This window comes from Semicossyphus pulcher, unplaced genomic scaffold, assembly GCF_022749685.1.
Source record: "Semicossyphus pulcher isolate SPU_LCO1_2020_fin unplaced genomic scaffold, fSemPul1.0.p SCAF_8, whole genome shotgun sequence".
NCBI classification, from domain to species: domain Eukaryota; kingdom Metazoa; phylum Chordata; class Actinopteri; order Labriformes; family Labridae; genus Semicossyphus; species Semicossyphus pulcher.
Window position 1 is genome coordinate 23,420,704 of NW_027211759.1, and position 144,179 is coordinate 23,564,882.

Consider the following 144,179-nt stretch of genomic DNA (forward strand, 5'->3'; position numbering starts at 1 on the left):
TGAACTTTTAACGTAAGGGCCAAGAATAAGAAAAGGTAAATCTAAATATATGAGGGGTATATTTTTTGTGCATCAATAAATAATTACATTGAAAAGTTGAGGATAAAATTCAAGAGTAGAGAATGACGATTGTTTTGATTCCTAACATCTTGACCTCATTCTGAATTTTAAAATAAAGTGGGGTTTTTTTGGTAAAATCACTGCAGTGGCCCTTTTAACTGAACTCATAATACATTAACACCCATTGGGCCCCATGCAAGAGCGTTATTGTATCCTTAACACCTCTCAATGGTTCTAAGTTATATTATATTATATTATATTATATTAACAAGTCTCCTTACATTCTACATAAGGCTACCTGTATTGTGAGTTCTGGGCTCTGATTCATTCACAAAAATGTCACCCAAAGGTTTTCTGAAATCAGCATACAAACACACAGCATGTTGTCAGTACTTGTATGAGGAGAAAACCACTATACTGTGAAAGAATTGGAAATTGTGTGACACGATACTAGTGATTAAAAAAAGTATTTTTACTAGAACGAGAAGGTCCGGAGACATGACAGGTACTGAGATGGATGCTTGACACTGCAGACCGCATCCTACATGAAGACTCTTCAGCAGCAGCTGTGAGGTTACAACTGCCCTTACATTATCATGAAAACTAAAAACAATGACTTAAAGACCCCCTCCAGTTAAATGTTTAACCTTGTGAACATCTCCATGTGGTGTTCTTCATGTGCTACAAGACATATCAGGGACAACATCAGCAGTCATCTCCATGGCTGGGCCTGTTTGCTTTTAAACTGCAGTGTACCAAGGACAGGCTGAACAACACGTTTTCAGATTGGCAGGTTTGAGACGTCACAAACCTAAGGAGCCAACCTGTTAATGGACGGGGTGACGCTATGCAAATCATTATGTGTAACCTATGGCAACCACTTCGGTGAGGTGCAACCAGCTGTAACCGACATCGTAATTTTTTGCAAACTCACTACGACTACTAACGTTAACGTTACAACTAATAACAACTACATCTCAAGCTAGCCAAGTTTCAACAAGTTGCCACTAAATGATGGCAGAGACATGTTTTGCATTTGCATAGTGGGCGGGGACAATGCAGATTAATGAATTTTTAATGGTCAGTGTCAGATGAAGCGACATAAGTGCCTTTGTTTATATTTTCCAGTCAAAAGATTAACAGTAAGTTAAGTTAAAAGACAGATAGTTTTGTGTCCTTTTTGTGACATTTAGACCCCAAAATACATGTTAACATCAAATACAAGACAAGGTTTTGGGTTGAACAAGTCCAACAAGCTCACCTGGTTCTAAATTATTTTTTTGCTTCATAAACTCACACCCATACCTGGTTGCATCTTCACATCTTTGAAAACCTGCTATCTTGCATTAGATTATATAATTTCTTGTACTAACTCTAACCTGAAGTGGAGACTAGTCAGGAGCTGGACCACACTGTGTCAACAAGGCCGAACGGGGTCCTGCAGGGTTCGAATGGAGTCAGGCTCAAGGCTGACAGAGAGCAATGAGACATTCCTTCTTTTGTTTCATCCATTGAGCAAAAAGCTAACACCGTATGAGACATGACCTTCTCTCTCTCCCTCAAACAGCAAACACACAGAGCTTATTTGCAATCCGTGGATATTTCCCCCATCGCGGAGTCAAGGTACCGAGGCAGGCGGGGGTGGAAACACAGCCTCTTTCATCATCCTGGCAGATTTAGGCCTCTCCACTGCCACCAAACTGTGGCTCCTACACCTGTGTTTACTCTGGAGGTGATGTATTTTTCTGTCAGTGACACCTCAAACAACAATAAAAAGACAGGTTTAAGGAAAGAAATCCCAAAGGCTGATGCAGAAATTGTGTGACACAGTTAAGATCCCTTACAGAATGTGGTCATTATGCTTTATTACTACAGATCTGAATGAGTAAAGCTGGAGCACAGCCTTCTTGAATGTCCCGTTTATTTCCCGTTTTATTTGTCCAATATCTTTATGAAAAGAAAAACTTCAAAAGGCACCAACAGGAGAAACATGTCTAAGAGCTCAAGTTCAATGATTCAAATAAGCTGAAGTGACAGCTCGTAGGAATCAAGCTGCAGCCACCTGTAATTCAAAGCAGCCACACCTTTAATTATGCATAACTTTTTTTTTAAGGATTATTTTTTGGGGGATTTTTTGCCTTTATCAGTAGGACAGTGGATAGACTCAGAAATGAGGGAAGAGCGAGCGGGGATGACCTGCAGCAAAGGGCCGAGGGTTGGAGTCAAGCCCGGCACTCCCGCATCGAGGACTGTGCCTTTATACACGAGCTAAACCGCCACAACTTATTATCCTAAACTTTAAACCTTAGTACGTCAAAAAGGGTGAGTTAAAATCCCCCATACAGTTGTCATGAATGGGGAAATTTGCTTTAGAAACCAAAAGAATTTTGCCCCAGGCTGTAAACATGTTTATTTCTGCTGTTAAGTTGGTCATTTTAACATAGGGCTCTATGGAGAATGACTCGCTTTTGAAGTCTGTCTCAAGTGGCCATTAAAGGAACTGCATGTTTGGCGCTTCAGTGCTGGCTTCATTTTTTCATCCAGGGGGTTTCCGCTAAAGTCATCCATCCATCCATTATCTATACCGCTTCCTGTTCAGGGTCACAGGGGCTGGAGCTTATCCCAGCTGTCATTGGGCGAAGGGCGGGGTACACCCTGGACTGGTCACCAGTCAATCACAGGGCTGACATATAGAGACAGACAACCTTTCGCACTCACACCCACACCTATGGGCAATCTAGTGTCACCAATTAACCTTACAAGCATGTCTTTGGACTGTGGGAGGAAGCCGGAGACCCCGGAGGGAACCCACGCATGCACGAGGAGAACATGCAAACTCCACACAGAAAGGCCCACCTTGCCCAAACTGGGGTTTGGACCGGCGACCTTCTAGTTGTGAGGCAACAGCGCTAACCACTGCACCACCGTGCAGCCTCACTGAAGTCAATTAAATAATAATTATTAACTGAATGGGGTTTTGACATCAACACCACAAACTTCTCTCAGGGTAACTGGTTTAGTTTCTGTGACGTATATCCTTTATATGAAGCTGAAACATTAAACACCAAAGACTGAGCTCACTTTGGATGCACAGTAGGGATGTGTTTCCATATTTTTATCTGTACAGGCAGTTAATGAGTCAATTTAATAACCCCAAGAGACACTTCTTTGCAGAGCTAAAACTCCTCCTCACACCACTCGGCATGCTGAATATTCATTAAAGACAAGGTCAAGAGGGTGTCTGTGCCGCTGAAGAAGACAAAGGTTTGTCTGACATCAGCTGAATTCGTCTTTTAAAAGGAATCACACTGTTCTCGAAGTCATGCAGGTTTTTCCCCGTCATCTTGTTTTCTGCATTTAGCAGTCAAGTGTTTAAAGAAAAAAAAGCTAAATACTAAATTGGATCAGACGTTTTAATCCACTCAGCGTTTTGCTCAAGGTCATTCCTGCCATGAAACAGCTGCATGCCCCTCTTACATGCTAACACACAACATGTATGGCATCGCCAATGAGCTTGTGTTGAAGTCAGCGAACAAAATTTCTATTAAAATTCAACTCAGCTAAGATCAGGTTTATGCGAGAAAACAAATTTCCTGTTAAAGGAACAGGATACTAAGATAAGTCACTGGAGCTGTCAAGGCCTCAGGTTGCATGATTCTTGACAAATGACTCATCAGTTGCATCATGGGAACACCCTTTCATCCTTACCCATTCTAAAGACTAGCGGTCTCTAAATAATGTGATTTATCATGACCCAGCCCATGGGCCATGACAAAAACAGGAAGAGAACGGGATGCCAAAATTACGTCAGTAATTTATTACGAATAAACATTTACTGGGAAATAACAACAGTTGTCTCGTGGGTTAATTTAACACAAAACAGGTGCATATGCTGGCCAGGTAGGGAGAGTCTAGCAGGAGGCTGTGAAGCGCTGGGCCACATATTCCCAAAATCTGGAGGGATAATTCAATCAGCTTTTCTGGCAACGCAAAGATATGCAAATCAGCATACATATCTGACATACGCATGCTGTCACCTTAAACAGGGCCCGTCAGACTTAAGAAGCTAAGAGACGGTGGGATTTCTCATCACTGGAGCCAGCTGTCGTCTCTGCAGAGAAAAGCCAACAACAATCCTGACACACATGCATGAGCTGCCACAAATAAGTCAATGTATGAGAAACACAGAACGAGTTGACAGGCCAGGTAGACACGCAGACACGCAGACACCCATACGTGCTAATATGTGATAACATGTAAATACTAGATTTCCACTCTCCAAATAAGCTGGAGCACAGACTTCTTGGACGTTCTGTTAGTCCAATAAAGCGCACAGCAAGCCATTTCATTTGTCTGATATTTGCATGAAAAAAATCTCCAAATGCATCAACATCACAAACAGCTAGCTAAACCCACCTGTCACTCAAAGCGGCCACGGCCCTGATACACATGATTTCAAGCTTTGATATAATGTATTGTATGTATGTGATTTATATAACAAATGACCACCATACACTCATGAATGGGGTTGTGGAGACCAAAAGCTTTTGGACCAGGCTGTAAACATGTTTAGTTCTGCTTCAAAGTCGAGCTGAAACGGCATTTCGAGAGTATCTAGCTTCCGTATCGTGACGTATTTCCAAGTGAAACAGGATGTGCAGGCGGGACATATCATCAGACGTTCTCCACAGCGCAGTAGCTAGCTAACTGACCAAGCGTTCTTGGTGCTCTGCAGCTAAATGTTGCAGATCCATTGACAGGTGGATGTCATGATATTATTGGTTGAAATTCGTTGGTACTAGCTTACGTAAGCACACACGATATTTTATTTTACAGGAAGAAAAAATGATCGGCTTTTGATATAAGAATACGAAGAAATTGATTTTCTGTATTTTTGGCCTATATTGTCAATAGATGCACAATATTACCGGGGATGTGATCTAAAAGGATTAAAATTACATTTTTCATTTCACCTCGACTTTAAAGTTGGGCCTTTTGATATGAGGCCTAAAGGGGGTTGACTCACTTTTGGAGCCTGCCTCAAGTGGCCACTCATGTAACTGCAGTTTTTGGCGCTTCTGCGTCGCCTTCATGTCACCCCCAGAGGTTCGCCACAGGTCGACGCATCTCTGCCTCGGCTGCTTTTTTTGGAGTTTAAAAGTTGGGTGTGTGATTCCTTTTGTGAACACGCTAATCCAAGGGTCTCCAACCTTTTTTCATCTGAGCTACTTTGAAAGTGGCCATGAGCTACTTGCATTACATCACTGTAATTGCTGGTGGCACAACATGTTGATCCTTTTCCTACCACAGATAAGGCACACACACTTGCTTTCCCACTCCTCATGGAAATAGTATGTCTTCTGCTGTTTCTTGGCGTGGTCATCTTCATCATCCATCATAAATGTGGCTAAACAGGCTATTAGCACCAAACTCCTCACTATAGCTCAGTTAGCGTACAGCACAACTGACCCCACCTGTTGATGGAGGTCGCTGCAGCATTGCTGTGATTGGTAAGGTTCAGACGTTGACACGCGCCAGGAGCATCATCGTTTGTTATTAACAGCTGATCTTATTATTTTGTATTGGAGGGGGTGGGACATCTGCGTATTTGATTGAATTGAAGTGGGAAGGGGCTTTCAAGGTGCAGTTAATGTCGTCAGATTTTTTTGTACAGAGTCTGAACCTCTTGGCGAGCTACTAAAAACCAGGGCGCTCGTGAGCTACCTGTTGGAGACCCCTGCTCTAATCAAATCCGTCCTGTCCGTTCTGTGTGTGTGCCCAATTTAAATCAATAGTTTGAACACAGCCCTGGCTCTGAATAAATACCAGGAAATAAACAAAGCAAATAGGAAACAAACAAAGTGACTCAGAATATGCAACAGGACACGAAAAAACAACAGACAGCAATTGTGCACTCTGACCCCTGCCTCTGCAGGCTGAACTCCCTCTTCCAGCCCCTTGCCCAGGAGAGATGGAGCTACATCATGTAAGAGGTAAAGTCTGCTTCCCCATCAGTAACTTACCCTACAGCAGCAGAACATCCAGTTTCCTCCATTTTCCATGTAGTTAGTTGTCTGAGCTGCTTTCTGCAGAATCAAAAACCAATCCTTTTTGGTACCAATTAGTTTAACTCTTCAATCTTGTTTAAAGCTTGGGTAGGCAACTTTAAAAAAGAACAGCATGAGCACTTAGATTTTTTATCGAAATATCAAATTGGAGAAATGTCAAAGCCACTTTCCCCTAAACACATGAGCGCGCACTGCCTCACTTTTGCTCCAGGAAGAGAAACAAGAGACTCAAAGGTGAAAAGAACACAAGGCACTTCTGGAAAAAGGCAAAAAGCCTTTATTCAATTGGCATCATGTCATCATGAAAATGCTAACAAGACTAGGACAAAACCTAGCATGTGGCTGACCGCATCAGGTCAATGTGCACTTTTGTGGGCAATGTGTTACAAGGACTGTCCTTATGAGGCCGATGACAACGTGTTTGAAAGCAGGTGAGGACAGCGGACGATCAGCGGAGGAGCAGCCCCACCCACTCTCCGAACAAAGTATCCAGAGCCGTATAGACAGAGAGTTGCGTCAGTGGAGGTCCAATATGCTCCATGATCTGCCATTGCGATGTCGCAACTCTCTCTCTCTATGGCTGTGAAAGTATTGTCACTGACTCACTGACTCAGTTACTCAGTCATTCACATACAGACCCGTGTGTAGGGCTGACCCTGGCGGTCAGCCAAAAACAGATAGGTCATCCTAAAAAACAAGCTGAGTAACAACCCACTTAAGTACATGCCGGAAAATTGCAAACACCTGAGCAGGAGGCAATTCAGCTCACAGCTGCGAATACGAGAACATGGCCACCAGATGGCTTTGTGACATGTACAAGAACAAGGAAAAGGAAGCAAAAAGGGGGGGAATGTGCAAATATACAGTAGGTACAGACATTCACACTCAAAATGAGATGAAACAACATTTATACACCAAACATAAGGACAAAGAAAGAGGCGCCAAACATCATGCACCAGAACAACTACAGACAAGGACTGAAGTGAATTTCTTCATTTAAACCAGGCCTTCATTTCTATACATACTTTCAGTCGGTTAACACCTCAAATGTTCTTTTTAATCGTTTCCTGCCTTCAACCATTCGACTATCTAGGTTGCTATTAAGTACACTATTTAGGGGCCTGGCCATAGCGTAATCAAGATTAGCTTTCCTGGTGGCATATTTATGTCTTTTAATCATCTCTTTGACTGTCCAATGTAAAAGCAACCACAATGTGTCATCGTCAAAGTAAACTACTGCTCTCTGCCATTCTTGTACAACTAGCTGGCTAGCTTTAGCGTGTGGGAGTCTCACCTTATGAGCAATGAGTGCACAAGTAGAGTGCACAAAGGTAGGCAATCCAATCATTTCCTACGGTCCAATTGATTTTTTAAAAAACCTTATTACTACCAGTTAACTCAGGTAGTCTTTCTCGAGGCTGTAATGTGGTCATCACTGAGTTTTACCCTCTGTGAGGTCTGTTACAGTAATTACTGTAACTCACCATGTGTCACAGTCAGGGAGCCAGAAGGGAAGCTGTAGACAGGAGTGTGAGAAAGTCTTTAAATGTAGGAACCACTTTATATCCTTATGACAGCCTGAGGTAATGTGCATTCTATTACCTGACTTAATGAAATGTGTTTGAGTGGCTTTAGCGGCCGTGTATCGATCCTCAGAGGTACTGCAGTTTGTCTCAGGCTGCCAGCCAAGCAGTGGCGGAGCAACCTGCAGGACGTCAGCAAGCTCAGCCGGAGCAGGAGAGGAGAGGAGAGAAAAAGGAGGGAGGGAGGGTAGATAAATAAGCCCCATAAAGGATGCTTTGAGTCAGGCGGAGAGGTGGAGAGAAGAGGGGCTCCGGTCAAACAGTCCCCCAGCTTGTTGGAGGCAGGAGGGGGGTAAAGGAGAAAGAGAGAGCGGAGCTGTGGAGGAGAAGCTCAGCAGTGTCGGTGTGGTTGCCAGGCGGGTCAGTGTGACAGAGGAGGGAGAAGGATTCAGGTTTTGCTGCAAATGTAGGGACCGGCTGATTCTGCAGCAGAGGACAGAGGGAGAGGAGGGAGAGAGGGTGATGATTCATCGCACCAGCAACGGAGAAATCAGACTAGAGGACAAGATCGAGCTCCTCATTGTGGCCCTTCACCTTCAGCATCACTTTGGCCCCTCGCTCGGGATGGAGAGCACCAGACGCAGAGACCAGACGGGCTGCTTTCCCCGGCCTGAAATCTACAGATGTAAGCCTGCACCAGCATCAGCTGCTGGCTGAGCACCTCTCCGCACATCTCAGCTGGGGGGCTTCATGCCCTGGGACAGTCCTGGGAGATAGAAGGAGGAGGAGGAGGTGGAGGAGGAGGAGCAGGCAGCGAGGAGGCTGGCTCAGAGCAGTGGTGGAGGGTGGTGGTTTCAGCTGCCTGCCTGCTGTATTTTTGGATGTGGGATCTCCTGAATTAAGCGAGCGAGCTGGAATAAAGATGTAGTGTGAGCTGCTGAGAGGAGGGGGACAGAACAAGGAGAACGCTGTGCTGAGGAGAGGAGACGGCTGGACGTCCCGGCTCAACGGACGGACCAGGCGGAGGGAGACCAAGACAGAGGGTCTACTGGATCAGGAAGGTATGTTTCACACTAAGATACTTGTGATGTAGAGTTAGAGACAGGACAAATCCTACAAGTTTAGAGTTTAAACCTTGGGTTCATGATGAAGATTACCTGGGATGAGGTCTAAACGTCCCTTTAGGTTTTGCAGGTAAAGGTTTGGGAGAAGAGGATGAATGAAACCATTCACAAATGAGAACAAACATGTTCAACAGGGACTCAAACTGAGTGGAAAGTTTTTGAAAAATTGAAAAAAGCATCATTAAAGCTGAGTTAGAAAATGCAGGACAAAGAGGTGAGTGTGTTCAGGCTCAGTGTGTTTGCACTATGAGGTAGAGAAAATATTTCTTGTGCCTGACTCTGTAAGAGTGTGTGTGAGTGAATCAACTGATCAGTGAAACAGCATAAAGACGGTGCTGCTTGTTTCTGCTTTATTTGTCTGAGGAAGAAGAAGAAATTACTCAGTAACAGTGTGTGTGTGTGTGTGTGTGTGGCATGCAGTACACGTGCTGATTTCCCCTGTGTGGAGGCAGACGGTGGCTGTTGGAAAACGGTAGACTGGAACGTCTTAGAGCCGCTGTTTGAATGCTTCTGGCATCTCCAAAGAAAACATTTGATTTTCCATGGCATCACTGCCATGCTGGACCTGCTGGTTTGGTGGCCATTCATTGGAAACCTGCTGGTGTTTGATAGGCTACTCGATACAATGTGACCTCAGGTGAAGTCTACAATACATTTTGAGCCAGTAATTACCAAACACGTCTTGCTTGAGCATTGTTTTTTAAACTGCAAATAAACACACCAGAAGAATTGAAGCCCAGAAGTGGGCGGGGCTTTGTAGCCAATTAGGCCAAACTGAGTTATTCTAACTTCCAGGCTGTACACAATCACCCGTCCAATAAGACCCTTCTCATTTTCTATAAATCGACTGATGTTTATAGACTGGGGTTGATCAACCTCCCAGTGCTAACAATTTAATTTTTAATGTCCAATTTGTTAAATTCAGAACAGCTAAATCCAGTTTTTCCCCATGCTTTAGATAAGAGGACTCGGGTTAGAAGTGTGTCGCACTAGTGTCCTTGCTGTATTCACCCCATGATGTGGAAGCCTTAAGCTACATTATGTTACAATATACTGCGTTGCACTGCATTGCATAACATTACTTTACACTAAGCTACGTTACGCTAAGCTACACTAAGCTACGCTACACTACGCTAGACTACATTACGCTACATATGGTTATGTTACTTTAGGTTATGCACTAAAGTTACACACACTATGCTATGTTACTCAACCTTAGCTTACGTCACGTTACGTTACGCTATGTTGCGCTACGTTACGTTAAGCTACGTTACATTACGCTACGTAACGTTAGGTTATGTTACATTACGTTATGTTAAGACAAACTACTTGATTAGGTTTAGAAAAAGAATCGTGGTTTAGGTTTAATTAAGGACTTATGCCAGCTTAGTTACATACGTTCATTCGTTATATTGGGTATGTGGTGAAAGACCATTTGGTTATATTTAGAAACATGTTTTTAAAAAGTTGTTGGTTTGGACTGAAATAAGTTGGTAAAGAAACATTTGTACATTGGAGTCATTTCATTTGTTCTCTGCACCATACTGGGGCAGCTATTCAGCTTGATTTCCCTCCCCATGTAAAAGTTGAAACAAGCAACAGGCCGACAATGTTTAATAGTCTAACCTGTTGTTGGCATGGGGCTGCTAGGAGGTTGTAGAGTTTGATTAATAAAGCTCATTTTGCCAGTTGATTAAAATATTTTTTACTCTGGATAAAACACAGACTGAATGATGCAGCCATAATTAAGAATACGATACATATTGAGATTTACAGCAGATAGCCAACTCAGAAATTAAAGCTTATGAATGGAGGGAAAGACACGGATTTGGGCCAATTTCAGTAGCAGATAGAGTCCCAATATAAACATTAATCTGACATGAAATTCAATTCAGGAAATACATTATGTGTTGTATTGGTCGTCCTGTGACAGCCCTCTCACTCTTACACGCGTCTCTGCAGCTGTGAAAAGTTTATTACATTTTCCACGGCTGCATCACTTCCTTCATTATGTAATGAGGACTGTAAAAGAGGAGTTTGTGCTGCAAATCTGAGTGGAGGCACTGAGAGAGCCCTCTGGTGGCAAAGCACTCTGAAATCCCAGACATAGTTTTACAGATTTAAATATTTAGTGTTCATCACGTGGTTTAACCATGTTGTAGCTACACTGATCTTCATATCAAATAGTGATTTTATTTATCTCCTGAGCAAAAAAATGTAGTCCTGGTAAGCTTTGATCTCAACTTAATGAGGATATAATGAATCTCATTAGCAGGAATTGAGGCCGTCCACTTCCATAGAGAGATAATAAACTTTTAATAAATAATTAAATGTTTGTGTTTGATTGTATTAATTAAATAAATCTTGAGGAAAACTTTGGAAAGACAAACGACCCCCAACAAATGAAACAAATCAAAAGCTGATCCAAACAAACTTTATAAGCCTGAAAAATATTTTAAATCTCACTCTTATTTTGAAATGTATCATTTTTCTGAAGTGCTGAGTTGTGATTGGTCAGTAAACAATTAGCAGCCATTTGTGTCCCTTAACTCATTTCTACCTGATGACCTTTGACCTCCACTTTGCAATGTTCGATCTTTTTTGAGCATGGGCTTAAATGTAAATCAATGGTGACATAAAGTGTGAATGAGTTCATGTTACCATTCACTACCTCTGTCCTCATTCAAGCGTATTTCCTAACTTCCCTCCTTCTCGCTCCACCCGACACTCTTCTCCTCGGCATATTTCCCCCACCCCTCCCTTCTTCTTCCTCTCTCAGTGAGGTAAAAGTCCCTGTCTCAAAGCCAAAAAATCCCTCAGTTACACCTCCCATCTCCTCACCTGGACTCCCAGCTCATTCATTGCGATGGCCTGCATGCAGGAGAACCTTCCCTTGTGGCTCAGCCACTACTGGGACACAAACAGGAACACTACTACTGATTTGTAGGATGGGATTTTTGCCTGGAAACGTTGATGAGCTCTGGAATTACTCTATTCTTTACCTTTTTCTTACCTCTTGATTTTTTTCATAGCTGCATTTTTGATTAAAGTGCTAAAATTGGAGGTTTGGAAAATATCTCCATGCTGGATTATTTGTCAAATGAAGACCTGGTTGCATGTGCAGCTTTCATAGATCCCAATGTAGACTTGGACCACCTGTACATCGGCTAGATGAAAGTGGCCAACAGGACTACAACATCCTCTGGATATAAGGGCAGAATATGAAGCCATTGACTGTTAAGATGTGTTCCATTTCTTCACATAAATGACTTATTTCCAGAAGGTCTGAAATCAAACAGAAGGTCATAAGGTGATGGCATTTTTTATAAACCTGTTTTCGGTCACAGCATTGATGATTTATAATTTCACGAGTTCAGTTTCTGTGGATTTCTGCTCCAGCAGAAACTTGTCCCGGGATGTTGATGTCATTATTCCCAATTTTGGCAGAGAAAAACATCCGCTCTGCACTTGCCCAGCTGCTGACTTGTGCCTCATATTGAATTCTGCTTCATTGTGCTGATTAGAGGAAGGGTATTCAGATAGCTTATAAATAATGAATTTGAAATTTTGCAATTTTTTGTAGGACACTGAAAGCTGGTCAGCACATTTCTCAGAAATATTAAAGGAGTGTTTAATCTAACCGGTTCCATTTGAGCATTTAGTGCTTGAATGTGCTGCAGTCGGGACAGCCCAGCAGCAGATGTCACCTTGGGGCTAATTGCACCTGTACCCCCCTCAGTCCCCTCTCTAATCCTAGCTCCCTGCCCGCCAACAACCCCTCTGGTGACTGTGGCCCTTTAATCAAACAGACCACGTTCCTGTCAGCTTGTTATCTGTCCTGTGGCCCCGGGGCGTTCAGACCCCGGCCTGCTGCTATAATCCACCACGGATCACAGATTGAGCAGAAGCTCTTTTCTGTGCGACCCTCGATGGCAAACATGTGATCCATATATCCCAGAGGGACGTACAGGGCACTGTGACTTTGTGGCATTAAAAAAATAGTCCCCACTGTTAAAAGTGTGTTTTGAAGAGTATCCAAGGTTACAGGGACATTCCAAGAGGCTTTTAAGAGTTTTAAGTTTTAAAAATGTTTTTTGCAACAACAATTAAATTCCAATCACCTTCATTGTAATGATGTCAAAGCAGTGATCTCTGAGACACATACCTTAAAATCTGGGTCTAAATGTCTGGATAAACAAATAGCTAAAACGAGAGTGTGGAAAGATATCTGTTTCAATCAGCATCACAGATAACCTAATATTAAGCTTGTTTTAACACTTGATGTTAACAATGATGTACTTATCATAAAAGAAAATGCACAACCTTGTCCTTATGTCTGCCTCCAACGTGAAAATATAATTATTCAACTTTTTTCAACTCTATTTCAGTTCTTATTTACAACTGAGATAAAAATATGAGGAAAAATATAAGTCGAACCCTGTTAATAATATCCTGTTAATGTGATGTTTCATTATCATTTGGGGGATGCTATTATCTATAATGAGTGCAACAACAGAATTAACTACAATAATACCAATATCAGAGGAATAATCAGTCCGTACTGGGATAATAAATACAAAAGGAGAGAAGAAGAAATTAGGAAAACTGATACCAACGTTTTGTATGAGTACCCAGACCTCTATTAACCTCTACTTCTGTCACTACCAGACAGCTTTCCTGGACATGGTCCATGTAGACCGCAAATCTGTTGGAACTGGAGTGTGATTCAGAGCCAGCGTGTAAATCTGTACGTCCACTCAGAGAGGAGTGGAGTAAACGTAATGATAGAAATATCAGTGCATCTCTCCTGGCCAGGTGGGGTGGAGGTCTGGGGGTAATTTCATGAATGAAAGGACAGAATTGTTCCTCCGTTTCGACCGGTTCTGAGCGCTGGCCAAACCCCGGCTGGCCTTTAATTAGAGCTATTAACTCAAAGAGGGGAGAAGAGAGCGCCAGAGGGGCTGATGGGAGGGGGGAGGGAGAGAGAGAGAACAGACGGGCAGGTGGTGTTCAGCTGTAGGTTCTTTCAATTCAAGTTACTGAATGTAAAAACCTGAGCGAGGTGTTACTCTGTGCAGAATGTGCTGGTCACAGTATGGCAGCAGTATCGATAACAGATGTATTGATAGTAATAATGTTTCTGCTTTCTTCCTTGTATTGTTTGCATGGTAGTTGACCTATAAGTAGAAGTAGTGGTAGTTGTTTATGTTTATTAGTATTGATGTGACATCATGGGTAATAATAGTACAAATAGCGACACCAACAGTAGTATTTTAAATAGAAGTACTAATTGCTGCAGGAGCAATAGCAGCATCAGAAGTAGACATAAAAACAGTAGCATTAAAATAGTAGTGGTAGTAGTAGTTGTAATACCATATGCAATAGTAATGACATCAACAATAGTATTACAAGTGCTGCTACGAGTAATGGAAGTAGTAGCAACAGCAGCAACAATGGAAGGTTTAATAGAAGAAGTTTTAACAACGCACAATAACAGAAGTAGCAGTAGTTGTAGGTTTAGTAGTGTAACTGCAACAGCATGAATAACAGTAATACTAATGAAAATAATAATGCTATTAGTAGTAGTCTTAGTTGTGGTACTAATTCCAATTGCAATAGTAACAGTAATTTTACAAATAGTATTTGTAATGACATCAACAATATAACTAATACTATAGTATTGGAGTAGTAGCAACAGCAGCAATAATGGAAGGGTTAATAGAAGCAACAAAGTCCAGTAGTAGAAGTTGCAGGTTTAGTAGTATAACTGCAACAGCATGAATAAAAAGTAATGCCAATGGCAGCAACAACGCTGTTAGCAGTAGCTGTAGTCTTAGATGTAATTATAATAATATCTAAGACAGTTGTTTGTGACGCCCAGTGCCCCACTAGTGGCAGCAAAGTCCCAGCTTTTTGATATAGAAGTCACAGGTGCCCAACATGCCCACTAGTAATACTAGTGAGGGTGTTGTTGTCCTAGTCAGGTAGTAGTAGTGGCTGCAGCAGGAGTAACAGTAGTAATAGCAACATCTATCAGTTATGGTTCCAGCAGCAACAAAATAACTGCTACTACTAATTCTACTCGCACCAGTAGTACTGTTGTTGTTCAATAATACAGAAATAGTAGTGTAGCATCAACAACAGAAATGGAGGGTAATTGTAGTATTAAAGGTTTATTGATAAAAAAAATTACTAATAGCAACAGCAATAATATAAGTAAATGTACTAGTAGTAATTGCAGCAGTAGTTAGTGTAGTAGTTAGTGTAATAGTAGCTGTAAATCAGCACTACACTGTGCAGTAATTGTTTCCCGTGGTCCATGATGTCAGTGACTGATGCTGGCGAGCTTCAGCTGATGGTGGCTGATGAAAGGTTTTACACAACAAACAGGAAGTGGCACTTAGGTCAGCTACGTTACAGGCTCTCTGTGTCAGAGCCTCCAGTCAGACTCCAGAGTCCAGAGGCCCTCGTCGCTGACTCACCTGACGTGCACAACAGACCTGTGTTGATTTCAGCCGCTTTCATGTTCTGCATAACAAGTTCCTCACGTGTCTGCATATGTGCGTCCATACAAGCAAATTGGTGTGGTGCACTTAGCGACTTTGATATGAATGTCTTGTAGTTATCCACTTGCAATCTAATTGATCTATTCCCATGCCACCCTTGTGTCTTCTCCTCTCCCTCCCTCTATTCCCACTTCATCTCACTCTACAAACCCCTCCACCTGCCTTCTCCATCTTTCTGACTCTCACCTTGACATGTGTTTGGGTCCCTACCACCTCACCTCACATCCTCGTCCTCCTCCAGATGCCCTCTCGCTGCAGGAATGCGCTGAACATCGTGGTCACCACCCTTTTTGCTGCGGTGGTCCTCTTCACCATCCTGCTGGCCTACGTCACAGGTAAACTTGTGAATTTCAATGTTATACAAACATAAACATGTACACGTATAATTGAAGATCAAACAGTCTGTTTAAGAGAAATGGATAAAGCCACTGGGGAGTGGAGCTGCCCCTGCTGGCCCGTCAAAAGAATGCCGGTTAAGGCACTTCACTCAAAACAAGTGATGCATTTATTATTTGTTCTTGTCTTACTGTCTTTTACTGTTTTTCGTTTTATTCAGGCTACCAGTTCATCCACACTGAGCAGCACCACCTTTCCTTCGGCCTCTATGGTGCCTTCCTCTCCCTCCACCTCTTCCTCCAGAGCCTTTTCGCCTTCCTGGAGCATCGGCGGATGAGAAGCCCCTCCCGGCCTCAGCACCTCCGTCGCTCTGTGGCCCTCTGCATCGCTGCCTACCAGGAGGACCCGGACTACCTGAGGAAGTGCTTGCGAAGCATCCGAAGAATCTCCTTCCCTGGCCTGAAGGTGGTGCTGGTGGTGGACGGAAACCGTCCCGAGGACCGCTACATGATGGACATTTTCCAGGAGGTGATGGGCGGGGCTGACCAGGCCGGCAGCATGGTGTGGAAGGGAAACTACCACAGTGATGGGAGCGGAGGAGGATGTGTGGAAGGTGGAGGGAGGAGCACAGTGCACATGGAGGAGGCGGTACGAGTGGCTCGACTGGTCAGAGGCTGCCGCTACTCCTGTGTCATGCAGGAATGGGGGGGCAAGAGAGAGGTGATGTACACTGCCTTCAAAGCGCTGGGGGACAGCGTGGATTATGTACAGGTAAGGGACACGGACACAGACCTCAGCTGGTTTTACAATTAAAGACTTAAGAACAGGATTAGAACCATGTGAAAAAATGTTCAGGAAAAGGAGGAGTTCAAAGCATATTACCAATTTCATTCAACCATATTACCAATTTTACAAGTCAAGACAAGCTAAGGTTACTACTATTCACCCCGTGAAACCCTGTTGTTTAGTGTCCCGTATGGCTCTGGAGGAGCTTTGTCAAATGTCAGAGTAATGTCACCAGGGTTATCTCGACTTGGGTTTCATTTGTCACTGTGGTGCCCGCATGAAATTTTAACAGTATGTGCCACCATGATTTAATAGTGGTAAGAGGCCATGGTCGTATTTCAGGTAGATCAGGTAGAGCTTCACCAGTCGGGTAAAGACAGTCTGTTTTTTCAAAAGTAAATTGTGTGAAAATGAAATCAGAAATTTACTGAGTATAGTCAGCACCTAAACATACCTGTATATTTCTTTCATTGCTTCAGTCTTCTTTCAAAAAGGCGACGCAATCACACAAGGTGAAAGGATAATGGAAGAACCACTTTAAAACTCCATCCAACCGCAACACCGGTAATCTGTCTATTTTTGAGCTGCAGGTTTAAGTGCACTTGTCCTGATTGTTGTGCTCAGCCACTGAAATGACTTCACAAAGTTTCTGTATATTAAGTTAACAGAAGGTTTGGCAGCATGGTCCCACACTTAAGCATTTCCATTAAACACCAATTTAGGAGTGGCTGAGTGTGGGTAAAATAATCAATTTACACTAAGTCCTCAGTGGAGGCCCATTTATATTCATCTGCACATTCCAAACAGATTATCATTGAAGTGCGCTGTACAGGTGATTTCATATCTGCGCTGCTGCTGTGCCACTGCATACTGATCAACATCCATCTGAATAAATACGATTTAAAACAACAACGTGAACAGTGGCATGCTGTGAATACTAACATCCCTCAATCCAACCAACTTGTCCCGACAACATTCAAACAGTGCAATCCAAACCAATGGACCCATGTTGGGCAACCACCTCTCTCTTCATAGCCAGCTGTTTCCTGACCTCTGTATCCTTGCTGTGGTTCAAAGGTCATGTCCACAGCTGACCAAGGGCTGTACAGCTTCAATGAACCAGCTGGGATGTCTTTCAGCAGCCTTTCATTTCTCTCATGAGTTTAAGTCCGAATACTACTCGGGCTTCTTCGACACCTGTGACCTCAATGTGAGCAATGATTGCATATGTGTGTTTGCTGTGTCATTCTTCAGGTGTGTGATTCCGACACCGTCCTAGACCCAGCATGTACCATAGAAATGCTGAAGATTCTTGAGGACGATCCACTGGTGGGAGGGGTCGGTGGAGACGTGCAGGTAAGTACAATAGTTTCCAGTCATAAAAAGTATCATGACAGCCCAAGACTAAAGCCATATCCACATTTCCATCCAACGTTTTAGTTTTAAAAAGCTTACTTTTGCTACGTTTACACCAAGCATCCACACTTTGGAGTTTTCTAACTAAAACTAAAGGCTTTAAACCGTAGATAGATTTAAACAGAGACTTTTGGAAATGTTGATCCAAAGATCCAGTACCAGCTTTGTGTGTGCCAAACAAACAAAACCATTGAAAGTGAATATTTTATTGTAAATGTACGGACAGAGAAAAGTTATGAAATGGCTTTTAGATTGCTGTCAAATCATGAAGATGTAGTAGTCTGTGTGTAGCCTAAGGAGTGTGGTTGGAAAGTCAAATTTCGGGGCGCTGGTTTAGCTCAGTTGGTAAAGCAGGCACCCCATATCCAGAGGCCAGTCCTTGATGCACTGATAGCGTGATCATTTGGTGCATGCCATCCCCCACTCTCCCATTTCCTGTCTCTCTTCAACTATCCGATGTAAAAAGGCAAAAGCCAAACAAAGAATCTTTAAAAACAGAAAGTCAAAATTCAACTTAGATTGAAAGATCATTACAACGAGACAATACAATTTCACTGACTGCCTGACTTGTCTAATATCTCTACTTTTCTGTCCTCCAGATCCTGAACAAGTACGACTCTTGGATCTCCTTTCTCAGCAGCGTGCGCTACTGGATGGCCTTCAACATTGAACGGGCCTGCCAGTCCTACTTTGGATGCGTCCAGTGCATCAGTGGTCCTTTGGGGATGTACAGGAACTCCTTGCTCCAGCGCTTCCTGGAGCCCTGGTATCACCAGACCTTTCTAGGCTCCAAGTGCAGCTTCGGTGATGACCGCCACCTTACCAATCGGGTGCTCAGCTTCGGCTACAAGACAAAATTTACGGCGCGATCGCAGTGCCAGACTGAGACGCCGACCCAGTACCTGCGCTGGCTCAACCAGCAGACTCGATGGAGCAAGTCTTACTTCCGTGAGTGGCTCTACAACGCCCTGTGGTTCCACAAGCACAGCCTTTGGATGACCTATGAGTCCGTGGTCACCGGCTTCTTCCCCTTCTTTTTGGTTGCTACGGTTATCCATCTCTTCTACCGTGGAAGGCTGTGGAACATTCTGCTCTTCTTATTGACGGTGCAGTTGGTTGGGATGGTAAAGGCCACCTACGCCTGTTTCCTGCGTGGCAGCCTGGTCATGATTTTTATGTCCCTCTACTCTCTGCTCTACATGTCCAGCTTGCTCCCTGCCAAAATATTTGCCCTGCTCACCATCAACAAGGCTGGATGGGGCACTTCAGGCCGCAAGAAGATTGTAATCAACTTAATTGGCGCTGTGCCTGTCACAGTGTGGGCTATGGTGCTGCTGGGAGGTGTGGTGTATACGATCTACTGTGAAACACAGGAAACATTCAGTGAGACGGAGAAAGCCTTGTTGATAGCAGGGACGATACTCTACGCTTGCTACTGGCTCATTTTGTTGGTGCTCTACCTGGCAATCGTAGCCAAACGGTGTAACAAGAGGGAAGAGCAGTATCACCTACCATATGCAGAGGCATAAATCTGCAACCAGAGAGGCTGGTAGAACATCTGGGCCATGTTTCTCTGCAGTGTGGTTCTTGCAAGGTCTCTTTTGACCCGGTGAACTGCTCCAGTGATCAGCTCACATCTTCATCACTGGTGCTACAAAGGTGTGAATCTGAAGGGGGAGCAGCAGGAATCGAGAAATCAAGTCGGAGGACACTGAGATGACTGGATCCATTCAGCTCTCCCATTTATATCCTGCTCAACGGTGCTTCATATTGAAAAACCAAACCAAACGGAACTGATCCAGTTTATAAAGAGTTCATACACTTGTAATTGTGACATGCTGAGAAGAACATTAGGTAGTTTATGGGCACAGGTTAGTGGGATAACTGTGATGAAATGAGCAGTGCAGTGCTTTGATGAATAAATGTATAAAGCAGGAAAAGACTAAGAGAGCAGAGGTCTCACTTGTCGGTCAGTTCTTTGTCCTTAGGTTTGATAGAGATAAAATGGGATACAATGTGACAGAACTGAGCTTCTATAATCAGCAACATTAAATAGTCAATTAGTTAAAACACCTCTGTTTCAGAAGAGAAAAGGAAACCTCAGATGATTTTAGACTTTGGAGTTTATCTTAAACGTGTTCAGAGAGAACGCAAAGCAAATTTTTGCAATTGCCTGCAGTCATCTGAAAGACCTGACTTTGCATCAGTAGACGCAAATCTGTGCAGGCCCATCTGTGCAGGCTGAAGATGTGTCAGCGTGAGATTAAAAATGTTCGCAGGTTCAGGTGCTAAACGAATCTACTTTATGACCATATGGCGACAACGTGATGGAAAGAGAGACCAAAGGAAAACACCAGAAACAACTGAAGTACTTGTTGAGTTCTGAGATTAGTTATTAGACACTTGTGCACGTATTTGAAGCTACTACAAAAATGGACGGCAAAGGCAATCCAGCAAAATTCATCCTTCAATCATAGATTATATTTTTACCAATATACCAATCAGATCCTCACATGCAATATATTCATTGAATGAATTGTTGGTTGCTGTAAACACTTATCCTCTCTGAACTGGTATCTACAATTGTAAGAAACGGGGTACAACATCCTCAGTCGTCTGCCTGTGTAACAAAGGGGTTCTAAAGTTTAGTTAATGAGCTTTGTTGGCGACGATTATTAAAATTCATCATTTTTAATGATCATACGTGCTTAACGGTAAAAGCAATTAAATGACTTAACTCAAATGAATTCCTTTGCACCCATACGTTGCATCTGTTGTATTAATCGCATGTAGAAATAGAAAGAAGGTGATTTTATGAGCTGTACTAAGATTTGGAGGGATTTACTGACCGTGAGCCAGCTAGCTTAGCCTCGGTTATTGCACACAGCTTTACTTTATCCCTTATCTTTTACAATGTCATGATGTTAGAAGGGCATGGCTACACTCTTATTTTTTCCAATAGTTTACCGCCTCGTTCTGCCCCATTGTTCCATGATTGGCTTGTACGTCTCTGCTGTGATTGGCTGGTACTCTTTGCCTCAAAGTTTGCCAGGAATTGTTTAACCCAGGAGTACAGTTTTGTTTTGTTTGGAGTATAAAACGATTACAGTTTCTTAGTCAGCGTTGACATTTGGTTTCACATAGGATGTGAAATGCAGCGGCCACCCAGATTACAGCACAATGTTTGAACTTTTGACTTTCCCTGGCAATCACGGCAACGTAGGGCGGGACCAAGCTCTACGCATTGCTACTCAGCCAGTATGGATGCATTTATAATGTTCCCATTAGAGTTCTGCCTAGTTCTGCACAACTGTGATTGGCCAGTAATATTGTGTGTGATTGGATAGGAAAGTAAAAAGGTCAAAGACAGGACTTTTCCATAGGAGACTGCTGCTCATGTCTTGTGAACAAAAAGTCAAAGTTTGCTTAATATATTACAGTCACTACATTGTGAAATAAAGCAGAGGCACTTTAAAAAGTTATAGACAGGAGGAACAGCAACCTACAACTCTTTCAACGAATCAATGGATATCAAGACAGACCTATTAGAGAGTGCATATTATGACTGCTGCAGAAAGTGTCCTATATCCTTGAATTGCAGACAATATAAGAAGTTCTCTAGCCACACAACTTGCAATAGGATGTTATGAAGTGAATGTCTACAGAACAAACACTGAGACAGCTTGGAGATCAGTCCTCCGTACTCTCATCAGCTATGAACAGCACAATCATCTGCTCCAACTGTGTTTTGTGGAGCAGCTATGGTTTATCAGAGCAGACAATCTGAACCTTTCTGAACATGTGACATGCAGTTGTATTTTTGGTGCTGTTGAACAGTTCCAGTTGAGTAACTTATTGTAGTACATCGTGGTCCAATGCTCAGTTTACAGTCACCATTTGGGTCATAGTTTCAGTCAGTGATTTTTATATGGTCACTTTTATATATTGCAAAGGTGCCAATTTATGTTTGTGTAATAGTAGACTTTGACTACTGGACACCATTCTCTGAACTTTGGACATTTGTGTCATTTACACCAAATGTATGCTTTGTTTTTCTTCTACCATCAACAACGGTGTAAAGACTGAAAACCAAAGAAGTGAGAAGTGACAGCTTTGTTTTTTTTTCTCTTTTTGAAATTTCATATGATTTCAGATCAGACGGATTCGGACGTAAAAGCTCCTTTTCCATATATCAAGAGTCAACAGCATCAGCATATCTGTGCCTACACTGATCTTTCTGTGGGGGGGGGGGGGGGGGGGGGTGTAGCCCTTTTCTCTTTGTGCCGTTTAAGTTATGTTCATATTGTTTTATTTGGGCGGGCTGTACAAGTTTAAACTTGAAAGTTCAAAAGGGACACATACATTAAAATTAAATTGTCTTTACAGGCTTGGCTGGTCATGTTTCTTTCTGCTGCTTCCATCCTTGGGCATCACTGGATGCTGGAATTTTCCTAAGTCATTAAAAATGCTTCCTGTTTTGGACACAATCCTCCCATTCATACCAAGATGCCTTGAATAACTGTCGTGACATTTCCCCCATACTATCGTTTCAGTATTCTGATTTTATAAATTGTTCATTGTACTGTATGTTCACTGAAAAAAATACATTAATAATTAATTAGTCTAGGCTATTAATATTTTTAATACTTAAAATACTATACTACTCGTAAAACACACAAACCACATGCTAAAGAGAGCAGCCTAGGCTTTAAAAAAGAGGCGTAGATTTGTTTGATTAAACTAAGACGACACCAGAGAAAAAAGCGTTTAAGTAGACATATGATGCCGTCGTCTTTAATTCCCAAGGATTAAGCGGAGGATAAATTCACCATGTATGTAATAAATCTGACAACAGCACATAAAAAAATGGCATGCCTTATTTTTACATGATTCAGTTTGTGAATGACCAGTATGTTTAAACTGCTCAAATATACTATTTATTTGTGTGTATATAGAAAAAAGAAAATAGGGAATAGATTAGGGAATTAGAGAGACAAAAAAATGGATGAAATTGTATACAAATAATTATAAATACAATTATAAATGATTAAAATACAAATGTAAGAATATACAAAAATACTTATTTTTAGTACATTATAATATGCAAAAAATAATGAATATATTTTCAAAAAAGTTAAAAGTATTATCTTATTTATCTTTATATTTTCACCTTTATTTATTAGTGCATTTTTTTCTCTTTATATTTCCATAATTTGTTTGATTTATTTGTTTTTATTTCAACATTTTTTAAATGTAACTTCATTTTTCTCTTTTGTGTATTTATCCCTCTATGACCAAATCATTTCAACATTTATTTCCTCGTTCTTCATAGATTTATCATCATTTATAATGACTCCAGACTCTAGAGTCTGTAGTTTTGGATGGCTTTAGACTTTTAGACGGACTCACCAACAGTACCACTATATCAACGCCCACACCCGTAAATAAAGTCTAATCTGAGGACTCTAGAGCCTAGAGAAAAAGCTACGTTATTTCACTGTATCTTAATGAAAACCAGTATTAAATGTGAATACAGATGAGGTCTGACTTCATCAACATGTCTCAAGGTCGGATTATAAACCATGTTGTCAGCATGCCTGAGTGTGCATGAGGGAGGCGTCTGCCGAGCACTGGGCACAGAAGCTTTACAGCCGCTGAATGAATCGCTCCCTTCAGTGAGCTCGCGGGAAACAGAGTGGCTTTTTACTTCTATACACCTCGACATGGGACCCGCCCTCTTCAAACAAACACGTGCTGCACTTACACGCTGTAAATATTCTTGCAACATGTTGAAATGTTATTTGCTGCTGTGGAGCAGGTTATGTTTGAGATAAGAGATCAGCGCATATAAAAGGACCACCTACTGAGCAATCAGGTCTCTTGATTCAGGAGCTTTGAGAGCCGACTGTGAGAGGGAGGAGAGAGAGAGAGCGGTAAAACACTTCCGCTTTAATGTATGATTTTACTTATTATCATAGTTTGGTTTGAGTTTGTAAATATGTCGATGATAGCCAGTATTGATCCACTGAAGCTTCCTTAACTTCTACTCCTGTTAATCTATTCAGTACAACAATCTGTTGTCAGGATGTAGGAGCCCTACCAATTTGGGGGCTTTCGAAGGAGGACACTGATTCAAGAGGGGAAAATATTCACCTATTACCAATATGGCAACCAGCATAGTGACATTTTGAGATGGAATGACAAGGGTCCTCTTCTATGTGGTTGGGTGCTGATAGAATTGTCAAAGATACTCTGAAAGCTGCTGTTTTCAACAAATAACTTTATTTAAGGAATATGTAACAATATTAAACATTGCCCACCAATTATACCAATAATCATCGGGTGCTCTGTTAGACAAAGTACGTCCAAAGCTTCGTTTTCTTCATTTAATTTTCTGTAAAAAAAACATAAGCAATGATACCGATATATGCCCATATTGGCCAAAGATATCTGCCAACTAATGCTTACTGTTGGTGCTTGGTTCTTTCAGTGACTGGTTGTATTGGTTGTATTTCATTTGCAGAGATTTTGCTGTTTTAAAGCACGGGCTCGTCTGGACTCCTCTTTGAAATATTCCTTGTTTTTGTCCCCTCACAGAGAAGACACAGAGGTCCACCTGGGATGTGATTCTTTGCAACAGCCTTTAGAACCGCATTTAGACCATCATACATTTCAGGAGACAACACAACATTCACTTATATGTGAGAAGACCCTCATGAGTCCCTCACTGAAATCAGTTCAAGTCACAGGCTGAGATATTGACCCGTAGGTGGTGGTGTATTATTAATAAATTGTATAACAAAAGTGCAATGAAACAGTCAGACAGTCATGTTACACCTTCTTGGGCACGTTAGTGATGATGGGTTTGGGGCGAGTCTTAAAGATCAGCTTCCGTTTGATGAGGGCGGTCACAGAGTAAGAGGTGGAGGCGGGTCCTTGCTGGTTTGTTTCCATGGGTGTCTGTGTCGCATCATTATCATGGCCGCCCAGCCTATCCTGCGTATGCCCGGGATGCTTGGTGAGGACAGCAAAAGGTTTCTCCAGTTTGACCTGCTTCCCATACAGAATATGATGTCCGACAATCAGCACTGGCACCCCCTGGTGGTGGGAGGAGGAAAAACAGCCGAGTTAAAAGAGTCTGGAAGATGACAGCGAGAGGAACGCATGGGGCAAAAAGACATTTTTTTTTACATGTTTAACTAAGGTACAAAAATAGCTCAACAGTGATTTCTTTCCTGTTATGTGATGTACTGGGATCTTTTAAAGAACTGAATTAGCTTTCTTTTTAAAGGTCATATATTAAATATAAACTAAAGCTGTATTTTCACCGAAAATACCTGCCACTTAAAGTCCCAGGAACTACTTTCCAAGAGTTTGTCAAGTAACCTCTTAAAAAAACTAAATTTGGCACCTCGCACATCAACGATAAATTAAGTCATTGTAAATCATTTATAAAGCCCTGGACTTTCATAGCTCATATACTTGGTTCAGTTTTGATCATAAATCAAGATTTATGAAAACCATAGTAACGTACTCACCTGCCCAGTAGCACACTTCGCGAGAGGAGTGCTGCTGCTGACTGACATCAATTCAAGCAGTATGCACGAAAATGTCCTGATTATACAGTTACATTGTGCCTTAAATTGTAAAGACTTGTGAAGTTAAGACACATTTTTATAATGCTGATGTATAAAAAGTAAGCTGCCATATTTTTGGAGTTTAAATTTTGGAGTTTGTCATTGGTCAATATTTGGCTGCGTATTATTAAAAATGAAGGCTGAAATAAAATACTGCCACACCTGGAAATCAGAAATGTTCGCAGTTAAAGGGCCTGTTGGGGAGTAAATTAATGTCCTCAGAACTAATTTAATGTTTAAGAAATTAAACCCTGGTCCCTGCAGTGGGCCCACACAATATTAGTCCACCTCCAAAAGTTCCTGTGGTGGACAGGCAGCTTCGAAAGTACTGGCGAGCTTCTCAACCTGTTGTTTACCTCTTTGGTGTAGAGCAGGTCTCCCATCACATTTCCTGCCAGACCAGAGTTGTGTCTTGAAACCACCTCTCCCTGCAGCTCCACCAGCAGCCATTCTGGAGGACTGCTGCCATCCACACTGCCTCTGCAGGAGCACAAACACACAAACATCAGCATAGCCCATCAGACTTTGTCCATAGTTTAACAACGTCAAACTGTTGGATAGGGTGCCACACCAAACTCAATACAAAATTTGATTCCAAAATGTACTAATAATTGGTATAAGTCAAGATTATGTAAACGAATAAATCATACTTATTAATAGAATGAATCAATTCGGCACGTATCCATGTTCATTCAAGGCACTTAATAAATTCTATTTCAGCTTTTTCATCAGATTCCTGTTATTCATCCCACCAGCTTCTTCTGTTTAAACTCTGCATTCTGTCCTTGTGTTCAGTAGGCACTGGCTGTATGAAAATCTTATCCACGGCATTGTTCTCTTGAAACTTTGCTTATTATGGACGTCCGCAACACATTATAAACTAAAAGTAGCCAACCTATGAATCATAACAATACAAGTTTAGTAGATAATGAAAATATAAACTAAAGTTGTTTCACCATTCTTACCTTACGACTATTTGAACCATTGTCCTGTCCGGCAGCAAGGGCGTCTTAAGACATTAACATTTGATAAAACGAAGTTATAAAAGTTCACATTGAAGCTGTCTCAACCCAAATAACAACCACGGTTCACCCTGCAGTAGGATTTCCCGCCAGCTGTGCGTGTTGCTCCTCCTCTTCTTCTTCTTGATTAATGGCAGTTGCAACTAGCGCTCAAGGTACATTACCGCCACCTACGATGCTGGAGTGTGGGTCAAAGTTACCTATATAGAGTAGAATTGGGGGGGGGATATGAAATATATTCCTTAATCTATTTTATTTTTTAAATAAAACATGGTTTAAATATAGCTTAATCATTTTGATATTTCTTTAAGATTTGCACTGTGTGCGCTGTAAATTTGATGACGTGTTTCCGGTTTTAGTGTGTTTGGGTGATACATTTCCGGTTGAAAGGTCCTCAACGTGGCTCCTGATGTTTTCCAGCGTGGGGAGTTTAAAGCAAAGAAAGTGAAGTCATTTTGGGGAAAACAACAGGTAAGTGATATTTTAAAATGGTTGTGAATACTGTTGATTTTAAAGTTATTATTATACTCGGTCTGCGTTTTGGCTGTTAAGCCTGTACGGTTTTCAATTAGCTAACGGACAGCATTATGTCAGGTTGTATTTTGATGTCCCCGAACCAGCTTTGATAACAATGCCCGTTTGTGTTTTAGGTAAAATGGGTGAGTTTAAGGTGCACCGTGTTCGGTTCTTCGACTACATGCCCAGTGCTATCAGAGCCATGGCGTTTAACAGACGGACTGAGCGGTTGGCTTTAGCTCGGGCTGATGGAGCTCTGGAGATCTTCTGCTTCGCTGACAACTACTTCCAAGAAAAGGTAAGAGCTCCGAGGAAGTCTAGATAGCCTCCCAACAAGATCCACTTGTGTCCTGTTTGTCATGTGTCTTCATTCAGTGTTTTTTGGGTGAATAGATGTGCTAATTAGATTTATAAGGACATGGCATCTTTAACGACGTAGTGTGTATTAATTGATGTGTTAGAGAGTTCTACTTGGTGCTACTTAATCAATTCCAAGTTACTTTCGCCTTTCCAAGAACTTTTACAGATAATCAAAGAAAACCTAAACTGCTCAGTTTGTCAGTGATGTTTTGAATAACCTGGAGGTAAGATGTGTAGGGATAACCTTCAGACATTTTTTGATTTGATGCACAGGTCATCCCTGGACAGGAAGGCAGGGCTGTTGAAGCTCTGTGTTGGGTGGGCCAGCGTCTGTTCAGTGCTGGTTTGAATGGAGAGATCACAGAGTACGACCTGGAGAACCTGAGGCCCCGGTACACAGTGGAGGCCTATGGAGGACCAATCTGGACCATCAGCAGCAACAGCCAGGGAACTCTGCTAGCGGTCAGTCAAAACCTTGTAGACATTATATTACACATCACAATACACATGCTTAAATTCCTCTACCAGGGCTTATATTTCATCGTTGGCATTGAAGTCTCATCTTGTATTCAGCTTTGTTTGTTAACTGAATGTTTTCTGTTTCAGGCTGGTTGTGAGGATGGTACTGTGAAGATGTTTGAAGTACTGGAGGGGAGAATTCAGTTTCAAAGAAACCTCGACAGGCAGAAAGGTAAGAGAACCAGCTGATTCCAAGGGATTTTGCTTACCTGTATATGTACTCTCACTAGATGCACATTATTTTTAGTTTAGTTTAATGGAGACATTGCAAAACATTCCTAATGTAGACTCACTTTACTAAATTTAAAGACCCCCTCCAGTGAAAATCAAGTGATTACCTTGTAAACATCTCCATGTGGTGTGTGGTGGTGTGGTGTTTCTCATGTGCTACAAGACATATCAGGGACAACATGAGCAGTCATCTCCATGGCTGGGCCTGTCTGCTTTTAAACTGCAGTGTACCAAGGACAGGCTGAACAACACGTTTTCAGATTGGCAGGTTTGAGACGTTACAAACCTAAGGAGCCAATCCCGTTAATGGACGGGGTGATGCTGTGCATATCATTATGTGCAACCTACGGCAACCACTTCGTCATCGTAATTTTCACGACTGACTACTAACGTTAACGTTACTACTACTAATTGCAAGCTAGCTAAGTTTCAAAAGGTGCCACTAAACGATGGCAGAGACGTGTTTTGTTTTCGTGGTTTGAAATTTGCACAGTGGGTGGGACTATGCAGTATCAGGAATTTTAAATGAGGGAAAAGGAGGAGATGCCTTGGGAAGATTTTTACAAGGTAATTAAACATGTTTTGCAGAAAAAAACATATCGGACACAATTTATTATTTCAAGCAGAGCTGTTAATATGTTTTAAAACATGACTGGAGCTGGTCTTTAAAGAAAATGCAGCTAAATGCAATATAAAAGGTGCATGTAGAGGGAGTTACGGTATGTCATGAGCAACCTCATGAAACAAATACTGCATTATATACATCTGTTTGACTGCTGTAGTGACTGCAACATCTACGACCTGTTTTTGGATCCTGCCTGTGACTGAGTGACTTTCAGTGTTTAATTCTTTTTATTTATGATCCTCTAGGTCGTATCATATCTCTCTCCTGGCATCCCTCTGGCACTCTGATCGCTGCTGGCATGATGGACATGATCCGAATCTTTGATGCTGAGACAGGTAATGAAACACAACTCAATCCTGAAATGATTAGCACATCATTTAAATATCCCCATGGTCGATAAGCCGAGGATTTTGGTGTTTGTTAAAACTAAAACGTCACCTACTCCTTAAACCCCCCGATGATATGACCATGACCCTTAAGTCTCTGTTTGTTTATGCTGTCTTCAGGCCACGCCACACACAGACTGCTGGTGGAGAGAGGCGTCGGAACGTCCAAGAGCAAAGACGTGGTGGTTTGGAGCATCGCCTTCCTGTCCGACCACACCATCATCAGTGGTGACTCTGCAGGAAAGGTCCAGATCTGGGACGGAGTCACAGGAACTCTGATGAAAACTCACCTGGTCACCAAGTGGGACGTTCTGGCTCTGTCAGTTTCACAGGTAAGTGTGGAGACATAATGGGTTAAAGGCAGTTTAATTATCATATCCCTACAGAGTCACAGTGATGTTAAATCTTCTTTATATGTTGCAGGATGAGAGCAGTCTGGTAGCCGGGACGTCAGAGGGAACCGTCATCCAGTTTCAGTTCCTGTCCTCCACTGTGGACCAGCAGGAGAAGGAGTGGATCCGAACCAGGACCTTTAAAAACCACTCGCATGATGTGAGGGCGCTCGCCCACACAGACACTGCTGTGGTGTCAGGAGGTCAGTGTGAAATCTGCTGTTAATATGTTTTATATGCATCTATTGGGTTTTGTACAGTTTCAGAATCAGTATCAGATAAGTAGCTTAACGGATACGAGGAGTTTGTGCTTGTGTGGTTCCTAACAATGCACAGAAATGGTGGGGGATAAAAGCAAACAGCAGTAGTGCTACCATTGAGAAAGGTAAAGTGAGTTTTAACTGGCTAGGAAACACACTAAATTAATACTGACGCCTCTTTATGAGAGGCTACATCAGGAAATATTTTGATTGATTTTATTAAGTTAAATATTAAATAGTGTATTATGTAGTTATTTGAAACTATCACTGGGTCGGTGTGCGATTACGTGCATTAATAAATAGACAAATAGTACTTTTTGATTACTTTACAGGAAATAACACTGTCACAGCAGCTTCAATCACAGTTAAAGGGGCCATATCGTTTAAATGGATATTCTCATATTTTGCATGGGTTTCACATTTTTGGGTGTTCATTGTTCACAGTGAAAAAGTGAAGAATGACATGTTTAAAAAGGTCGCCTCTTAAATGGGCCGTTCAGAACAGCTGCAGGTTTCTACGTAGAACCTTGCTTTAGCTGAAATCGACCAATCGTCATTCACCTCTTGCACTAGCTTGTAGTGCAAGTCGTAGTGTAAGTCATCAAGATTTCAACTTACCATTCCAATACCTCCTGCCAATACTGGCTCGTACACATAAGGCCGAATAACCGATCCTAGAGCAGCCATGTTTTCTACAACTTTGGAGTTTTGACAGTGCGGTGCAGCTGCACAGTGAGGAGAGTGGCTACACAGTCACGCCAAATACTGTCAGCCAATCGTGGCTAAGGTCTGAACTTTCAATGTTGTTTATTTCAGGAGGAAGAAGAGGCTCCGAAAATAATTACATTTAAAATATGTATACAATTTTTGAAATGAAACAAACTTTACCAACATGATTCAAAAACACATTAGAATAATAGAAAATTGAAAATTAATTGCAGAGCTAAAATATGTCCTCTTTAAGACATCACATCTAGCACTGAACATAAAAACATCTAGGCACATAAAATCTACACGTAGAAATACTAAAATTAGTTTCTATACCAGAAGAAACGAGACACTAAAAGGTAGCTAACTAATAACAATATCCAGTGTGCAAAATAAATGGCTTGTAAAAAGCTCAGTATAAATAAATATAACGGTGCATAAATATACACATGTATGTATAACATAAGCATATGCAACTGTTTCCTATACAGGAGTGTACATTGTTGGTATATTATGGAATGAGCCTGTGACTGAACGTGCTCTGCTGAATCACCTCCAGGCAGTGGAGTGGGTGTGTGGGATTTCTAAAGGGTAAAGGTTCATGTAAACTAATGTGAAGGGTTGAAGTTAAAAGTGAACAAGCTACGTGGGGTGCTGGTTTAGCTCAGTTGGTAGAGCAGGCGCCCTATGTACAGAGGCTACAGTCCTCAACGCACTGATCGCAGGCTCGACTCCCGGTCTGCCGATCATTCGGTGCATGTCTTCCCCCACTCTCTCCTCCCCACATTTCCTGTCTCACCGCAGCTGTCCTATCAAATAAAGGCAAAAGCCAAAAAAATAATCTAAAAAAAAGCGCTTGAGCTAGATGTGGAGCAAAAAACACTGAGTCTTCAAATCATCACACTTTAAACTGAAAAAAACAACAAATATAAAATTAAAGAGATATTGCATTCCTCCATCCCTGCAAACCATTTTTCACGGCCGGTTCCAATTTTAGGCAGACGGTATTGAATGTCATTAAATTCCATTATATTTGATACAAATTTAATTTTTTGGATGAAAACACTGGACTTTGCTGTGTAATATAGGTTAAAATATAAAAACAGTCTTTGCTGTCTGGTTTATTGTAAAATTGTGACTGCTTTAACTGTAAGTGATGTGCACCAGTGTTTACGGGTAATAGATGAGGAATACTACTGCGGTTAACAAGGGAACACTGCATGAAAGACAGCTGCTCCTGTGTTGCCTCATCACTGTCATCACATAAGCGTGATGCTGATGTGACATCCATCCCTTTATTCATGAGACCACAAGAGGGTTTCAGCTTAAAGCAGCTGAAGCCTGGATCATCCCTTGCATGAATGCTGTCTGATGTCATGCAACAAGCATGTCTGGTATTACTCCAGACATCCTCTATGTTTTGTCAAAACCACATGAGCTTGTACTCCACCATAACTCCATCTAAATCTGAAGGTGAACTTGTTATATGACTAAGAGTGATGGAGGTTTGATGTTTGTAATCCTGTCAGGTATGGACACCCAACTGGTAGTGCGACCCCTGCTGGACAAGGTGGAGAAGAACACTCAGGAGTCAGCGATGCGCAAAATAGCTTTCCCACACGTGAGTACACATTTAGAAGGAAGAAAACCCTCACCACTTGTTAAAGTGAGATCATGTCTGTTCCCATGGTAACATGCTCACCTCTGCTCTTTCTTCATATAGAGAAATCTGGTGTGTTGTGCAAAGAAAGCAGGACTGCTGCTCTTCCAGTTTCCCGACCACTTAGAGGTGTGGAGAGTCGGGGAGAGCGATGGACACGGTGAGGTCAACAGACACACACACACACACTATATGGCAGATTTAACAGTTAAAGTGATTGAGATTAAAGAAGACCTACTATACAGTGTAATAATTCTTGATGACACTGTATGTTCACAGGAAAGCCTGGTGACAGTCTACCTGTGAAGAGGAAACCAGAGAAACTGATCCAGCTGAAGATAAAGGTGAGTGTTGTGTGTCATTGAATAAGGGTCAAATAGTTCCCAGTGAATATAAAATAGTATTTTTCCTTGAAATGCCCATTCCTAATGTGTACGGATTTTTGCAGGGGGAGGATCATATCTGCTGCAGTGCTTTGTCTCCATGTGGAGGCTGGCTGGCTTACTCGACCATCTCCAGTGTCCGTCTGTACCGGTTACAATACAACAACGTCAGCATCACCAAGGTGAGCTCCTCCCTTCTGCTCCTTTTTGTACTTGTCATCATTCACACAGCCCGAAATATCAACAGTAAAACATCAGCAGCTGACTCATTCAAAGGCCTTTTTAGAGCATCAACCAAAATGTAATATTTTCATCTAGAGTCGTTGGTTTGGGGTTGAAAGTCCAGTGTTACTCTCTGAATGATAGACTGTATGTACGTGATGATGAGCACAAGGAAGCTCATCCCTCTCTGTCTCCTCCCTCCAGGTGTCCAGAATACCTAAAGAGCTCCGCTCGGCTCACCAGCTCTGCTTCTCCTCCGACTCCTCAAAACTCTTTGCTTCCTCTTCTCACTCTTCAGTCGTTGTCGTTGCCCTCAACCAGCTGGAGTGCAAATATCTTCTCACCCTCAAACCCAAGTCAGGTGAGTCCAGGGTCCTTACCTGCTTGTGGGGTATATTTTTGCATAATCTTTTCCCACACTTTAGCAAGTTTGATTAGTCCAACCTGACAAAGACATTTTGTGCCCTTGCATCCTGCAGCTGTCTATTGTTCCATGTATAAACAGTCTTAACATGTGTGTTGTTCAGGCTCCAGACAGCCGGTCCATCTGCTGTTTGCCAGTGAAGATGGGAAATGGCTGGTGACAGCAAGCGCAGACTGTGAGGTCCACGTCTACAACCTTCACAAGCTAAAGGTGAGATGGGACTGAGATGTTTCTCCTGCATATAACTTTATTACTATGTTATTTCATGATTGTTCATTATAGGTAAAGCTACAGCCATAAACTCCTCATGTCTCACTATGTTTACAGCTGCATTGTACAGTCCCCGTGTACAGCTCCTGTCCCACCGCATTAGCCATCAACCCAGCTACAAGCAACCTGGTGGTGGTGCACGCAGACCAGCAGGTAAACACTTCATCAGACTCACAAGAAACTTCTAATCATGTGCACCACATCCAATAAAAAACGAGCACAACATTTATGGGGAATTCTGGTATTTCTTTTTATTTTATTGCTTTACAAATTACTTGATGGTTTAGAGATGGATAGATGTTTCCTACACATAGGATATATCCATATAAGATCACCATCATCCATCAGTAAACTTATGGTGCATCCATCCTGTAAATGCATCGATAAGGTGCGATGTCTCCTGTTAGTTACGGGCCTTCTTATGCTGCTGTTTTAAAAGATTTTAAGAACACGTTAGTTTTGATCGTTTTGATACGCTCTCCTTACCGAGTAGCCTCCTCCCTCCTCACACAACTTATCTGCTACTGTGAGAATGGAATCCCAGGTCAACGTGAGTTGAGAATTTGGGGCGGGGCAGAAAGTGGCAGGGCAAGCCAGTGTGTATTTAGAGAGCAGAGGTGTAGGTGTATGTGTGTGTATAATATAGGGATGCAGCGATACCAGTATCGGGTATCGGGCGGCGTCGGAGCTTAAGTACTTGTAAAACTAAGTCGAAACAACCGCACCCGATACCACTTTACGGCTTGACGTTAACCTCCCGTTAGTTAAGGTAGGCGGAGAAGGAGCAATGTCACTTTTCAGAAAAGGCTCAGTCCTCACAGACAGCACTAACATACACACTCACAGCCAAACTGAAGGGAACAGAGTGTAGCTGCGTTCAGGTGCGCTCAGAAATGAAAACTTTTTGTGTGCGTGTTAAATAAAAATGGTGTTGGATAATAACATACAATAGCGTTACACAATAACAAAAACTGATTTTGACTGCAGGATGTAAATACTGCTTTTTTTGTAAATGTGAGAGTCTGGGGAGAACATTTAACTACCTTTTCTGGTTTGAAACAAAATGGACTTTGGGATCATTACTGAAACATTAACATAGAATAAAGGACATACTCTGATCTGATTCATTTATCAATAAAGATTACATTGAAGCCATTAGAGCCCAGCAGTCAACTGAGGCCATCAACTGGAGTAATTCCACATGGTTCAAACTTACTACACTTGTAAATATAGTGCCCAAGTTCAAAAATACAAGAATACCCTTTTAAGTTTGTCAAAGCTTACATTGAGCAGATTGAGGTGCTCTAGAACTTATTACAAGTGTGTGTGTTTTCTGTTGTGTGTGGTGCAGATCTTTGAGTACTCCCTGGTGCAGAAGGAGTACACAGAGTGGAGTCGGAAGCTGCTGAAACAAGGACTGCACTCCCTGTGGTTGGAGAGGGACACGTTCGTCACTAACGTCACCTTCAATCCTACAAACCCAGCTCACATCATCCTGCACGACACGTTCATGTTCTGCATCATCGACCAGAGTCTGGTATGTCAGCGCTCGTTTATCAGCTCCATGTTTTTTTCCCCCCTCTCATTAAAAGCGGGATGCTGCTGGTTGATTTAAATGTTACTATAGTTTGATCTTTGTGTCCTTGTTTCCGTGTGCAGCCGCTCCCTGAAGCAAAGACTCTGCTCTACAATCAGATGACACTGAGGAGTCTTCCTGAGCCAGAGAGGATACGACACAGCCATGCCTTTAAGATATGCAAGAATTTCCAGGTACCTTTATCACACTAACTACAGCGGAGCTCCTCTTTAACTGCTGAGTCTAACATTCAGACTAAACTGAGCCATATATAATAATAAAGCACAGAGGGTTATATCAGTGATGTAGTACTAACGTTTTAACTTTTCAATTTGGTCCCACAGCACCTCCTGTGTGTGAGTTTACTGGAGGACCGCTCACTGGTTGTGGTGGAGCGCCCCCTGCTGGACATCATGGCTCAGCTGCCTGCACCTGTCCGTCAGAAGAAGTTTGCGACGTAAATGAACTTTGATAGAAAATCATTGTGATAATTCACTTTAAATCCCACATCTGAACTTATTTTAAACAAGTGTTAATGTGTTGCCACTTTGTAAAAGAAGCTTTGATTAAAAAAAAAAAGTAATAAATAGATATTTACTGTCATTTCCTCTTTGACTGAGAAGTGTCTTTGTGAGTCCAGTTAAAATTTTTAAAAGGTAACCTGAATTATTTAAAGAAGAGTTAAACTGTTAAATCATCATCCCTAATGACCCACAGATGAAGATGGGTCTGAATTTGTCCGAAGCTGCTCTTTGGCCAACAGATCACCCTTTAAATTGATGATTTTAGATGAACAGGTTCTCTGACGTTCAGACTTAAAATACCAATGTATGAAAAAGATCCATAACACAATCAAGTACCTGTAGAAAAAGAAGTGTTACAGCTGTATGTGCTCCCTGCCCTGTTCGTCCATATTCTTCCTCTGTTGGCTCTTCCCAGGTGAGTGCTTAACGAGGTGCACCTGGTCTGCGATGCTCAAAGACTAGTCATGACATCTGCAGTCGGAGGCTTTTGTGCCTCTCGCATAGATTTTGTGTTGTTTGTTAATTTGGTCCATAGTTGATCTAGGTTAAATGATGTTATGGTTCTCATACTCTGCCCCTGACTAAATAGAGTCGTGATCTGTCCCCATACTTCCGTGAACAATCATAAAATAATATAAAAATGGCCAGAGCTGGCACTGGGATGGGCTGTAACAAACCAGCCCAAGTACACCTACTTAGTGTATCACACATACAGCCATATAAGGAATCAAGTCCCGTTAAGTGACACCTTGGCCCAATCCCGATCTCCACACTCATGGACTCGCGGACTTTGAGGCGGCTTGCCGGTAAGTGCGTGAGCGCTCTGATGCGGACTTTGGACCGCCAAATTACGGACTTTCCGTGAGTCCGCAATCCGCCAACTTTCCCGTGGGACTTACCCAGAGTTCATAGTGAACTTAGTGTATACAAACATGATTGTCCAGCCCCCCTCTAAATGTAATCAAATGTTCATAAATTGAAGTAGTATTCACTAAAGTTTGAACCAAATAAAAAAAATAACTGTAGACAATGCGAGTGTGGACAGTGACGGGAACCGCGAATACCTATTGTTACCTTTATTTCATCATTAGCAGGCACTGTCATGATAACTTAATGCAACAGCTTCTGTGATACAGCTGCTGCTCAGACAGCAGGGGGCACTGCTGAGTTACTTTATTACAACTCCACACCAATGAATGGTTGGCTGGAAGAGATGTCAGGTAGGCAGCATGTTGTGGTGTTGGGAGAAGAGTCAAGGACGCATAGAGACAGACAGCCTTTCGCAAACATACCCACAACTATGGGCAGTTTAGAGTCACCAATTGACCCCAACAAATATGTCTTTGGAATGTGAGAGGAAGCCAGAGAGAACCCACGCATGCATGGGGAGAACATCCAAACTCCCCACTGAAAGGCCAACTTTGCCCATTCCGGGGTTTGAACCAGTGGCCTTCTAACTGTGAGGCAACAGCCCTAACCACTGCACCCAGGTTAGGATATCATTAAATGTAAAGTTTATAAATTAAGTGGATGCAGAAAATGAACAAATACTCTGTTCTCCAGAACAACAGTCAACAAAAGAGTCTTTCTCCAAGTTTTCTCACCGCTTGTTTTTATTCCTCAGCAAATCTGCAGTTCAAATTAATTCCAATATATTCCTTTACTATTTTTTTGATTGCATTGGAAGGCTGTCCAAATTAAGCTACAAATGAGCATCCAGTTTAGACAGCAGAAGGTGGCATTTTATGGCACCCATATAGGTTACGTTCATATTATTTGGGCCCTGTATGGAGCACAACCTGAGCCCTGCATCACTACATCCAGGCTAACCCCTGTGGGAAATTACATGGTAACCCAGGACAAAATTTGGGGTTATCACAAAAGGGTCCTACTGTGCAATTCATGAGTGGGTCGGACTTGAAGGTGTTTACCTGTTTCCTGTTATGTGACCTCCAGGATTAATGGATTACTTTTGGAAGTTCCACCATCTGAGTTATTGCCATTGTCATGTTATATGACTGGCATGTTTTCACTGCTTTGGCAATGAAGTTTTCACCCACAGTTAGAGCCGTTACACAACTGTACCAAAATGTGTCATCTGTTTGGTGTTTTATAACTTTGTGTTCTAGTAAGATATTTTCTATAATATATAAAGTACAGGCAGGCTGGTCTTGCTTCAGCAGAGTTAATTTCTCTGTTATGTTCTCATGTCTTCTCGTTTGTATATCAGTCTCTATTTTGTATTTACTTTGACTTACACACTAGTAAATGTGGAGTTGTGAACTGTGAGCTTTTTCTTATGGATGCCTGACTTGGCGTGATTTAATTGATGGTAATTTATGATGTCACTTAGACAAGGACCACCATCGAAATACATCTTGAACTTCATGTCGTCTCCATGTCATGAATTGTGTCACTTGATGTCCCTCTTATTTAGCAGCAGCAACAGCTTTATATTTTAAACCAGCACACGAGCTTTGGTATTTCTGAATGTTGGAGGAACAGCAGAGACACCGATATGAGGTATAAGTGATAAAGGACAGCTTTTGTCTTTTGAGTCTGTGAAGGCTTTCATTTTATGTCTCAGGGAACTTAGCTAAGGGAACACAGCTACTTATATACACACATATGGTGTATTAAAACCAGCTTTAACTAATTAACAACAGAAATAGGGCAGCTTTATACAGTGCTGATATCCTCCCTGTTGTCCAAATATAGGCACTCCTGGCTCCAAGAAGACGGTGAATGGTTCCTTACATGTTCTAGTAAAACTACATAAATACACTGAGAGTTTGTTTCCTTTAAAATCCATTTTTCTTTATTTTGCTTCATGAAGCTGAACCTTTAAGTCTTTGTTAGACTTAGCTTACAAGATGGCAAACATAAATAAATACTTCATCTACTTCAAACATTTCACATGCACAAAAAAATGAATAAATAGATAATTATTAGCAGTTAAATTATTATAATATTAAACTATACAATAGCTATTTCTGCGATGACAAGGCCATCATTATAAAAGAGGAGAGTAAACTCCCATTTTACACGAGCTGCACTGGGCAGCGCTGTAACAAAGTTCTAATAAAGAGTAAACAGGGCCTATAAAGACCTAAATAACACACATTAAGAGTATCATATGATGATGTGACAATTAATCAGCCTATAAAAACAGGCAGGTGTGACCTCCACTTGTAAGGCCCTCATATGATCTCAGGGGTGTCGGCTGTACATCGAGCCAACAGCCTGCGGACCAGTCTCTGATCCCTCATCACACTGTGACACCCCTGAGTTAGAAACATGTCGCATTTTAGAACAAACACAACAAGTCCTGCGGTGTCTCACTGCGGCTGCTAGGATCTGGCTCTGGCACAGGTACAGCCCACATTCACTCTCACATAAACCGGCTTTAAGCGGTATCTCTCCCCATCCTCGCAGAGCTCCTTCTTCAGAAACAATTTGCTCTGCGTTATGGTGACTGAGTTGTAGTCATCGCTCAGCACGAGTCTCTTGTCCCCTTCTGGGCCTTTCTCGATCAAGATGCATCCTGAACACAGACACTCCGCCTCGGAATAGGTGTGAGGAAAGTGGTTGGGCATTGATCGAACCCTGAAGGAAACACAAGGAGCAGGTTATGAGATGGGACTTGACATGAGATACGTGGCATCCAATTAAATGTGCTCTCCTAATAATGCAACTGATGTATATTCAAGGTTGTTTCTATTTCAGCCCTCCCCAGGTTAAACCGGCCATGGATCTTGAAGTTTATAATCATAATTACCATTAACTTTATGGTTGTAGGAATCAAACCTCATCAACATTACATAACTCAGATATCACACAGCTAATTAACCCCGTCACACCGCTGAATGCAGAGAGGACTTTCCCTCTCTGAAGGTGCGTCGCACTCCAGCAGCGCGTCATCGACGCTCAAAGCCTGGTGCCAAAATCACATCCGCTTGCCTTATTAATAGGAAGGATGATGCAAGTACGCGAATGCAGCACAGGCATTAGGGGACTGTGCAAACATTTATGAAAATCTCACTTTACTCCTCTGTTTGTTTAGTCATATTTGGGTGTCTTTGGATTTAAAAGAATTTGAATTATATTTTTAGCCTTGCATGTGCGCAGAAGTTGGCTTGAAATGACAGCAGAGGAGGTGATCGTGACAGCGAAAGCACCACGAAGCATTTGCTTTTTGACACAGTAGCCCGCCAATTCACTAATAAATACGTTTTAAATGTAATTTAATTAATTTTATTTGATCTCTATCATTAGCAAAGAGACAGGATGTTACTTACACGTTTCTCCAGGGGGACAGGGACCTGCCGCTGAGCTCCTGAGGCGCGTGCTTCCGGTACAGCTCCAGGGGGCAGGAGGCAGGTGATTCCGTTGTTGATGCCGTGTGAGGCTGCTGGAAGTGGTGCCCCAGCCTCTTCATCGCCTGCCCTTCCAACGCGTCCTCTTTATGGCACGCGTGGGTTAACACCGGCACGAGGAATAGTCCAAAGATGAGAATCTGTGGAGGAGCAGGCAGACAGTTAGCTGGTGTGATGGATGGAGCAGAGAGCAGCCTGTAAAGTCCTGTCTGTCTGTAACAAGTCACTCACCTGTTTCACGTTCATCCTCTTGTTTGTTTCTTTCCTCTGACTTCTATCAAGGGAATCTGCTCTGCTTTTGCTGGCCATTGGCTTGCTCGGGAACTATTTATTAAGGCTCGTATGTGGGGAAAACCGGCGGCATGAGGAAATGGAAATGCTTCCTCTTTTTTTTTTTTTTAAGTGAAAGCGGCCACACAGGTAGACAGGTAGGTGTGAAGGCCACTCTTGTGTTGTCAGAGGAATGCATCATAGCTCGGCTCAGGAATTTACTACGCGCGCTCACACGCACGCACGCACACACACACACACACACACACACACACACACACACACACACTGGAGTGCAGTCAGAAACACACCAAAAAATGCTGTCCAACAAAAACACTGTTCAAAAATCTGAAGGGTGCTCCCTTTATGGCAGCCTATATTAGACTTAGACCTTCTAGACCTTTGGACCAAAATGAGGCAATAAATAGTCGAGACATTTTATTTATCTCACTTTTAAAAATAGGGTAACAGAAGTCGACCCAAAATGCTTCATTGACGGGGTTGGTTTAGAAATTGCCTCAAAGTATAGGCTACATGATTGAAGAGCAATACAGGGCAACAAAACATAACGAGGCCGATACAGTGAAAAACATAATACAGTGAAGGCCACACTAGCATTAATACTACAATATAAGGTTAAATAGGGAATCTGTGTACAGTGTATAGTGAAAGTCTGAAAGGACATTGTGGCATATTTCATGTTAAAACAACATGTTTAACCCAGTTAGTTATCATCAGCTAGCATTAGCATTTAATCATTTTCTAGCTAACAATTTTGGTACAATACAATATGTTAATTATAGCTAGGAATTGGTTGAATGCGAACGTTAGCCGTTTTGACATTGCTGTTGGTAGCTATTGAGTTAACTAAGACCAAACTGCTAACGTTAGCGTTCAACCAATTCCTAGCGACCATTACCTTTAGCGAGCTAACATCTTTAGCAAAGAATTTATTCCTTCTCTATCCCATATTGAAACACTATCAAATGGTTTTGTGATACTAAGGAAGTGGTTAAATAACGCTGTTGTTGAACAGTAATGGGTTTTAGTATGTTGTTTTAACTTGAAATATGGCCCAATTGTCCCTCTGGAGTTAAGCTAGGCTAGCTGCTGTAAGTTGCTGATCAAATAAAAAAAAATACTGAAATAACAGTGATTTTAGGATTTTCAAACTTGGAATGCAGCAATACATTATAAAAGCATTTGAGCTTCCCACCCTAAGCATGACGTCAGAGGAAAATGGCCGCCATGTAATTACGGTGCATGCCAGCGAGCTAATCCATTAAATCAGTTTTCAGCTGTAACCAATGTGTTTGAGATCAGTTATGTCATTTTGAGTCTTGCCGGTGTAGAAAGGGTTATAATGGGTAATAATAACAGCCTGAAACATGACTGGAGCTGGTCTTTAATCTGTATTGTAGAAGATGGCTGTCATGACTACCATTAGTAGTCACGGCAGCTAGTTTAGTTAATTTTTTAGTTAATTTTTTCATATTTACTTTGTAAGAAAATGATAGTTATCAACTTATGACTTGTGTTTGTGTGTACATGTGTAGGGTTAGAGTTGAAACATCCTTCCTGAGGGCAGAAGATAATGTTGATATTTTTTAAAATCAGAAGCCTGACTTTTAAATATTTCGTATTATCTTTGTGGTATGCCTTTTGAATGAGTTTATTGATATATCCCTGCATGTGTTTATGTATTTAATTTGTTTGACGTGGGGATATACCAGGATACAGTTTCAACATATTTCTAATTCTTCCTCTCTGTAAACTGATGACATTATGATAGCATGTCCTCAGTTCCAGTTTTCTATTGAATGCTGCCATTATTGCGTGCTACAGTGATTACAAAGTGATTTTTTCATTAATCTCTTTGTGTATTAAGTGTGACTGATTACATGAAATACATTCACATTATCTTTATAGGAATTAAATGAATTTAAAGTTATCTATAAACTCTAGTTTTTACAGGAATGCCAGGTCAGCGGAGCGTTATCAGGCTGCCAGCTCTGATGAGGTAATAATAGTTGTTTGAATACAGGGTTATAAATCCCAGGGGCCGGGAAACCAAAAATAGCCGGATTTGTTAATATTTATTTCTCCCTCAGCTTTCTGCTGGGAGAATTTCCAGCAGATATTTGAATAGCTGGCCTAGTGACACTGCCAAGTCTCCTCTGTAAGAGATAAGGTGGCAGCTATTACTAGCAGAGCTTTGTGTTTGCAGGTCTGCGACACTGAGGCATAAAGCCGTCATTGTCATCTTTGTAGTGTAAGATCTGCCTTTAATCCCAGTGATTGTTCCTACACAGTTAACTGTTACAAACGTGACAACAACTCCAATGTCAGTGTGTTACTTCACATCTGGTCCACTTGAAACATATAACTTATCTTTGAGCATTATTCTTTTTTGGATGACTTCCAAATCAGGGCTTTTGGTAAAAGACATGAGGGCCATGAAGTGCATATTTTTTCAGCATAGTAAAATTTAATTCCAAAGCTGTGTTCAAGACACAGAGAAGGTGTGAAGCTAACCATGCTTGTTGGTCCACCTGAGGCCTGCAGTAAGATCAACCTGTATAAAACACAGCCTACTAACTAATCATCTCTTTTGATCCCAGAGCTCTGCATGCGGATCGAGAGAGAGACACCTAAAAGCACAAGAAACTCATGAAAGATATTTAGTGTTTTTTACTGATATCATCCGACAACAGATATGAACATAGGCGTAGTTATCGCTTTAAATTATGTTGTTTATTTTTATCAGCTCTATTAGTTGGCTTGACACCGTGTGGGCTGGAGCAGAAAGAAAAAGTCTAAAACTGTCATACACGCCATAAAAATACATCAAAGCAACATTTTAATTTAATGGATTAAGGTGTTATTTTTATTATAGTCAGATCTTTCATGCACTATATGGGGCATTGACGTTATAAATAAATAAGTGCCATCACACAATCAGTGATTTCTTTGCCAGCTCCTTCCTGCATTTGCAGCTGTGACACCTTTCGTCTGGATCATGTGTTTAACATTTGTCTCGTTTTATAGTTTGCTCTGATCTGCTGTCAGTCGACTTGTCAGTGTTTACAATCAGTCATGTTCTGCAAACAACGCCCCTTTAAAGTGAGAGACCTAAGCGTCACTTGGGCTCATGATCGTCACTGATTAAGGCTTCAGTAGCAAAATTAGTCTTCTATTCAGTCAGTGGCGCAGCCTGGGAGCAAAAAACTGGCTTCATGTTTAAACAGCATTTATACTTCAAGCTGTTCTCATTCTCTGCCTGCTGAACTAAAAAAACTGAACTGCGCAGTTCTATATTTATTGTTCATTGTCCCACCTGATTTCGCAACAGGTGCAGTTGGGCATTTTCGTCAATACGAAGCTCCATCAATCAGAAAAGGGGAATGTCCTCTTGTCAACGTGAGGCTGTTTGGGGCATTCATACTTAACTTCCCCCTGGTCAGTCCCTTTGAGTGGGTTCAACAATGTGATGCCTTTGCAGATGTAAACAGCAGTGATAATATTGACATCAGTGACGGGGACCTTGGATAAAATCATGGTTTTAGGTGCACTTAGACTTACATGGTGACACTTTGAGGGGTCTGACTACTTGGTTTGGAGCCACTGGACTGAGCTGACTTCATTTTACCTTTAATGCTTCTGTACTTTTGCCCAAGAGATCCTGAACTTTTACTTTTAATGGACTGTTTTTACAATGCTGTATCAGTTTATTATTTCCTCATATTAAGAACCACCCAGAATATTCCTTTGAAGTAGACAGGTGCTTGAGGAAGTAAGATCAATTTGACATGTGGGACTGTAACACTGAAAAACACACGCCTAAATATAAATATTTGCCACTAAAGAACTAAAGTCTTGGCAGGTTTGGCTGAGAGAGCATCAGAGTTTTCATTATCAAAGATCTTTCCATTTTACCTACTCGGCCCTCTATGATGGATGTGTCTCACCCATATTAAATTGCTGCAAGGTCACAGGGATTCAAAGGGGGTAAGGCAGCAGCCTTTAGCCAGAAAACATCTGCCTGCTGTCTTTAAGGCATTCCTAAATTTGCTGCTGCTTGGGCCGTTCAGGGCGATTTTGTAGCTCAAGAGGAGGAACAGGTCTATCGTTGTTTATTTGTTCAAAATTATTTGTTATTTACGTTGCTTCTTTGGTTTCTGGTCTGTTTTTGTAGATGATTGTGTAAGCCTGTTTGTAAGCCTGTTGTGGGATCGGCTTATTATTTATTCATGACGCAGAAATTCAATGTACCTATTACTAAGACTCAAGATTCAAACCAGTTTAAGGTCTCGCACAGTAATATAAACGCTGTAACACAGCAATGTTAGCTTCCTAAATTTTGGATGTCATTCACTCAAATGTCAGGACTTTCAAAACACTTTGACTAGAACCCAAATTTGCATGTCAGCAAAGTTAAACTCCCATCAAAAACACTGCATGAATTCACTGCATGGCCACAAGTCAAGCCCCCGCCTGACTCACTTAAAGGCCACATTTTAGAGGGAACTCAGAATTACTAAATGCAAAACACCTCATGCATCCAGAAAACACCTCATATTTACATATTCATTGGTTCCTCCACTTCAGGTGACATTTCAGCAACAATGCCTAGGCACACTAGTTCTCCACAGTTTAAGAAAGTGTCCTGTTTGTGATAAAATGTTTTACTTATATTTGAAAATGTAGTTACTTGAAATTACTACTTTTGAATTATTCTCATTTAGATTTTCAGCAGCCATTACTTTACAGCCTAAGGGATAAAGTATTTTACCAACTGGTTTATTGAGATAGACATTTCTGTAAATGTGCCAGTTGGTTTGTTTGGTCATTGCATGTACAATATCAATACCATCATCTCACTGCATACAGCGGGAAGATCCTTTATATAAAGCTTAATAACAGGATCCCGAGAATTGAGCCCTGAGGGACACCAATATGACAACTAAGGGCTGATGACAGGACTCCTTTCATCTTGACCCTTCCGTTTTGTCATATCTGGGTACAGATATAAGGAGCCAATCCCGTTAATTGCCGGGGTGACGCTATGCATATCATTAAGTGCAACCTATGGCAACCACTTCGGTGAGGCGCGAGCCAGCTGTAACCGTGATCATAATTTTTGCAAACTCACTACTGACTACTAACGTTAACGTTAAGTTTCAACAAGTTGCCACCAAACGATGGCAGAGACGTGTTTTTGTTTTTACAAGGTAATTAAATGTGTTTTGCATAAAAAACATTCGACAATTAATTACTTCAAGCAGAGCATTTTATATGTCTTAAAACATGACTGGAGCTGGTCTTAGAGGATATGTCCATACTTATGTTAAAGATGTATGAAGTAACATTTTCCCAATATTGACAAAAAGAATGTGATCCAAACTGTTTTCCTCAACCTAACCGAGTTAATTTGGTAGCTAATTCTAACCAAATTGTGACATTTCACTAAACCCACACTAAACTGTTAGTTACCCATCAGAGTACAATTTTGATGTTGGACATATTTTAGTCCAACCTAATGTCAATATATTTTAGCACTTTTTAGTTTATCCAGTCAAACAGTATGACAGTACACTTGAGAATTAATCAGCAATCAGGTTAAAGTTGAAAATATGCAGGTAGTCTGGTTGTAGTTGCAGCCGAGCCAGCAGTAATGTCACAAAGAGCAAAAATCTAAGTCAGTGTTACCTTCAGTGTGAAAAAATACAAAATCATCACTGTTGAATGTTACACTTAGGCCTGAGGTCTCCTGCGTAAGTTTAATCTTGGGCAAAGACTATTTTTTATTTTGCTAAGTTATTCAACAAGACAACCCAAAGAGAGTCAACGAGAACCTGTGTTTTTAGTGAGTCACGTTTTGCAACTCTACCATGTCGAGTCTGCAAGGATGACGTGGGTAATTCAACAAATACCGAGGATGACATGTTTACCAGAGATTAACGCCCTGAGTGATCCCAGCTGTTTGTGGTGTACGCATTTCAAATTCTTCTTGCGTGACAACGGTGTCTCTTTTATTAGAAGAAACAGGCAACTGAGCTTCTCTTTATCAAAATAGTTTATTTAGAAGGCTTTTGTCACAAAAGCAAGACAAATCTTGTCTCTAAATGTCCCCGTTCCATCTCTCATACTCGTCCAACTAAAAATATCACACAAATAAAACATCGGTTTATCACTTGAGAAGAGCTAAGAAGAAAACAAAAATCTTGTAGATTAAAAAAAAAAAAGCAATACTTCACATCACTGTTGTCTATAATCTTACGCTTGAAATAATTTTTTGATTTGCAATATTTGTACAAAGTGTGACAGAGAATACTGCCCTAAAACACAGAACGCAGACGAGTTATTGGTAAAAGATGAGTCGCTGTGAGCAAACCACGGGCTCATGATCACTTACAGGAGCCGGATACAGATGCTGTGGAACCTTTAGATTTATACAAAGAAGCGCAGTGAAGGCTGTCAGTACGCTGTAGAGCTGACTCCGCAGAGGAAACTAAAGAGAACATGTGAGAGAACAAGAGGATAAAAGGGGGCAGAGAAAGACAGACAGAAGTAGAAGACTCCATGTGTATAAATCTGTTATTCGTCACACCACATGAGAAAGACGCTTCCTTTTCAATGACGGAACAAAGTGAGGAGCAAGTGCACCTTAATACTCTTCTGTTTCTTTAAAGTCTACACTCCACTCCTGAGACATCCCTCTCTCTCCAAATGCCCAAATGTTCCCTCCTGTTTCTCGTTGACGAGGTAACCTGCAGCTGAGACATTCAGAGACTTGTAAGGAGATCTAACGTCGGGCAAATGGGTGTGAGAGACTCCCTAGAATGGAGCAGATCCAAACCCCAAGCAGAAGATGATTGTTTGGCAGCCACCTCCTGTTCTCTTATACAACAGCCTCTACACATGAACCATACAACATTTTTATACGTCCATTGAAGGTTAAGGGAAAATCATCCCATGACCTTCACTGTTTCTCCGGCTCACAAGGCCTCACAGGCAGGCAGGCGACCAGGCGAGGAGTGGACCTCTTTATTTGGTGGGGATCTTTGCTCGTTTCCTGGCGATGGCGTCCTCCACGGCCTTCAGCTGTTTCAGCAGCTCCTCGCGGCGGGACAGTGTGTTGCTGGGTTTGTTGGAGCCGGAGCCTGAACCAGAGCCCGAGCCGGCAGCTGGAGCAGAGCCCGGGGGGGGCGGCTTGCCCATCGGCACTGCTGGGCCTTTCCCGGAGGACTTTGGGGGTGGTGATAGAGGGCGTTTTCTGGGGAAGAAGAGAAAGAGTTTATTTCGTGTCAATTCAGATAAGAACATTGCAGACACAGTAGGCTGTGTTCAGACCAAACGTGATGCAAATTTTGACCTCCTATTCGTCATGCAGTTTTGACCACCCTTTCATCCTGTCTCAGTTTATAACATAACTCTCTCCATGGGTGGTGTCAGGATTAACTTTAACGCGCTTCAGTTCCAGTTAGCGAGGTCAGGCTCAGCTTGGCATGGTAACAGGTTTATCAGATGGACGTCTATTGGCACCTGTCCATCTGTCTCTGGTCAGTGGCACTTTCACTCTATCTAGCAAGTCACACTTCGGCTGAACTCTGGCTCACTACAGCTGTATGAACCCGGAATACAAAGGATTTTGTTTTAGTTTCATTGCAATAAATAGATCTAGCGTGATGCTGAAATAACCACATCAAGATGCAGAGTCTTAAAAAGGATTCATTCATGCTCGGGCTTGACCTTTTCTGATGCCTTCAGGGCGTCAGGCAATATTTTCAAACATCACGCACATGCTCACGTAATCAACAAAGTAATCAACACGATTGCACGTCATGATCCTTGTTGCCTGGTGCAATTTTGCATCTTCTAATTGACTTTATATGTAATTGTGCAACAGAAAAAGCTGCCTTTGTTTTATGTCTTAACACACCTTGAGAAAAAAATACCCCATAGTAAAAGAAGCAGAAAGAAACTGTCGTGTGAGATGGCCATTTCCTCATTCTCATTCTAAACCAATGAATGCATTGTATTTGTAATATTAGTTATTTCCATAATTTAAAGGATGTGTCTGGTGATTGAGCTGAACATACTAACATGTGCAATGTGGAACACAAAGAAACACCCTAAATACACAAAGAAGCACAACAAATCAATCTTATTCCTCTGTGCCAAATCAATAAGTCACTCATCACACACACATCACTGGGTGACATGTTCCCTCATTACCACAAACTCACAGATAGTTTACGTTGACACAGTTCCATAACACACCTTCCTGCTGCTGGACTATTTAAAGCTGTGTACGGATAAAAATAGTTTGAGTAACTGGTTGTTCAGGCTCTGAGGAAGTGTAAACTTATTATAATTTGAACAGAACTGTTTCCCATGTGACTAAAATAAAACACACACAAACTTTGTAAAGATAAACTATTTATAAAGATGCTTGCAAAGCTAACTAATGACCTAGCTCAGGTGAGAAAAGCTTACTCAGTATTTGACTCAATTAACATGATGTTTAACAATTATATTTAATGTAGGTGACACATCTGACCCGATACTTGAATGAATGCTGATTAAAGATTAACTCACTCTAACATCTTACTAATCTAAATGACTAATTGCATCGCTTAGAAATAATCAGATACTTCCCTGTTAGTTTTTTTATGCATGTTTCGCTGCAACTGACTTACACATGTTACAACCAAAGAGTTCATGTTGCAAACACATTTCAGGAAATCAGAAGCCTAAAACCAGCCAGTAACAACTACAGACTTCACTCACAAACTTAGTGATGCTTTTATGAATAGCTGGTGCTTCGTTTCTAGCATATCCATCTGTTTTCGGTCATAAATGAGCCTTTTTAATAATAAATAGTGTACTTGCGATGTGTTCTGAAAGTTTTAAGTCTTCAAAAAGAATCAACACCATGTGACCAGATTGTTGTTTACTCAGCATGTAGCGTAATAATGTCATCAATTATAGTGCATGTGGACAAAAATGAACACAAATGAAGATCTGTGTCGTTCTCATTGGTAGCACCTATGGCGATAAACAGTAATTGCGGGGGCACACTCTCCAGATATCCAGACAGTGTTGCATGTGTGACGTCCATGGTCGGCTCCGGTTGTAACTCTTGATTTTCCTCGCTGACGGTCGCTTTCCTTTTTAGACTGTTTGCCTTCATCTGAGCGTCAAATTTGTTTCTCTTTCTTTGGATTTTCACTTATTTTTGAAGTTGTATCTGTAGTCATCGATCTTTTCTTTGTTTGTTCAGCCATAGTAGATTACTGTTTACTCACAACACTTGCAGAGAGCTGAAAAGCAGCCGCTTAGCTCCGCCTACCCTCTCTGGCAGACCAACCACTGCTGGCTGATGGAAAACACGTCACTAATTGGGCGCCGCTAGTGATTTTTTCTGCGAAAGTCGCCACAGAAACCCAGTCTGTAATACTGCAAATGTAGAGGCTTTCATCAGTGGGCCATAGGCTCAATCACCACTGTGTTACCTCATCTGGCGATAGATAGTGACTTAACAGACATTTATTTACATTAAAATCTTCATGATTATTACTTTGAATAGGATGGTAAGAAAACATATCTCCTTTGGACGCCCCTGGAAGATTCATAAAATTATAACAAAATCCCAACAAATGTCAATAACAGGTAGTTTGTACCCTCATGACAAGGTGATGACTTGTATACAAAATAGGTGCCATTTTGAGGGTTAACTTAGTTTTATCCATCCTTCAGCTCCTATTTTAAACTGGGGAATTTGTGCGAGAGCCACTTTAATATTGTGACGTGTGCAGAGATGATGTAATATTTGTGTTCCACTTAGCACGTTCCTCATTCTGGCCAAACACTTGTGGCCAGGTAAACTCTGATGTGTTTGGCCTGAGTGAACAACAGAGATAAGTATGAACTTTAGAATTTCCACACTTCTGACTGGATGCAGTGTTTCTTTCTTTTCTTTTTTTTTTTTTTTTTTTTACTGCTTGTGACTTTTTCTGTTGTTGTGTATGATTGTGTGCGAAAGGATAAATATCACAGTCCTCCTGTAGTTGCATGTTCAAGATTGGACCAACCTGTCTCCCTGGGGCGGCATGGGGCGGGGCCCTTGGCCTCTGGGACGATCCATTCGAGGGGAGAGCGGGGGTCGACCAGGTATCCTCTTACCACGGCCTGAGAAGCACCAGAGTCAGAGTTACTGAGGCTGTCAGGACTTAAAAAACACATTACTGAAGTTCTGCCGACTGCATAGCTGTAAATGTTCACAAAATACCTCAACTTCCACATTGAGAAATTTTAAACAGGAAGTGGGCTTGTGTCTTTGTTAGGAGGTATTAATGGACAGAATATGTATGCACAGTCGCGAACTTTCACACCAGAAACAGAACAAGAAGTAGCAGGGAGGCCTCATATGTGCAGCTCTCTGCATGAAGTGTACAAGAGGAAATATTGTAGTGGCACGATTTGCTGACACAATTAAATCATTAATCCAATGAGAAAGAACTTCATTAAGAGTGACGCTGATCTTTGTTTTAAAGCAGAAATACAAAAACTACAATGCTTCCAGCTTCTTGTACGGAAATATTTAGTGGTTTTCTTCTCCAAATGAACTGTCATGCATTGATTGTCGCCGTTTATAAAGCTTATAAAAGGTGATGTCATTTGGTAACGATCGTTCAATTGCTTTGATCGCTACGTCATTAATAACGTCCCTCGTGCACACGCCGCTCACGTGCTGTGAGAACTGAATTGCGAGAGAAAATATTTAAGTTTTGTGACTTAATTAAACAGACTGCTGATGAAGACAGTCAACACAGCAGACAGAGAGACAGACAGAAAGAGGGGGCGGGGGGACTGAAGCAAAGCAAAGTGATCAGATTAGAGTAGATTGTGAATTAAAACTTAATAAGTGAAGAAGAAAGTACAATTAAAGTGTGGAAGTCTTCATGTGATGCGTTTCTCACACATCATTGATATATGCAATTAATTGCGATCAATTAATTACAAAGCCTGTAATGAATGAGATTTTTTAAATTTTATTTCTTCTTCTGATTTTATCAATTAATTAATGCTTAAATAACACCTTATTTTAAATGTTTCAAAGTATTCAATGGCGTACTCGTTTATTTATATTTTTTATGTTTGATTGTAACAGTTTCATTCCTCCATAATCCTATAGTTTTTGAAAAGGTTGGACTTCGGTGTTATAGTGTCACATTTCATGGCAGCATTTGATCACTTTGTGGTTTCACCAACGACAGCAATTTGTGTATTTGGTTGTCTAACTGCACTCTTTTTGGGTTTGCGATAGCATATGTATCTAACATTTGATCTGGTTATTTAATGCAGATATGAAGCTTTGCATGTTCATGATCTGTTTTCCATTGCATATGCAAGTGTTACGGTTTCACAAGGGTTTCTGGCAAGGTTATGATCTGGGCTGTTTTGTATTGAATTGGGCTGGTTTTGAGTTGTAATTGGGCTGGAAACTCTTAGTCTGATCCAGCATAAGAATTTCACACAGTTGTACTTGTATAACCAGAGTGACACTAAACGTGTTGAATCTTGAATCTATTAATGAACTGAACTGCTTTGGTGTCAGTGCTGAAACTGGTCTGCTTAAACTGTTTGCTTGTTAAAATCAGGGCTAACACGCTCGTGCTCGTGTTTCAATGCAATTTTTTCAGAAAAATGTGTCATAGATCAACTTGCTTTGCCTACATGTAAAGTACGGTAGCTGCAAAATACCAAACAAAATTTGCATGTATGGTTTCTGTAAAGGAGGTTATTTTTCGATTGGATTAAAAACCGACAATTATGGGAGGATTACATAATGTCTAAAAGTTCTGCACCAGATGAGGGAGTGTTGAAGCCTTTCCAACAGTAATAAAAAGTAAACATTATGTTGGCTTTAAGAGATTATTGTGAAATCATTTACTACCCTGATAGGAGCTGTGACATCTCTCTGTGAGCATTGAAAGAAGACTATAAAGTAAACCATTAATAGTTTACGATTAAAGATGAGGTAATCTAAGGACAATTTTCATCACGTTTTCTGACCGATGTGTAATTTCTCCTCAAAGGTTGGTTAACACCGTTCTTCTTTCTTCATGAACAACAGCTTTATATTTGAGGGGAATTCTGGTATTGGACTTTTTGTACTTTCACATCATTTAGACCCTAAGATAAGTAAAAAGAAAAATGGGGGCCCAGGTTTAAAAACATCCAGAAATCCCCTTTAATATAAGAGAACTGGGGGAAAAACAGTACAGACAGCAAAGGATTGTTCATTAAACAAATTTACATCCATTCATCCATCATTTGGCGCTTATTATTTTTTATTATTCATAATTTAGGTAGGCTCTTATAATTGTTCAGTACATGAAAAGTACAGTATTTATATTATACTTAAGCGAGTGCACAGTTTCATGAAGCTGAAACCAGCTTAACTTTGGTATATTTAACTGATAACATTATAAGATGGTACAACTATAAAACCCATATGTCATTTTCTTCAGCACTAATTCTGGCATCTATTTTGTGTCAAACAACAAACAGAGATGTTTTTGAAGGTCTGAAAAAAAATACTACCAACAGTACTAACAATACTTCTACTGAACATGTCCATTTGTACGTCTGAAATCTGACTAAAAGTACACGTCACGAGCAAACAGGGTTCAATAGATGTGTTCTGAATGGTAATGGAGATTTTAATGGGATGATTATAGTCTGAGAAATAATCACGATTATTATGAATCAATTAAATTCACAACATTTCTAAGGTATAAAATCCCATGGACATTCTTTAGAAATTTTAATGTGTTATTAATAATTTAAGACTAAGGCCATGTCTACTCGTACACAGGTATTTTTCAAAACTGAGCTTTTCCCTCCTTTGTTACCAAAAAAAACCGGTCCACACAATCCCTGTCCAAAACAAAAACGCAAAAAACCCCCCAGAAACGCTGTCATGCGGATGTCGGTGGATCGGAGCTTCGCTGCGTGGTCCCTCTGCCATAGTAAAGCTAAAGTAGCCTCTGTCTCTTGATAAGCACAGCACATTAAGCTGGTGCAACACTCCGGTATAGCGGAGCCTTCAAGATTAATTAAGTGTGACGTTTTTAAACATGGTTAATAGTGAAACCGGTTAATCGCTGCATCCCTACTCACAGAAACTGTGTCTTAATCCTGTTTTTTTTTACGCAGTGTGGCTGCAATATTTTAGTCTAGCTCTGTTGTGTATTTGTGTGAAATAGTAAAACATGCGTAAGAGTGAACAGGTGACATGTTCCTCACCTCGGTCTGGAGACATGGCCATTCTCTTGCTGAGGGGGGAACCCGGCCTGTCCTTGTCTGCAGGCAGGTACCTCTTCCGGTTGCCCTTATCTCCCTGCTGCTGTAAAGAGTCAATGAATCAACAAGGCTATAGTTTTAGTGCAAGAAAACCATACTCAATACGAGTTCTCAAGGCTCACAGTGCCCACCATTTGTATATAGTTTTGAGGTTAGCATCGCCATCATAACAGTGATATAAATTAGGATGCTAATAAACACGAATCACGAGGTAGCCACACCCTCAAGCACACATAATGAACACCATGCTGTACTGAAGGAGATATAGTAAGGTTGTTTGTAGAACAAAACATTCTGAAGTAAGTTTTTATTTGTTATTATTTATTTATTATTATTATTATTATTTTCCACCAACAGCATCAAACGACAGCAGAGACATAAAGAAACTGCATTTTCACACATGCAAAGACCAAATGCAAAAAAATCTGTCATAGCACAGCTCGCTCGTGCTGATTGTCCCTTCTACTGTGACCTAATTATTCTATTAGCTCATTTTGCAGGGTGCAGGAAGCCATGTTAATCTTTTAAAAGGCATGTTTATGTTTAATTCAATATATCTTTGCATGTAAGTGGTCTCTCGTTTATTGGTATGCCCTTTTTAGGACATATCGCACAAATATAGATATTTGAATATAGGGCTGGGTTTAAAAAAAACTATTTTTACGATTTGAATCGATTCTCATTTGAATGACCCAATATCGATTAAAAAATCCTGAGAACGATCTTTAAAAATATTTGTAAAAACATGTCTGATCACTCATGTTTCTAAGCGCTCCCGAACGCAGCACGCATTCCCCCGAAACACGGCAGTGAGGGAGACATGCCCGGACTTGTTTACTGCATCTACTACGGACACGTGCGTCCAAGAATATGTAAGTTAATTTTGCACTGATGTTTAAGTTACTCTCTGTTAGTGTCGGCTTTGAACTCGAGTGTATTTTCGGCATGTTGTTATAGAGAATGCCTTTCCCCATAACACTTAGTCTCGTGTGGTTTTGTTCTTGGCGCTATGAGATCTCGTGACCAAATCTCGTGCAAGTTGAAGCCCAGTTCATTTAATCAAAACCACGAGCGAAACTGGAAAAAAAAAAGTTCATAAGCTGTCTAATTCATAAAATTGTGTTGACTGCTGTGTGTTGGTCATTTTCGATAAAAAGTACATGATTCTTCAGGGTCAATTCTTATTGTAAACGTTAAACATTTTGATAATGCACCAGGTAAGAGGTGCAAAACAAATTGATATCCAATCGCATCGGAAATTGAATCGAATCGGGACTTTGTGAGTTGGAATTGAACTGAACTTACAAATCCTTACAGATACCCAGCCCTATTTGAATAGTTCTGTTATTTAGAAGCAATAATAAAACTTTCTTTTTTGACAGCACTAGTACGCATTAGGCAGAGACACTCCTGACCGTCACGTTTCCTCTACCAAAATTGCCTAATTGTCTTTACAAGATGATAGCACTATATGTAAGTGAGGATTGTTTTTCTGTGATTTTGTCAAACAGACCCTTTAACAGCAGAAGAGGTGCAATAGTTACTTTGTTGAGGAGGGTGAGTTTGATGTCTTTGTGGGATCCTGAACCGCCATAGCTTCCTGGGGGGCCCATGGCGCCAGGCGGGGGATGTAGGTGTGGGTGAGGGTGACCACCCCTGCTTCCAGGTCCCGATCTCGGCATGGGGTGACCTCCTCTGGGTGGGGGACCAGATGGGTCCATTTTCCTGCGCTCCTCCCGGAAGGGTTCATCTTTCTTCGGTGGTCTCTCTGTAATGCGAAAACACGGCATGACCTCTGGAAGGTTTTTACTTTGAAACATCAACAGGAGCTGAAGTGCAGTAAGAAAAAAAACAACAACTGTGTAACCATATGCATTTCTTCAGCCGGCTTTCACAAAAGCAGACCACATTGGTAGAAGTGACTGCATCTTGTGAGGCTGCTGTACGGGGAATAATTGCCTTAACCAACCCCTGTTTTTGTCTCTGCCATGTGGAAGCCGGTCCCGCGGAGGCCCTCTCTCCTTGCGTGGGTGATTTGGTGTGGGTGAGCGGGAGCTTGCAGAGGACACGGGGCTCGCCAGGTCAGCGTACATGTCATCCGAGTCTGCGCTCCGCACCGAGCTGCTGCTGGACGACGCTGATGACACAGACGACACGCTGCTCACGCTCAGTGACCTGCGGCAGGAGACAACAGGTGAACCGTGAGAGATTTTCAGTCAAGCAGGGAAGATAACTGTGGTACACAACACAAAATACCCACATCACTGCACACGCACATGCCATTAACAGTAACAATCCTACCTGGATTTCCTGGATGGTTAGCCAACACAGACAGCACATGAAAGCAAGAGAGAAAAACAGAATTAATCTACACTGGGCTGTTTTGTCAGGATGACCCATTAAATGTACATTTAAAGTTGTGTTAATGTTGGCCATCCAGTCAACTTCCTGCTTGCATAGTTAAAAGACTGATATAGGAGTTTGGTGTGGCACTGAATGGGGACTACCAAAATAATGAGTTGGATAGAGCCATCATCTTCCAGGAAGAAATGTGGTTGGAAAAAATTCTTGAATGATCCAGATCGGCGATCACTTGGTGAAACAACATTTGGAGTAAATCGTAAAAAATCTACTCACAACTATGTTTCATAGTGAAAGTAAGAGCATTTCCACACGCACAATGTGAAGAGAACTCAAGGGATTGGGAATAAACAGCTGTGTAGCTGTAAGAAAACCATTCATCAGTGAGGCTAATCGGAAGAAAAGGCTTCAGTTTGCTAGGAACCACAAAGATTGGACTCTGGAGCAATGAAGAAAGGTCATGAGGTCTGATGAGTCCAGATTTACCCTGTTCCAGAGTGATGGGCGCATCAGGGTAAGAAGAGAGGCAGATGAAGGGACGCAACCATCATGCCTAGTGGCTACCGTACAAGCCTGTGTGGGCAGTGTTAGGATCTGGGGTTGCTTCAGTTGGTCAGGTCGAGGTTCAGCAACGTCATGTGCCCAAAGAATTAAGCTAGCTGACAACCTGAATGACCAGGTTTGTCCATCAATGGATTTTTTTCTTCTCTGATGGCACAGGCATCTTCCAAGGTGACAATGCCACGATTCATCAGGTTCAAATTGTTCAGGGAGCATGTGACAGCATTTTCACACATGGATTGGCCCCCACAGAGTGCAGACCTTCACCCCATTGAGCATCTTTGGAATGTGCTTGAGAAAACTTTACACAGCTGCGCGACTCTCCCATCACTAATACAAGATCTTGGTGAAAAATGAATGCAACTCTGGATGGAAATAAATGTTGTGATATTGCGTAAGCTTTTCAAAACGATGCCACGGCGAACGTGTGGCGTAATAAAAGCTGAAGGCGTTCCAACGGAATATTAGAGTGTGTGACCGTTATTTTGGCCAGGCAGTGTATACATGCCTTTATATTTTAAATATTTAGCTCACAGACTTGTAAACTGACTGAAGGTGAATGCAACAGATAAATAAGCATCAATTCCCACAGTATAAAAACCTAAACACAGCCGTATGCAAGTGCCATCACTGTGACATCAGAGCCGATGTTTCTGCAAGACCTTAAGTTTATCATCAGCTTCATGTACGTACTGACCTGAAGTTACATGCTCTAGTTTAAATCTCCCACTCTTGAAGTGTAATGGTAATGTCATGTGATAAATCAACATATAAATGCTGTAATTTACTATTTACTAAATGACAGTGAAGGTGTTCACATGCGCGAGTACCTGGATTTTCTGGACCCAGAGCGCGAGAGGGAGTTGGAGGAGGATCTTGATCTGGAGCTGGAACCAGAATAACTGCTTCCACTTCCACTGACACTCCCACTCACAGTTCGCCTGGAAGAGACGGATGAAGAGTGTTTGATTTTACTGACTATTTTGTTATTCAAGATGAAGAGCAAATGCCTGCATGCCTCTACCGTTTCTATTTCAGTACCAGCAGACCCAGGATAACGGCTCATCCAGGTTTATGCACGAGCTTTTTCAGGCGTTTACATTTTGTCTCAAATTTTCCTGGATGGGAAAATTGGTCATCTGTTTTCCAAGATGCCAAGTAATCCTAAAAATGTGTTCTTAATCTTCACAGTGTGAACCACATTTAAACTGGTTTGAATGATAAAGCTCCTGCTTACCTACAGTATTACCCACCCACGCAAAAGTATTTTCCTTTGTCTGATTAGAGCTATTTTTGTTCCTCAAGGTGGTGCAAATAGAGACAAACTACGCAGGTAAGGTGATTTTGATTTGCCTGACAGAGCAGATGCGCTTACATATTTGTGATATGTGAAAGACGGGCGTCACTACACAGCTTGATTTTAGATTGATAAAAGGTTCAACCAGCAACAATAAATAAAAAAAAAAAAGAAGTGTAACTGTTGCTATTTCATTGTTTATGTTATTCCACATGCTGGACATGCTGTTGTTTTATGGCTAACGGGTTCCCGCATGGGCTCTATTTTCCTAACAATACGGTGTTTTCAACATGGATTTTGAGACAAGCCTTTAAATAGCCAGCAGCCAGTGTGTCTGCCTTTACTCAGAGGGAATTACAACAAGAATAGATGGGCAGGGTTATGGCCCCTTTCTTTCTTTTTGATCTCCAATGAAGGCCATAAAATTATTAAATTCAATAACAACCCTGTAGTTTAGACATTTTCTAGTTAACTTCCATTAACTATTTATGTTTTTTTTGTTTTAATGTTGGTTTAATGATGGTTTTGCATACTTTGTCGCTTAATGTATTCTTCATTAATTCTTATGTGTTTCAATGTTTTTTTGTAACAGAGTCTACGTGTCTGTGTCTCAGTGGGCTCCAAAACAAATTTCCCCTCAGGGACAATAAAGTTGAGGGTGAGAAGCTGAAAGTGAAGATATCATGTGTGTCCTGCAGCACTGCATGTTTGTGTATCTGGACAAATCTGTGTGGTTTCAGCTGACACAAAGCGTTTTTGGATCAGTACCACTGTGGTGAACCAATTCAACATAGATATGAAAGTTGAGAGATGAATTCAGTATATTCAAAAATCTGAACTAAAAAACATGAATGGTGAATTACCATCCACAGCTGGCATACACATGCAATATTAGCAAACATGCACCCCTTTGTTCTTAAAGCTGTGAATGCAATGACTCTCTGGTGTTCGCTCGTGCCATATTAGAAGAGGGCTAATCTGTCTTTGCTTACACTTAACACTTCATCACCAGTGGACAACGCTCACGCTGGTTCAAACAGCTGAAGAGCTGCTGTGTGACTGATCATGTGTGTTTTATTTTTACGGTCAAAAAGATCGTCATCCACTATCGATTAACTTGCTGGACACTCGTTCCTCACGTTCTGTCTCTCCCATACCTGCAGCAGCATCTCCCACATGCTCATCAGAAAACTCACACACATACGTTTTCTGTCAGTCCCCCGCGGTGGAGTGAGGTGGAGAAGGCAATCAAGAAGGCAAGGGCAGCTTCAGCTCCTGGACCAAACGGAGTTCCATACCAGCTGTAAAAAAATGCTCCCGAGGTCTTGCGGTTTCTCTGGAAGCAGATGAAGGTGGTGTGGACAAAGCGAATCATCCCAAAAGCATGGCGGAGAGCAAGGGGTGTGATGATACCCAAGGTAAAGGATGCCTCTAACATCAACCAATTCCGGCAGATCAATCTCCTGAATGTGGAAGGGAAGCTCTTCTTTAGCATTGTTGCTCAAAGAATGACAACCTACCTGAAACAGAACGGCCTGATTGACACGACGGTGCAGAAGGCTGGGATACCAGGCTTCTCAGGATGCTTAAAACACACAAGCGTCATTTGGCACCAAATCCAGTCTGCAAAACGTGAAGGAAGAGACCTGCACGTCTTATTCCTGGACCTAGCCAACGCTTTTGGATCTGTCCCCCATTCTCTCATCTGGTCAGCCTTTGACTTCTTTCATGTGCCAAAGAACATCACGGACCTGGTCAGAAACTACTTCCAAGATTTGCAATTCTGCATAACAACGTCAGAGTACACAACATCATGGCAATTACTGGAAGTGGGTATAATGGCAGGGTGCACCATCTCTCCATTAGCCTTCACCATGGCGATGGAAGTAATCATCCGGGCTTCCAAGTGGGTTGTAGGAGGAGAACGTCTGAAGGATGGACAGTGATTACCACCTATTCATGCCTACATGGACGATCTGACCACCCTGACCTCCACCATCCCATGCACCAAGCGGTTGCTGGGAAAGCTTCACGAGAACATAACATGGGCTCGTATGAAGTTTAAACCCAGCAAATCCAGGAGCATATCCATCATCAGAGGAAAACTCGTAGACCAGAAGATTCCACATCGGTGAAACACCCATTCCAATGGTGTCAGAGCAGCCAGTCAAGAGTTTGGGACGCTGGTAAGACAAGACCCCACTTCCTGGCAAGCTGAAACTGTGGGCCTGCTGTTTGGACTGCTCCCCCGTCTGTTGTGGCCCCTAACGGTCTACGAGGTTCCGATCACCAAAGCCTCACTGAAGAATACAAGTGCACCAAAGTGAGGCTGGACATGACTCTGTCTGAGTCTCAAGATGCAGCAATACGAGCAGCTGCCCCCAGACTGGCAACTGGGAGGAAATGGACTCCATCAGAGGCTGTACAGCAAGCTAAATCTGCTCTCAGGCACGGAGACATAGTAGGACACGTTCAACAGGGAAGAGCAGGGTTTGGATTTGGGACAAGTCAACCAACATGGCACAAGGCTTCATCCACCCAGAGAAGAAAACTAGTGGTCGAGGAGGTTCGGCGCCAAGAGGAGGCAGAAAGATGCACAAAGGTAGTCTCACAGTCCAAACAGGGACAGTGGACCAGCTGGGAAAATTTGGAACATCGCAAGCTCACCTGGAGGGATTTTTGGGAAATGGAAGGAAGCAGACTCAGCTTCATCATCAGAGCCACCTACAATGTTCTTCCAACTCCAAAAAAAACTACACCAGTGGCTAGGAGAAGATCCCACATGTGCGCTCTGCCAAACACCTGCAACATTGAGGCATATCCTTACCGAGTGCAAAATCAACCTGTCCCAAGGCCGCTACACCTGGAGGCACAACCAGGTCTTGCGGCAGCTGGCGGTCTCTAGAAGGAAGGAGAACCACCACTAATGCCCTCCCTCATCTGATGCATGGACTTCAAAGCACCACTTTTCTGAGAGCTGGCGAACGTCCGGTCAAAACATCACCAAAAGCTAACATTACCCTCCTTGACCCCGCTCGTAACTGGGAAATGCGGGTCGACCTTGACCACAAACTTGTCTTTCCAACAGAGATACTAACAACTACTCTCAGGCCAGACCTCATCCTGTGGTCAACTTCTAAGAAAGTCCTCTATATCCTGGAACTAACCGTACCATGGGAAGCTGCTACCGAAGAGGCGTACGAGCGGAAAAGGCTGAAGTATGCGGAAATAGCACCCCAGGCAGAACAACGCAACTGGCATACTAAGGTGTTCCCTATAGAAGTTGGATGCAGAGGGTTTGTTGCCAAGAATGGGGGTCAAAGGACAGGCCTTACGACAAGCAGTAAAGTCACTCTCAGAGGCTGCGGAGCAAAGCAGCAACTGGCTCTGGATCAAAAGGAAGGACTCCAGCTGGGCTGCGAGATGACCGTTGACGGTAGAAACAGAGGGGGGCACACCTGGGACGCTAGGTGTCGCCGCTGAGCCCTCTGGAGGTGTCTTGGGCCTAAATCAGCGAAACACTGAGGATGGACAGTGCCCACCTGATGACCCCAATGAGGTTTCCACCTCTCTCCCACCCGAAACGCCAAGAAAGAAGCAGTGCTGATTATTCAAGGGATTGTACCATCAAGTCCTATAAGCTCTACTGTTAAATACTGACCGTCTTATTCTCTATGAAAACATCTGAAGTGCAGCTTTAGTGTCTGTCTCATTAGTTGGGTTTTATCATTTCGACACGTAACAACGAGCCTCCTTCATGTGCGGCTCACCTGCTGCTGTGAAAACAAGATCGCGGGTGGAAAAATACAAAGTGCGAGTTGCATTTTTGGACGACTTGTAAACGTACAGCTCATGATGAATGTAACTGTGACCAGGTACAGCAGGTGAAGGTGCGTGGGGAAAATAACTGAAGAGAAGCAAGGTGAGCAGATTAAAGTAGTTTTGTGAACAAACACTAACATATGGTGGAGAAGAATGAAGCACATCCTGCTGCGTTTACAAATCTTCCCAACTGGACTTTCTTCCGACGTGATCGACAAGCCGCTGGCAGGAAAAAGTCGGAGTAATATCTGGGTGTTTGCGTTCACGCATGCAAGTCAGGACATGTTCAGGAGTGCAGTGCATGTGTAGCGTAGGAGTCCGTCTATGCAAATATTTTCAGAAAGGTATCCCATCCCACAGCTGTATCACTGACATATTTTCATAGTGGAAGTAGTTCACAAACAGAAGAATAAACTGGTTTTCCTGGATAGTTTCCACAGCCTCCCCATTCTGCCCACACACACACCCACATACAGAGAGGAAACCACTCTCACACTCCCTTACTGTTCCTCCCTGCCCTTTAACTGTTCTTCCTCTCAGACTAATATTGTTCTCTGTAACACACGCGCCCACATAAACACAAATAAGTGGCCTTTCCGCCCACTCGGTTATCTCTATGGTCTTCCCCCAAAAAGTACAAGTGTGAGAAACACCTCGAGTATCACTTGGATGCCACACAAATATATGCAACGATAAAAGTGTTAGGGAACATTGTTCTGCTTGTTGCAAAAGTATCGGTTCATGTGATCCACTGCCAACTTACTTCTTGCAAATGTGAGCCATTTAAAAAACACACACACACACAGGTAGCCTACATGCTCCCACTCACATGAATACACCTGAAACGAGCAGTGTCCAGACATCACCTGCGAGGGGCCTAGAGGTGGATTACTCTGGATCATCTCTAAACTGTATGAGAGCATTTCCACACTACTGTCTGTTACTAAAGAACCCTCCTTTACTGCATGCTGTACAGACAGTTTGTAACTATTGCTAACTTTCAACTCTTTAACATGTAAAGTGCAATTAAAATACAAAGCTTTCAGTATTAAGATGGGGCCTCACATGCGTGATGAGCGTTCTCTTTAGCTCACAGAAGCTAGCAAAACTGTAAGATTGACTGTGTGTGAGATTGAGCTGGCCAGTCTTAAACCTTCCACTTCTTTGCCCTGATGAACTCCTTGGTTGTTTTGGCGGTGTGTTTTTGGGTCGTGGTCTTGCTGCATGATGATCGAGTTTGACTTGACAGGAATGTTCCTTTTCCTGATTCCTGAAATATTTTTTCATCTCCTCAATTGTTCTATTGTTTGATGACGCACACATGTGGGGTCCTCTGGCTGGCTCACTGTGAAATTAGGCAGCTCACTTATGCCTATACAGTCCCCTCCAAAACTATTGGAACAGCAAGGCCAATTCCTTTATTTTTGCTGTACACTGAAAACATTTAGGTTTGACATCAAAAGATGAATATATCAGTATTTCAGCTTTTATGTCCAGGTATTACTAAGAAACTTAGAAGAGAGCACCTTTTGTAACGGAAAACCACATTTATAGATGAGCAAAAGTATAGGAATCGACTTAGAATAGATTAGTATAGAAGTGAATAATGAATATGTAGTTGCAAATCCATTGCTTGCAATAACTGCATCAAGCCTGCGTCCCATTAACATCACCACACTTTTGCATTCTTCTTTTGTGATGCTTTTCCAGGCTTTCACCGCAGCCTCTTTCAGTTGTTGTTTGCTTTGGGGGGTTTCTCCCTTCAGTCTCCTCTTTAGCAGGTAAAATGCATGCTCAATAGGGTTTAAGCCTGGAGATTGACTTGGCCAGTCTAAAACCTTCCACTTCTTTGCCCTGATGAACTCCGTGGTTGTTAAGGCAGTGTGTTTTTGGGTCGTTGTCTTGCTGCATGATGAAGATGATCTCCCGATCAGTTTGGCTGCATCTCTCTTTAAATTGGCAGATAAAATGTTTCTGTGGACTTCTGAGTTCATTTTGCTGCTGCCATCATGCGTTACATCAACAAAGATCAATGAGCCCGTCTCAGAAGAAGCTATGCAAGCCCAAGCCATGACTTTACCTCCACCGTGTTCCACAGATGAGCTTGTGTGTTTGGGATCATGAGCAGATCCTTTCTTTCCCCACACATTAGCCTTTCCATCACTTTGGTAAAGGTTAATCTTTGTCTCATCAGGCCGTAAAACTTTGTCCCAAAAAAGTTTTGAGCCTCGTCTCTGTACTTTTTGGAATATTCCAATCTCATGCTCAGTACACCAATGATTTCTTTCTTCCTCAGGACATTCCAAATGGCCTCACTGTTCCAATAGTTTGAGGGGATTGTATATGGTAAGGCACAGAGATGATGGAATGACAACCTGATGAAGGTCAGTACGAACGAAACGTCGATGATATTGCATAAATATTAATAGCAACAAGCGAGACAGCGTGCGGGAGTTTCTTCATCTGTTGTTTTCCTGATTCCTGCCATAAATCACATTTCTTTTGCGATGTGATGTTGCCCCACAGCAGATCATCTTAAATGCAATGTATCAATGGAATACAGTTTTCCGAAAAGCAACACCTTCTCTTAACATCACGTCAAAGTGAAGCCGGAAGTGGAAGGGAGACACCTACCTCCGTGGAGGATGCTGCTGCCGGTCTTTCCGCCTGCCTTCCCTCGGGTTGGGAGGTTTTCCAGGTTCCCGGGGTGGCGGGGGTCTCCCTGCAACACCGCCACTGCCGCCACCGCCGCTGCTGCCACCACCTGCCCCAGCACCTGCGCCTGCACCTCCAGGCTCCCGAGGATTGACGGGAGGCTTCCCTCCATCTGGCGGGGGTTTAGCAGGCCTTCCCTGTGGCCCACCGGGTGGAGGAGGACTTGGCGCTTTCTTCATGGGAGGCTTGTCCCTGCGTGGAGGGGGCATGGCACCCGGCTTCAGCGGCATGCTTAGAGAGGAAAAAAGCACTTTTGAAGCATGCAGACAGTGATGAGCAGCTATCATGCCAGCAGGGCACATGCAATGATTTAACTAGTGATCAATAAATAATAAATCAGTATACTCATGAAGTAATGTGATGCTGGAGAAAGGCAAACATATAGAGTGTCCTCTGATGACAATTTATGAGTCACATTGTTGACTGTGGCGTGTGAAAAAAGGTGAACAAGAAATAAAACAGGTTTTTTTAAACACTATTTTAAACTTTTCATGACTTTCAGCTGTTTATGCCCAAAACCATGTAAAAATCACGGCCCAGGTTTGAAACTACCATGATAACCCTTTAGGGTGAAGCATAGATGGAAGCAGATACTGTAAGCATGGCTGACTATGGGTTTGACGGATGTAGGATTTACCCTTTTGGTAGCAGAGGGGGAAGGTCTGGTTTGTTCTTAGCCGCCCTCGGCGCTGCTGGACTCGGTGAGGGAGATGTGGAGAATGATCGAGACCTATGACAGTCATAAATGGGTCAATATGCAATTTTATTTCAACATTATTATGTTGCTGCATTATGTCAGAAAAAAAATATATAACTCGAAGTGTTTCATCTTAAGTGTGACACAATTGACCCTTCACTAAGCCCCTCCCTTTAACAGCCACTGTCCGATCCCACGTTAACAACCGTAACTAGGCGCAGGAGGCCTGTTACGCTTTCAGAACAAGGAGAAATGCTGAAACGGTGTGCATATGGAATTCAGAGGGGGGTGTCATATTTTTCGCTTTTCCGAAGCCAAAATCTCGAGAGGAGAGATGTCGGACATCGATTAAAAATTGTGGACGACAGTCAGCTGGTCTCCGCTTGCGATCCTGTCTGCCCAACCAATGTTGTGGTAGCGAAGAAATGTTTCCATTTTAATGTTTTGTATTTCAAACTCAAGGGAAATATCTGTTGTTTTAGCTGCTAACCGTGTGTGCCTGCTCTTTTGTTCTACAGACAACAGATTAGGTCTAAATGTTGGGCTTTGTTGCCAAACACGAAATTCCAGAGTAGCATCTACACACATCTCTCTCTTTCTGTGATCTGTTGTGAATGTGTAGCAAGACACAAACAAAGGTTCATTGCTAAGAAGGTGTTGATCTATGATTGGTTGATTTATTAGAACGTACATGTCTACAGTCGTGTCTGTTTTTCACCGACATTCAGTTTTCAGTCACTAATGACCAAACCAATCTCTTTAACTCCTTAATAGTTTTACATGCTGTTTAGTTACCGTCAATGACAACTTCCTGCAGGTGATTCAAATTTAAACAATTTCTTAAAACTGTGAAATCCCCGTGTCTAGGACTCTGAGTGTTGTATAAATACGTCTGCAGGTTGAACAAAGGTAAAGGAATGTGCGACTTTGTTATTTTAACACTCATGCAAAATCAACAATTAGGCGTACCGTGACACACAGAGACAGACACACTTGTGTACCTGGAGCGGCTGCCACTGAAGGAGCTGCGTTGGGAGGAGTGGCTGGAGTAGGAGCTGAACGAGGAGGAGCGGCTGCGGGAACGAGACGACCCAGAGCCTGTGTAGGATGAAGAGCGAGACGAAGACCTGCAACAGACACAAACACGGAGGACATGTTAAGATTATTAATGGGCTTCTTACAAACACTGCTTTATTAGGTCCTCACTCCCTACAAACACACGAAAACAAAATTACCTCGAATCCTTCCGGACCAGAGAGGATACATACATGTTTATGTCTCTGTAGCTCTGGTGGAGCTTTATGTCTGAGAAATGTCATCACACACAACAGGAAGTCTGTGTCCCAAACTAGAGTCACAGGTTGTGAAAGACGAGTATTTATCGTGGATGTATTATTCAGGTCTGCATATGGTGCTGCCTTGCTTGTAATGTTGCCCACTGCCCACTTCACCTGTGGCCCAAAAACATATTGTGGCGCAAGAGCCGGGTGAGCAGATTTTATGGGACCTAAAAGGTCTTTGTGTCAGGCATCATGGTCCACATCCATGGTGTTTACCAGGCTACTGATAGAAATGATGCTGCTGGTTAAAACAGCACTGAGAGGAAAAGCAATATAATATAATAATAATGCGTCGCAAAAACAAGAGTGCTGATTTAAGAGCTTGGGCACAGTAAAGTTACGTGTGTAGAGAAACGGATCTTGTCACTCACTGTTGTCAGCCTCCTAGGGCGTCACGTTCTGGGGAGCGCTGGCTTGAGCCTCAAACGTTTTGAATGGAGCCCCGGTACGATGTTAAATATAAGCTTCACTGTCTCCCTGCTCAACTCGCATCACCTGTCACTCTGCCACTCTCTCTCGCTCATACTTGCTCGACCACTCACTCAATGTGCACTTAACGACATAAGTTACAACGAGAGGAGTAGAGGGATGTGTTCAGGTCCACTCGATAAACTCGATCTTTTAATAGAGGGGAGGGTAGAACCTTCTCACAAATTGATGATTTATGTTTTGAGGTAGTTCTGTGGTTTAATTAGCTCACTCTACTCGTTTTAAGTAAAAATAGTGATTCTCCAGTTCAGGGAAAGAGTTGCTATGACAAACAGTGATTAAATTAATCTGTGTCATAGCAATCCTTTTGAATTTGAGGTCCAGTATTTTTCTGACCAGCCAAATAGTGTATTTTTTTATTAGTATTATTATATTTTATTATTTTTTTATTAATTACAGTATCATCACACAGTGACGTGGAAATTGGATGCTAAAAAGAAGTAATCTTAATTTTTCTTTTTTAGAATAATCAATAAATTTGTTGTTAGATTATTTGCTAAAAAATGTCACTTGATTTAAATCTTTCCACACAAGATAGTGAAATTATAGCTATGGAGCTTATTATTTATCAGACGGCATGGTTATTAAGTAAACAAATTATTTATCTAGACTGACTTCCTCATTGTGTTTAAAATAGCATTGACTGAGCTCTGCCTGTGAATTGTGGTAATTAATTTTAAGTGCTCACTTAGCTACCTTGAGCTATGACATGCTTTATTGTTTTACAACCTTTCCTCCTCATCCTGATGAGACAAGTTATCCTAAATGTACGGAAGAGATTATACCTGGAGGAGTTGGACAGAGAGACGGAGGAGCCGGAGGGCCGGTGTCGCCTGCGGCCTCTCGGTGGGGAGCCCATCCCGGGGCGTCTTCTTGGGGATTTGGACCGACGCCACGGATCCTTCCACTCGTCTGGTCGCCTCATGACTGGAAGCATGTCCTTCTTTGAGGGAGGCTCCATCGGCCTGCTGAGAAGATTGAAAACGAGATCAATGGCCGGTTAGAGAAAAGTGAAAACCAGTCGAGAGTCCATTGGGGTAAACTTGGTGTTTGAAACCCGGTGCCTCAAGAGCAGACGCCTTTGTTTAGCATAATTCTGTTTAAATCAACATAAAATTTAAAGTATAAAATCATCATGTTATCTGTTTGATGGCAACACCTTTAAATTAAAAAACGCAGTGTTAAAATTGGCAGTAAAGCTGGGAGCCCACCATCTGGCTGCAAGAGTTTTCATAATACTGTTAAATTAGAGCTAAGAATCTTACATGGCCTGGGGAGAAGCATACCCTGGGGGTCCGCAAAATAATGATATTTAATTTAAGAAATTATAAACTCGTGCCGTATCACTAAAAACTGCATTTCAGATGAGGACCATTTAGGACCAAGGTATAAATGCTGTCAAGTTAAGTCAACAAGCAGTTTGAATAAAATGAGCCTCTGTTTGAAAGCATACAAGTGATATTAACATGATTCAAACTGAAAGATTTTTCTGTTTATCACTATGAAACCAGTCTGGTAAGTTGTTAAGTTTTACAGATCAAATAGTTCCGATGGCATCTAAGGGTGCAAATGGTAGTAAGCATTATGCTTAATGGGTGTTACGATTATGAAGGGGTCCTGGGAAAATATTCTTCCCTGTAGTTTGAGAACCCCTCTGTGTTACCAAGTATCCCTACATGTAAAAAGTAAACTATACCTATTTATTTGCTTGTTTTTCCCAAACCGACAATCCAAATACTTTAGTTTACTACGATAGAGGACTGCAAGACAAAGCAAATATGAGAAAGCAGAACACGTTTATTTCTTGGCATTTTTTCTTCGTGCAAAGAGTTTTTAATCAACAAAACTTTTGATGATTGTTTTGTCAATTCATCACCAGACTAATTGTTTCAGCTCTAATATTCTCTATTTACAGATTCAGGGACGTGGATTGTAGGGATGGCGAGTGTTCTGGTTTCCATTTGTAGGAAGCTTATAGTCTGAGTAATATCGACCAATCACATATCAGCAGGCTGCGGCGTAGGTAGGATAAACAGTAAAAGCAGGAATGTTATGTGCTGTAATGACATCCCGGCTCCCATCAGCGGTTATCTGATGATGATTTAGCTTCTTGTTAACGTCTATAAACAGACATCTGCATGCTTACAGCTAACAATCTGTTCTAGATCTAAAAATTCAACTTGAGATAAATTCCCTGACGCAATGCATCAGAAATGATCGATCCGGCCTCCGTTCAACAAACAAGCATTTTAAGACCCGTTAATTAAAGTATATCACAAGAAATACTGGTTTCTTTCTGAAAACAAGGCAGCATGCGGAAAAGGAAGTCATTTATCACTAACGGGCTAAATGCCCCGGCAGGTTTACAGGTGTGCCCAGAGGCTACATTGTCGTCAGACAATAGCCGATGGGAACCTGAGATTGCAGCTCTAAAAATATATCATTAAGTCACCCGAACACAGAGCAAAGGATACATAGTAATAACCTGCTGACATGCATAATCGCATTCTTACCTGACTGTGATCCGAGCAGGATTTAAATGTTATTGATGTTATTGTGACATGGAGTTAGTGTGTGGCCTTAATGATAAATCACAGGTAGCTGATGTACAATAATAGTTCTGAGCTCCGTCATTTACCGACAACATGTTAGGGATTTCCCCCAGAACGGAGCGCGATGTTTATTTTTTTATAACCAAGGCAGCAGGATTCAAATGTTTATTCGCAAGAGTGCCTCTAAATATTTGTTGGAGGAAATGAACAAGACGAGTGGATATTCCCACTGTGAGTGAAACAAGCCTGTATAACTTAAACTTTTATTTTGAATACTTGAAGGAGTGGTGTGAAGAATGTTTTGATTTCTGAATAATATGATGGCACAAAAAGAAACTTACAATCACATGTAATAAAAAACAAATGAAACTGATGGAACAACATACTCTGCCTTGCATAATAATCTGTTCACTAAATTAAGTGAGCAGGTGTCCTATAGTGTGTACTGTTCACACACACACACACAATGTAAGTACACAAAGCCCATAACCCCCAGCATGAATGAGAAGTTTCAGAGGTGATGCAAGAGCAAAAAGGTTGCCTCATCAGATTACACGTCATACAAGCTAAAAATAGAACCACAACACGGGAGCTATTTTTAGCTCCAAATATTTATTCCTGTAAACAGAACGTTTCCTTTGAGGAAGAAGTGAAAAAGAGGATATAATGCTAATAAACCCACAAAGCCCACAGCAAGAGGTAAAAGATGTTTGCAGAGCTCTGTAGGTTTAATGAATCAACCTGTGGAGCCTTCTGGAAAAGCCTGAGGCAGTCTGGTGGAACGAGGCTCGGTTAATTATACAAACTGAAGTTGAACTTGGCATGAACCTGACGGCACGGTTTCTAAAAATAGACAGGTGTTGACATTGCAGAAGGAACAGGCTTCAGCGAGTTGAGAGAAAAGAGAGGGATGAAATGTAACACCAGCTGCAGCGACTGCATCGTGTTGATCTGTATTAAAAAAATCGTAACGCAAAGTAAGGTTGAACAATGAATTGAAATTAATTTGAAATCGCAATAAGGCCTCCTGCAATATTCAAATCGCAGGAGGCCTTATTGCGATTTCAAATTAATTTCAGATGCAATATTTGTTAAAGGTTAAATGTGTGCCAAAATACCAGTTTAATTAAATATGCCAAATTTCCCTTCCACTGAAAAAAAGTTTACACCATGATACTGACCAGGCTGGTGACCAGCATGAGGAGGAGGTGCCAGGCTGTTGTGGCTGCGTATGGTTCTTTCACCCACTTCTGAGGCTGCTTATTTTGTTCAATAAATAAAACATAAAATTACCCAATATGTCTTGTTTGTTTCTTGTTACTGATAGAGTTTAATCATCCGATCTCCCAAACAACACAAAACAATAGAGTCAATACCAACAGGAGAATAGTCTAAACTTTTTTTCAGTGGGAGGGAAATTTGGCACATTTTCCTTGGGACTCACCCACTTCTCAGATGTGCTGGCCATCCCACACATGCATGATCCTTACAAATGGGACATTGTTGGAAAGGGAAATGAACAAGCTTTCCAATGATACCAGATTCAATGCTAATGATAAAATGACAACCGAGATATGATCAACCAAACACCGGGGCGGCTGTGGCTCAGTGGTAGAGCCGGTCGTCTTTCAATCAGAAGGTCAAAGGTTCGATCCCCAGCGCCCTCAGGCTACATGTCGAAGTGTCCTTGGGCAGGACACTGAACCCCAAACCCCAAATTGCTCCCGGTTGCATAGCCAACGGGTATGAATGAGATATCTGTGATATGTTGTCTGATATCTGATTGACAGGTGGGCACTTTACGTAGCAGCCTCTGCCATCAGTGTATGAATGTGTGTGCGAATGGGTGAATGTGACATGTAGTGTAAAAGCAGCTTTGAGTGGTCGCAAAGACTAGAAAAGTGCTATATAAGTACAGTCCATTTACCATTTACCATATTCCAAACTTTTTTTGACGACTTTATATGACACAGATCAGCGTGCGTATCTTGTTCTCTGTAGCATACCTGGCTCAATAACGTCGCGATCTGTCCGTATTTCCGCGCACAGGTAGGCTACTATAAAGTATAAACTAGGTCTTCACACGTCATATGTCCATATGCTGTGTAGTTCATATATTTCAGTGATAAACACAGAGCTGTAGAGGATCATCAGTCTTCATGATCAAAGTTTCACATCACATGATCACTTCAGTCCTTGATCACCCGCCCCCTCCCTCCCTCTCTCTGTACGCCTGCACAGCAGCTCTCTCCCTCTCTGTGCTCCTCCTGTGGTATTCTCATTATGTGTTTGCCCTACAATCTGGCACAAGGCCACAGATCTTTGGGCTATGCCCATAGTTGTCATTTAATGCTAATCATCTGCTATTTGATTTCTGTCACCGGTGTTTGCCACCTAGATGTCTGCAATCCAATACTATGAATACAATGGTAATACAGCCTTGAGATTATAAGTGTCATAGCCCCAGATGTTTTCAAGTCATATAACACCCCTGGCCCTCCCTAACGCAAATTTCACAAGCACTTATAGTTTTCTACTTAATTCAGTTACATATAAGGGTAGGGGTGTTAATAATTAAGCAACAACCCACTAAACTGATTATGGCACATTAATACTATCAGTTAAACAGTTAAAAAAAAAGGACAACTAACTTTGTCGTCCATGTTACACCTCAGTGTTTCCCACACACAGACCTTTCAAAAAATCATCATGTTGTCTGTTTGATGGCAACATCTTTAAATTTAATAACGCAGTGTTTAAATTGGCAGTAAAGCTGGGAGCCCACCAACTGGCTGCAGGAGTTGTACTTTTCATAATACCGTTAAATTAGAGCTAAAAATCGTACATGGCCTTCATAATCTTTAGGTTGTACTAGGGGTGGAAGTTTACCGGTGTCAATACGGTCACTGGTCTCACGTTATGCCACGACATGGATTTTGCAATACCGTCATTACCAGGATAAACACACATTTGTTGCAATACAGTTAACTCACAGCTTGAAACTGGGCAGGCCACTCCTGCCAACACACATAAATACCTCATCTTCATTCCTATTGTGCAACAATGAACACATTTGTTTTTTAAAAAACCTTTTTTGTCTCTGTGAAGACATGTTGCCTTACATTGAAAATAGAGCAAAAAGAGTTAGAATCATGTTTTGAGTAGAGCAGTGGTTCTCAAAGTGGGGTCCAAAGACCCCTTGGGGTCCGCGAAGCTTACCTGGGGGTCCGCAATTTAGGACCAAAGTATAAATGCTGTCAAGTTGAGTCCACAAGCATCTAAAATTGTTTTAGATAATTTTTGTGTTGTTTATATAACAGATGTGAAAAAAAACATTTTTATCTTATAACAAAATTACCATACTTTTATCTGTCATTATGCTTTATTGAGTTACACAAACCTTTAGTTTAGGTTGTACAGGTTCTTGAAGATACGCCAATAAATGACATCGCAATAAATGATAAAGGTGCTGGCAGACCAGCTCAGCTGCAGCGTTCAATTTAAATGAACAAGAACTGTTGTAGGTGATTTCCCTACTCTTGAGAAGCAAAGTGGAACAAGGAAAGGGATTGACAAATATAATAAATGTGCAGATTGAATAGTACTGCTTAATGGGTTAAGTTGAGAGATCATTACAGAACATGTAAAGCATTAAAAGTTCAGCAGTTATTTTGCTTCTGCAGCTGTAGCCACATGGAAAATATGTAGGACTGCAGCTTAGAAAGTCACTGGATTACAAACCTTTTTAAATTCAACTTCAGTCATTTTAAATCAATACAAACTGTTTTTTTAATCTTTATTTCAAAATGTTTCTTTTGGAGTTGAGCTGTTTAAACAAAAAGGATTTCAATGTTGCCTCTGTCAGGTAATATTGCTTAAGTGCTTTACGTCACTCCTCACTGAACACAAAAGCAAACATGGGTGTTGGCTCATATTTGTTAACAATAAAAGGTGAGAAGAACGTCATCACTCCTGTCATTGTTGGGGCCTCGAAGGCTAACGGGAAGAACACCTGGTTAAGTTCCACAATTTCAAAACAAGACATTACCCAGGCTGGCACAACAAAGGAAATGTGAGACAATAGCTGGGCTACCAGACATTAGTTAGATTGCAATCAGATTTGTTGACCATGAATCACAATGAGGGAAGGTTTCCTCATATGCACAATTTTCCATAGACGTTACTTTTGAGTTAACTTTAAAGAATGCATGCAGATTGTGTCATAGTCCAGATCAAGATGTAGGAACTACCGTCTTTCCTGTAGTTTGAAGCTGGCACCTGCAGTCTTTCATCATTACTATATTATGTGAAACTCCTTATCATGTTTTGGTCACAACTTTGGCATGTCTGACAGACTTTGACACGGTGCTGGAGTGTACTTCCCCCCTGTTGGCACATCTGAAGAAGCCTGAGAGTATTGGTGGGAAATCTGGCAGTTGTAGGATTATTTTCATTCATTTGTTGCTGCTTTTATCCAAAAGTAGCACACCTCACCTTATGACCGAAAAAGAAAGTGTTTCCAATGCTTACCTAACAACATGTTTCTACTAGGGCTGTCAAAATAAGGCGATTGATTAATTACTGAAAAAATAAATAAAAATTAACACAGATTTATGGCACTCTGTTATATCACCCGAACTCATACGTCACTGAGCATACCACCGTATACGACAACTGAAGACGTGACTTAAACACATGACACAACATTACCTGGCTTTTAATTTTCTATTATTTTGTCAATCTGAGATCGATCAATAGAAAAAGTAGATAATCTGCCCTCACTCTCCCCCCCGTCACAAGCAGGGTCTACACACACGGAGACGTCCTCTGGTACGTCCCTACTGTAAGTTAGTTGATTGATCAGCAGCCTTTAAAAATAAACCTAAATCACTCGTGCACACGCGGCTCACGTGCAGTTAAACCTGAATCGCAAGAGAAAACATTTAACTTTTGTGACTTAATAATAGAGACTGCTGATAAAGACAGTCAACACAACAGATGGACAGATAGACAGAAAGAGGGGGGCGGGGCAAGCAGCTGTTTGCAAAGAGCAGAGCTGCAGGTGTATGTTGGGGGAACTGAAGAGAAGCAAAGTGATCAGATTAAAGTGGTTTGTGAATTAAGACCTAATAAGGTGCAGAAGAGAGAACAATTGTGGTGTGGAAAAGTGTGGAAGTACGATATGACCATCCAGAAACAGGGTAAACCAGAGCACATATGATGTGCTGCTTCTCACAAGAAAAACTGATGATGCAATTTATTGCAATTACTGTAAAATTCGGTGTATAAGTTGCACTTTAAATGCATTTTTTTTCATCCAAAAGTGGGCTGTGTCCAATTTACCGGTGGGACCAATATACCAGTATGAAATGCAGAAGGAGGTATTTTATTGTGTGGCGCTATAACCAAGCCAAAGGTTTGTCACGGACACACGCCGCCATGATCGCCACTGCAGCCGCCAACCTCACAACAATCCGCTACCGCAATGGTAGCTAGCAGGAATGCAAACTCAACAAGGCAAAAACAGATGGTAGGCTGTAATGTGCGTGTTCTAAATGTGTTTTAAATGAAATTAATGTTGAAATAACTTTACTTTTTTATCAATAAATGTTTATAGAAAACCTTTTTCCCTCTGGAATACCCCCAAAAACAGACTGCCTCTTATGTTCCGGATTTTACAGTAATAGCGATTAAATAATTACAAAGACTAATTAAATAGATGTGTTTTTCACATAATTACATCACATCAGACAGCATTAGTTTCTACATGTGATGCAGTATGATAATACATTCTGCACTGTAGTTATAATTGCCTTGGATAAATTAAAATAGTCTCTAAATATCCACCAATGCTGGTGGTGTGTTGGAGCTGTTGTGTCATCTGCTACTGATGGGAAGTAAACATGTTCATTTTTAACTAATATTATCACTGAGTAAAAAGATGATCAAATTAATTTCTATTCAAATGTATTACTTTAGTATTGAGCATTTTTATGGTTGTGTAAGACTACAGATTTTACCTATTGACTGAAGTACAAAGTGAGTTATGAACCTATTTATGATACGCCCACATGTCTCAATAATATGAGTTTGTTTTAATTTACCTTCAAAGCAGATGAACCAAAATTGATAAAATGATGTCCACCAGGTTTAGAGATACGCGTTTGGCATTTGCTAATCTGACTTACGGTGCGATTGTGTCTGCCTTCTAATATTCTGTGTTTGTTGGTTAGTGGTCGGTAAAGCACCAATATCAGGCAGAAAGCCAGCAAATGTTAATATAAATAATAAACCAGCACTAACTTTATAAGCTTTATAAAGTTGGCCTCCGTTTGTTAGTCATTAAAACTAATATTAAGTAGAGTTCAACGTTTCATTCAATCATACAAAAACTGTTCAAATGGCCAGGCAGCGCATAACGCAACCACAATTTTTAACTGTCTGGTTTCATTTTTGGAGGGAAGGAATTTAAAAACAATCTAAATGTCACTTACTTTGGTGGCATGGTGAGGGGAGAGCGTGGTTTCAGTTTGTCCTCGTCTTTCTTCTCCCGGGGATCTCGAGGAGGACGCATCCTCGGCCTCTCCTTGTCGTCCCGCTTCACCCGGTCCCTCTCCCACTCCTCTTTCCGCCGGATCCTCTCCTTCTCGCGCTCACGCTCCCTTTCTCTCTCCCTCTCTCTTTGCCGGCGCTCCCGCTCACGGTGGTCTCTCTCCCTCTCTCTATCCCGGTGCCGCTCTCGAGGGTCTCGCTCACGTTCACGCTCCTGTTGAGATGGCAGAAAAACACCAGTTAAACCATATCGTAATACTTTTTGGCTTCCCTACTTAGTCCATGGCCCCAGGCCCTTTCATTCCAGCTCAGATTACTTTTTTATTTTACAAAAAGGCAGTCATTTTTTTTGACTGAGCTTGAGTGCTCTGCTCTAACGCTTGAATTATTTGGAAGGAAGACTTCCTGTGATTTGTCATAAAATACAAGTTGGGACTCTTGACCCCCGCTGCTCTCTCTCCTTCTCTCTCCCTGCAAGATGCATCGATTTATGTCAAATAAGGAAGTCTTTCCAGTTGCAAGGATTTTCCAACAGTGATGCAATGCAAGAGACTCCTTTTGCACCTTTTCCTTCATCTTAGGTCGTTGATAGTCTCACTTTGTTGATGCAAACCTTTAATGTTAGAGAGTAAATGTGGAGCAGACTGTGGAGGACACTCACAGTGTAGTGGTAGGGAAGAGGACCTTCTGTGTACTGCACTCTGAAGTTTTCATACTGCCCCCCTCGCCATAGGGCCTCCATTTCATAGTCGTAGTACGGATCAGCATACGGGTCACTGCAGAGGAAACACAAACTTTATGATACATCCCAAAAAGATTCTTATATGTTTATTTAGCACACAGAGCAAAATAAATTAGTGTTAATAGTTGATTTCCTTTCATGCTGTGGTGTTTTTACACTGTGCCATTATGCACATTTTACAGAATGAAACAGAGGTATAAATGTTATTAAAATATATTTCAGTTTTTAATTATCAGTCTGAGGAATAAAAATGACATTTTATGCCATGATAATTTACAACACTAAACACATAAGATTAGAAAGCAATACTTTCATCTTCAACAAGAGGCACTTACCAAAAAAGCCATGCATTAATCATTTATAATCTGTTCAATCATCAACAGAAATGTTGAGCTAGGTTGTATTCAAAAACTTGAGTAAACAAATAAAGTACATCCGTCTTCACTTGTGTAAGGTGTTAAAGAGTATAATTAAGGTTGTCCATGTTTGCCTCACTTACCCATATGCGGGGTCTCTGAACTCCATTTCACTGAAAGAAGAAACAGATTGGTTTTAATGACAACAAATAGATCATGACATATCTAATACAAAGTTAATGTGTGTATACTGGAGGTCATCATCAGAATAAAGGAGAAACGTTTGCTAACCACGTGGGATTTTATTATGAATAAACTGGTTTGGTTTAAATGATCAAATGTAAACATTGGGGGGGCTAGTTGCACGTCATTAAGAACAAAGGGTATAAAAAATAAAAGAATACACATCTTATAGAAGACTTACTGTTTAACTCAAATAAGATGGGTCAAAAAGGGTCAGTTATTCATTGTTAAAATAATGGGGTCTAGTTGGATCTGTTTTTTGGGGGTAAATAAGTGTCTGAACTCGTCATTAAAGACCTATTAAAACCTCTAGAGAGCAGTGGTGAATTGTTTTCTTGTGAGCTGTGAGAGACCTCTGTGTGAGTGTGAATGTGAAAGTAAGGGACAGAAAAAAAAGCTATTGGCTAACTATTAGCTTCACCTGGAAAAATATTAAGCCCAAACCAAACTAACAAAAGGAGCACACTTTCAGGATCAGAGGTTTTATGAGACTGATGTTGCATCACTGACACTGTGTCTTGTGTTTATAGTTTCAACTGATGATAAAATGCGTTGGAGGGGAGCAGGTCATACTCTCTGATGATGCGGTAGCTGCGTTCTCTAAAGAACTCGTTCTCTTTGTCAAACTCTCTCTCGTCCTCTCCGATGGTCACGTTGAAACGCTTCTCCTCAAAGTCCGGCTCCTGCTCCTTACGGATGGTGGCCTTCTTCAGCACCTACGGGACACAGAAGCAGATAGAAAACACAATTTGTAGGAATTTTTGAAATGAATGGCAGAAAAAGAGACACGAACCACAAAAACCTGCTTTTATTCCATGTTATATTGCTCATTACTTTTCTTATTGTATTTAAAGTCTGTGTCTAATGCATAAACTCAGTCACTCAGTAAACTCTCATCTTGCACCCCAGAATGAGGAAAAGAGTTTTACGAGACGGAAAATCACAAGTCTGGCCATATTTAGAGCTGCAGCTATGTGAGAGGAGAGTAGGCGTTTGCATGCAGAAGGACAGGCACAGTGAGTTTCAGTGAGTTATGTTCCAGTGACGTATGGGAGTGTAGTCTCTTATCTTTCTGTCCAACAGTTTTCACGTCAAATGTGTACGTCATGGCATATTAATCTTATTTTAATAAGTTACAGTAGGCTAAATGACAGGATGCAACAGAACAATAAACATACGTCATAAAGTTGATTTAACACATACGGAACATAACGGAATATAAACACCTCAATGAAGCGAGGATGTATTAGAGGTAATGCTCGGCAACGTATCTATGTCATTAATTAATATAAAAATATGGTTCATCAAGAAGTGTAAAACCCATTTTCACTTTAACTGTAGTTGCGTGTTTACCTCTTTGGCATGCCGCAGACCTCTTTCCCAGGCACTCTCCACAGGAGGCTCTACAGGAGGAGGTGGGGGAGGAAGCTCCTCCACTGCAGGTGCAGCCTAAAACAGGGACAAAAACAATTCACTTGTTTGTCATTATTTGCACACATATTAACAGAGAGATGTAGCGGACAAGAGATTTTGTGCATTGCTAAGCTCTGATCCATTTGTTTTACTTTTTGAGTGATCAGTATTTCTTCCTTTAAGAGTATAACAGCAATCTATGGTCAATTTCCTTCAAGCATAAAGTTATTATACATAATAATAATAATAATCAAGCCTTTATATTGGTGCTACAAAAATGCAGAGTTGTGAGAGACAGACGTACCCAGGGATTATTGGGGATGAGTGGGTGTGGTCCTCCAGGGGGTGCTCCGTTAGGTGAGAAGGGGTCTGGTTTACTGATGAGAGAATAGTTACCTTTGTCGTTGACTCCAGGGTGGATGAAACGACAGTTCATACCCCAGGTGCAATTTCCTGTAGGGAGCAAAACGTAACAGTATGTTTTAATATCATTTGCAGGCAGCTGATGACAAAGAAACAGTTATGCAGAGTAACAAAACATATTTGTTGTCAAGAGTGGATTACAGGGGATTTCTGGTGCTGTAAAGTCCGTAATATAAGTCGAAGCCTAATTTTGGGTATCCCAGAGGGAAAAAACTGTTTTATACAGCAATGTCATAATAAAAAAGTGTATACAAGTGATTTCAACACTATTTCAATTCATTTTCATTTGAAACACATTCAGAATGCACTGGTGCAGAAGTTGAGCTCAGCCTAAGGTAACATTGATTGTTGTGAGTGTGGCGGCTGCACTGGCATGTCCATGCCAAAGCTTTAGCTAGATTATAGCACCATCTTCTGGGTAAAATACAGTAACACAATAAAATACCTCTCTGGGACACAGCCCACTTTTTAGATGAAAAAATGTTTATTAAAAGTGCGTCTTATAGACGGAATTTTACGGTATTTGTCAGGTTGTTCTCTGCAGGAAAATACTCTCAATAAAATGTGTCCTCTAAAAAGGTTTGTTTTTGCCACTGACAGGTTGTTATTCTAAGTGTCTGACAACATTACAGAAAGGATCTGTAATGAGAAACATCTCTTTGATAAGCAAAGATGATTTTCTTCAACCAGAAATTGAAGACAGATTACTCTCTTCAAAGCCACCAGAGGTCATTCGTAAAAAGTTATTTAAATTGCAGGTCCAAGAGTTGGTGGTTTACTGCTGCCTCTGTTTGCTGCCTGTTTGTTTATTGTGAGACTTTTATTGCTTTGTGGAGTTTCAAATGGAAAGTACAGATCTAACACAATGTTTGTGTAAAACATAATAACACAAAAAACTAACCAGAGTGCAGTACCAGAGAAGGAACTCTGGTGTTTTACAACTTTAATTACTATTTTTTTCAAGGCTGTAAGAAGAAGCAATCGACTGGAGCAACCTCAAAACTTTGTTGACCTTAATGTCATTTAGAATAAAAAATATTTTTTATTCTTTATTTTCTGGATGCAACAAAATGTTCTTTAGGAGGCAAAATCCAAAAAGAGATATTGCTCATGATAAATGTATTTACAAATCAAGTTAGCCATATCATCTATTCTCTACAAAACCTTGGTAATACATAGAATAATGATGATTAACTTTGTATATTTTAAGTACCTATTTTCTCAATGAGTACATGACTTACTATGGTGAGAAGAAAAACATATATTATGGACAACAGCTCCCCCTGCTGTACAAGAACTGAAGTAGCAAGATCAGACACAAACTAAGGGCTTCCTTTATTATCTCCTTTAGCAGAGGAAACACTGGACCAAAGGAGAGGAGAAACTAACGACAATTCCTTGCAGCAGCTACATTTAAAGTGGGGCACTTCTCGCCGTTAATGAAAACCTGCGATCAACATTACAGGAGATAGTAGATTTGAGTGGCATCTTTACAGGTGTAAACAGTACTTTTAAAACAATTAAACTTATGATTCATGTGGATAAATATGAGAGGGGGGTGAGACATATTCTACATGTGACGACCATTTCACTCCACCTTCGGTAACTTATATTACGTTTTTACTTCAACCTCCAATTAATCAACTAATAATTCAAACTGTATTTGTATTTCTACTTTCAGATACTACATATTGGTGCAGTTCAAAGTTCAAACCTCACGTTCCTATGTGAAGTGTGATATCTCCTGTTTTGATTACGTTAATGAGGCTTATAGCTGAAAGGTGGTCAGAGTGCTTCACACATTAGGCTACCTACAAGCCAAGAAAGTGTAGAGTATAACAATATGAACACAACTAAGACACAGGATAAAATAAGACAGAATAGAATATGATTGTATTACAAATAACAGATATTTCAAAACAAGAACAAACAAACATGAATATAGTAAGATAAGTTTATTGTGAATGAAAATATTCAAAAAATTTTCTTTTATATAATGAAAGGTTCTATTGTTATCATTAATTATGAAGGGTATATGGGGTGTCAGAGTTTTGCTCAATTGAAGTAGAATCACTACGAATGTCTGGTCAGTTAGTTTGTCTGGTAGTTAAAACCTGTTATGTTTCCTTTTGATCTTTAATGTCTTCAGAAATAGAAACAGGCTTGTGGCATCATCCTCTTTCGTATAAAGCCAAAATACGACATAGAACTGATTAATAAATGTCAGAAAAGGGGAACACTCCCAAACATCCAGAGTCCAAGGTCGTATCGTCCAAACAATTTAAACATTTTGTTAACCCTTAGAACTCTGCAACAGACATGCTCCACCAATGCCTACATTTGTATCTTTGCTTATTGTGAAACCGTTTCTTGGAGAATTATTCATATCTTTAGAATCTGTACAACCTAAGTTAAGCGTTATGAGAGCCAATAAACCAGAATTATTGATGAAAGTACTGAAATTGTGTCATAACATCATTTGTGTCTTTTTATCAAAGTCTGTTTAATCAGCACTGAAAATAAAGACTATGCAGATAAACTTGTCCAGCTCCACAGTAGCATTGGCTCTTCACCACCTACCTTTGATGAAGAACCTGCAGATGGGACGGGGTCTGATCTTCCTGTCCGAGGGATCTTTGACCTCTCCTTCCTCCAGGTCGTCATCCTGCACACACAAAAAAATCATGACTCATTAGAGCAACCTTTTGCAATCATGCTCAGAATAAGGCTTTTGTAGAGCAACTTATTAGTACTTCATGTTAATAAGTGGATAAAACACTCAAGGATAGGCATTGACATCATTTATCATGCATCAGCTTTAGGGTCTCAATGTGTGCACCAATAAGCTAACTCTAAACTGTGTGTACAAACATTTTGGAGACAGATAAAATTGGCGCTGTAGATGATAAGGTGTTAAATTGAAGCCAGGTTGTATACTGGTGCTTCTCGGACATTGTCATAAACATTCAAACCAGGACTTACCTCTCCTTGGGCTTGTAGTGAGCCATAACGACCCCATTAGCATCTTTCAATTTGAAAAAGTTTATGAAGAAATTTGGCCTGGCACTTATTTAATCTGTGCTGTCTCAGCATCACATTCCTCCCGGAGCGCAGGAGAGGGCCGGACTGTACGGTGACTGACTGATCATCCGTTGTTTAATAATAGTTTTCATACATTTTTTCAAACACTGTTGGATTGCATTAAAAACAATAAATAAAAAAGGTATAGCCCACTGATTTTGTCAGACCTTATTCAGCACAAACCAAATGTCCAAAATGATTAGGTCAACTGTTTGAAATTAAAGGAATAAAATTACAATTTGAGAATTAAACTGCTTAAACTGCAACAGCATTTTTCCTTGGAGAGTGGAGCTTCTCCTCTGGTACATGATCTGTGACCGAGTACAGAAAGCTTGAAGAGCTTGCACAGAGTACACAAACTTAAAAATCAGTTAGTCACAATAAAACATAAGAGCAGCTGCAAACAATGTTTACTATTTAAACAGTAAAAGTTTAATCAACCTGTCGCTGACTAAAAATGAGAAGTTGCTACTTGAATGTTTTGTCCACTTCTCTTTGCGAATGCGAAAAATACATTAACACCATAATGCTTTTTCTTACCAACCTGAATTTCAGGGTCATTCACACCAGTGTACCCAAATATCTTTTCACATTCTCACACCCTATTTTTCACTTGCGTTTATGACTGAAATGCACTGCAGGTTCTGAAAATGTGCTGCATCACGAGCTGGCTGAGCTGGATAAACTGCAATAGAGTTTATATGAGAGTTCTGATGATTTCAGACAGGAGATCAGCGTCCAAACTTCTAAGTATGCAAGCCAGTCACCTCCCACTGATGAAGGAGGTGGGCGATAAAGGATTTTTTCTTAAATGATCATTTTTAACAATTTTTTACTCTATATGGACGAAATAAAGAGCCTGTCACACAGAAGAAATAAAAACAGCTCGTAAGTCTGAAGTTTTTTCTTGCATGTGAAGGAAAAGTAAACAGTAAACAGTAGAACCTAGGGGCACAAAAGAAACAGTGGGAGTGTACTCCTGTTTTCCTCCAAAGATGTTGAAATTGTAGCCGAAAATAGTAACATGACGACAGTTAAATGGACTTCAGTGGCAGCTCAGCCAGCAGCCGAAGAGCATAGGATATACACTCAACCTGAAAATACTACATTTCAGTGTTTTACCGATAAATTATAACTACTAAAAAATGTAAAACAATTTTTTGTGAATAAACTATCAAATGGAAAGAAAACTCACAATCAAAATACCTGTGTTGTCACGGCATGGTCATGAAAACCTTAAATCAAACTCTGAACAGTTTAGGCACAGAGATTTTGTCAGGAAGTCAAAACCTGGCCAGGACTGCCGTCTTAAATGACCATGCCGTACCTCGCCTTGCAGTTTTGTTCTTTGGATTAAGGATGTGCACTTTAACCGGTTAACCAACCATTAAGAATTTGAACTAGTTAATATTACCAGTTAAACAGTTAAATAAAATGTGTCTTTTTTTTTTTCTGAGAGGAGAGCAAATAAAACTAGCAGACCAGGTAACCAGGGTGACGAGTGACGCCCCATCTGATTGGATGCAGCCACATATGCTCTGTCCTCATTGAGAAAAACTAAAAAAGGGCTGGTGCTCAGAAAAGGGCGCTATGTGGACACGGGGCCTTCACGTCAAATTGAAGCCCGGTTTGGAGAGAAGAAAAAAGAGCTGAAAACACAACTGGGTAGTGCCAAGTTTGTAGCCCTCACAACAGACTGTTGGACAGCGCTCACTACGGAGAGCTACTTGTCAATGACGTGCCACTATATTGATGAGGCCTGGGAGGTTAAATCGGTCGGCCTCATGACGCCAGGGACACACCGGACGCGGAAGCGCCGCGAATAGCCGCGAAGCGGAGCCAGTTCCTTTCGGCGCCCATGTTAACCGATTGTGTCGTTCACACCAGACGCGCCGCGCACCTCTGCGATCGCGTCAATCCTGGCAGGAAGTCACACATGAAACAACAAGAGAATCCGGTCAATTTTCAAAATAAAACACCGCGATTGACAAATGTGATGTTATATTTGTGTGCTTTTATATATTTGTCACTATCTAAACAGAGCGCGAGAGAGATGAAGATTCACGCACGCACACACACACACACACACACACACACAAGAAAGAGAGACACAAAGTGGGCTGGCTATAGGGGCAGGGGGCGGGGGTTAGGGCGGGTTTGTCAAAACACACAGCAAACAGAGAGGGAGAGCAAGAGAGAGCGAGCATGATGAAAAAACAGCTCCAAATGTGAGTAAACGACAGCCGAGGAGCAGAGGCGCTTGTCGACCGGCGCCGAGAAATGCGCGTCTGGTGTGAACGGAAGTGCTCCGGCTCGTGCGCGATTTTCGTTGCGCCGCTTCGCAGCGCCTCCTCGTCCGGTGTGTCCCCAGCGTAACACAGAGTATGGCAGCCAGACACACAGCTGACAACCTCACAGCTACACTAATTGAATGAAATATATTGTTTTTTGCCACATTACCAAGCCCTGCATTGATTCACACATAATATGCAGCTGAACAATGATCACTTACATCAATCTCTCCTTCATCAATCTCTCCATCATCCTCATCCTTCTTCTTATCCCTGAAGGAGTCTCTGCGCGACCTCTCAGACCCTTTGGAGTCGTCTGTCCTCTTCAGGTCACTGTCTTTGGGAGATGGGGGGAGAATTGTTTTCCTCTCCTTCTTCTTACTGCTTTTGTCCTCACTCTCCTCCTCTTCTTCTCCCTCCCCTTTTGGGTCTTCCTCATCTTCCTCTTCCTCATGTCCCGGCATGGTGGGCTCCTCTGGTACCTCCTCGTCATAATCCAGTTCATGCTCGTCCAGCTCCCGGGAAACGGATGCTGAGTCATCCTTCATCTCCCTTATTGCGACAGCTCTCCTCCTTTTCTCTTCCTCAGCTCTTATCCTTTCATACTCCTCTGCTTTGCTTTTGTCTTCCTCCTCCTCATCATCCAGCTCAGCTGTCTCACGCTCCGTTGAAGCGTCATTTCGGTAGTCATTGTATCCTTCCTCCCCATCTTCTCCATCCTCTTCAGCAATGAAGCCCTTGCCTTGATCTGGCTCTGAATCGGGGGACTGTGGGGTGTCAAAAACTCTATCCTCTCTTTCCTCTCCTTCCTTCTCCTCCTCTTCCTCCTCATCCAACTGGTCCCCCTGTTGACCGTCGTCATCCCCCTCCATCAGCAGAATGGTCCCATCCTCATGTCCCATCCCTTCTGTTTCTCCTACAGGCTCCTCATCCTCAGGGTCTGAGACAAAGTCGGGGACCACCTCATCTTCTTCCCGCTCCTCATCCAATTCCAAACCTCTTCCTCTGCTTTCCCCTGCTTCATCATCTTCATCTTCCTCAGCCAGCGCACCATTGTCATCGTCATGGACTATCTCACTGTCTGAGAGGATCCTGTCCTCGTCTTCATCATGAGAATCCAGCAGCTCACTGTCAGAAAGGCCCTTCTCCTCCTCCTCAGGGGACTGAGGGGACTGGGTAGGGCTTTCAGGAGTATCCATTAGAGAATATTCTAATGCAAACAGAGAAACAGTAATCTGTAAGAAACAGCCCTCACTAAATATATCTATGTCTATACTTTGAGAGTAAATATATGCTTTCTTATAGGGATGCACAATATTGCCATATCTTCCAACCGTTTTTGCCGATTTCAATATATAAGGCACATGTTTTTTCCACCTAATTGCAGGGAACATCAAGTCTTCCCTGCAGTGGAATTGATATCATGCCCACTCTTCTTGTAGTGGTCAAAAATTGCCTGCTTGACAGAAGAGGCATGGTGCAGGCAGTGTGCATGCACACTCACGCTGAGTTAATGTCGTAGCATCCCGTCAAGCTTTTTTAGGGAGTCATTGAGCATTTAGGCATAATTAAAGCGTTGTTTTATCGTTGGAAAATATCGGCAGAAAAATTACATATCGGCTTATGCCGATATGTCATTTTCAAGCCATAATCTGCAGATACAGATGCTGATAATACTGTGCATTCCTAATTATATCTGTGTCTATGCTTTGATAGTAATACATGCTTTTCTTTATTGTAACAAGAACATTCTGCCAAACTCCATTAAAAAAAACTGTCAATTTTTTTATCTTTACATATCAGCGAGATAACATCACTGGAAGAATTTGATTTCAAAATATCTGCTAAACCAATACAGCTATTGTACAACAACTGTGAAGTAAAAATGTTAAATATTTAAGAAAACATACACTGGTCTTGCACATAGAATCTGTGACAATAAACTGTTATTTCTTCAAATGTATGTTTTAAATAATCTCGTAATTGCTAACTTACTGGCTATCTAAATGGGGAAGTCTATAACTATTAAAACGGTACTTTCAATGCGCTTTTCATGATCAACGTTAGCGTCCGGCGCAGCAAAGAACACCCTTAGCTATAGCAGGCTAGCTAAAGAATATCTGCAAATTGAGTTAAATGCTGTATACTTCAAATGTCTGCAAGTGGTTCAGGGCACAAGTTATCTTCTTAAATATGCATTTTAAGGACAACATGTCCATGTTAAAAACTGAACAAGTTCAACTGCAGCTAACGTGACAAGGAACACTTCTAACTGTTTAGCTTAGCCGCGCTAGTTGGCATCAAGGCCCATAACTTAGTAACGTGAAGAGAGCTCGCAAACCAACGAGTATATACAACCTCCACTGAACCAAACATCTGCCTTGACTAACATAAATGACCACACAGGTTAGCGGAACTCCCTACTAACGGACACTAGCGGCATTAGCGGTGAGCGGACAATGTAGCAAACTCGCCTGTCTTTCAATTAACAATGCAGACTCTCCCGAAGCTAAGCTAACAGCGCAGCTAAACTCTTACTGCCAACAACCACACAATTTCATTCACCTTGTCGACCCGGACCTCTTTAAAGACGGTACTGCTGCGTTAAAAACTGCGCTCTCCCGCTGATATTGTTTTTTAGCAGTCTACAATAAATAATATACGGTTTAATTTAACCACTGTACTGGAGAAAATAAAACATTCGGCACGGCACAGCGAGAGCGGCCATTACCTTGACGTCATCAAAACACGACAGTCGAGGGGGGAAAAGGCCGCGCTGGAAGTGAATGAGGACGGATCTGAGATCAGTTTACAGGGTCAGACGTTGACTGATGTTAAGCGTTCACAGAAACAAAATCTGATTTGCGTTCACTGACAGCGGCCCAACTAGAACGCGGCGACCTAATGAACATCAGAAAGAATACAATTCATAAAAATAATTTCATAAACTGTTACTATTTTATTTTATTATATACACTAGCTCGTAATCACGTTATATTGTCTGAACACTGCACAATTTTTTTATATTTTATACTGTAAGCTTTTTGCACTCACCAATATCCTGCACATCTGTACAGTTTTTAATTACACCTGTAGTACATATTTTGTAATATATGTATTGTTTTTTAATATTTTTACTCTTATTGCCTTTTTTTTTATCATGTTCTATTTAAATCTGTTACATATTTTTATTCTAGTTTTGTTACAATTCTTCTTCAATCTGCACCAAAACAAATTCCTTCTATGTGTAAACCTACTTGGCAATAAACCCTTTTGATGTTAAAACAATTGAATCAGCAAATTATCTTCTTCCAAAGCCCCCCCGGCAGTATGGAGCATGATTTTATATGTATCACTTCATGATAGTCTACTTGTGAATGGTTTTATTTATATACTTTAAGTATTCTTTTCACTGCTTATGACCACCTACTGAAATGTATTTATTTCTTCCTTTCTTCAGCTGTAGAGAGCAGTTAAGAGATTCTTGGTTTGAATCCCAGTTCGGTCGTACAGGGCATTTCTGCTCGTTAGGTTAACTGGTGACTTTAATTGTCAGTATGTGATGGGCTTGGATGGTTGTCTGTCTCTATATGTCAGTCCTGTGACTGACCGGTGACCTGTCGTGGTGTAACCCTTAGTGTAACCATGTCTCTCACCCAGTGACAGCTATAGGCTTCAGCACCCTCACGACCCTTAACAGCAGGGCTGCCCAATCCTGCTCCTGGAGAGCTACCTTCCTGCATGTTTTAGGTTTCTCTGTGCTCCACACCTGATTCGAATGTTTTGCTCATAATCAATCCCCTGAGAAGCTTCAGTTGATAACGAGCAGATCATTCAAATCAGCTGTGTTCAAGTACAGAGAAACCTAAAACATGCAGGAAGGTAGCTCTCCAGGAGCAGGATTGGGTGCCCCTGCTTAACAGGATAAACTGTAGGTTATAGCTAATGGATGGCTGGATCACATTACCGGATTCATTAAAGTTGCTTTTGTGCTCTTAGCCACTAGATGGCAGCAGTGACCTTACACACGAGTTCATAAATGTATCATCTGAGTTGATGGGCCACACGTGGAAAAAACAAACCTCTATTCCTTTTCTGATACTTACCTGCCTAAACAGACCTTCACAAATAAAAATGCAAACCGCATTGTGAATAGAAAATTATTTAGTTTCAAAATTAGGAAACTTAATAATTTCAATGCAGAGGACTGTAATCTGCAGTCAGTTTGATACCAGTTGACACTTTCAGTAAGGTTGGTGTAGGCCTATACATTTCTGATTTTGATTTAGTGATGTTAGGAGACAGTTGCCAGTTTCCATTGGAAGATGCTTCTCTTAAACACATGGGCCCTGATAAGAGCGAGGGAGCGCTCAGCAGCTCCAGTCAGAAGGCACTTTCAGGAGCATTCGTCAAGCTCCAGCAGAGAAGATATAAGACTTCCTCTCAGAAATTAAAAGTAAAACGCAACTTCGAGATGATGAATTGTAATTGTTTTTTTGTTTGCTTTTTTAATTAAAAAAATTGCAATCAAATCAATGGGATCAATTGATTTTTCTGGGACGGCAGTTATTCATATAGCTTCTTACTTATTGAGGGATGCAATTTGCATTCCCTTTTGTCAACATCTACAGTGAGCTCTAGCCAGATGTAGATTTGTTTGGGGAAACAAAGGGCCAAAAACACAATTAAATCATTAGGCTCAAAATACTAACTGTGACGTAGGAAGTAAGGCATGATTTTTCTGTAGAATAGTTTTCATATTATCTTATATTGGAAAACCTGCGGATACCTATATATCTTAGATAAAGCATTGGCTGATGATATCGCCAAACAATATGTTTCTCTTCACAGGACAGATTGCAATCCTGCAGAACCATACATGACCACACAATATATAAGTAACTACTGCAGCTTTAATGTTTTTATACCAAACATAACGTAAAAAAAAAAGTATTCTTTGTATGAGGTTTAGAAGGCTATAATAACTTTAAAAAAAATAAAAGTAATATGTGCCAATCGCCTGGCTGCTAATAGTATCTGCCTTATTTATTAGTGTCTTGTCGTGGGTTTTATGACATTTTAATAATACATTTCAAAGACGTCATTGGCCAATTCTAGGTATTTGCGCTTTTATTTTGAAGGCACAGGTGCTGCTTCCGTCCTTAGTGTGTGTAGGTTTGACGGAGCTCGGTGTGTAGTGGCAGGGCGCTATATTATACAGTATGTAGTCCACAGCATGACTACGCTGCCGACCCGGCTTTCACGAGCGTCTGACACGAAACACAAAGAGGAAACAAATAAAGCATTTTATTTTGTAAGGAAGATACAGCTTTAAGAAGATTCTGGAGGAAAGTGACCCAGAGACAAAAAGGTAAAGCTTTTTTTTTCTGACAAATTATTAAGAATAATTAGAAGTTCACGGTCAGTTATGTCCGTCTCTTTATTGCTGTCATTAATACATTAATAGCCGAATCATGTCGTTCTGACAGTGATGGCATCCATTCATTCACTGTGTACCAACGATTAAACAGAAAGATGGAGAATAAAAGAAAGAAAGAAAAAATTAAATATGCGATTTGACGGATGTCTTTTTTTTTAAGAGTCTCAGATGTGGAAACCAAACATTTTATGATGTTTATTATTTGATGTGATGTGTTAATTTTCCATATTTTTTGTATTTTATTTTTACATTTATTATCATGTTTTTTCCTTTCTGTAAAGGAATTTGAGTTTCTTGAATGAAAGATGGTATACAATTATATATATACATTATTATTATTATATTACAGAACCATAGTTGAGCGAAGTAAGTCAGACACTTCTATTTTTCATTACATTCAATGAAGTCTCTTGTTTTGCATATTGTTTCCAGTCAGTTTACATTCCCTGAGCAGTAGGCTATATAGATACGCCTGTTATTAAAGCTGATTCATTCATTTATATTGACTGTTCTTCACCTGACACACCTATATGCTGCTGGTGCCCCTCTGTCGTTTTCTACTGGCTGCTGTGCAGTGAAGACGCTGCAGGATTGGCGTTTGTTCTCTCTTTACCAACATTTTTCCAGCTCATCTGGTGACCTCAGTTTTACATCTAAAAGATTTAATCAGACGCCAGATTTCCGTCATCGTGTGTCCAGAGAGTAAAAACTGCGGGGTTTATTTAATGTGTTAAGGAACTGAGGACTTAAACACGGGACCATCAGCTGAATGATCACCTTGAACATGGTCAGGAAGAGCAGAGAGAGGAAGTGTCAGCAGGGGTTGGTGGCTGCTTACTGTGCTCCAATCCTGTCAGTGGGTACGAGAGCATGATAGATATGGGGTTTTGGAGATATTTATGCATATAACCTGTGGGTAGGTAGGTGGCTTCAAGCAGTAAGTTCCAGCCGGATCGATACAGTTCAGTGCAACTCGTGAGTGATGCCACCCTAATGTAGATATGCTGAACATGAAGCTACAGCCAGGAGTGTAAGCTTAGGAAGGGAGCAGCTACTCTGGCTCTGTCCTGACTAAATCTGCCCACCAGCAAATCTAAAGCTCACTAAACAGATGTGTAAAACTGAGTGTGTGAGGTTTTAAAGTTTTTGTCCGGATTTAACAAATTGTAAAATGTTTTTATTAGTGAGCCAGAGGTGCACAAGCGTGGATGCAAACGTTGTCAATCACAGGTAGCCACACCCTAAAGAACACACCCTGCTCTATCCTCTACTTTACTCTAAGTGGGAGCATGATTTACTAAATAAACATTATGCTGTATTGAAGAAGACTTGAAACGAGCAATTCAGATGATAAACTCATAGTGAAAATGGCTCTTTCTTCTCACTTACAGGCTCATAGACTTCTTACAATTGGTCTTCTTGTTGCAACTAGTGGAGCGTTCCTGCTGGCCATTAAAGGAATGCAGGCTTTAGACGCACACTGGCTTCACTTTTGAAACCATGAGGCTATACGCATCTAATATACAGTCTATGGTTGAGAGTTAGAAGACAAGATTGGGGGATAACACGCATGCAAATGCTTAAGGTTTATTTCCTTTACCAGAAGAAAGAGGGATACCGGGTGCTCACAGTAGCAAGTTGTTAAACTCCAGGTGAATGCCAGGTGCTCTTGGAGGCTAAAAAGTAAACTGTTGAGGGAGGGAAGCCACAGGCTTTCTTCAGGCACACTCGCACCGAGCCGAGGATTTAGTTGAAAATGCCTTCATTGAATCAGGGCATCTCTCGTAAAAAACATCAATATCAAAGAAATAAACGCAGACCGGTTTTGACCCTCATCGGGTCTTCCTCAGGGCGTGGCGAGGAAGAGTTGTGAGGTTCACTTATAAATCTTAGAGCTCCTGTGAGGAACTTTAAGTTTGTGTCGATTTTGGTGCTACCAGTGGACAAAGACGAACCTATAATCCCTTTCCGACCTTGTCCTGTGCATGTTTAAGTCGTGTTTTCTGGTGAAAAATCTCCTCCTGCTTCTTTTAGGATTTAAACATATCACTCTTGTTTCCCGCGAAAAATGTAAGCAAAGGCTGTTTTCGTCCACATGCTGTTCATCTCCTCGTCCGACACCTACCCCGCGGCAGCAGTTACAGGCAGTGGAAATATCAAGAAATGATCAATCTTGTCACTGTTGGTATTGCATGCTTTTGTAGCTCATATAGAGTACTCAGTATTAATTTCAGTCTGTTTCATAACCACCAAAAAACTCCTCACAGGAGCTTTAAATCGTCAAGATGCAACAGTGTTACCATCAATAGTTAACATAAGCATGCATGAGTTTGCCATAAATAGTCAATAGGAAAAAACAATATTATTAATAATAATATTTATATTATATATTTTTTTACCTTTGGACAAATCCAGGTGAACTTTATTCATCTTGGCTGACACGCTGCTAGCTGTAGCCTCATATAGTAGTTTGATATCAGCTCGAAGCAAGAAAACAAACAAACAAATTGCATCGTTATCGGCTGTGTCTGAAGGTCAGATTCACAAAGCATATTGCAGTAATGATATTCAGGCGCAAACAGCAACGGAGCACAGAGACAATATCTGCTCTGCAGCACAGTTTGGGGTGCGTTTAAGCCTTCGTGTGTGCTTATAGAATTAGGAGTCTATTTGTCTCATTTGCAGTGGTTTAGAGGTCGCAAAAGCCCCACCTAAGAGCACATCAGGGCTTTATTGGCTTAAGTCAGTGGGGCCGTTTGTTTTAGAGAGGAGGAGACCTCTGTGGGTAATTCAGCCCGCGGTAAAATCTTGTTATATTAACACTGAAGGGTAATTGGTACTCGGGGTCTTCTGGATTAAAATGGTGGACTGTTAGGGGGCGGCCTCTAGTATGTTGCCGGCAGTAAAACAGCAAGCCGCCCAACCAAACAACGTTCCTAAACTCCCTCAGTCAGCAGGATGGACGGTCGGAAATCTCCATGAGATCGCCCCTGCTGTAAGGATGGACGGATGAGAAAGGCTGTCTGATGGAGAGCAGAAAAAGTGTGATGAAGTCACTTTTCATTTCACATCCACCTCAATTTATCAGTGGCAGCCCTCAGGAGGAAACATGAGAGAAAAGAGCAACAGCCTGCAGGGTTTCACAGGCCTGCACGCTGCTTAATTAGCTTCCAGCAGAACGTGAAACCTCAAACACAAACCTCAGGATCCTTTGGATTACAAAAATGGTTCATGCTGCCCTCTCATAACCCTGAAATATTTCAAGCAGCTGAGGGTTAACAAACGGCTTTAAATCAGAAATTCCTTCAGAGTTTCAGGAAAGAGGCTGTAAGTGTAGCAGAAATGCACTAGGAGGCATCATTAGTGCATCGTAAGGGGAGAAGTTTGTGTATGTGCTCTGTCAGAGGATTATGTTAAAATGTTAATGCATTCATTTAGAGGTTTTTTTTGCCTTGAGAGCAGCGCTAGGACCTATTTGTTACACTGCATGCTCAGATGCACCAGAATGGCTAATGTGAATTTAGCCTATTAATGCCTATCCACATCACATCGTGTTAAAGCTTCCCCAGGCAGAGTTCAGTTCGGGCTCTCAATCTGAGGCCCGACAGGGGGGTATTAGTGAGGGTTTATTGGGTCCTCAAAATCTATTCTTTTTGCTTTGTGTTATTTAAAACTGTAGGCACATCTCAAACCTTGCGAACCACTACTGGCCACATTGTTGGGACATTTGTTGTAGATACACCTGACTTACACGCAAAGTCCACATCTCAATTACATATGATGCAAGAGGATAAAAAGATTTGAAGGCTAGGATACGTGAGGAAGTGTTTTCTGAAGCATTAGTTTCGGACAGTGAAAGCACTCTGGTTAGTAGCATAGATAAATATTTGAAGTCTGCCATCATTAGCAAAGACCAAAAACATGCTTTTGAATGTATATTTATGAAAAAGATTGTTTTGCATGGCTTGAATCCGCTTGGAGTCATTCCGTTTCTTATCTGCGTTGTTGGGAAGCTTCGGCATCCTGGCATGATGGACCCCCCCCAGGACTCTATGGAGAGGAGAAAGGAAGAGAAAGAGAAACAGAGCGGGAGGGAGGGATGCAGAATGCCTGAGTGTAAAGAAAGGAAAGGGTTAGGTCAGTGTATAGAGGGATGTCAGAAGATGTATGGCTGAAATGTGGCCCTGATCCCGGAGCTATGTCGCTCAGCTTCAGTTAAAAACATTCCAACATGCCAACATGTACAGTGAAAGAGCTACTGGCTGCTTTAATCCCACCTTCTCTCACCGCTGGCCATGAAAAGAGCCCTTAATGCAATATACTTTTACATTTTGAACATTTTTCTGAAGCTCAGCACAAACTATGATGAGGAGTCTCTTTTTCTGTTGCACTTTACAGTATATATTTATAGTTTCAGGGCAAAATGTGGTGACCGGTTTACAGGGGTTTTACACTGGACTTAGGATTGACAAGACAATTCACCACAAAACATTTCAGGCAGGAAAGAGAAGATGGGACTGAGGCCATGAAAGTACCTTCTGAAGCACTAAAGTGCTTGTTTCTGCCCCTGACAGCCTCCGATTTTATTAAAACTGTGGCGTTACAGGCAGCGGTACACCTGCGATGTTAAATTGCTGTTATTCTAAATGGAGTCTGGTGGCTTTGAAGAGAACTATATAACAGCTGTTTCTGGCTCAAAAAAAGTATCTTAGCCTTTAACAGAAATCTGTGTCTCAGCAGGGATCCTTTCTGTAAGACACTTCCAGTAACAGGCTGAGCCTGTCTGTGGCAGGAACAAGCACTGGTAGTGGAGATGGGTCCAGACCCAGGTTTGAAAATACCTCAATTCCTAACACAAATGTACCAGTTTTAATTACATAGAAAGGTAACTAAAAATGAATTATTGTGTTGATGCATTTTTACCAGACACCAATAGATTAGGCTTTCCTCAATGGATTACGTACAACAGAATGGAGGGATTAGCAAGGCCTTTTATTCCTTTATTGAGAGGAGATGTTGGATAGAGTCAGAAACAGGGGAAGAGACCGTGGGGAAGACGAACGGCAAAGGGCTGCGGTTGGGAGTCAAACTCTGACATGGCGCTTCGAGGACTGCAGCTGTGTCCCGTATGAGGTGCTGCATCCTTCGATGAACGTATTTGAAGGCCAATCGCGTCACGGCAGCGCGTCGAAGGCTGTCCCATTTCGAAGGCTCCTTCAGATGCGGCCGACAAATGTATCCTCCTTTTCCATCGGGTGCATCCTTCATGGCCCAACGTATCCCTAGATTCATTGCGAGCCAATTCAAACGACAAAAGTTTTTGGTTTAAACTCAATCAGATAGCTGCAATACAAATAGTAAAGTAACGAAAGGCACATTGAAACTAATTATCTTCAAAAAGGTTAAGTTACGTGACGTTAGTTATGATAGCTAGTTAGCCTGATAGCTACTTGTCGCTAAGCGTCAGGAGCCGCGTTTGGTGACGCAAGCTTAAGGGTGGGAACAGCCGGTGACGCAGGAAATCCTCAATAGACCAGACCGTCTCATTTCAGTTCGGCCTCAGTGGTCTAGACAGGCTACGAATGACTCATCCTCCGTAGACCGCCTCCTTCGAAGAATGCAGCCCCCGAATTGAGACGCAGCCTGAGCGCTCTGAACGTGGGGCGGGTGATTTAACCGCTGAACTAAATCATGAGCCAATTTTTGTAACAAGAATTAATCCAAAAATGTTCGCATTCTGATCTTTCCTTGAGCTATCCCCGTCCAGCCAAACTTTGCATTTACACACAAATGATATGAAACAGTGTGATGGGCACATTGCTACATTGCTCACTGGAGATGGAAACATTCCCCTTGAGCTTTACTGTTGCACCCGCTCAAGAAATATCATACTATTCAAGATATCTTAGAATAAAACAGTTGGTGCAGATAATTTTCTTACACAATTTCTCCAACTGCAGCTTTATTTTTTAAGCAGGGTGCATATCTAAAGCACCAGCTAACATTGCTCTTTTATTTCCACCCCCTTTGTTTTAACCACTCAAGCAGCTCTGCCTCCAAGCAGCTTTTATCGTCTGATTCCAGCCAGAACAGCAGACTCCTCAGGGAGACGCAGAGAAAAATATGTCTTAATATGCGTTAACCTGTGTTTGACGTTGATATATGAAAGTCCAAAGCCAACCAAAGGTTATACAAATGTAATTCCCAGTTTGTCCAATTAATTGAACTCATTTTCTGTTTCTAGGTGACTCAACCTACCTGAGCGGTGTTTGGAAGTCCTGGGATTATTATATTCAACGCTTTTCTTTTACACTTTTAGACATTAGTTCAAGGACACAGTAGAGGTAAATGACAAAAGGAAAGAACTTGTAGCGAGCAAATTCATTCTTCCTTCTTCCTGTGTAGTGATAACTCAGTGAAACCTGGCTTTAAATGAGAGTGAATGCTCTAAATGAAGAAGAAAAAACATGGCGATAATTCAGAGTCCTGCCCCTCATCACTTTGTTTTAAACAAGTGAACATAACCATCGATTAACAAACACTTTGGGAGTATAAAAGGCCATCCGTTAGCAGACATGACTGACAACGCGAGCTCCAGAATCGACACCCCGACCAACATCTCTCTGACTCCCAGCGTCGCCGTCTCCGAGTCGTTAGAGTACAAGACGGTGTCGGTGTTCCTGGTCCTGCTGGTGTGCGGCGTGGGCATCGTGGGAAACATCATGGTGGTCCTCGTAGTCTTCACCACGCGCCACATGAGGACGCCCACCAACTGTTACCTGGTCAGCCTGGCCATAGCCGACCTGACGGTGCTGGTTGCGGCCGGGCTGCCCAACGTGGCGGACAGTCTGACGGGCACGTGGATCTTTGGCCACGCCGGCTGCCTGGGGATCACCTACCTCCAGTACCTGGGCATCAACGTGTCGTCCTGCTCCATCACTGCCTTCACTGTGGAGAGGTGAGGATGAGCTGACAACCATCTACAATGTTCTGATACATTCTGGTTGCCTTGTAATTGGAGTGCTGAACAAACTGAACCTGTTTCCAAAATGTTCCAATTGTTTTAAAGTTTACAGATCTGTTACATATCCATAACGCTTATGGAAAGTACACTGGGAGCTCTAATCTGTCACAGATGCTTAAAATAATATTGTACACACATCATCCCTCAGAATACCAGGAAATAGCATCATCTCATTAACTGTACTGTAGCGCACAAGGTGTTCCAATGAGGCTCTGGTGTGACCATTTCCCTTTCATGATCAACCTAATTTTGCCTTGACCTGCAGTGCATTTAAGTAGAGTCTATATCATGAAAACATAATAATACATTCACTACTCGATGTCTCCTTGTAAAACAAACAAAACCAAAGGACATTTGCTGAACCTAACTTCAAAACTTGAACTACAACCTTCTTGTACGCGCGAGGGTTTTTTGCTGAAGACACACGACACTGAGCATGCTCAATCTCAATCACAACGTTAGCGAACATGCTAAGGTTTGCCAACTAGCTGTAACGTAAATACACTGCATGGATCTGGCATTGTGCTTTGTAACCAAACGACAAATTACGCCGGCAAACCAGCAAATCATCACAAGCATTGGCGAACGTTAGCCGGCTAAAACCACAATATCACAATGATATATATTTCACATGCTTTCAGCTAACATGTCCAATAGCAAGAAAGCCAGTTGTGGGACTGTTTAGGTCTCCATGATTCTCATGCCCTACTGATGTTGACTCTAGTTTTCCCCCTGACGTCAGTCACATTCCTGATTGGCCAGACGGGCTTCACTAGATAAAATTTAGTTTTGTTTTTTATTCTTGGGTGTAGTTTGTGTTGGTGTTGTAGTGGTTGCAGGTCGTTTGTTGGCATTATCCGTCTCCATCTTCTCAGGTTGCGTGTTGCACACTGTTGACTGTAGGGGCTGAGAATGAGCTCTAGGCAGCGATACGTCACATCCTCTTCTTTCCGCAGGTAAACCAGCCTGAATGCTTCACATAGGAATCAGCTGTTAGGGGCAATGGAGGAAGTTGGGGAAGGTCTCAATTTTTCAGTTCCTCTACTATCCCTTCACACATTGGCAATAGAAAATAATTAGTACATATAAAATCTTACACAGTGCACCTTTAATATATGACAAGATTGGAAAAAAAGATCTTTAGTCAAATTGGATATTTTATGTTAAACAACTCAAAATAGAATCTGTTAATTGTATTGTCAGCATCTTTGACCATGTTGCACTGTGCTCTATATTCCCATTGTTCCATTGTTATTTGCAAAGGCTAGATCCAAGCTAATGTTCTTGGTTTATTTGCCTTTGAAACTAGTTTCTCACAGAAAACACTGCCCTCCTTTACAGAACTACACCATCATTACCTTCAGTAGCTGCCCCAAAGGACAGACGTTTGAGTGACAAAGCCTTCTCGTGGTTGTCACAATTACGAGGGGAGCAATGGAGAATGTAATGTTCATGTAGGGCTGAAGTCAGTTTGATGGATGGGTCAACAAAATGTGGAATTTAAATGTTTCCATTAAGTCGCTGCAGCACGAGATAAAAAATACAGAGAGAGAGAGATGTGCGTCTGTTTTGTCACATCACAGTGATAAACCAAATATCTCAATCACCTTGTCTTAAGCACAAAGAAAGTTAATTAAACTATAAAACACTGTTAAAGAGACAATTTAAAGTCATTAAGAAATTCTTTACATATTCGATCTGCCTTCTTCTCTCGGTGCATCCGGGCAAACAGAGATAAAAAATAAATCCCTCATACAGCCATGGTAATAATCTGAAGAACACACTCTCAGTGTATTATCCTACCTGCTGGGTGGATAATTAAATTAATATCCTTCAGAACATTTTATACACAGCATGCGTTAAATGTGACGCCCGGCTTAAAGCTTAGCTAGCGAGAGGACGCGGGTACTCTTGGTGACTGCTGTGGTGCAGGGAACACGACTGCATGGTGTCTGTTTACCAACAGGTTGCTGGCAGTTGAAATATTAAAAGGCAGGGTGAATTGAACAATGTACTTGAACATCCCATTTGTCTCTTGGCTGCAGGTACATAGCTATCTGCCATCCAATGAAGGCACAGACAGTGTGCACGGTGTCCAGGGCCAAGCGGATCATTGCCGGGGTTTGGATCTTCACCTGCATCTACTGCATGCTGTGGTTCTTCCTGGTGGACATTCAGGTTAGAGAATTGTTTTTTCATATGCGTGGCATGGATAATAATGAAACCTGAAAGAGCTGCACAGTGTTTCAGAGTCATAAACAGAGAAATAAAACATTTCTGATTACCAAAACAAAAACCAGTTCAAATGCAGGCTAATGTGAAACCTTTTTCTGGGAGTAGTATTATTATGTTGAGATGTGAAAGATTATTATGTGCCTGTGAACATCTCAATGATAATTCGTGTGACATTCAGGTCAGCCAGGACGGACATGTGCAGTGTGGCTACAAAGTGAAGCGGGAGCTCTACCTGCCCATCTACCTCATCGACTTCGCCATTTTCTACGTCATCCCGCTGCTCCTCGCCATCGTGCTGTATGGCCTGATAGCGCGGATCCTGTACCTCAGGTACAGTAAAAGCTCTTTCAAAGCATGTGCAGGCAGGAAAAGTGGTCTCTTGGATGCACCTATTAGGGCCTGAAACAGAAAATAAAATGATGTAGTTTAATAGAGGCTGCCCTGCCAGACAGAAAATCATACAGCAACCTCTAAGGTTGAAAATTGAAAAAACTGCAGTTCCTCAAATGGCCACAGGAGGCTCCAAAAGTGAATCCATCCCCATACATCCTCGTGTTAAAATACCCAACTTCACAGCAGAATTAAACATGTTAACAGCCTGGTATAAAGAAAGTGTTTTGGTCCATACCTTTTTCTCATTCATGACAACAGCATAGGAGTAATTTAGTAAGTTGTTTGCAGCTTGTTTGTGCTGCCCCTGGAGGCCATAAAAATCTGTCAACTCTGTTCTGAGGCTTCTTTAAATCACAGTTTTGAGTCGTATATGATCCAACACATGAAAAACAGAAGGATAATAAAGAAAATGTTGGTCAGTCTACATTTGACACCTCCCACAATATAATAAATGTTGATTCCAATAACTCTCTGAATTTTGGAGGCATATTTTCTCCTGCCTTAGATCACACCATGGGGTCCATATCAGAGGCAATTATTTAAAATAACCTCAGGCAGAAAACGATTGAGGTTGCTTCACAGGGTCCTCCATCCTGACTGTGAATGCTTGCATTAACATGAAGGTGAAGTTCAAAAATATTCAATAACCACAAAGAATATTAATGGCGACCTCTTATATCAGTTTATATTTGAATAGTTTTGCAGCATTTGGAAACCTGTAAAGAAACCCAGCAGCACATGTTACATTTAACCACCTGTCAACACTTCATATTTCCCTGCACTCATGTAGTGTTTGCTGTAATCAGAAAATAATTAGTTCCAAACTGTGAAAATTAGTGTGAACTCAATTTTGTACACAACTTGCTGAGATTAAGCAACAGGCAGATGAAAGTAACTGTTGGCATAACACAGAACAACATCCCAACTTTTTGTTGTCAAGTCTCAAGTCTTTGAGGGCAGCGGAGAGTACAAGTCTTTATGGTGTAAATAAATAGTAATAAGCAAACACTCATCTTTTAAAAAATGTAGAATTCAGCAAACTTTTAGAGCATAAAAGTTAAACTCCCACAAAGCTAACGTTAGAAGCAAGCTAACGTTAGAGAGCTGAGGCAGCTGAGCTAAACATGTTTGCTAACTTATCAGGGTGCGTTTTCACGCTTGATATAGTTTGATTGTTACAACAGACGTTGCATTCTAAAATTCTTCTTTTTAGGCCATTAGGCCCTGCATGAAGTTATTAAAGCCAAATGATATGACAAATGTGGCAATGGCACTGTAGCAGCTGCAGGTGATGTGCTGATGATGTCATCTGTAGTGTGGCTTGACGCTCGCGCACCTGATGGCGAATGTTAGGCTATGCATGATAGGAGGGAATGACAATCAGCTTGTACTGTTAATGTGCTAAAAATATACAATAAAAAGATTGCGCAAGAGTCCCAAATTTCGAGTCTGTGTTGGGTCTGAAGTCTTTGAGGGGCAATTCCAAGTCAAGTCTCAAGTCACATTTGTTTAGGTTCCCATCTCTGTTTGAAAGCATCTTAACGCAGGGTGAATCAACAAACCCAACCAACCCAGCAGTCAGTGTCTGTAGTTCTCCTGTGGGATGAACACTCTAACCTTCTGCTTGTGTCCCTGCAGCCCTCTGCCCAACCACCCAGACACCAGCGCCACCACGCTGCGCCGGAGCTGCCGGGAACCCTCTGAAGCGGGGAAGGGAGGTCGCCCGGGTCGGCCAAAGAGCGCGCTCTCCTCCAGGAAACAGGTCTGTCTCTTATTCACCCCCCCTCCCATTAACCCCATCTGCGCTCTCCTTCATGTGCTCTTATCTGTCAAGTAATTGCTGTGTGATAGCTCCTGTCGCATTTGACCCCTGTCACATCTTTGGCTGTGTGTGTGATCTGCTGGGAATATAGAGGCCATGATTCCCCCTTAACAGCACTGATGATGACCCTGCTATCCGTCGCCTCTTGTCGGCTCTCTGTCCTGGTTGTTACGAGGTCCTGAAGGTAATTGTGGTGGTAATGGCTTCTTTTTCTCAGGCAGAGCAGTCAAAGATGCTGCTCGCTGAGAAAGCCTGCTCTTATTCAGATTGCATGGAGTACTCTGCCGTGCTGCTTTGTCTCTGTGCTCTTGGATGTAGAATAAATTCTCTCAGCCTTTAGGTCTTAAAAGCATCTACCTTTGAAAGCTTTTGTCCAGAAGGGTATACTTTTGTGTCGACACTTTGTCCTTTTAAAAGTTTCATGGCATTTGAAAAACCATCGTACCGAGATCACAAGAATTTACTTCCAGTGATGCAGCTGCATATAACTTTCCTTTTCTTACTACCTGAAGTGACAACGTGGTCTAAGACCTTTGGCCTCTGCTTGTGATTCAGAGGTCTCAAGTCATGAATTTCAAGTTCAAGTCAAGCTGAGTCATCTATCATTAGTAAAACAGGTTGCAGGTCCTCAAATTTGTAACTCAAGTCATGTGACATTAGTCTCTAAATCTGCATTGTCGTCTATTTGGAACCACTGGAAGGTGACCCTTGACCTCTGCTCTGATCTAATGTTTAGGTGGACTTTAGTCTTTTGAATGGTTTGTTATTTTAAGTGCCGGCAGGATTTATTTTCAGGAACTGTTGTTTCTACTGTGCTACATCCTTCAGGGCTTAGGGGCTGCAAAAAGGAAAGAACACAAAACTCTATTGAGGATGAGAGGCTGTTTTGTTTGTTTTTTAATTGTTGTCATTAGCAGATCTTTACTGGTTTATTTCAACACTCTTACCAAATGTAATTGACAATGTTCCTTTAAAGACTTTTATAGCAGCCCTTTGTGTTCTTGAGAAAAGAGAACAGTATGTGCTGTTTGATTTTAAGAACAGAAAGATGGTCGATGTGTCTTTTAGCAGAGCTTCATCCTCTCGTAGAATGACACCACTGAAAAGACAGTTTGCAATTACAGAGGTCAGGCGCTCATTGGAGGAACGAGTTCTGCTGGTTCCTGGGCTTCGACGTTGCACGGCAACATGTTTCTTGGCATCAATTCTTGTGAATCTCCTCTTAATTTCCTCTCTGAGCCGGGAGAGTTCACCGACATGCTGTCAATCAGCCAATTCTAGCTGTAACTACATAACCACTGAGCGTGACCTTTCCAAAAAAAATGGTGTTCACAGTAACCATCTAAGAATCAGTTTTACTCTTACAGCTCGCTGTGTGGCCTTCCAACATATGTTAGATTGGATATTGGAAGAAAATAATTTTTCGAATGTAATTACTATCTTGCATAGTGACGTATTTTCCCTCTTAACTGGATGAACATGAATCTTTGTTCTAAATAGCAAGCTCGCTCCTGTAGAGTGAAACATGACTTTATTACTTTGACTCCTGTTTCAAAGTTTTATTTTATTACATTCTCAACATAGTACAATTAATCTCAGGGGTATTTCCAGTATATTGTAATGTTATGTCTTGTTGAGCACATTTAAAGGTGCCATGGAGTGTTTTATTGCTACTAGTAAGCCACTTTGTATTTGTTGCATGAGTGGGTTCTTGTTTTTCCTTGCACAGGAGAAGCGTGTGGGTGTAAAGATTGATATTTCTGCCAATGGTTTTAGAGGTGGCGGAAATACACCAACAGCAGCAGGGAATAATAAGACTACTGGCAAGGAAACATGGACATACTGTGTGAATACTGGTAAATTAATCAATGAATGACATGAATGAAGAAGAAATGGATGAAAAAAAGCTCTGCAAATGTTTAATGATGAATGGAATGCATTCAAAAAGTTCAAACTCACAGATACCCAGAGTGCTTATTGGTGGGAAACACTGAATCAGAAACTTTGTTTCACATACACCTTTAATTATTCCCACTTGCATTGAAAACAAGTTTTTCATGGTATAGTGCCTCAATATACCACAATGATACAAAACAGCTGCCTAATGAGTGTTTGCTGACCCCAGTGGGTTGACATGTAACTTTGGACTAATCTATGCTAATATAATGAAAGAAACAGTTTCAGGTGGCTGTCACCATTTGGCTGCCAAAAAGGAGCATGACAGATATGTGAATTTTGGCAAGATTCTCTGAACATACTACATCATCGGGAGTTTCAGGTCTTTCAACATCAATTACCCTCCTCCAGGCGACCCAGCTGGGGCTGATCAGACACCAGCTTGTGTCCAGGATGGCTACCTCTGACTCCATGGTTCTCTTTTTAGCCATAGCCATCTTGAGGCTCTCTCTGCCTTTTTAGTGGTGCTTTTAATGCCTTTCCTGATCGTCTTTCCCTTGATGCCCAAATTTCTGAAGGCTTCGACTAAGGAGCGGGCCACAAATCCCCTGCATCCCCAACCTCAACTGGGAGACACTTCCCTCTCCATCCCTCCCACTTGCAGTCACTGACCAGTCCTGCATACTTGGAGAGCTTCCTTTCAAAGGCCTCTTCCAAACAATCTTCCCATGAGACTTTCAGCTCCAGCAGCATGGTCTTCTTGGTGGACTCCGAGACTATAACAATGTCTGGTCGCAGGGTGGTGGTCACAATGTGGTTGGGGAACTTTAGCTTCCTTGCGAAGTCCACCAACAGCTGACAGTCCCTTGCAGAGGTCAAGAGGCCCACAGATGGTGGGATTTGGTTTCTCCACAGCTCTGACAAAGGCGAGGAGGGTCGGAACCACCTTACCTGCTCAACTGGTTTAAGCGATGGACTTCAGGACCTGATCTCATCTCCACTGGTACCGTCCCTCTCCAAGTGCCTTTGAGCAGCAGCTAAGGATGTGCTCCAGAGCACCTCATTTGCAGCACAGTGAGCACCCTGGCGACTCTACCTTGCCCCTTGTGGTTTGATGGGTTTGGGAGCACATCATACACCGCCTGTATAGGGAATTGTATGAGGTGTGACTCAGCTTTCCAGAGCTCAGCTTAATAAAGTCACCTTCCTCTCAACTGCATTCTCCCATCATGTCCAAGCACCCTGCTGCTTCAGTCTCACTGACTTGCATGTTCTTGTCTCCTACACTCTGTCTCTCACCTCCTCCTCCTCCACTTTTCTTCCCCCGATGGTGTTTGCGTTGGGAGTTGGAAAGGAGCCTCTGGCACTTGTGACCTTATATGTTTCCTCCGACGATTTGAAAGGCAGTTATAGCTTGTTGTCGTGTCCGTAGAGCGCTATGCTGCTCAGGTTCCTTGGCAGCCTCAGCCATCTCTTGAGGTGGTCGCTGACCTTCCTTTTCAAGGTCTCCACTACTGAGATTAAGACTGAGTCGACAAGTAGGGGCCACAGGATTCTGGAAAGAATGCAGTGCTGGTATACCCAGGCTTTGAACTTCCCAGGCAGGCTGGACTTGTCTATGGCTTTGAGCCAGCCATCCAACTCTATGTAGGCCCTCTGGATAGATGTTGTATCCAGAGGGGATATAGATACCCATATAGATACGCTATATAAGTACAGTCCATTCACCATTACCATTTAAAAGAGAAGTTGAAAGTCTTGACCAAGCTCTTGACTGACTTCCAACGATACGATTGAAATGGCTGCCCCTGCGATGTGGAACCAGAACTTCATAATCATAGATCTTGACTTGGCTGGTTTAAAACGCATCCGAGGTCATCCGTGAATGCCCTACTTGGTGGTTGCGGTTGAGTGGCATTGGCTCTGGGCCCTCTACACTCTGGTTCCGCAGACTTGGTGAGCATGTTCAAGGCTTGGAAGAACCATGTAATTGAAAATAGACATAGGTGGATTATTCACCGCTTTTGCACCAATATTTTTATGCAAATGTCTCAGAGAGCTTTTATGTTTGACTGCACTTATCAGAAAAAAACACGCACCAACACAGATATATCTGCGATTGGGACATATCGGCTGATTATATTGGCCTACCCATATATTGGTCAGGCTTGACTGACGACTGAAATAATTGGATCGCTTTTCATTTTCCTCCGAGCCTAGAAACTACCTTTGAAAGAAACAAACCAAAAAATCTCTATTTGACTTAGAAACCAATTCTCTGTTGGGAACCTTTCAGTAATATGGCAGTTGGAATATTATTATGAACCTGACAGGGGCAAAATCATCAGTCAAAACAATCATTTAGACCCCAAATTATGTAGAAATGGGTCCTGATTTAAAAATAATAAATGTACCCTTCAAACATGACCCTTTTTTGTTGGGTCTTGGGTGCTTTATCTCTCTCTGGAACCTTTAGCATATGTTGTTTCTGTGTCACTGCATGAAAAACAGGCCCCCGGAAAGACTGAACTCTCATGCTGGAGCAGAGAGATCCTAATCTCATGTGTTCAAGGGGCTCCATCTAGGAGCTGAAGATTTGCATAATGTGATTTGGGATTTACATTGAAGTGTGCTTAGCACCGCAGATGATTTTACTCTCAGTTCTTCAATAGGCACTTCATGCTCTTTCATTCATCTTTCGATAGGCCGGCTCAATCTGATGGGAGTTTGATAAACTTGTGTATGCCAAAGAATAGCACTTTTATGATTGGAGATTAATAGTGTGGTGTGAGATTGCTGTATGGTTTTAATATCTGAGAGTTTTTCATGCCTGTGATCTCCCCAAGTGCATGTGGAGGGAGAGAGATGTGGGGGCTTGTTGCCCCAGGCGAGTTGATAGCGTCAGGGGCTAAAATTATTTGGCTCAGTGGGCTGAACTGAGCGTTTATGACTGGAATCGGTCTCGGAGGATGCTGTGTTTAGCAAAAAAATCTGATTTGCTTGTAATGTCAGAGTCAAGTATCCTTCCGTCGTATAATTACAGTCATAATATGCATCCTGAAATGTCACCCAATGCTTTCTGTCTGATTATCAGCACTGAGATAATTAAATTGCTCTCCTTCCCACCTAATCATGTTCAATTAAAGACTTTGTTGTGCAGAGTTTTTCCTTTTTTATCTACCTGCTGAGGTGGCAGGCACTAGCTTAAAAGGCACGGACACAGAGGCGTATCTTGATTAGCATTCTGCTGACAGAAGGCATGTGCATGGGACCTGGTATCAACCAGCAACACTTTGTTTGATTTTTCTCCCCCTGTGGCAGGAAAAACTGAGCAAAAAAGGTCCAACAGAATGAAGCTGGGTTGTAAACTTTAATAATGGACCTGCAGACACACAGAGGGGATGGATGGAGGGGTCAGTCTGAGGGGGTGGAGGTGTGCAGCAATACTGGCGACTGATAAGACTAATCACTTGAGTCTTATGTGCTGACTGGCTCTTTTCCCCCCCCGTCTGTCTTGTAGGGGTCCAGACATGTCTGAGCTGTTTCCATGGTCACAGGCCAGTGATGGGGTGGGGCGGGGAGGAGGGTCAAGGCATGCTGAGGGTGGTGTACACACAAAGAAACGCACACACACCTGCAGCACTTCTGGGGTTGAATGTCGTCGCTGTCCATTTAGCCCTTTTGGTTGGCTGCTTTTTTAAATGTTTTTATAAATCAGCCTGTGTTTTCTATCATCACAATCAAACTGTCTGTGGCATATCAGAACCAGAGCCGCCAGCAGATGGTTTGACACGCTCTTGCATTTCGACTGGTGTGTGTTCAATAAAGTGTGAACACACAGACACAAAAAGTGAAGCAGCTGTAGCAGGAATGATCTTATTACCTTGTCATCTTTAGTTGCTGTTAGTCTGATTTGTTTGGCCAGACAAAAGCATTTTTCTTTCGAGGTTGTTTCATACCGTTTACCTGCGGCTCCTTCTCACATATGATCCTTCCAACGTGTGGTTTGCTTCATATTTAACACAAACAAACCGCCCATCTTTGTGTGTTTTTCCTGTTCACTTGAACTTGTCTCAAGGTCAGGCTCATGATATGTGTCATCCTCAGACTGGGCTTGGGGCTCTCCAGTGGGAGAGCTGCAGTGGGCGGAAGGGCCACAGGGCACTTCAGCAGAGGATCCACAGTCACTTGATCGGACACGAGACACCAAAGCCGGGGGGACGGTCAAACTCAAGTTTGCTCAGCTTGTGGAAAACACAGATCTCTGGGTACTCGCAGAAACAGCGAGTTTAGAAGAGTTCTGTAAATTATTGTACCTTGGGCAAAGGACAGAACTTGGTGTGTACTTCTGATTCAGGTCATTGGACGCACTGCAGAAGGAAGCATTTTATCCATGGGAAAGATTTCGTCTTTATTGATGTACAATAAAACTTTTGTCTGATTTTAAGCTTTTAAACTGTTTTGTTTGAATGTTAAATGCATATTATGGACAATTTTGCATTGACAAAATGTGTTGTGGGCTGGTTCATCCTCTGGTGTGACACTATATCGTTTAGTGTGACATTCATTTCATTTATTTTGATCAATTTATAATTGTGTTTATCAGAGTGAATCTGAAGATTGAAGACAGATGCTTTGTGTGGTGATCGAGAGAATAATATGAAATGTAATTAATTTACAAAGTGAAACTCTGTATCTCAAAAATGAAATGAAACAAACTAACTTTAGAAAAGTATATTTACATTGTATATATAAAAAGGTTTGTGTCACATTTATGACCATTATTAGGCACTAATATAATAAATTAGTAAAGAATTCTGAATCCAATACTAAATTTAAAGACTCTTGAACACATTTAAGAGTCAGTTAAATACATCTTATTATTGTCATGCCTAATAGTACGTTTTTCAGACTTATATGTCAACCACTTTTAGGGCCCTATTGTACACCCACGGTAAGTGTCACTGCTATTTTCCAACCGACGCAGTGGTCATTTTCACACCCAGCACCCACATTGTGTAAATAGCAAGTGATCTTGCACCCACATTTGCTGCCATGGGCGTGTTGGTCTTAAAATTAGGCGTGGTCCGGTGAATGGGGAAAAACCTGGTCTAAAGGCTTTGGTGCAGTCTGTCTCTGCTATTTAAAGGGCGCATGAGTAAGATGAGCATACATCGGTGAGTTCTTAATGCGCATTCCTCTGCTTCTTACACATGGGGACGCACAGCAGCGCTTCTACTCATAAGGAAAAAGCAAGCATGCGTCCAGATTGTGCACCGCTTAACTAGCAAAAGGGTCGGACACGCCCTAAATCACAAAGCGCTGTGAACTTTAGACTGTGCGCCTTAGATCGTGAAAATAGGGCCCATAGTTTTGTGCAAGAACAGAAAGGTTGACGGGTATAAAGAAACAGTAAGCAAACATTAGGACTCAAAGCTTAGGACTACTTATTTTTGCCTTCTCTTGAACTTTTAGGTACTAAGAGGCCTCAGTTAACCCCCTGTCAACATGCACTGAGAGACACACACAACATTAAAGTTACACACACACACACATACACACACACACACACACACACACACACACACTGTGTCTTTAGTAACAGTTTCTCCATTTTCCAACGTGTTGATGACTCAAATAATCAAGAAGCAATCAAAGCTAATCACTGAAATTAGAAGCACATTGAGCTGGGCCTTAGAGCAAATGTTTAGCTGCTGGAGCATTTCTGCACGGTGTGCTGATTGTTGTGGATGAATACCAATGTGGTTTTCAAGCTATTTCTAAACCCTAGAGTATCATATATTTGTTTTCACCAATTAGAGTCATTTTAACCACAGTGTTCGCTCACTGTGAGAGGTTGTAGCTTTCACATCAGTATTCCAAAAACACGCTCACATGAGGCCATTTCTTGTTGACACCATATTCCACTTATTTATGAGAAATCACGTAAAAGTTTTGCTGTAAGCTATAAAGGCGGACATTTCAGTTTTCATCAAGGGTCAAATGTTGTTTCCGGAAGGCCAGATCAGGTATCATAAGTTTTAACAAACTGTTTCTCTGCTTCGTCCACACAGGTGACTAAGATGCTGGCTGTGGTGGTGATCCTCTTCGCTCTCCTGTGGATGCCCTACCGCACTCTGGTCCTGATCAACTCCTTTGTGTCGACACCCTACCTGGACGCCTGGTTCCTCCTGTTTTGTCGGACGTGCATCTACGCCAACAGCGCGATAAACCCTGTGATTTACAATGCCATGTCTCAGAAGTTTCGCTCAGCATTTCGCGGGCTTTACCGCTGTCAGCAACAAGACTTAAACCAGAGGACGCTGTCACTCATCCAGACTGGATTCAGTACGGTCAGAGATCCTCGAACCTCCCAGGCCAACAGCAACGGAACCAGCGAAAAGACAAGAAAAGCCATCCTGAGCTCGGCCACTGATGTAACGATAAAGCAGAATGGAAGCAGTCATCAGGAGACAGACAGCATCAGTGACAAGAAGGCAGATCCTCACATCGAAATAAGCCATGCTACGAATGGTTTAGCTCCAAGTGGGGATGACAAGTTGGATTTGCCTTCATCAAATGAAACGACAGTTGTTTTTTCAGACAGCCATACAACAAACAATGAGCCAGAAAACATGTAAATATTTAAAAGTCGCTATAGTAGGATGTTTATGAAACTGTTATTAACACTGAATGAGAATGAGAAAAAAAACAAGAGGTGTGTCCATCCAATCACAAAGCACCTGCTGATTGCTCATGGACAGGATCAGCTTCAGCTAAAGAGAGGAGAAACCTGTGACCTGCATTGACTTCATGATTCAACAGAAGACTTGGTAGACTTCGCCTTGACCACAGACGTTCATATTCACACAATACAGATGATAAATTGTAAATGCACTGTACTTATAGCGCTTTTCTAGTCTTTGCGACCACTCAAAGCTGCTTTTACACTACATGTCACATTCACCCATTCACACGCACATTCATACACGGATGGCAGAGGCTGCGACGTAAAGTGCCCAACTGTCAATCAGATATCACATTCATACCCGTTGGCTCTGCCACTGGGAGAAATTTGGGGTTCTTGTCCAAGGACACTTAGGACATATAGACTGAGGGAGCTGGGGATCGAACCTCTGACCTTCCGATTGAAAGCTGATCGACTCTACCACTGAGCCACAAAACAAATCATACAAAACAATTTTCAAATTTGCATGTTTATATTTCAGTGGAGGAGAAGCTGTATGTGTTTGATTTAAAACTTTTATTGTTCTACATTTTTAACTTTCATAAATACACCGTGGACTGGTTCTTAAAAAGAACCAAAACTATGTTGAATTCCTAGACTGTGTTTCAGGGAGTGTAATTAAGGTCATTGTGGTAAAGGTGTGATTAAGGTCTTTGTAAAGGCTATATGATGCAATTTAAATAAGCTTTCATGCATCCTCCAGTAAACTGGGATTCAATGTTAAGAAACAGTATCAACGTTTAAACTAGGCGGGAGAACAAAAGCTCAGAGAATAGCACAATAGATTTCTAGAGTAGACTCAAACTTGAACTAAAGATGAATACAATGCAGTTTAGACAATTTTGCAGTTTACCAAATGATGTGAAGGATGAGATAGGAGGCAATTTATCATGTCATCCACTGTTTACTTTATGTATTTAAGTTTTTAACACGATCCCTGGAGAGATTGAGTATCGCAAGGGATCTGTGGAAACCTGAGCAGCTGTTCACGGCTGCCTGGCTGAACTGCTGTAGCTTGTACTGTTGTGGTGTCTGCACAGGCAGAGTGTCCAGCTGACACTGATATCAGGAAAGAATAGAGGCAGTTTTAAATTGAGAAGTATTTTTTGTCATGTCCAGGTATAGACGTTGAATTTGTAGTAAAAGTAGTTATATTGCTGTTACTATGTTAATATGACTACCCACATATTATTTTACAGTGTGTTTTTGCCCGGACAAGAACCGGACATAGCTCCCAGAAAAAATAGGCAAGCCTCTTATTCTCTTGGTGTTTTGTGCTGCAGCAGTGCGTGAGCCGTACTTAAAGGTATAATAAGTAGGATTTTTCCTTGCATTTTGTCAACAACACATTCAAACTGGGCCCCTCCTCCTGGGCTCACCAGAAGTTCATTCTCACTCTTGCCTTTGTGCTAGCAGGCTGACTGCTGATTGTTAGCTTGTCCTACCAAGTTTGAGGTTCCTACCTGTCCAACAGAAAGAAGACCAACTCTGCATTGCTCTTTCGCCATGTTCGCCGGTCTGAATGGGGCCCAGTTGCTTATTTGAACCACTCCCACACTCACCTATATGCTGTGATTGGCTCAGGGAACCACAACAGCACCCCTACTGAAAACGTCCTGTGCTAAGCAAAACAACAGAATAGATGCAGAGGGAAGGGTCTCACAAGGGTCTGTACACACACTCACCAACACACATGTATAGAGGCCCATAAGTGATGATTTGTATTGTATCATATTTGTGAAAGTCTACGTTTTATTTATCTAGGAAAATCCTACTTATTATACCGTAAAGAAACTCAGCTCATGTCTATTTAAATCCAAATTGGGCTGGGTGACTTTTACCGACATCTTCATCTTTGAACAAACATGCCATCAGTTACATTTCAGTGTGTGCAGCACAAACGTTAACTGGCAGATATTGAACTTTAACACAGATCTGTTGAATAAAATGTCTTGTAGAATATTATCAACAGAATTATAATGGTTAGTATCTCTATCATCATCGGCATCACCATAGCAACACATTTTCCCTCCTAACTCATCAAATACTGCTAATTGGTCAGAGGGCTTCATTTTAAAATGATGATCAAGGTGCTCTTCCAGTGTCAGTTCTACACCTGAATTAAAGTAAGTAATGGATGTAGTTATCCCAGACTTACCTCCCAAACAAGCTCCATGCTCTTCATACTACCTCACCTGACTTCATCAGCACATCAAATCTATAAGCTAGCGGACAGCATCTAGAAATGACAGCAGAAGGTTACCTACAGTTTCACATTTTCAGTACTGGGCCGCTGACCAAGCTGCAATATTTGATGACTTGGGAGTAAGAACATGTTGGACAAAAGCATCTGCTAAATGAAATTGTAACATTGTCACATTGTTATAACATGTTGTTATGGTAAATGATAAAGTAACTTGGATATTTAGGCATATTCACACTTTTTATTTAGCTGGTTATACGGCTTGGAGTGAGAACTGGCTGACCATTATGTTTGCGCCAACCACTTGAATTTTAGCTGCACAGCTTACAAAACAGCTTTACATCGAAAAGTACCTCTGGATCTGAATTTGTGCAGATTGTTCCTGCTACCTTTCCCAGCAGAGAGGTCACATTCAAGGTGACTCTCCCCCGCTGTATAGCTAAAGTAAAAGTGATTTTTTTTCTCCCTAGCTGACTTTAGCTAGCTGCTAGCAAACTCATTATCAGTCATGGTATACCTCTTCATTTTAACTTCTCTAAAGGTTGATTTATACTCTGCCCAGCATATAATGATCTAAAGTCCAGAGTCAGATAACTTGTATTGAGACATTAAGCCAATATTCAAACCAGTCCATTGTTTTTTGGTGTTTGGACTTATAGGACAGAAATCAAGCTAATGTGTAGCCTACGTTAGCATGTTTGTTTGGGTAAAATTTCTCCCATGCTAATCTGGGCAAGAGACACACCTACGGTTAGAGAAGACAAGTGTCTTCATCTTTACATCTTATATACATGATACGTGTTAAATTAACAGTTGTTATTAAAACAATCTTTTCTGCTTACAGTCGTTTCAGCTAGGCTAAACATGAGCTGGATTACAATGTACTCGACACAGAGGAAAATGGATATCAGTTGTCCCACAGACTCTTGGTTAATGTGGCTGTTTAAATGTTTACTGTTACTTAAAGTGTTTTTGCATATTTATTTTTAGTTGTAATGACCTCTTTTTTTAGCACAGAGGCGTTTTGCCTTTGTAGGAGTACAACTATGAACAAATTAACAATTCAAATAACACAATTATTGTTCTTTTGTACCGATATTTTGTTGAGAAATACACCAGGTTTTGGGGACTTTGTATGGACGGAAAAAACGCATCAATGTTTGAGTCTGATAATCACTAATTATAGAAATAGAGATATTTTATTTGAAGACCACCAGTCAATTTCAAGTTTTGTGATTTCAAAAACTTCAGTTTGAGTGTAAAATAGAATATAAAAAACATTATTTTGATACTGGTATCTGTGACTTGAATTTTACATATTTCAGTGTTACAAAAATTCAGCAGTTATAAAAGTTCAGTGATTAAAATGGCAACTATTTGCTTCCATAAACTCGTCCTGTAAGTCAGCCAACCCTTTAATTGATGAGCACATCATCATCATCATCATTATGTGTCCCAGCAGATTCTTAGCTTTAGCTAACGCTAATGCCTTAGCACCTTAGAATACACATGTACATTGTATACACTGTGTTGAATGAAATCAGTGTCCTGGCATTGTCATGTGAGAAAGTGCGTGTAAATAACTTTTCCCATAAGATTTATTAGCTAGAGGACATTATATTAACATTATAACATTATTTTTCCAAGTTAGCAGCGTGTACATGCACTCTAAAGAAATGGGGAATTATGGGAAATTTAAGAGTCACTCTTGAAGAACACCGGCCTGTAAATATGGCAAACATATTTGTGCTTGGACTTTTATTATTGTGACTATATTTTTCTATACAGTGCTGTAAGTGATTTAGGTTATTGTTTTTTTGGAGTGTCTGAATGGCGTTGCATGAGTACACTGATGCTGCTGGATGTCATGGGCTTATTGATGTAATAAGTAAACATGTATTTGTGTTTTTTATGCTCCCAAAAGTTTGCTTTATTAAGCACAGGTAAACATTTTTTTCATGTTTTTTTCAAAGTCTGTATGTCTCTACCTTCTAATATAACCAGGAGGCTTTCCTAATTTACGCTAAACCATCACTGGCAACACGTCCTCATGCCAACACGTGCCAGTAGTGGACAAATATGTGAGAACAACCCTAGTTTGGTTAGGTTTAGGAAAAGTAATGTGGTTTGAACAAAAAAGTAAGCTTCTTGTGTTGCTAATTTAAGTACATTGACGACAGTGATGTTGGAATTGTAATGTTAGGTACGTATGTGACATTACACATGTGACTTTAAAGAAGTTGAAGTTGACTTTTGGTTTCATTTTGGAGCTGAATACTGGTCTCCTCCTGTTTGACACATCCATCTTCATCTCCCAACAACCACTGTAAATGCTGTTTATTGTTCTTTCTGATTCAACACCACACTTATTCTTTTTCTCTGGTTACACTTACAAAAGCATTAGAGATCGAAGCCTAACAATAAGCATAACTATGGATCAGAATAGGCTGTAGCACCTCTAAAGTTATATTTTAGGTAAGCCCAGTCTAAAAAATAAATTGCCTGAAACATTTGCTGACTTTTAAAGACTTGAAACTGCATGAAATTATTTTTTCTGGCCAATCAGGGGAAGCGTAACAAGCTGTAAGCACAACAATGACATATGATTGTCCTTTAATTGTCCTAATGTGGTATCTACTTTGATACTGCTGGATCGCAACGTACCATCATTAAAGCTATCTCTCTGTAAAGAGCAGCAGTCTGCATCTGAAAATCAATTGGGTAAAGTATGCCAAAATGCTCTATAGAACTGAAGGAAAATGTTTGGTGATGATGATATGCATTGTGGTTTTGTCACCGCTTGCATCCTCTCCTAACTACATTTAATAATTTAATCCATTACCAACAGACTTAAAGTGAAATAGTTGGATGTCTCTTTGATGACAAGCTCTCATCTATACTATCTTCTGCTTGTTACAGCTCCCACCATTCCCATAATACATTATGTTTATTTCTAACCAGTGCTGTTTTCCTTATTAGCATTTCTGCAGGAGTTTTCTGGATAATACTGGAGGGAGTAATATGGTGCATTGCTTGTTTCCGACTGATGCAGTGGCCTTTCGTCCTTAGTGGCCACTTGTGTTAGTAGCAAATGTACTTATGCCTTTCTGTGTGCCTACAGGTGCATTGTTGTAAAACAAGGGGTTGTTGGGCACATTGTTGGTGCATTGCTATCTGGGGGCTGCAGAAAGCGTTGCAACACTGACCAACTAAAACCCGGTTGAGGGCCCTATTTTAGCCATCTATAGTGCATGGACTAAAGTGCATGGTACAGGAGTGGAAGGAGAGCACGCTTAACATGTCCTCGTCTACTGGCATCAACAGAACGGCTGCACAATGCTGAAAAATGGTTTAATGATATCATGAGAACCTAATCAATAGCTGCATTTGACTCTATATTCAAAAATGTACATATATCCCTTTGTGCATAACAATTGATGCAGGAGCATCTTACTCCGGGTGAAGAGTATAGGAGACTCAGTACCACCCCTTTGCAGCTTACTTTGTGGGCAGATTTACGCTCCGCTTAACTAGCAAAAGGGGTTACACAGACCCTATAAAACCTTTGAGCCATACACTTTAAACCATTTGCTATAGTATAAACAGGGTCCTTTATGTTTAAAGTGAAAAACACACATTTTCTTTCTATATTTAATCTGTATATTGAGGGTTTTAGTGGTGTAATTTTAAAGTCTTGATTTGTTATATGTTGATATATGTCTGTACGTGTGTGTCAGTATGTGTGGGCATGTGCATGCATTGCTTACTGGGAGTTAGCTAGTGCAAACAGAGGGGGAAATGCAATTCAGATACAGCCAATTAAAATGTCTGAAATGGTTTATAAAGTGGAGTGATAGTTTTTAAATGATTTCTTTAATGTTAGGACAGAGCACGGTGACTCATCAACTGTTTCCTGCACTGTGTTGATAACACACTTTCAAATGAATGAGACCGAATATATTATAGGTTTTAATTTTTAATATAAAAGTGTGTGAATAGAACTCCCTTGGACATGCTAGTGTGTGTGTGTGTGTGTGTGTGTGTGTGTGTGTGTGTGTGTGGTGTGTGTGTGTGAATCTAATTCTGTCATGATTTAGCCCTGGAGAGCTGCTGGTTTGATGTGTTTTAAATGTTCTGTAATTGATTTTTAAATGTTTTTTTATTATTATCAGTGGTTTAAAATGTGTTGTTGCAGTAAAATGATGTTTTTTTTGTTTTAAAAATTTGCTCTGTGCTCTAGTCTGTGATTTCATCGTGTCTTTTTGCAGTACAGTGGCTTTCTGTCAGTATTTGAACAAAAGTCAATAAAAACACATTTGTTGAACTTCTAGTGTTACTTCTTGTGTTACACAGTCTTAAGTGTGATTAATACCAATACAACTAGTGCTGTAAATGGATTTGGATTGGTGGACACAGCATAATCTGAATATTGTAATATCAAGTAATTTTGGTCTGGTTGTTAAAATGGGCAGCATTAATTCCAGGCTTGGGGAGTAACGGACTACAAGTAACGATGTTACGTATAAAAAGGCAACTGTATTGTGTTACACTTAAAAAGAGGTAACTACATTACAGGTACGTTTATTAAAAATGGGGATTACATAGCAGGATTCAAATTTTAAAATGAAGACGATATAATACCAAACATGCTCTATAACGTCTGCCGCCCCATTTCTAAACCGTCCATCTGACCGTCTCTGATAATCCCATGCACTTGCGCGCACACGTTACGACACTTTGTAGTCTCACAATACCGTTGCCATGCCAAGTTTCTGCCATTCGGCTGTGAAAATGCTGTCATTATCCAAGGACTCGACATCTAATTTAAAGAAACATTTACAGCTAAGACCAACTGCTAACATTAGCTGCACAGAATTCCAGTTAAAAATGTTAGCTAACCTGTCGTCTTCTACTACTACTACTGAAAAATAATTTGTGACTGTGGTGATGGCCGCGGCCGGGATGGTGTGGGTAGAAACACAAGCCCCAGACTAGTTTACTTGAACTTTGAGTGTGAAGTTGTGTGAGTAGCGTTCTTAACAAAGAACATTTAAATGCACATAATTAGCCCTTCTAATTTAAACGGCCATTCCTGCATTACAAGTATTGAAATGTCTTTTTTTTCTCTTGTCTTTATTTGCAGATTTAGTATTGAAGTAAACCAAAAGTAATTGAAAGTAATCAGTTACTTTCAAATTGTGATACTTGGATTATGTTATTGATTAAATTTTTTAACAGGTAATTAGTAACTGTATTGGAATACATTTTTAAAGTAACCCTCCCAACTCTGATTAATTCTGAGGGTATGTAATAAAAAAGTTCAAAACAAAAAAATATAACATGAAATGAAAGACGTATTTACATTCTGTAATTCCTTTTTTAACTCTCTATCGGTGTTCACTTTGAAAGCAGAGCTTTTCAAGGTACTACTTAAGCTACTAAAAGGTAGGTCAAACCATTTTGTAAAAATGAATCAGATTGACAATGTACATGTTTTTGTATGCTATGTCCATCAGTCAGCCAGGTGGGGGTCCTGCACCAAGCAGGATCAGTCAGTTCTAAAATTTGCAACAACTTATTCAAACAGTTGTCCACGCATAGCATTAAATATGAACTCGGAGCAGAGTGTAGTAGAAGTGCTGCAGGGGTTAGTAATCACATACAGGTGCTCTGGATTCTTGGGGTGTGCTGTGCTAATAACAATGATCAATACTGATGACTAATGCATTACCTGAGCATGCTTTCACAGCAGTCAGGATGAAAGAAACAGAGTTCAATTACAGAAGACAAGTAATTGTGAAATAGTAATGAGAAGGTGCTTCATTATTTCAGAAGTTGAAGGGGGGTATTATGCTGATGTAAAGCTTCATATTTCACTCTGTGATACCTGTAGAGTAGCTACTCATTTTTCTCACACTGGTGCTCTGTGCAGGCCCTCATACAGCCTCTGCCATTCCCACCTAAATTTAGCGTGTTGATGCAGGTTTTTCAGACCCGGGTGGACCTGCTGATTGTCTCTGCTCCCATTGCCAGTGGAGTATACTCCTGTTGGTCTCTTTTCTGCTGCGTCACCGTCTGACAACACAAATGTGGCAGAGACAGGGTTAGTACACAGTGAATATGTTACGGTGTTTGTATCTATTACTCAGTCAGCGTGTTTATCAAACTCAGCGCAGATAAATTTGGAATGATGTTTGAAATGATGAAAAAAGCTGGGTGTGAAGCGGCTTCAGTTAGCTCTGTCCCTTTAAGAAACCCTGCCCCTACAAGCCAGCTTTCTTCTGATTGGCCAGCTCTCCAATGTGACTGAAACCTGGCGTTCACAGCAGGTTTCAGACACATTTTCTGAGCTGTGAAGCCCCGGGATTACTCTAACATACTTTTACCTACAGATTTGAAACTTCACCCACGTTAAATATGGACATCTAACATTATATATATATATATATATCTATATATATATCTATATATATATAGATATATATCTATATATACATATATATCTATATATATTACCTTTAGTGATTATCTTCAACATACACAGTTCAAGTGTAAATGCTGACATAGGTTAATGAAGCTGTCAAAAGCCAATAAGGCATGAGAGTAGAAGAATATAGAGTTACAGGTTGCTACAGTTAACACAGCAGGTGCAGAAGGAGGTTTCTCACCTCACTTTCACAGACTTTGATTTTTTTCATCACCTTTTTTCAAACCTTCTTACTGTATACCCATCATGTTCCTGCATGTCCTTCTGCAGTGCACATAGCATTGATTCAATGTGGCAACTTTAGCAACATCCCAAATATGCTCCTAAAAGGATAACAGAATCATATTTTAGTAACAACAAATAGAACAGTGAAAAGTGTCTAATGGGTGTGAAATCACTCAGCATTCTGAATATAATTAAAGCCACGCTGGCTCATTAGAGTATCTTTTTCTAATGATCATGTAAAATCCTTTCAAAGTTTTGTCCCGACTAACATTTAGAGAGGGAGCGCTGGGATTTATAATTTAAATCTGGCTACTTGAATTAGCAGCGAGGACAAATTAGCATAAGAAAATGTAGCCAGGTGAAGAGGGCCCTTCAGTGCCTGTGTGATGATTCAGTGTAAGCTTTGAACTTGGGGCTGATGCATGCTCTGCTTTAAAGAACTGCAGCTGACATTCACACATATTCTGTACATGAAGAGGTCTAGTGGTGGAGCATAGAAAGAGTTAGCCCACCTCTGCTCTAATTAGCAGCTCCTTCTTCTTTATTCTGAAAATGTGACCTTTTTAAATGTTTCATGTACAGATCAGTGAAAGCGAAGAGACCGCAGACAGGTGTATGCTGGCTTTACCTCTTTACCTCTTAAAATGTTCCATTCAGGTCTAATTTAGGGACCTGTGAAGATGAGTCTTATTCACTGTCAAGCTCAATTGGTGCAGGGGAAGCTTGTTGTGGCAGTTCTGGTGGCTGCCGGGACCTGCCAGGGGAACAGCCAGTAGCTACCAAGACCTGCCACAACCTGCCAGAGCAGTAGTGGTGGTAGCTTGAATGTGGCAGGTCTCTGTAGCTACTGGCAGGTCCCGGCAGCCACCAGAACTGCCACTACAGCTCTGGAAGGTCCCGGCATGCGATGGTAACTACTGGCAGTTCCCCTGGCAGGTCCCGACAGCTGCCAGAACTGCCACTACAGCTGTGGCAGGTCCCAACAGGCCATGGTAACTACTGGCAGTTCACCTGGAAGGTCCTGGCAGCCACCAGAACACCCACTACAGCTCTGGCTGTAGTGTGCCACACTGAGCTACCGCTACCACAATTGAGCTTGCCCTTGCTGCAATGAAGTTCAAAGTCCAAAGAAGAAACAGACCTCACAAAAAGCAGGGCTTAAAAAAGATATCAAAAACATCTGCTTTACATTATTAAAAGGTTTTTTAAGGCATCTGCCCAAAAAAACACAATCAGTGACTACCCATTTTTTAAGTGACTTTACAGAAAATTAAGCCTAAGGTCGCCTATAATAAGTCAACTTGGCAATCCTGTTGACCAAACTGAATTTCAGGGTTACATTCATGGTTACAAGAAACAACAAGCTAACCAAAAATAGTGGGCTGGGCTAAAATAATTCTCACAGAAGGTAAAAGGAGGCAAAGAAACACACAAAGTGTTCAGCCACACAAAATAACAGCTCACAAGGCTGTATTGTGTTAAGAAATGTTGCATCAGTTGGCTAAGAGCTGCAGGTGTGTTATTTCAACACTGGGGAAACATTGAACATTTGCCAAAGGGTAAAAAAAAAGGTGGTGAACAAAGTAAATATTACCTGTTAAACATTCACCGATCAGCAATCGGTGTCAGCCCCAGAGGAGGCATCTTAGAGCCCTAACTCACAGGAAGGTTTAAGTTAGCTTAGCTTTAAGGCCGACACAGTAGTCATGAGAATAGAATTTGTCTCGCAAAAACATGTTAAATACTTGGATGTAAGAACACAACAGGGGCTATCCTGTGTCCTTCTGATAAAGGAACCTAAGGGAGTTACACTCTGTTACACATGCTGCTGTCACGCTATGCAGCACCACTCTGCGGTAACTCTGTTGAAGGCACTCTGCTTTAAAGGGAAGGGTATTCAAAACAGGTAATCCATTGTAACTGTAAATGCCACTGTCCACCATGAGAATAACAAGCTTCACCCGTCCAACAGGCACTTTGCTCTCTGAGCCGTTAAATGAATGGATGCATCAGTGGCTTTAAAACAAAGCAAATACTTGATTTATTACCTCAGTAAACATTTTCCTAATGAATTTATGGTCCAGTTAATAGTACAATATAAAGGATGGTATGCTTTAGGGCTTTGCTATCTTGCAATTGAAAAGTCGTTAATACAGCAACTTGAAAAATGTCTTCCTGTGTTTGTTTGTAATTAAAGAAACTCTGAAAAGTCTGCACTTCATTTTTTCAGTACTTGCTTTTTGTTTCAAGTTATTTCCCTAGACGCATGAGCATCCCGATTAATATATAATGTGAATTAGCCTGCCTGTTCTTTGCTTGTCAAGCGAGCATTTTCATTAGCAGTAAACTTAGCGGTCTTGAGAATAGAAAATCACATCTGTCAGACAATTTAACGTTAAATACTTGAGTCTGTGTCCTTCTGATAAAGGAAGCTAAGGGAGTTACACTCTGTGACACATGCTGGTTTCACACTACGCAGCACTACTCTCTATGAGGTAACACATTAGCTATAGCATTAGCTATAAACTAAGCGTGTGCTAACCCTCTCGCTCATCTCCAGCTCCACCCTCTCTTCCAAATGGTCACTTCTGGCTCCAAAAAGCCAAGATGGCGACCACCAAAAACTTGAGGCTTCTAAACACTAGCGCATAAACAAATATGCAAGACGGCATGGAAGCTACCTCCAATTCTTACACACAGTCCTTGATCCAACTGGATTTTCCTATGGGGTTGAGTCTGCTTTAGCCGTGCCGAGCCAAGCTGCGCTGTGGGGTCATTTGTCACTACCTCCTTACAGCAGTTCAAAGCTGCTCTGTGGGCCTGCTTGGTATTTCCCCTGCACACTCAGGTGTGGGGCTGCATCAGTGACAACAAGAGTCTTTCAGTGTGCAGCTTTCAGAAGTCTTGTGTCTTTTACATGAACCTCAGGTGGTTTGGAGTTTAGCTTCACTGCATTTCTGTGTGTACTTTATCAGAGTTGTGCAAGTCAAACTTAGTGTTAAGAATCTGTGTAGGAGTTTGTGAAAGTACTGTTGAGTAAACAGCAAGCATCATGACTCAATCATATTTCACAGTCTTGTACAATTCTTCTGCATGTAATGTGTATGTCTCTGCTTTTTTAGGTATCTGTAGAGAGAGAAGTTCTGAGTTCAACACATGACAAGTAAACAGATAATGTATGTTTATGTTTCCTCCACTATCTAGCACCTGAGTAATGAGTAGTGTCACCAAAGCTCATGAAGGGTCAAAGGTGGAGGAGCTTCATCCTCTGAAGAGTATATGTCCTCATGACTTTCATGGCAATCTGCCATGGTGTTTTATTTGTTGTGCACAAGTAAAGTTGTTGACCTGCATGGTGAGGCTACAGAGAAGACAGAGTCAATAAAATATAAAGCCGACGTAGCCACTTTGACTTCATCCATTGTTTTGTGGACTACCGATCTGAAGCCTCAAGTTTGGCTTTATGGCAGTAACCCTCTTGCACCCCTCTATCCTGGTTGACAGGTCCCCACTAGCAACTTGTGAATAACATGTTTCAACTATAGACTGTAAAAAAAGATGGACGACATGGCAGCTCCCTAAAAGTGAAGCCAAAACAGTTTGAGCGCCCCCTGCTGACTGGCTGCACTATAGGTCATAAAGCCGGCCTCCTCCATGTTAACAGATGGGACATATAAAATCAAAATACATGTCAAATACATTTTTCTCAAACATGGTTTCTGTCATGATAGTTAGTTTTTATCATGCTGAATTATGTCCAAGTGTTCATTTTTCTAACAAGTTCATTTTGAATTAGTTATTTGATGCTGTAAAAAGGATGATTGACAGCTCTGTTGACAAATACGACTTTTGTACAATGAGAGAAGATGGAGACGCGTCGTCCATCATTCATCAGTCATAAAAGCATACTGTGTTTTACTGCGATTTTATTCTAAATGGGACATATTTTTGGCTGACCGCCGGGGTCAGCCCTACACATGGGTCTGTATGTGACTGACTGAGTGACGGTATTTTCAGAGCCGTAGAGAGAGAGTTGCAACATCGCAATGGCGAATAATGGAGCATATTGGACCTCCACTGATGTGACTCTCTATTTAAACGGCTCTGGATACTTTCTTCGTGGAGTAGGCGGGGCTGCTCCTCCGCTGTCCTTACCCTCCACTGACGCAACTCTCTGTCTATACAGCTCTGGATACTGTGTTCCGGGAGTAGGCGGGGCTGTTCCTCCGCAGCTCGTCCGCTGTCCTCACCTACGTCTACGTCTACGTCCACCTGCTTTAAAACACGTTGTCGTCAGCCTAGTAAGGACAGTGCTTGTAACACATTGCCCACAAAAGCGCACACTGACCTAATGCGGTCAGCCACATACTAGGTTTTGACCTAGTCTTGTTAAATTAATATCATGCTGTATTGAAAAAGACTTGAAACTAGCGATTGAGACCATAAAGTCATCCAAACCAAGTGAAAATGAGGATAATTTTCTAGTAGAGTTCTATACAACCAATGGAGCCGCCCCCTGCTGGCCTTTAGAAAGAATGCAGTCACTTCCACAAGTCAAGTTTCTGGAATTGTTATTTTTCAGGCTACGTTTCAACCACATCATTTACAGAAATAAGAAACTCTGGTTTTGCTTTGATGCATGAGACCTGGCAGTAGAGCCCCATCATCACCCCACAAATAACAAGTGACCAAAAAGGATTTTCTCTGTTTCTTTTCCTTTGACATATATACCGCCCCGTCTCTCAATTGATGACCTTGTATGACTTGGTTGCGATTGCTGTTTGTCTTTGGAGTTTCATCCCCCGGAAAGAGATAGGCCATCAAAAGCAACGTTTCATCACCGCAGAAAAGCACAGAGAGAGACAAAGATATAAATAAAATGCTGCTGGAGGACGGCGAGATGGTGATAAGGAACGGACAAATTCTATGTGTGTGTGTGTGTTTGATTGTAAGCCACACTCTCAGGAACTCATCTGTCGCTATCCGCCCATCTTGTTGTCAAGGCCAAAAAAATGTCCCCTCTGCAGACTGCAATCAACACCTCAACCTGTGACTGAGAGGCTTCATCCTGAAAGAGAGGGCGAGAGAGAGAGAGAAAGAGAGGACGAGAGAATGACGTGGATATTAGTATTCCATGAATCACTCTCAGATGAATTACAATGACTTCAGGTGCAAATACACGGTCATACATTTGCCAGTTCAAATGTGTCTAGTGTCTGTTTAAGTGTTAATTACAACAATACTACTACTACTCACACAAACACACCAATCGGAGTCAGGATTTAGTAGTAAAACACCAGATGTAAACCGGGCACATATATGGTTGTTTTTAATAAATATAAACTAGTAGTAGCAACACAAATCACCACTGGTGGGATCGACTTCTAGTTCATTTACTTGAACACTGCACCTGGGTGAGTTTCCCTCCAATCAGAAGTTTGGCGCTTGGATCCCCAGCTCCTCCAGTCTACATGCTGAAGTATCTTTGGGCAAGATACTGAACCCCAAATTGCTCCTGGAGGCATCGCCCGCGGTGTGTGAATGTGTGAGAGTAATGAGCTGATTAGTGGCCTTGCGTGGCTCTGCATCAGTGTGTGAATGTGTGTGTGAAAGGCTGAATGTGGCATAAGGTAAAAGCATCTTGGGTGATTGGAAGACGAGAAAGAAAGTGTAGAATGGTATTTTTTACCATTACAATTAAACATTTACTTTATTATGATTAGATTACAATTTGTGCAGTGGTAGGCTCTCTCTCCCTCCTCTAAGTGATTGTGGTGTAACCACTTTCTTATTTAATGTAGACCTACTGTTGCTTGTGTTTAGGGTAATGTGTTCTTTCTGATATTTTACCTATACATATATGTCCTCTATGACTATGAAATCAAATCAATTATTATATTAGAGCTGAAAGCTTACAATAGACACTTCAGCATGTGCAGTGATGTGAAACACTACAGCCTGAAGCTGTGTATCAGAGCTTAAACATGCAGTGTGAGGAGGAATGATTAACGCACCAACACTTTTCTTAGATGTCTCTCCAACATTACAGGTGGTAGCAAAACTCATGCATAATGCACGAGCATTATATAGATGGTACATGAGTATGAATATTGCATGCTGCTTTCATGGCAGGATAGATTCCTCTCATAGTAGAACCTTCTGCAGCTTCAATTCAAGGTTTTCTAAGAACGTCCACTCAGCTTTAAACAGACAGTAGCTTTTAACACCCGCAAAACAGTTGGAACAGTTGTTCTTACCAGCCTCTTTAAATGTATTACGTGTTGTCTTGAGTAAAGACAGCGCTCAAACTCAGTGAATTTGTCATGTATTTCTAACTTTCCCCGTCACAATTCTTTGTAATGTCTGAGTGTCGGGTTACACCATGATAAGTCGCCACCTAAAAAAATGACTTGTTCAGCCTTCTGTTGTACTGAAAGAGATTGAGTAGTCAGCTGTTTATTTGCCGTCAGTTCATTTAGTTTAAGTCCCATTTTTAGCTAGCTAGAATTAGCATCCAACTTAATACCGCAGTTAATGTGAACTAGCTAACTAGCTAGCTAGCTTATAATTTCTAGTGTAGTTAACCCTTCAATCCTTCTCAGCTCAACATTTGACAAATTATGTTGACTTCTGGCTACAAAAATCAAGGTGGCGACAACCAAAGCTCCAAACTTTACAAACTAGTATTAAAAATGAAGAACAGTATTTTTAAATGTGTTATTCCTACTATTATCCTATTAACTTAACTGCTACTGTTAAAATCAACATGCACATGAGCATGAGACTGGAGACTTACCCGAGGCACGGCAGCATAATGAAACAAACATCGCGCTGGTATTCAGAAATAACACCTCATTTTATCAACAGCATGGATCTGTGAATTACTTCTGGGGATGACGTCATAAGCTGAAGTAAGTTTCATTCAGCTGCCTCACAGCATTGGCACAATTTGACATTTGAAAACTCAACTGGGAATACAATTAACTTTACTCCTGCACACACTCCCCTCTCACCTCTGTCTCTGCTGTAGGCCGACTGACACACCAGGAGACTCTCTGCTCTATAAGAGACTCACCGTACAATCACCTAAGAAAACTGCGGCTCCGCAGGGCGTCTGTTCCGTTACACATTCTGCATCCGGGATTATTTCTCACTCTGCCACCTGGCACTCACCTCCGCTGTGAAGGTCTTTGGAGTCGCAGCCAGCAGGAAGAAGATTTCATCTCGATTTTATAAATGTTTTTACTCTTCTGCCACCATCACACACCTGAGATGACAGCCACACGACAAGGAATAACTGGCTTTGTGAACTGCCACTTTGTACATTAGCTATACATACTAAGCTCATAAGTCATTTAGCTGTTAGTCTGGTAAGCTAAATTACTAACACGTATAAACAAAAGGGCATGTTACGCTAAAACTAGCGTCTGATTTCATACATGACCTTGATTTGAGAAAAAAAGTCAATGACCCAATCCCATCTCTATCAAAGACTGAGCACTAAACCTTCACAAGCTTAATTGGCATCACCTGTGAGTACAGCTGGAGAGCTTGAGTGTGTGAGGTCAGGAGGGCTCCATATGGTATGAAACAGAGAAACGGGACACTGCTGTATCCCAATTCAGGGGCTGCATCCTTGGAAGGACGTATTTAGAGGCCGATTGTGTCACAGCGGTGCATTGAAGGCTGTCCCATTTCGAAGGCTCTTTCAGATGTGGCAATGCGTTCTCCCACAAAGGATCCATTGGGTGCATCCTTCTGGGCCAACGTATCCCGAGATCCATTGTGCGCCAATTCAAACAAGATAACGGACTTTAAAGCGGCCAGAGTAACACACTTTTAAATGTAAATGTTTTTGGTTTCAACTCAAATAGCTAGCGAAAGGCGCTTTGACACAAATCTTTAGGTTACATTATAATAGATAGTTATAGCCAGCTAGCTTCCTGTTTCTAGGAGACGGGAGCGGCTTTTGGTGAGGCATGGGTAAGGGCGGGAACAGCTGGTGACGCAAACAGGAAATCCTACGTAGACCAGGCCGTCTCATTTCAGCTCGCCCTTAGCGGTCTTAGCAGGGTACTAAGTATTCATTTATATATTATATATATATATATATATATATATATATATTTATAAAGGCTGGTTGATCTCATGTTTTTTATTCAATCAGGCTCTTTATACAACGCTGAAAATCAGAGTCCCCTTCCTTAGGACATATATGGATGTTGGGAAAGAACTGAAGGCTGACTTCAGCATGTCCCTCACGTGGACTGGGATCACGGTTAGGGACATCATCACAAAGTCCTGATTTTTGTTAATTGGCTGGCACATGGGGTGTCGTACCATGTGACATCACAGGCTTTTGATGTGCCTCAATCAACTGTGTGCAGGGTGGTACACAGAATTGCCAGCAAGGTGCCGGAGGGAAAAGGGCAAGGTCATTTTTCTCCCTCATCCAAACAGCCTTGAGGAAGTTGGCGGAGGCTTTAGGAGACTGGCACAGCACAGAGCATTTGATAAAGCTGTAGGGTCACTGATGGCTGCCATGAGGATCAAACTTCCAAAACACAATCAGGAATATTACTTCAATTACCATTTCATTCAAAACAACGTAAGCCACCTCAAGTGACTTTTTGGGTCAGATATGGAGGTTGTGTTTATCATACCTGTATTGTAAAAACAAGCCCAGTTTATGCTGATGAACTGCAACACCCCCCTGGTATTTTATTTTATTAGGTAATGGCTGCCACCTCTGCCTTGAACAGCCCATATATATATTACCCCATATAAATTGCCATTGCAGAGAAAGATGGAGTAGCAGCCATACCGAACCACAGCCCGTCTTCAAAGCCCTGGAGGTGAAACCCTAGTTCTGCTCGGAGGTTTCCCTCTCCTGTGCTTTCCTCCACAACCTCTGCCTCAGGGTCCCCCTCCTCAGCTTGAGATCTACCAGAGTGGTGGGCCCAGATGAGGGACGAGCTATGGGCCCAAGTTTCAGCACTTCAGAACCTTCAGCTGCCACTGAGTGATTATAAGTATGCTTTAAGTTAATGTTGACACTTTTCACGAAGATGTCAAATTTGCTGTATTGATATAGACGATTTATGTTCAAGATGTTGATCTAACTTATGTTTGTGGTAAGTGATATATAATGTGATACATAACATTACTGCCTGACACAAAAACAAAATGATACATCATGTTTTCCCAACCTTCTCCTGGGGGGGTTCAGTACTAGATGGTCTTGAGGCAAAGGGAGTTGAGTTGATGGATGTACTTGGCCTTTCCTCTGTTTCATTTGGTCTGAGTCCCTTGCCGTTACAAGTTGGGCCTCATTCATTAGCTGGAAATGTCTCCCATTTGCTGCTGTCACCCAGTGGCTAAATGATATGATTCTTTCCATCCTGTTTAGTACTCTCACTATTGATTGATACCTCATACAAACCAATTACAAAAAATCCAAACTATCACTTTAAAGCAACAGTCGAGATCACTTGTAACTGCTTGATGTCACCAACAAGCAGTTTACAGTTCATCTAATTGTTGACGCTTGTGTTGGAGCTGTGGCCATTATAAAGGAATTGTGGAAAGGAACCATTTAACCATTGAAGTTAGTTCCCATTCACATCCTTGTGGAATCGTAGAAGAGCTTTCCGTCCCCCAATTGTGAGGCAAGTGTCTTATCCTTACCAAGCCAACATACTCAGATCTCGGGCTGGGTTTAAAAAATTGATTTTTCTGATTCGAATTGATTCTCATGTGAACGACACAATATCGATTCATAAATCCCAAGATCAATCTTTAAAAATAAGTAAAAATTGTGTCTGATCACTCACGTTTCTGAGCGCTCCTGAACGTAGCACGACTCAGCGCATCCCCTCAAAACACGGCAGTGAGGGAGACATGCCCGGACTTGTTTACTGCAGCTACTATGGAGACATCAGTGATCGCCACTGGACTCTTTTTATCGTGTGTGCTTCCATGAATATGTAAGTTAGTTTAGCACTGATGTTTATGTTACTCTCCATTAGCGTCGGCTTTGACCTCAAGTGTGTTTTCGGCATGTTGTTATAGAGAATGCCTTTCCCCATAACTCTTGTGTGGCTTTGTTCTTCGCGCTATGAGATCTTGTGGCCAAATCTCGCACAAGTTGAAGCCCAGTTCATTTAGTCAAAACAATGAGCCAGATGTACAGACTGAAAAACTGGACTAGAAAAATAGTTCATAAGCTGTCTAATTCATAGAATTGGTAACATTGTGTTGACTGCTGTGTGTTGGTCATGTTAAATAAAAAGTACACAATGTAACTTGTTTGGGGCCAATTCTCATTGTAAACATTAAACATTTTGATAATGCACCAGGTTAGAGGTGAGAGCTTTGGTCTTTTGACAATAGCTTCTATAGTAAGTTGTCAGCAAGATGACAGACATAACTAATATAACTAACTATATGACTCCAATGCTTTCAGAAGGAGTCACAAGGAGAAACTGGCTGACCTCAAGAAACTGGATTGCACAAAAATTCATTCTGAGTTGTATTAAAAAGGTCTTAAATGTCATAAATTTAACTTGGAGAATCCTGGGGGTACCATGGTGCTTAGATTGATTCATGGTGTTTTTTTTCCAAGTCTTAAAGGCACAAAGCTTAACCAAGACTCTTCCCACCCACATTCTCAGCAGGGGGTTAGGTTGAGTTCTATTAAGGTGGAGCAAGTGATCACAGCAGGGGCATTTCTCATCGTCTTAGAACATCCTTCCAACAGGATCAAACCCAAAGAAAGAGACGAAGCATTTTTCTCCTTGCTCTCTTTGGCCTTCTTTCTCTGTTCCCATCAAAAAAACGTGATGGCGGCGATAGTCGTAGGTCGTTCCCAGAAAAGTCTCCGCTTTCTGAGCTTACACAAATCTCCACACAAAGCGAGCACCTCCTGTAGATTACAGAGAAACCAGCCCACTGCTGGGCAGATGAGAGCTGCCCAATCTTAACATCAGGAACACAGCAATCTTCACATCAGGAGAGCAGCGGTAGCAGAGGAAGGGGATAAAAATGGGGGATTGAGAAGTGTCCCTGATTTCTGTTCTCCCTGTGCTATCACTGGGCTGCAGACATGGCTTATGGGATAAAGCAATAGAGGAGCAGAGATAAATATTGATGCTATTAATATGCAGCCCTGAAGTTAGATGGCCCTCCTGCTGTTCACTCGAGCAAAACTAAGGAACTTTTAAATGTACAAAAAGTCCATTCTCAATAAAAACAATAGTGTTGGATTTCTAAGCTATAAAAATAATGAACAACAGCAACCCTGACTTCTTCTTTGGCCCCCCCAGCTTCACTTTTTATAGATGTCTATAACGACAGATGTCTGAGCTACAAGTAGGCCTTCGTATCTTATCTGTGACACACTACAGAGTGAGTGGTGATGGTGGTCCGTCACTTCACTCCATAACAATTACCATTCCCAATGTTAGGAAGGTGACCTCTACAGAGTAAATTTGAGTTGCTTATCAAAAGCAAAGATACAGTATGCCGAATGAATTCTCTTGGGCTGAGTTCAGACTACACGATATCAGCCAGATTATAGCCCCACCCATCACATGAAGGGCACCAGCTTGGGAAAAACAATTCGGACAGGACAATCAATCATCTTAACCAAATTAGTGTGTCATAACAGATTAACACTGTTTCCTTATCTGTGATGTCTAACATCATCCTGACTGAAAGACTAAGGGATAATGTATAATGAGCAGGTTGTTATGGCGGAATGGAACCCCGATAGGGTGAGCAGGTAAGCTTTTGTCTCACCCTGAAGTTTTCCTCCACGATAACAACCTGCTCACTATACATTACCCTGCTTATTACATGGCTACCTACTTCCAAATCAATAATTTGACACCAAATATTGATTTTATTGAATTAAAAATTATTTTATTTCCATGGTTTTAAAATGAGCTAAGCTAGCTGTTATTACTCACATTAAAATGAGCTACGCTAGCTGTTATTACTCACATTAAAATGAGCTAAGCTAGCTGTTATAACTCACATTAAAATGAGCTAACCTAGCTGTTATTACTAACATTAAAATGAGCTAAGCTAGCTGTTTTTACTCACAATAAAATGAGCTAAGCTAGCTGTTTTTACTCACATTAAAATTAGCTAAGCTAGCTGTTTGTTCCTCACATTAAAATGAGCTAACCTAGCTGTTATTACTCACATTAAAATGAGCTAACCTAGCTGTTATTACTCACATTAAATTTAGCTAACCTAGCTGTTATTAGTCACATTAAAATTAGCTAAGCTAGATGTTTGGACCTCACATTAAAATTTGCTAAGCTAGCTGTTTTTACTCACATTAAAATGAGCTAACCCATCTGTTTTCACTCATATTAAATGGAAACATTTCCACTGATGGTGAAGTAATTAAGTTGAACCTGACCGCAGGTTCATAGCAATGTCTGTTATTGAGAAATAGCAGACCTCAGAATGCAGTAATTAACCAATTGGAATCAAGTATTTAACAAAGCTGTGAAATACTGTGTAATAACATGTATAAAATAACACAATCAGTTGGTTCATGATAAGCAGATAATCACAAATATTGATTTCTATTATTTACCTCTTCTTTCATGTTTCCCTTATCTCTGCCTTGGTAGTACACTAAAGTAACAATAACCATTTTAATGTACATAATTACAGAACTAGGCTTGTACATGTACCTGTACTTGTAGAAAATGTACCTATGCTTTAAAGTTAGCCTTTGGTTCCAATACTCCATGATTCAAATGAGTATGTATCCATTACATCAGTTGTTTTGTTTGACAGTTAGTTGGGAAGAAGATTAATAAGGTATTTTTTCATTTATAAATCAGGCTCTCCAATTCATATATAATTGACATAATTTGTGGTAAGAGAGTTAAACAGAACATCCGGCTCTCTTCTTTGAGTAAGAGCTGTTGCAGATGATTTTGAGCATTCAGTGAAGCTGGTGTTTGACAAACTGTGCACTTGTGTATAAAAGATGGTGCTCCAAACAAGTCTCACAGTGGAGTTAGTAATTGGTGCAAAGTGGTTTCATCATGATGCCACTTTCGCTCCCTGTGGTGCATTATGTCAAACAGACAAAACAGCCCTTGTCCTTTATGTAATTGCAGGGTAGGTGATCCCTCTTTGTGTGTGATGACTGAAATCAGTAAGGCAAACAGAATCGGGAGAATTACAAGGGAGAACTTAAGTAAAAATAAAGCAGGACAGACAAATGTCTTAACAGCAGGTAGAGGCTGGGCTGCAGAGCGGTTGGAAAAGAGAGACAATGACTGACTGACGGTGATCTAAATGCCACGCTTAGTTTGGCATTTACACACTCCATAGGGGTTAAGAGACACAGCTACTCAGCTTTGTCATGATGCAAGTCTTACTTACTTACAGGCAGTAGGAGCTTGTCTGTCAAACTGAATGTGTGGTTTTATGGTTTTCTTGATATTACACTGTAGACTTTTGCACCAATTGAGTCTATATCTAATTTAACTGGATTATATTTACTCCTGACATTAGATTGCATTTGATATACACCTTTAAATGTGTAGGTAGACAACCTTGTAGGGTGTTTCTAAATCCAACCACTGTTTTGGAATTGATACAGTAGCTTATTTAACAGCCTGTGACGAACAAATTGTCATCCAAGTTTAGCAGTTAGGTTGTATGTTCTATTTGATCCCAGACATGGCGTCAAAGTAGTTTTTTAACAGTCTCTAAAGTTGCGTCATTCTTTGTTCATTCTTTTAAGACTTCTAGTCATCAAGCCAAACTGTGTAACTTTGATTAAGAATAAGAAAACCTTTATTAATCCCACAATAGGGAAATTTCAGGTGTTGCAGCAGCAAAGAAACAGCAAAGAACACGTAGTTAAAACAACTTGTTGCATATGTAGTATTGTTGTATTTTACATTTGACAGAAAAGTACAGTGCACAAAATAGTAAAACATGTACTTATATTATTGCAGTGTGTATTTTCTACTGGGAGCGGGCTTGATGGAACAGTCTGAGCAGGAAGGAAGGATTTGCGGTATCTCTCCGTCACACACCATGGGTGAAGCAGCCTGTCGCTGACGGAGCTCCCCAGTGCTGTTAGTGTGCCATGCAGGGGGTGGGAAATGTTCCCCCATGAGAGATGATAGCTTTGCCATCATCCTCTTGTCTGCCAGCTTCTCTACAGGGTCGAGGGGGCAGCCCAGAACAGAGCTGGCCTTCTTAATTACTTGCTAACTTAAATTTACCCAACTGTTTGTGCTGGCCACACCACTAGATATTATTTGAATACAAGCTTTTATGCAAGCAATTAACTTGACATCAATCTATAGAAGACATATTCATGCATAAACAAGTAATAACAACAGGTGCGCTGCTGGAAGTTTGGGATTCTGAATGTTTAATGGGACCTGCTGTCTCTTCGTTTCTCCTTTTCTCCTTGGGTCTGTTTGATTGTGTCTGGTTAATTGTTTGAACGGACACAGGTGTGCTGGAGCCAGAGCAGAGCTCACCAGCTGCCTTCCATCTCATTATCAAGCTGCCTGTAGAGACTCAGCTTCTAAACATCCACCTACCAAGATCAAAGTTCCTGATCAATCGGTCTGCATTACCAGCCTTATAGTTTGAAATGCTCATTGTCAATTTGATCTAGTCTAATCCTAGTTGTCCTCTCAATGCAGTTGTATTTGGCCTGATCCAGCCTGTTCCTGACTCCTAGCCCTGTCAGTAATGCTGCTCTGTCCTGGAGTCCTGCTCATCAGCTACGGCTTTCCCCCCGTTAATCAAGGCACTGTTATTGGAGCCACTGAAAGAGATTACGGATGACCTTAAGGACCTTCCAGCAATGTTCAGAAGCCTTCATGACCAATAAACTCCCAAGGCACCCTAATAACCCCTGGTTTTTGATCAGCCCCACACATATGCCTCAGACCATTTTTATATCCCTTACCTTACAGGAGCCACGTGCACCTTAGCCTGCTGTTAGGGAGGAACAATCTTCCCATCTGCTTCTTTTATGCTAAATTAACCCAGTAGATAAGCAATGTATTCAACTACCCAGTCAGTTGTAAGGAGGCATCCAGGCTCCTTGCAAAATCAAACCAGCAAAACAGCCTATCCTGTAGTAGTGGGAGAAATATTACAAGCAGCCAGTTCCTGCCCTCTCAGCCACAACTCGATGCTGCTCTCCTTTGGGACTCCTAGTCATCGCCTCTCCTTGCACTAATTGATTCTGGAGCTTTTCAAAGTCTCATTTAGAGTCAAGATGCCTTGCAAATGGGAATTGAGACTGAGCCCCCAGAATCCTTAGTTAAAACCAATGCTCCCAATGGTTTGCTGCAAACTAGGTGGACTAAAAGACAGTTGCAGTGACCCCTTTGTTGTCAGGTTATCATTAGGGGTAATCAGTTTCATATTATTGACAGTCATTTGAAGTTTGACTAAGAATCTTTGCAGACATTATTGACAGTCCCCACACTATTGACAGACCAGCATTTGTTACATTTTGCAAAAGACCCTGTTTTCACCCTCAATGTTATGTACTAGCCCTGATTCAAGGCCCGAGGTAAAAAAATGCATTGAATGAAATCAAAGGTCACTTTGTATCTGCTCCAGCTAATGCATTTTCCCCCAAAGGATCTCCTGCAGAAAGAAATGATGGACTTGGTAACCGAGAGCTGCTCGCTGTTATGTTTGCTCGGGAGGAATTGGGCATCTGGTTGGAGGGAACTGACTAACCCTTTATTGAATAAACAGATCCTTTGGGAGTTGTAATTTCACTCTGACTCATCATCCAAGTTTCTGTGATTTAAAGCCCCGTCCCTGAAGTAAGCCAAGAGTCAACAGTCAGAACAAGGTAATGGTCCTCCCAACTGTTTGTTTCTGACATTGTCCGATCCCTGTTTGTTCAGTTGGCTCTTCTACTCCTTTTATCTGTCATCCTGGTATCAACCTGATGCTTGTATTCCTTCCTCAACAGTTCTGGTGTCTTAGGGCCCGATCAGACAGGACGCATTTTAGCAGCTGGGGGCGGCTTTTTTGTCATTGTTTTCAATGAGAGGGACGCTTTTTGCACTCTGCTTTTGCGTTGCAAAGCGCCACGCGTTTTTCTGCTCTGTGCGCCTCGCGTTTTTGAGGAAACGCTCTGAGCGCATCGAGTTTAAAAAACTTCAACTCAAAGCAAAAAAGCACCCAACGTCGTGGGCGTTTTTTTCTCATTGTCCAATCGGATGAATGGAGAGGCGGGCCTTCTGTGTGGATGATGACATCCGGTTGATTTCCATGGAAACATCAAACATGGAAGAGAGATTAGTGGTAGCTGTTGCTGGATACCCTGAGCTTTATGATTTTTCTAATCCAAAGTAGCAAGATGTCAACAAAAAACAACTGGCCTGGAGGCAAATAAGCATTGCTCTTGAAATTTCGGGTAAGTTGTTTTGATTAATTTCAACTGTAGGCTACAAATAGTTAACTTTTTCGTAGTGTAACATTACAGTTTGTGGTTTTTGTTGTGGTTTGTGTTTGTGCTCTTGGGCTAGCTGCTGGTACTCGCCATGTTCTTTCCTCTTTCTGAGGGTCTCATGTACCCACAAGGATCTCTGTTTCCCCGTGTGCAGCCTATCATCCTCCATCAAAGCGAGAAACGCGTCCTGTCTGATCGGGCCCTTACTATGCTTACTGCAAGCAGTCAATTACACTAAGCTCCAGTCCTCTTCACCGTATCTCCAGTTATCCCTGGTCTCGTTGTATGAAGGTAAAACATCCGCAATTTTCCCCTGCTTGGAAGGCGGTGGACCTCCTGGTAGACCATGTTTTTGCACTCCATGGGATACCATCGTTTATTGGGGCGGGGGGCAGCTGTGGCTCAGTGGTAGAGTTGGACGTCTCTCAATCAGAAGGTTGGGGGTTCGATCCCTGACTGCAACAGTCACATGTCAAAGTGTCCTTGGGCAAGACACTGAACCCAAAATTGCTACCGAAGGCATAGCCATCGGGTATGAATGGGCATAGATCTGATTGGAGTTTGGACCTTAGCCACTTAGACCTTTGCCAACAGTGTGTGAATGTGTGTGTGAATGGGTGAATGTGACATGTAGTGTAAAAGCAACTTTGAGTGGTCACAAGACTTGAAAAGCGCTATATAAGTACAGTCCATTTACCATTTACCATTGTGTCTGATATAGGTCCCAATGCTCCCTCAAGTATGTCTTGTTTTCTCTGCTTACTCAGTTATCAGCTTCCTTTTTTTGTACACAGGAGGATGAAAACATCCTTTCAGTCCAAGCAGACATGCCCAGCTGCCGCAGGATCAGTTAGTGCCCCCCGAGCTTAAAACCAATCCAAAGGCTGCAGAACCCTTGCGCTGAGTTACAAATCTGGCCTTAAGGTATGTCTCCTTTCTAAAGATCGCCCACTTCTAGTTCGAGCCAAGAAAGTGCCTTCTCGCTATGTTGGTCCATTTGAGATGAAAGTCAGTTATCTAACCCTGTCCTGTGCAAGTACTCCATACTTTCCTTAGTATTTATCCAACTTCCATATAGCCAATGGTAGGTTCCTGTCACCACTGATGATCTACAACCACCCTGCTGCACCATCAAGCGGCTGTTGGACATGCATGGAGAACTATGGACCTGAGGACCTCCGATGGATCCGCACAGCCAGATCCTGGACTTTTAGCCTGCCGTCTCTTAGTCCCCTTTTCAGTGTTAATAATTGAAGCATTGAAGCTGCTATGTTCGATGGTTACCAACTGCAGCTCGTCTACATGCACTTGATACAGACAAGGGTTACCATGGGGATTTAAATTCCCTGTTGAGTTTGATGGCGGCCAAAGTGGAGCCAGGGGCTCAAAATACCACACACCCACACCACAAGTACTCCGGTGTGTTTGAGTCTCTTTTATTTTCATCTCATCTCATCACTTATGTGACTCTTTGTGTACTGTACATGTATTGACATGGAAATTGCACTGAACACTCCTCCCCCTGTATCAGCAAAAGGATATTCTTAGAAAGAAAAAGCTATTGTCAATGCTAATGATGAAAATCAGCGTGTCGTAGGAACAAAAGGTGCTTGAGGTCTCCTCTGCCGTCCTGTCTGGCAGTGAAGTGGATTCTGTTTATGCTGAGATTACGGCTCTCAGCACCCTGCACTACACTTCTACACACAAAACAAACATGATGTATTTCTGAGACAAGACTGTACTTCCATTTACTAGGGAACAAAGAACCATTTCCAATCATTGTTGCCACTGGTGCTACTTGGAACTCATTGATAGTCAATTGTCTCCATCAGCCAGACCTCTTCTACATTTTGAATAGCTGTATTTACGGTTCATGGAGCACATTGATCTCCAAAGTGCCAAAACATGTAAAATATATTTTTCTAGAATTTGTAAGACAAAATGCAGCCATTGATTATAGTAATTAGCATGTTTTTTCTGTATTAAAGAACTGTATAGGGCTTATTCAAGCATCACACATGATACACTAACGGTCTGTAAGAGGAGAGAGAGATTAAGTTATTATCCTCAAGAATGAATGTTAAGCTGGGGACCAAGGTGACATTTCCTTGGGTGCATACAACTCTTAAATATCAAAGGCCACACAGGCATGCAGAAACAGAGGGAGATGACCTTATCAACAAACCCATGCCCGACTGAAATTCAAGGTACAAAATGTTCTGGATTTTGACAATGCACCTAAATTACTCTGGAGACTTCTCCATATGGCACATTGGTGGCTGAACTGCTTTTCCCTTTGAGGCACTTTTGCCCTATCCCTACCCTGTGTTTCACATTAAGCCCTTAACGTAGCTGGGCAGGATGAACCGCTAAATTATGCTGAAGTAAAAGTAGCAGTAATAGTCATCTCTGCTTCTGCTGTTAGCATTGAACTTAGCATGCAGCTTTCTACGTATCTGCACTTGTAAAATGTACATTTAAAATGGTCAGTGGTACAGTTTTGGATCGCTACGTCATCTGGAATTTGAACAATTATTTGATGCCCCCTAAATATATACAAAATAATGGAATTAATGTCATAAACATGCAAAATAACTACTTGTTAGCTTGGGAATGTTTTAATCATAACAAACAAACACATTAGAAATCAACATTATGAACAACAGAAATGAGTTAGGCATGAAGAATAATAATGAGAAGTGCCACTTTATAATGGCTGCACTGTATACCAACATGAACATGATTGAAAATTAGTAGTCAGCTGATCACCACACAGATGTGAATGATCCATCCAAGATGAAGCATGTATGAGACCAGCAATTAATGCCTTGCTCCTTTGATGCTGAGGATAATAACATAGTGACACTGTATAGTAATGCTGAAACACTGCATGAGCCTCAAAGAGCCATGGAATCAGATAGCTGTTTTTAATTTATATAGTATGTATGACTGTATGTGTGCATGTGCAATGATGCCTGGTGTTCATTAACAGTAACAATAGCACTTGGAATTAATGTGCACTGGAATACAGATTCTCTCCTGCCTGTTACTTAATGTTTAAGGTCCTACATGGTGACATTTACCTTTTGTTTTCCTGGATTTGTTCAATGTGAAGTTTGCGATGCATGACCTGTTAAAGTATTATCTTATCTTACTGTGTGCCCATATTGTCTATTTCACATGCTTTGCTTTAACACCAGGATGCCCACCATGATACATATTTGCTGGGAATAACTAGTATGTGGCGAGGGACGGAGCTTCCAACAAATTACTGAAATTATGAGATTCCTCGTAACTCCAAACAAGAGCCAATCTTTCTGGCCTTTCGCCATGTTAGTGGAGCGCTGTTGCTTTTTTACATTAATATTTATGTCAAATGATTTTCTACGCTGATTAGCAAAATATGTCTGTATTTGCAAATGCAATTCTAATGATAATAAAAATAACAATAATTTTATTTTTCAGCATAGCATCAGCATAAAGTTGTGAACATAATTAATTATTTTATAGTCAACACAAGTTTTGCTTCTTGTCAATTAAGTATGAAGCAAACATCCAAAGTCAGCAAACTGCTTGGACCCTGATAGTTGTCATGTGCTGCTTTTCTAGAAAATTGCTAGAAGAAGAAGAAGAAGAAGACATACTTTATGCTAACATGCTACACACTCATAGGCCCGAAATACACACTTGCACCTGCACAACCCTATGGACATGCTGGAGAGATGTCAGAGTGAGGGGGCTGCTCATGGACATGCGCCCAGAGCAGTCGGGAGATTCAGTGCCTTGCTCAATGGTACTTATCAGGACTTGAGCTGACCACCCTCCGGTTCCAAAGCCAAGTCCCAACAGACTGAGCTACAGTCTACCCCCAATATACTATATGTGCTATATACTATAATAATTAAGAGTGCTATTAGAACACTTTCATGATAAAATATAATCAGGGCATATTTAATATTTCATGAAGTACTCATATTTTCTGTGTTTAATTATTTGCGTTTTTTATGTATGACTGACAGAGAGTTAAGTTAGTGCTGACACGGTGCTCTGCAGCTCTTCAGCACCATGGACAGCAACATTAAGACGCTCTTTACTGCTGCATGTGAGCTGATTCATCAGAGTCATCGTTCTTTTAAAAAGAATCTCTTGACCTCTAAAAGGCGCACTGGTCCATCCTTTAGTCGTTCATTATGTTTGAAATATAAATTTTCAAGTCTTTATCGAATAGTCATTTTCCTTTGACCTTAATAATTAACCAGTAAAAGTGGCAAGTGAACACTGAAAAATGGATAGTTTCAGCCCGTCCAATGGTGGTGAATTCATTGAGGACTTTTTTTTTTACTTTCTCATGAGGCCACCATAGAGAGTAACAGTCAGCATGGGGCTGATTTTCAGAGAAATAACATCCTTATCCTCAGTGTTTGATTTGTGCAGGTTATTGAACCAACTGGAAACTCTCAGTCAGCTCTATGAGTGATCCTGTAACTGCTGTAAGCACTGTCAAAACTTATAACCTTTACACTAATAAACTAATCACTAAGAAAATGCTATTAATTATGTACATACTGTATGAATACATCTATTCATTGATTTGTATTTCCCTAAGGCCTGTCCCGTACTTTTCTTCTATATTCTTATCAGTGTTTGCTCTTTGGGGGACACAAAACTCTCCTTCTTCACTTTGAAGCTAGAATTTTCAACTGATGCAAATATGCTTTTAAGGTAACAGATATCTTAAAAGCATATTGTATCTTGTACAAGGCATTTAAAAAGTGAGTGGGAGAGAGTGACGTCTTTGTGGCAGGAACACAAGTGTTTTTTTCCCCACTCAGATCAATAAAATCACTTTGCTTTTGATCAAGAACCAAAGACAAGGACGGGTCCTTTATGTTTCCCTGTTTCCAATTTCAAAGTGCAAGTACCAGGTATTCACATAATTGTTTCAAATGGAGCAGAAAAAAACATTCACTAAAATAGTGTAAGAAATGAAGCTACATGGGGAAAATGTTAACTTACCAACTAACCCTCAGTCTTTTACACCTTCTTAGTCACTCTCTTTATTTTTAAACACTCATTCATTAAAAGTTCTGTGACTCTGATAGGTGTGAGGTTTGACAACATAACAGATTGTTGTGAACATTAACGTGCAAACCAGAGACACCTGACTGATTTGTTCCTAATTAGCTTTCTCCATTTTTAAACAAACACCCAGGTAACATTTGCAGCACCAGGACAGCGTCTCACATCAAATCTTACAGTGGAAAACAATGTAGGCAGCACTGTCTTCAGAACCAAAGCCACTTTAATTGTATAACAAAATATGCTATAAAATTGAAGTTGATGATGCTAACAAAGGGACTTATTTTTGGCTTGAACCTGGAAATATTTGTTGAAAGATTCGAAGAACAAAACAATTTAAATACATGAATTATTCAGCTCCTTAAAACAAACAACACGGTGGAGAGAATCACTGACTTTAAATTCCTGGGCACACACATCTCCCAGGACCTCTCATGGACTGTGAACACAACCTCTCTAGTGAAGAAGGCACAGCAATGGCTCTGCTTCTTAAGAACGCTACATGGAGCAAACCTGTCTCAGCAGCTGTTGGTGTTCTTCTATCACCGTTCTGTTGAAAGCATCCTCTCTTACGGTGTGTGGTGGTGTGTTTTTCTAGCTACACTTCAGTGAGTTTTAAATCAGCACAGAACATCACGGGTACACAGCTACCCTTGCTCCAAGTCACAGATCCCGAAGTCTACGTCGGGCCACAAATATAACCAACTCATCTCACCTCGGATACCACCTTTTCACCCTGTTGCCCTCAGGCACAATGGGTCTATTAAAACCTGCACTTTCAGATTTCTGAACAGTTTTTACCCATGTGCCATCAAGGAACTGAACTCTGTTAGGAAGTAGGACTGTAACTAAATATTCGGCAGAGAATATTGGGCTTTTTTCAGAGCGCTCTGCCTTTTTTTGTGCGGCCGCTCCGAGCGCTTTGGGTCGAAAATCTCTGGACAGCGCCGCTTTGTTCAGGCAACCAATCAGATGGGGCGCCACTCGTCAAACTGGTTACCACCAAACATGGAGGAGCAACTTGGTTTGGCCGTTTCTGTCCACCCGGAGCTGTACGATACGACAAACAAACAGTATCACAATAGAGACTGAAAAGCCGGGAGCAGATCGGTCGGACCCTAAATGTTGCTGGTAAGTGCTTTTATCGCCCTACATGTTGTAAGCTCGTTGTGTAGTAAGTTTAACTTATTGTTGTCATAGAAACAAAACCTGCCTGCTCTTTTCTGCCATAAGAGGACGCTCTGTGGACAAGGGGCCTAAGCGCGATTAATTGACAATTGATTACTATTTATTTGATACTGTTGTGCAGCATAAATATTTGTTGTCATTTTTAACTTGTGTTCCTTATTTTGTTTGAACCTTGAGAGGAGATGCACTCAAATTCCATTGTACATTTGTGCAATGACAAAGTATTCTCTATTCTCTCTCTATTTCCTGCAGTGTCATTCCTAACAAAAGGGAAAGTCAGCCAATAGTGAGTGTAAAATAAATTACTTTTAGGAGCTTCAAAAGATTCTTAAAGGGCCTAAAAAACCTATTTAGAAAGAAAACCTAAGAGAGTTATATATTTGGGTTTCTGTCTCATATTTCCGTGCATCCACAAGAGTTTAGCTACATTTTACTCATAAAGTGCTGATCCCTGCAGAGCTGTTAGCTTGTGTTGCTGGCACCATCTGTCAGTTCTGATCCAACAATATCCTCACAGTCGCAATTAAGACAAAAACTCATAAGCATGTGTCAGGGGCTTCACATTAAAGAGGATATTTTGCTTTTGATCTTATTCTAACACACATCTCCATCGTGGTGCAGTAACACAACATTCAGACCTAATGTTAAGGCTTCTTAGGGCGTTTTCACATTAGGTACAATTGCTTCGTACCGTACCTGAGCACGGTTGCCCCCCCTCTCCTTTCCCTTGCTGGTCAGCTTTCACATTAATAATACCCGAGTAATGCACCTCAAAAACAAGGAGAAGAAGAGGAGTATCCTCAACTATGTAACATTGTTTATGTTGTCGTTCCAGTGTCGAAAAGCATGATTCCAAGCCCATACAATCGAGCCGACCTTCTCACTATGCCCACTATTATTCATATTTTAAAGAAAATCTCAAGAGCGACCCTCTCAACTACATTCCTACGGTATCAGCCATGGCCGTGCAGTTCAGAGGATGAGATCGGCGGTGCTGCGCACATACGCGGATTTCGGAGGAGAAGTTATAAAAAGCAGTCCACTTCCGTGGTTTGGTACGGTTGGCTTTCACATCTGATGCGTACCGTACCCGAGTACACATGAAGCGTACTCGAGACCACCTTTTCAAGTGGTTCGTTGATCCGTGCCGGAGTATGTTCCACAGTGTTCACACTAATCATATGAAACTGGACTTTGGGGTCAAGCGTACTCGAACATTAACCAAGGATATGTGCACTTCAGTAGAAGTCATGTAAAGAGCCACAGTTACACGTAACAGTAACCCACACACACGCTGCAGGAAGTAATCCAGACCATAATAATATCTGGTTACGTTTTATTCATGTTTATCTGTTTATTTGAAGCTCTGCAATTATAACAGAGCCTCGCTTCTGCATCTAATGAAGCAAAACAAACAGTCATAATAAACAGTGAATAAACAACTATCCTTTGCCTGAGCTGTATGTTATTGACAAAGTAATCATATTCCCAATAGCCCTCATTTGCACTGCTCATCATCATCATAATGCTTTGTGAGTCCGACTTTGCAGACGTGATGACAGCTATAAGATGTTTTCCAATTCTGTGGTTAGTTAAGATAAAAAGCTTTAGTTCAGTCTGAATCATTGTGTAACAGAGGGATGAAATGTTCTACTTGTCTTGCCTGGCCCCCTGAATTTCACCTCTGAGGTGCTTCATCCACTGTTTATTCACCACAAACAGCCAATCTGTTGACTGTAATTATAGTCACCGGTATAGCAGCTAGCAGGGGCCTATACTCGACACCGTTTACTCCACAGTGTGTCAGATTAAATCAGGGAGGTTATCTCAGCCCAATCAGCTGGTCTTCACTGTTAGACAGCGTCTCCTGGCAGACCCAGAGGCAGACAGCAGGAAGACGATTGTATTACTCGCAATATTTTTCCCCCTAAGATACATCAGACACATCCTGGTTAGACTTTTAACTGCTTTTAAATCTGTTTTCCACTAAATTAATATGTTGCTCAGAGTTTTACATTTATTCTTTCTGCTGCAGCCCCGACGGTATCAGACTTATGGAGCAAATCAAAATATATATAAAACATAGTTAAAAGTTTTAAGTGGGCTTACTTTCTTATATTATAAAGGTACAAGGCTGACAAAGCTCCTGAATCAAGAGACCTGATTGGCCAGTAGGCGGTGTTTTGTGGGGGTTGATCTCTCATCCCAAACATAACCTGCATAACCAGAGCAGTGTAGGTGTGTAGGAGTTAGTTACCATGGGGATCTACCCAGGTAAGAAGTGAACCACCGTCTTACTGGAAACCTAGAGTTACCTCGCCAACCAAAAATCCTGCTTCCTAGTAGCTACAGGTCTCAGGGCTCCATATGATCCAAATGTAGGAAAAAACATATTGGGATACATTTCTGG

The 144,179-nt window shown here is 41.4% G+C and overlaps 6 protein-coding genes across 7 annotated transcripts; 3 read left to right on the top strand and 3 right to left on the bottom strand.

Moving 5' to 3' along the window:
- Positions 1-15,579: 15,579 nt before the first annotated feature.
- has3 (hyaluronan synthase 3) lies at positions 15,580-19,408 on the top strand. The gene is made up of 4 exons (XM_069686994.1): positions 15,580-15,676; positions 15,898-16,448; positions 17,718-17,819; positions 18,479-19,408. Exons 1-4 carry the CDS (start codon positions 15,583-15,585, stop codon positions 19,406-19,408), a joined length of 1,677 nt encoding a protein of 558 aa, XP_069543095.1. The 5' UTR covers positions 15,580-15,582.
- A 4,792-nt stretch (positions 19,409-24,200) lies between these two features.
- On the bottom strand, positions 24,201-26,548 carry chtf8 (CTF8, chromosome transmission fidelity factor 8 homolog (S. cerevisiae)). Its single transcript, XM_069687060.1, has 3 exons — positions 26,482-26,548; positions 25,873-25,996; positions 24,201-24,977 (listed from the first exon to the last, which is right to left on the bottom strand). Exons 1-3 carry the CDS (start codon positions 26,499-26,501, stop codon positions 24,711-24,713), a joined length of 411 nt encoding a protein of 136 aa, XP_069543161.1. The 5' UTR covers positions 26,502-26,548; the 3' UTR covers positions 24,201-24,710.
- Positions 26,549-26,933: 385 nt separating this feature from the next.
- Positions 26,934-35,621, top strand: utp4 (UTP4 small subunit processome component). Its single transcript, XM_069686863.1, has 17 exons — positions 26,934-27,009; positions 27,189-27,352; positions 27,688-27,876; positions 28,021-28,105; positions 29,035-29,124; positions 29,296-29,507; positions 29,599-29,770; positions 32,065-32,156; positions 32,259-32,355; positions 32,475-32,539; positions 32,644-32,760; positions 33,005-33,161; positions 33,328-33,434; positions 33,552-33,647; positions 34,846-35,031; positions 35,154-35,264; positions 35,415-35,621. Exons 2-17 carry the CDS (start codon positions 27,194-27,196, stop codon positions 35,529-35,531), a joined length of 2,052 nt encoding a protein of 683 aa, XP_069542964.1. The 5' UTR covers positions 26,934-27,009; positions 27,189-27,193; the 3' UTR covers positions 35,532-35,621.
- Positions 35,622-38,944: 3,323 nt separating this feature from the next.
- On the bottom strand, positions 38,945-40,279 carry il17c (interleukin 17c). Its single transcript, XM_069687219.1, has 3 exons — positions 40,202-40,279; positions 39,893-40,110; positions 38,945-39,200 (listed from the first exon to the last, which is right to left on the bottom strand). The coding sequence occupies exons 1-3, from the start codon at positions 40,277-40,279 to the stop codon at positions 38,945-38,947; spliced, it is 552 nt and encodes a 183-aa protein (XP_069543320.1).
- A 6,029-nt stretch (positions 40,280-46,308) lies between these two features.
- On the bottom strand, positions 46,309-87,262 carry zc3h18 (zinc finger CCCH-type containing 18). 2 transcript variants are annotated; one of them, XM_069686360.1, is made up of 18 exons: positions 87,115-87,262; positions 84,771-85,759; positions 81,758-81,842; positions 79,059-79,207; positions 78,695-78,790; positions 77,915-78,057; positions 77,242-77,271; positions 76,662-76,776; positions 75,943-76,214; positions 67,682-67,864; positions 66,069-66,194; positions 65,008-65,100; positions 64,290-64,601; positions 55,584-55,789; positions 55,159-55,382; positions 53,558-53,654; positions 50,338-50,434; positions 46,309-47,516 (listed from the first exon to the last, which is right to left on the bottom strand). In XM_069686360.1, the coding sequence occupies exons 2-18, from the start codon at positions 85,746-85,748 to the stop codon at positions 47,288-47,290; spliced, it is 3,435 nt and encodes a 1,144-aa protein (XP_069542461.1). In that variant the 5' UTR covers positions 85,749-85,759; positions 87,115-87,262; the 3' UTR covers positions 46,309-47,287. The 2 variants fall into 2 exon arrangements, with proteins under 2 accessions (XP_069542461.1, XP_069542460.1); XM_069686359.1 differs by having other exon boundaries at positions 53,558-53,657.
- A 9,302-nt stretch (positions 87,263-96,564) lies between these two features.
- Positions 96,565-111,400, top strand: trhr2 (thyrotropin releasing hormone receptor 2). The gene is made up of 6 exons (XM_069686123.1): positions 96,565-96,947; positions 99,059-99,191; positions 99,427-99,578; positions 101,280-101,403; positions 109,434-109,918; positions 111,391-111,400. The coding sequence occupies exons 1-6, from the start codon at positions 96,565-96,567 to the stop codon at positions 111,398-111,400; spliced, it is 1,287 nt and encodes a 428-aa protein (XP_069542224.1).
- Positions 111,401-144,179: the final 32,779 nt, after the last annotated feature.

Bases quoted from the DNA above. Each gene is read 5' to 3' on its own strand.
- has3 (XM_069686994.1), top strand. From the start codon at position 15,583: ATGCCCTCTCGCTGCAGGAATGCGCTGAACATCGTGGTCACCACCCTT. The intron at 16,449-17,717 runs GTAAGGGACACG...GTCATTCTTCAG, and splicing joins ACAGCGTGGATTATGTACAG to GTGTGTGATTCCGACACCGT. The intron at 17,820-18,478 runs GTAAGTACAATA...TCTGTCCTCCAG, and splicing joins GGGTCGGTGGAGACGTGCAG to ATCCTGAACAAGTACGACTC.
- chtf8 (XM_069687060.1), bottom strand. From the start codon at position 26,501: ATGGTTCAAATAGTCGTAAG. The intron at 25,997-26,481 runs GTAAGAATGGTG...GTGCTCCTGCAG, and splicing joins ATGGTTCAAATAGTCGTAAG to AGGCAGTGTGGATGGCAGCA. The intron at 24,978-25,872 runs GTAAACAACAGG...TCCCACCACCAG, and splicing joins ACCTGCTCTACACCAAAGAG to GGGGTGCCAGTGCTGATTGT.
- utp4 (XM_069686863.1), top strand. From the start codon at position 27,194: ATGGGTGAGTTTAAGGTGCACCGTGTTCGGTTCTTCGACTACATGCCC. The intron at 27,877-28,020 runs GTCAGTCAAAAC...TTTCTGTTTCAG, and splicing joins GCCAGGGAACTCTGCTAGCG to GCTGGTTGTGAGGATGGTAC. The intron at 28,106-29,034 runs GTAAGAGAACCA...ATGATCCTCTAG, and splicing joins AAACCTCGACAGGCAGAAAG to GTCGTATCATATCTCTCTCC.
- il17c (XM_069687219.1), bottom strand. From the start codon at position 40,279: ATGGCCAGCAAAAGCAGAGCAGATTCCCTTGATAGAAGTCAGAGGAAA. The intron at 40,111-40,201 runs GTGAGTGACTTG...GCTCCTCCACAG, and splicing joins AGAGGATGAACGTGAAACAG to ATTCTCATCTTTGGACTATT. The intron at 39,201-39,892 runs GTAAGTAACATC...TGTTTCCTTCAG, and splicing joins CTGTCCCCCTGGAGAAACGT to GGTTCGATCAATGCCCAACC.
- zc3h18 (XM_069686359.1), bottom strand. From the start codon at position 85,748: ATGGATACTCCTGAAAGCCCTACCCAGTCCCCTCAGTCCCCTGAGGAG. The intron at 65,101-66,068 runs GTACACAAGTGT...TGACTGTCATAG, and splicing joins TTCAGTGGCAGCCGCTCCAG to GTCTCGATCATTCTCCACAT. The intron at 47,517-50,337 runs GTTGGTCCAATC...CTTCTTCCCCAG, and splicing joins ATGCCGCCCCAGGGAGACAG to AAAACGCCCTCTATCACCAC.
- trhr2 (XM_069686123.1), top strand. From the start codon at position 96,565: ATGACTGACAACGCGAGCTCCAGAATCGACACCCCGACCAACATCTCT. The intron at 99,192-99,426 runs GTTAGAGAATTG...TGTGACATTCAG, and splicing joins TCTTCCTGGTGGACATTCAG to GTCAGCCAGGACGGACATGT. The intron at 101,404-109,433 runs GTCTGTCTCTTA...TCGTCCACACAG, and splicing joins CGCTCTCCTCCAGGAAACAG to GTGACTAAGATGCTGGCTGT.